Source organism: Rhinolophus sinicus, linkage group LG06 (assembly GCF_036562045.2).
Source record: "Rhinolophus sinicus isolate RSC01 linkage group LG06, ASM3656204v1, whole genome shotgun sequence".
Lineage (NCBI taxonomy): Eukaryota > Metazoa > Chordata > Mammalia > Chiroptera > Rhinolophidae > Rhinolophus > Rhinolophus sinicus.
Window position 1 is genome coordinate 11,886,414 of NC_133756.1, and position 134,025 is coordinate 12,020,438.

The 134,025-nt window shown below is 40.6% G+C and overlaps 5 protein-coding genes and 1 long non-coding RNA gene across 31 annotated transcripts; 2 read left to right on the forward strand and 4 right to left on the reverse strand.

Moving 5' to 3' along the window:
- Positions 1 to 15,226: 15,226 nt before the first annotated feature.
- Positions 15,227 to 33,221, reverse strand: RRAGC (Ras related GTP binding C). The gene is made up of 7 exons (XM_019726582.2): positions 32,885 to 33,221; positions 30,987 to 31,190; positions 29,810 to 30,009; positions 27,135 to 27,249; positions 25,944 to 26,086; positions 24,062 to 24,210; positions 15,227 to 19,947 (listed from the first exon to the last, which is right to left on the reverse strand). The coding sequence occupies exons 1-7, from the start codon at positions 33,119 to 33,121 to the stop codon at positions 19,796 to 19,798; spliced, it is 1,200 nt and encodes a 399-aa protein (XP_019582141.1). The 5' UTR covers positions 33,122 to 33,221; the 3' UTR covers positions 15,227 to 19,795.
- A 106-nt stretch (positions 33,222 to 33,327) lies between these two features.
- LOC109444872 (uncharacterized) lies at positions 33,328 to 87,261 on the forward strand. 22 transcript variants are annotated; one of them, XR_012497152.1, is made up of 9 exons: positions 33,352 to 33,698; positions 47,426 to 47,657; positions 55,299 to 55,391; positions 70,176 to 70,332; positions 81,447 to 81,559; positions 81,778 to 81,830; positions 83,705 to 83,823; positions 85,422 to 85,666; positions 86,472 to 87,261. It is a non-coding gene; the product is annotated as an uncharacterized LOC109444872 (long non-coding RNA). The 22 variants fall into 22 exon arrangements; XR_012497156.1 differs by lacking the exons at positions 47,426 to 47,657; positions 70,176 to 70,332 and adding exons at positions 42,251 to 43,163; positions 60,412 to 61,202 and having other exon boundaries at positions 81,447 to 81,830; XR_012497160.1 differs by lacking the exons at positions 47,426 to 47,657; positions 70,176 to 70,332 and adding exons at positions 42,251 to 43,163; positions 61,039 to 61,202 and having other exon boundaries at positions 81,447 to 81,830.
- On the reverse strand, positions 36,354 to 43,005 carry MYCBP (MYC binding protein). The gene is made up of 5 exons (XM_019726585.2): positions 42,873 to 43,005; positions 42,605 to 42,677; positions 39,038 to 39,086; positions 38,667 to 38,796; positions 36,354 to 37,577 (listed from the first exon to the last, which is right to left on the reverse strand). The coding sequence occupies exons 1-5, from the start codon at positions 42,954 to 42,956 to the stop codon at positions 37,533 to 37,535; spliced, it is 381 nt and encodes a 126-aa protein (XP_019582144.1). The 5' UTR covers positions 42,957 to 43,005; the 3' UTR covers positions 36,354 to 37,532.
- Positions 44,939 to 46,963, reverse strand: GJA9 (gap junction protein alpha 9). The gene is given in 7 exon segments (XM_019726581.2): positions 44,939 to 45,105; positions 45,108 to 45,505; positions 45,507 to 45,643; positions 45,645 to 46,032; positions 46,034 to 46,173; positions 46,176 to 46,390; positions 46,393 to 46,963. Coding segments are annotated over 7 exon segments (1,548 nt in total). The 5' UTR covers positions 46,496 to 46,963.
- On the reverse strand, positions 52,217 to 95,409 carry RHBDL2 (rhomboid like 2). Of its 3 annotated transcripts, none has more exons than XM_019726583.2 (8): positions 95,166 to 95,409; positions 76,729 to 76,989; positions 73,929 to 74,077; positions 70,925 to 71,037; positions 59,797 to 59,897; positions 57,273 to 57,333; positions 53,243 to 53,304; positions 52,217 to 52,450 (listed from the first exon to the last, which is right to left on the reverse strand). In XM_019726583.2, the coding sequence occupies exons 2-8, from the start codon at positions 76,966 to 76,968 to the stop codon at positions 52,271 to 52,273; spliced, it is 906 nt and encodes a 301-aa protein (XP_019582142.2). In that variant the 5' UTR covers positions 76,969 to 76,989; positions 95,166 to 95,409; the 3' UTR covers positions 52,217 to 52,270. The 3 variants fall into 3 exon arrangements, with proteins under 3 accessions (XP_019582142.2, XP_074190525.1, XP_074190524.1); XM_074334424.1 differs by lacking the exon at positions 95,166 to 95,409 and adding an exon at positions 94,901 to 94,991; XM_074334423.1 differs by lacking the exon at positions 95,166 to 95,409 and having other exon boundaries at positions 76,729 to 77,517.
- A 22,367-nt stretch (positions 95,410 to 117,776) lies between these two features.
- On the forward strand, positions 117,777 to 129,506 carry AKIRIN1 (akirin 1). Of its 3 annotated transcripts, XR_002136951.2 has the most exons (6): positions 117,777 to 118,126; positions 122,169 to 122,309; positions 124,327 to 124,461; positions 125,791 to 125,862; positions 126,523 to 127,397; positions 128,242 to 129,506. XR_002136951.2 is itself a non-coding variant. In XM_019726586.2 (5 exons), the coding sequence occupies exons 1-5, from the start codon at positions 117,910 to 117,912 to the stop codon at positions 126,531 to 126,533; spliced, it is 576 nt and encodes a 191-aa protein (XP_019582145.1). In that variant the 5' UTR covers positions 117,777 to 117,909; the 3' UTR covers positions 126,534 to 128,038. The 3 variants fall into 3 exon arrangements, 2 of the variants coding, with proteins under 2 accessions (XP_019582145.1, XP_074190526.1); XM_019726586.2 differs by lacking the exon at positions 128,242 to 129,506 and having other exon boundaries at positions 126,523 to 128,038; XM_074334425.1 differs by lacking the exons at positions 126,523 to 127,397; positions 128,242 to 129,506 and having other exon boundaries at positions 125,791 to 125,903.
- The last annotated feature ends 4,519 nt before the right edge of the window (positions 129,507 to 134,025 follow it).

Consider the following 134,025-nt stretch of genomic DNA (forward strand, 5'->3'; position numbering starts at 1 on the left):
TTGGTCCACACATTCTGAGACAAAGCCTCAGATGCTTCTCAAAGTCAATGCATACTGTCAACTTTGCAAGGACTGTCAGATCTCAACTTCGAAAGTCTTTTGAGCAAGGCTTGCAGCAGCAAGAGTGCTGAAGTGGGATACCTGGACTCCCTGGAGTGACCTTGACAAAAGCCTGCCCTCATCGGAGCTTGACAAAAACCTTCCCCCTCTATGCCTCAGTGACCCATCCTCCAAGCACCATGACAAGGCCCAATTTCAGAACCTGAAGCAGCTCAGGTCTGTCCCTGACTGATACATAAAGATGGCCACTAGAAATTCAAGCTGAGCTCCCTTCCTCCTAGAAAGCAGAGAAGCCACTTCCTGAGAAGGAACTCGACTGGAGGTGAGAAATGAGAGAGTTTGCAGACCTCACCTGCATAGGAGGCAGCTCCCACCAGAGGAACGTCGGGCCCTTGAAAGCAGAGACCCTAAAACTTGGAGCCCAAAATAAAGGGGCCAATAAAACAAATCCATTAATTCCCATCATACACTCCAAAAACAACAGAACTGACCCCAGCCCTCTGGGTCCCACTTCCCCTCCACCTGAGAAAGGAACCACGTCCTCTGCGCAGACCTCTCTCTCCAGTGGCTGCACCCAGGTCCTAAGCTGTGCCAGCCTGAGACGCGCTAATCACTGCTCCCCACAGGTGAGGCCCTGAGGATGGGCAGGGGTGACTCTGCCTGCTATTATGGCTCTTGGGTGGAGGGAGTATCTCTGTGGCTAAGAGACCGGCAGTGACTGACCCCGGGTCACCCGAAGCTAGTGCAAGGCTCAGAAAGCCCAAGTCTGGCGGAGAGGGAAAGGATAAGGCTTAAAGCCTGGGTCTAAAGGAATTGGATCAGGATAAGCCAGGTGGCCTCCCACCGCGGATTTCACCCTGCGCTACCTCGCCAGCCCGCCCCTCGCCACCCCTCCCACAGAGCAGCCCGCGGGGCCTCCAGTCAGACCCTCCCGAGGGTGGCCACCGTTCCCGCTGAGCCCCCGGCGGATTCGTAGCACGGCGGAGACCAAGGCTGCCATCTAGCGGGCGCCGGAGGCAGGCGCGGACGGTGACCGGAGCTGGACCAGGATGCAGAGGGCTCCCAGGACTGCGGGTCTGGAGACCAAGCACTGGCGTGCACACTTCAGCACGAGTTCTGCGACCTTGGACAAGTTCCTGACCCGCTTTGAATCAAACCTCCTTTCCCCGTGGACGAGACGACTTCTCCGCTAAGGGTCGTCGCGAACCGCGAGACCCGGGGAGTGATGCACCCTCCTTCCTCGAGGCCACACGCTCGCTCCACGCGTCCGCTCCACACCCCGCTGTTTTCCAACCGAGTCTTGAGCTAACCCGGTCCCCTAAAGACAGGAGAAGAAGGAGGCACTGCAGAAAGCCAGCAAAGCAGACATCCGCACTGAACAACAGGATCCTTTTCTAGGAATTGTAAATCCAGAATTGTAAATAAAATGCTAATGATTTATTCGTGCTCAGACTCCGGGGGCTGAGTCTCAGCTTTTGAAGACAATTCCTAGCCAGGCTTTCCAGGAAGACGGGCCTCCCCGCTGCGCCTTCCATGGCTCCTAGGGGACTTACAGGCCTCGGTTCTGGGGGGAGCTCTGAACTGTCCTTCAGAGACCTGGATGGGGTCAGAGGTCTTTTTCCTTCAAACAACTGAGTCAGACCCGTCAGCAGGCACCCATCATCATTCAGTCAACAAATATTTACCCATCACAACGTACCTACTAAGCCTTTAGCTGAATACTGGCAATCAAAACAGATGTGGGATTCACATCTGGTGGGGAAGACTGACTCAATGAGCAGTCCAACAAATAAATACATGCAAATTACACTGAATGTCTCAAAAAAAATTGAAAAGTACAGTATAGATTTTTAACTTCCAAGATGGATTCCATGAAAGTTCTGGGAATCTCCAGGGGCCCTGGGGAGAAAACGGGAGGAGAGAGTTGCAATAAACCTTGATTGTCCTAAGTATTTTAAGGTACTTCTTAAAGGATGGGCTTTTAAAAAAAATTAAAAACTTAAAAATAACCTAAGCTATATTCATGTGCATCTTTAGCTGCCATGGTAACTGTCCTTATGTCTGACTTGGCTGGGTAAGGTGACGGTCACTGAGTACTGGCAGGTGGAGAACACAAATAGCCCATCAGACTGCTGTACAGCCAACCCAACACACCAAAACAGCAGAAATGGCCTCACTTTCAGCTTCCTCTCCCGACTAAGCAGGAGGCGCACAGACCCTGGTTCAGAGCCGCCTTGAGAAGCTTCAGTGGCCACAAAGCCTACACCTCAGAGCAGGAGACCTGAAACAGCCCACCCAGCTCTCCAGCAGCTCCCTGCAAAAGCACATTGCAGGCTTTGTTTGTTTTTAATAAAAGCTTCTCTTCCCCACATTCCCTTTTATGTAATTTCTTAAGAAGTGGTGAGTCTCTGGTTAACACTGACCTTTCTAGGTCCTTTTGAATGTAAGACACAAATGTACTAAGGATGATTGATCAGGAGTCCTGCCTCCACTACTAAGCTGATTTTTTGCATGGTGGGGGGGTCCTCCATAAGCCCACCAAGGAAATACTTCCTCAATCACTGGTCACTGAAAAGTGTATTGTTGAGGAAATTCAGGCATCCTATGGAGGGTTGTACTGAATAACTTTTATTATCTCCTCCTATGGACGGACTCTTTACTGGGCCTTGGGGATATAAGACAGATAAAACAGCTCCTGCCCCCATGGTGCTCACAGTCTAGGTCTGGTGCCTTGTTGGCAAAGCAAGGAATTCTGAGATTCCCTCCCTGTGCCAGCTGCATGGAGAGCTGGACCTCAGCACAACCTTGTTTCCCATAATGTATGTTTTGAGGGAATTCACGAAACAATCAGGTCCCTAAAGTTAAATACAAAGAAGTTGGGATTTGGCCAGGGCAGCCAGAACCAAAGTCCAAAACACAACCTCTTTGAGGAACCCTTGTTCCAACACCCACCCCTTAGGCTGAGCTGCATTTTATTTCAGCTCATTTAGGATCACACTTTATTTCATGAGGCAGGGTTCTAATATGTATCTTTAAGGTAATTTTCATGTTAAAAAAAATACTAGCAATGAAAATGAGTGAAAGTCTGCTACAGGCAAAAACATGGATGAATCTCGCAATCAAAGAAACAAGGCACAAAAGAGCACATACATACAGGATGGTTCCATGTATACAAAGTTTCAAAGCAGGCAGCAATAAGCTATTCTGGTGGGGAAATTATGAAGAAAGACAAGGAAATGGTTATCACAAAAGTCAAGATAGGAGTTACTTCTTGGAAGGAGGGGTTAGGATAAGGGGGGCACAAAGTGGACTTTTTGGGAGCTGGTAATATTCCATTTCTTGACCCAGGTAGTGGTTGCAAAGATATTTGCTTTATAATTTACTCATCAGATTGTATCTGTGTCCTATGCACTTTTCTAAACATGGTAGCTCACAATAAAAATCACATTCAAGGAAAAGGAAGAAAAGGAAAATGCAGCCTACTTTTTATGACTTTTGAAACTGAATTCTTCAGTTTGGGTGCGTATACCCTGCCTGAATTCTCTATAACTGCTTGTATCAACACTGATTCTCTCATGCGGCTGCAACAGCGTCCAGTTCTGACTCAGCTTTATAGATACAGGGAAGGTGAAGAGCTTGGGCTGGGAGACTTAAATTCCAGTTCTGCAGCGTTACTAATTCATTGTATGACCTTGGGCAAAACCCTTCCCTCTCTGGGCCTCAGTTTTCTCTACTGCACAAGAAGGAGGTTAGAGGAGATGATTCCCCAGGCCTGTAGTTATGTGACAGGTGCCTTGTATGTGTATATTGGGTGAAGTTTTCTCTGTTCTAGAAACTCCTTTCCATCTCCCACAGGACTGACCCTGGGAGCCCAGCAAATCCTGCCATGATGTCACACTGCAGAGGACGTGAACATTCCAAAAGCAAGGCCATCAAACACCCAAGGTAGCTGTCTGAAACTGCCACAAAGGCTGTTCCTAGGGGGAGAGCACCCCACATCTCCACTCCCCACGTCCCAGAATCCACACAGAGAATCAGAGCTCTGTCAGTTCTCAGATTCCTCCCTTTTGCCGAGGCAAGAACTGTCTTTGGACCTGGTGTCCCTTGGGGACGTGAACACTGCTAAAATCCCATTGATTAATCGTGTCCCACCCTTGGATCAATGGCTGGCATTAGGCGAGCTTAGCGCAGTTTTATTAGTCTGGCTGCCCTCTTGCAGATGTTATAGATGAAGAAATAAAATGAGGAGGAGAGGGAAAAAGGACAAAATCATTAGTCTGAAAGGAGCAAAAGAGCATCTTTTCTATTTTGTATTCAGATTTAGAGCTGTGCTGGGAGCACACACAACAATCCATTTTTATGCTGTTTCCAGAAGTTCAGCTCAGCCTCCTGATTTCCCATTTTGCCTGATATCTAAGTTCCCAGGAGCATTTGGTGGATAGCAACCGACAGCCCAGCCTCTGAAACCATTTTCCAGGGCCCCAAAAACACCTGAGGTCCATTCATTCATTCATCCATTTCTCACGAGGGCTTTTGCGTGATATAGAGAAACAGGCCTAACTATTCACCAGATAATCCATCTTAAAAGTGTCACATTTGCTCTGAAGGGACTGCCCCTTCCTCAGGACTTGAAGAAAAACCTGCTACATACACACAGTCCCCACCTTTCCAAAGCTTTGGTTCCAATGGAGGAATCCTGTGGCCTCTGCTAGCTGAAGCTCTCCAGAGAAGCGCTTTGAATTAAGACCAGAAATGCTTTTAAAAGACTTTGGTCCCTGGCCTTCTAATGATGACCTCTTCCTTAATTTTGTGATGGCTTCATCTGCCTCCTTCAATCATCTAGGTAGCTATAAAAAGCTAAACACCTCCTACTAACCCCATTAGGATGAAAGTGGAGTATTTTACTATTCATTTTTAATAGGAAGAAGCTCAAACTCCCCCAGGAAGTGTAAAAGGTAGGGTTTTGATGTATCTAATATGGAGAGGTTGCAACAAAGCAGAACCCCCCTAACCCCCCAGAGTGGGAAAGCCTTGTCGAAAGACAAACTGGAAAGACTGGGGAGACCAGCCCCTGCACAAAAGTGAACGATCTCAGGCAGCCCGGACCGACTCAAGGCGCCTGTGCTCCAAGGCACCGACTGATTTCAGAACCTGCTTGGGAATCCAGGAAAAACTCAAATCCCCTAGAATATCGTCTCCTGATAATTGTCTGTTAAACATTTGCAACTCACACACGAAGGTAACTAAATGGAATGGCTCCCTCCAGGACTGTGCCATTCATAACAGTAATAAAGCCCCTGCCACAGATAGCGGCATTATCCAAACGCCATCAACATCAATATTCGTATCAAATGCCATCTGGCAAAGGAGCCTGCAAACCTATGCCCCTCCTACTCTGGGACTTCACAGCCTGGTAGGGAGAGGAGAGCCACAGCCTGGCCTCCTCAGCCTAATACTTAGGGCAGGAGAGGCCAGGCCAGCAGGCTGGGCCCAGGAGGGTAGGAAGGTATACAGGGAAATGGACAGGGAGGGCGAAAAACATCCACATCTAATTTATTCACTGTCACTGACTTTTCTTCAAGTCTTAATTATGAAGATGCAACTAACTGCTCCTTCACATTGTCATAATAGGAAACTGATTGAGTATTTATATAAACCTCAAAGGAATCATTGTTTTGAAGAGAAACAGAACTTAACCTCCCGCCAGTCCTCAGGGCTGCGTTGCCGACAGCATCACACACAGAACCCTATACTTAAGTTGAGAGAGCTTTCTGTGGAGAGTAATTACGTGACCCTAGAGCACCAGTTCTTCCTGGAGAGAGAGGCTGGGTGCTTGGGGCACAGCTCAGCTCCTCCTCTGGGCTGGATCCTGCTTCCCCAGCCACTCCATCGATGTCACCCTGGGAGCCTTCTGAGAACCGGAGGTTACACAGCCATGAGGCTCAACATCCCTGAGCTTAAGTGTGTGAAAAGGAAGAAGGAAGAAGCCTTGTAGGTCTGGGCTTGACAAAGTGATGTGTGGCGCAGGCAGAAAGAAATACAGGAGCAGGCTTCAAGGACATCCTAAAAAACCAGGCCGGACCTCATCTTTTCCTCTCCATTTTAGCTGTTATGATTATAAATATTGATAAATGAATAAATGAATACCTGCTGCATAGGAGTATGGTGAGATTTGAATCAAGTCGTAGTAATGATGATGATAATATAATAATAAGCGCTACCACTTACTGAGTTTAAATATGTGCCACGTACAAGGCTGAGTGCTTCACATCTTTTCTCATTTAATCCTCACCACAGCCATGTGAGCTTTAAAAGTATTGATCTGCATTTTATACAAGATGAGACGGAGGCTCAGAGAAGTTAGGTAAGCTACCTAAGCTTATCCAAGCTAAGTAAACTAGTAAGTGGGAAAGCTGGAGTTTGAGCCCAAATCTTCCCAACTCTAGTGCCCAAGCTCTTGACCACCTTTCTGTCCTGCTCCCAAAAGCATTTTGTAAGCTCTGATATACTGAGCACAAGATTTTGAATTAGAAGGCCAGGGTTCTCATCCTGGCTCCACTGCTTCCTGGCTGTGTGAGCTTGGGTGAGTCACTTTGCCTCTCTGGGCCTCAGTGTAGCTGTCTGCCTCACAAGGTGGCAGTGAGGAGATGAAGGTGGAGACTGACCTCTCTTCCCAACGGGTAAAGCACTGCACAGATGAGAAGAACAGGAGTTCCGCTGCTAGGAACAGCATGGACCAGCAGTAAACAGCTGGGAAGCAGCAGCAGCCAGTGCAAAGAGGAGCAGCTTTAGGGAAACACCAGGGAAAAAGTCTCTGTTTGAGCCGAGCGTCTGGGGCAGCCAAAAAGCAGAACGACCATTTCCAGCCACTGTGGGCTCTCTAGAGAGCAACGAAGGGCCAGGGAGCGGCTGCTTGGGCTACAGGCTAAGGACAGTCCTTTGGCCCCACACAAGCAGGAACCTGGACAATGGCGTAGCATCTGGACAAGCAGCTGTAGCATCTTTCATACTGAGACACGACTGGCTGGTAAGAACTTCTCTGACTTGTATTGTCTTGATGAAAGTGAAGAAAATGGTATAAGGCAGGAAACCCTTCTCTACTTTAAATCTTTTCAGGAAAGATACAGGACTCAATCAATTCAAAAAACGAAACAAAGAGAAGTGAGTTCCCAGCATTGGAAACGACCATGCACAGCCCACCAGGGATGCCCCAGGAACGAGTTTCTACATTGAGAAGGAGGTCTTCACGCCTAGACCTTCAGTTCCCTTACAGTTCTTTGTAATCACCCGGCACAAAGTCTTCTTACAGGAGGCAGGGATGGACTTGAAAGGGGACGCAGCGATGTTCTGGGAGAATCTAAGTCGTTAACTCCAGCGCAGTACTGTTCACACACCATGTGTCCCCTATGATAAAGTCCAATCATTCCACACCCCCTCTCACTCCCTGTATGCCTCTTGGGGCTGGTGTGGTGGACACTTGCCGAGAGCTGGAATGGGGTAGGTTTGGAGGCCAGGACTGAGCTGGGATTCCCTGGCCTGGGAAAGCAGAAGACAGCACTGCTACAGGGGAGCCAAGGCAGAATGCAGCTCAATCCAGAGCAACGAGACAAGTCCTGCGAGGCAGGTCAGGATCCAATGGGAAATCTGCAAACTGCAGCAAATGCCAGCCAGCATTTAGAAGTTGCCTTTCTGACCAATGAGGACATGACTCATGGCTTGATCAGCCCTGGTCATAAAAGACCTGGGTAGGGTGGGTTCTTGGAGTGAATAGGAGCAGCCCCTGCCACCAAGTACCCAGATGCCAACACCCTGCCCTCGACCGCCCGCAGTACCCTCTGAAAACCTTGGGCATATGTTCTCTCACGCAAGCCTACTAATAGCACAACCGAGGGAACTTTTTCTACTTCTCCCTAATACATTCAGGCGGAAGAATCATTAATACTTCACAAGGAATGAAAAATCAAAAGAGGAAGACAATTTTTTACTGTATTTTTTAAACATTTGAGTAAGAAAAGTCAGATGTCAAAAAAAAAAAAATCCCCATTTACATCTTTTAAAATATGAGCAATTAATATTTTCCATGGAGGTTCATGCTCCCTCTCTTCATTCTGTTTGCAGGGTATTGTTAAGCCATGCTTTGTAATTTGTTGCATGTTTAAATATTCCGTCTGTATTTCATTTGGCTACACATTTAATTCAGCCAACATGTTCATTTTAAGATCAATACTGTCATAACTATGTTGAAAAATTAAATTATTGTAACTTTATTTACATTTCTTAAAAGTACTGTGAAAATTATTCTTAACCAGGACCTAATCAATGTTAGAGTCTAAAAATATGCCACTCTGCATGAAGCTATAAAAAGATTAATGTACATTTTTTTACAAGAAATTAGTAGCTTAATGAAGTGGATAAAAACGCTGTCACAATTTTTATTGGATCTAAATTGCATAGTAGTGGAGGTACAGTAAGTGCCTTCTACATAATGACATAATGAGTCATGACTGGTGCTGGAAGGCTAATTTGCCCTTAACTGACACAAAACCAGGGAATTAACATCCCAGTCGCTCTACGCCAATAGCAGATGCATTATTTCATTGCACAGCAGGGTTTTTAACTAAACTCTTAACTGTAGAAATATTGATCTATTCTTCTGTGAAATGATGAAATTGGAATTTTTTAAAAGGACGTCTTAAATTATGGCTGCGGCAGTGACATTTGCTTTCACAGTACCGTGCCTGCCGACAGAGCAGATGCAACAAGAGAAGTTTGGTGAGGCTCATACCTGTTTGAGAGTCTTTACTCAGAGGAGAGGGGAAGGTGGATTATGTGTGAGAGCAAATGCTGGCATTTGAGAAAATGACAGACTGTCTGTAGGTGCCCAAGTTCCGGAGTGAATGTTCTTGAATATGTCCTAGCCCATAATTTGGTTTATTTTGAAGATTATGTAGTGCCTGCAGGTTGTTTGAGGATAAAACATCACCAAAACAGTGAGATTCAACTTAAGTCTGAAATAAAAATTTAGTGGTAAAGGGGAGAATGGGTAATAGTTGAAGGAGCTAGAGACCCTTATAAGAGACAAGTATAAAGTTAGAGACATTGTACTGTCCTAGTTTCCATCTTGTCATTAATTCATTCATTTATTCATCCTATATTTATTGGACACCTACCAAGTATCAGAGATGGATAAATACAGTCACCCTATGGTGGCTAACTATTGCTGCTGTCAAATAGTGCAATGCAACATATTTGTTTAACCAAGTGGATCAAAATTCATCTTTCTGTGAAATTTTCACAAGAAATCTGATACTAACTACAGATACTTTGAGCTACCACAACCCAGGAATTTAGAAGAAAAAAGAACTGTATACTAACAAATACACATCTGACACCTCTTGTGTGTCTCTGACATATCAAAAAAAAAAAGAAAGAAAGAAAGAAAGAAGTGGCAAAATCAGAATTCTTTGTGCTTGAGGAGCTGGGAGACCAAACCTATTTAACTCAGTTCAACAAGCCTATATATTATGTCACATGACCTCAGCCTGGGCACATGAACTACCTAGATATAGTTAGATCAGCCTACAGGCCAGTGGTTCTCAACAACACTACCCCGGACATTAAGTCGCATGGGGACAGCCTTATTGCATTGGCTTGGGATGGACCTGGTATCGCTATTATTTAAAATCACCCCAGGTGGTTCTAGAGTGCAGCTAGGATTGAGAACCACTGCTGTAAATGCATACAACATAACAACAATAGGAACTGCACAGACCATGCTCCAAGAGTTAGAGGACTTGACGATCAGACTCTGACCAGGAGTTGAAAGGAGGAGAATGACAGATGGGCCAGGTGAGGATGCACAAAAAAGGGGCAGTTTGACACATAATGAAACTGCAGACAATCAACTCAGTTCCCTTACTCTGCGTCTAGGAGCGCACTCTTCTGCATGTTAAAAACCAATAAACATCTCCTCCTCACCTTCCCTTTAATTTTTATAGGATTCTTTAAAATGCATATATGTTGTAATGCAGGGACTCAGCTCCCACTCCCCGCACAAGAACGCAGGACATGGTGAGGCCAAAAAGAACAACAACGGAGCCATAGATAGGGGAGTCATACCACTATATTCTCCATGGCGGCTGGTAGAGACACAGGAAGTAGGATCAACACAATCCACAAACCGCTTGCTTAACCGCACTTGCTAGCGTAGCTACAGCAGTTATATTCATGGCTAATGGCTAACTGGTTACAGCTGATGGCCAACTAGTTATAGCTTATGGCTATCTGATCACAGCTGATGGCCATCTACTTACCTGAGCCAGCACCTTTCCACTTGAGGCCGAGAGCCTGGAAACTGCTCTCTGGGGCTCTGTCCCTACATATATATGTATACCTTGTTTCCCCGAAAATAAGACCTAGCCAGACAATTAGCTCTGATGCCTCTTTTGGAGCAAATATTAACATAAAACCCAATCTTATATTGTATTATATAAAATCAGGTCTTATATTATATAAGACCCGGTCTTATAGTAAAACAAGACCGGGTCTTATATTGATTTTTGCTCCAAAAGATGCATTAGAGCTGACTGTCCAGCTAGGTCTTATTTTCGGGGAAACACAGTATTGTTAATTATAAAAAAGATACACATTCACTGTAGAAAAATTGGAAATCACTGTTAAAAAGGTATTTTTAAAAAGTAAGAGACTTTTCAAATTTGTTATTTTAAAGAGGTACAAGAATCAATTCGTTTAAAAACATCCTAAAATTGATTGCTAAAGCATGTATGAAAGATTCTTGTATTCTCATCAACATGGAGCATCATCCTTTGAAGAAAATACTCATTTTATAAAGAGAAAGGGAAACCCATTGTTATTTTAATTTGCATTTCTTCTATTACTTATGAAGTTTTATGGACTTTCATGTTTTTGGCCCCTTCTACTTTGCGTGTGATTGTCACACACTGGTATCTTCTCATTTTATTTTGGAATGTGTTTCTTACTGATTTGTAAAACTGTACGAAGAATATTAACTTTTTCTACTACACATTAGCAAACGTTTTTCCTAGTTTCTCCTGTTTTGTGTATAGTACATTTTGACATAGAGAAGCTTTTCATTTTTATGTTTAAAAAAGGACAATAAATAGAACTCTTTGTTAAATTGCCTCTAATATCTTTCATATCTCTCCTTCCTACCCGCTTTGTGTGTTGACAAGCTCCTGGGACTTGGAGGCAGAAGATGGACACTCCTTAACAGGTGTGTGATTTAGGGCATGCCACTCCGCTTCTTGGAGCCTTCGTTTTCCTCCATTTGCATCCTAACTTTTGTCAGAATGAAATTCAGTCACCACTGTAATGGCAAGAACTTGGCTACCTTATTCACAGAGACCTGTACCTAGTAGGTACTCAATAAATATTTGTTGAATGAATGAATGAATAAGCTTGTGGCTTGGATTCTAGCCCAGAGAAGGTAGGCAGTGGATTTTGGTCACCCAAGGGATTCAGCATGTCTGTTCCTAAGATGTCTTTCATGGATCAAAGATTGTATCTCCCAGTCCTGCTGTTTACATTTTCCCCATTATTTCCCAGCACAGCAAAGTATGTACTGGGTGTGCAGTGTGAGGCTGGGCCTGTTCTGAGCACAGACTCTGCCTAGGCCTCATGATGGCCCTTGCAGGATTTCATTACACACAAAGAATAATTAAGAGGAGATGAAATGGACCAGAATATGGGCCATGAGTCTTACTGAGAAGTGAGATCAAGAAGAGGAAAGCAGGAGCAGGGAGGGCTTGTTAGAGGAGGGAGCAGCGAGGGAGTTAAAGGATGGGGACACTTTGGACGCACAGAAAAGAGGAAGCTGGCTGGCCAGATGGTAAGCCATGCTCTAGGTTTACTTTTATTCCTAAGACTATTGGCCTAATGTGCTACTTGATCACAAGACAAGCGCGTTTTATATTCATGATTTCCCTCACCCAGACTATTTTGCTTGCTCATTGACACTTGTACCATATGCTAATGTATTGGTTTCGATAAAAAGCTCTCTTTTCAGTTTTTACATATACAAGAGGGGAGAATGGGAACCCCCAGGAAAGAATGTGAAATCCAGAACATCCAGCTGAGTCAAGCTTTTTCAATTCTGTTCTAAATATGCCTCCTAAGAGGTTGGTGTTCAGATTCACAACTGTTCCTTCACCTTTTTGAGTGCAGACCCCTGGGAAAATAGAGAGAAAAGCCGGGTTCACCTGTCCAATTGGTAATTTTGCACACAAATTCAAGAGCTCTCAGAAGCCCTGTAACCCATCCATTGACTCCTATGGTCATACAGTGAACCCCTTGCATTAGAAGTTTGCCCTGAAGAGCAGCCAGCAAACCCCAGAGTTCAAATTCTGTGATCATTATACTCTCCTTGGCCTGAAAAACATTATTTTACATTAAGCAACTGGCCACAAAAACTGGACCTTTCTGGTTCACTTCTTTCCAGAAGTTATTTCCTGTCTCTGTCCCTACCTGCTTAAACTTCTAGCCAAGAATCATGACCCACGTTACGCATAGGTGTGTAAGTTAGGATAAAACCAGCTGTTATAACAAATAAAGCCCATAATCTCAAAGACATCAGAGACACTTGCGCACTGCTTATGTAACAGTCCAGTGCAAGTGTTTCTACTCAGCAGTTGAGCCTCCACCAAAGTGATCCAGGAAGCCAGGTTCCTTCCATGTCAACACCCTGCATTTGTAATAGTGTTGCTGTGTTCACCGACAGCAACCTGGTAGAGGGGGAAAGGATCATGCAGGGAAGATCATATATGACAGGGTTTTACGGGCTAGGCCTGGAAGTGGTATACCTCACTTCCACTCATGCTCTACTGGCCAAAACGCAATCATATAACCTTCCCTAATTGCAAGGGAAGCTGGAAATGTTATCCCTGTGCCTGAGAGGAAGAGAAAACTTGTCTGGTGAACAGGACTTCTGCCTCTGCCACAATGGGTGTCTATAGCTACTCACAAAGAGCTCTGGAGCAAGCTGTTCAGAGTCCCAGTCCCCAGGTAGCCATTATCCTTCCTCCTCCTGTAGATGCAGCCTCTAAGGAGCTCTGCTAGTACCAAGAAGACAGACCTTTGCTCTGGCATAAGACAGATGGGACTTCAAGTGCAAGATCTGCCAATAATTAGCAATATGTCCTTGAAGGTTCCTTAGCCTCTCTGTGCCTCAGCTTTCTCATCTGTAAAATGGACCACAACAATAGCTCCAATCTCATGACACTGAATGGATTGTATGAGAAGGCACACAATCCTTCTCATACAATTAATAAAGCTCTTAGTACAATGGCTGGGAAGTTGTAAGCACTCAAGTATCATAACATTAATAATACTAATAATTATTATAACAAAAATAGTACTATTATTATTATAGGCTAGTCCAGATTTTGGAAATGAAGAGAATCTAAGAGACAAGCTGAGGCTCCTGTAAGAATTGAGATAAAATGTGGTAAGAATCTGGCCTGGGTTAAAATAAAAAAGAATACCAGTTAAACAACTACTTCTATAACCATTGTCTTGGATCTGAAAGGAATTGAGAATAATTTAGGGATTTAATAATACATTGGAAGAGGAGAGTCAAGGGTCTATAGAAGTATAGTGGCCCAGATCTCCAGGTTGAAGGTCTTTCAAACTCACCAATACTCCTAGGCAAAAATCAAGGTTTCTTATTTATTCTCATCCTTCAGGTCTCGGTGCTGCACTGCATTTCACGTATCACAATCTACCTGGTTTTCTTCTCACTGCAAGGATCATTCTGACTTCTTTCCCAGCTATCCTCCTTCACTGATTGACATGGCCTTCAACAAATTCTGCCCCCACCGTCTCAGTGTGCTAGTTCAGTCTTCAGCTCAGCCTTTTCCCCCTCCATCCAGCCTCGTCACTCTCGTTGTCCAGAGAGCATTTCCACTGAGACCCACTGACCCCTGACACCTACGTGAGTTCCTTTTTGCCAAATAGCCTGCCTTTCTCAATTATCCCATTTCCACCAATAGACTGCCACAAGGGTCATGTAGTGAGGAAACAGAGCCCAAAGAACCTTCAGTCTTAGACATCTAATCAAGAAGAGCTACCATGCATGCAGCAAAAAGGCATCCTCCAAGCAAGCAAATGGAAAACAGCTCTATTTCCAAAGTCAAGACAGATATTAGAGAAATGGTCAGTAGTGCTATAAGCCTACTTCTCAGTTCATTTCCCAAAGCTGTAAAGCCAATGCCTTTTCTGGGACAAAGCCCCAGTACAGAGAGTTCCAGCATTGCTTTTCAGAGTAAGTCCAGTCTTCAAATAAATTAACATTCCCTTCTCAACTGACTCATTACCTGGAACACGAAGTTTGCAAGCCTATTTGAATAGACAGGAGGACATGGAAATAAAAAAGGAATATTTACAATTTACCAAAATGAGTGTACCAGCACCTCTCTTCTTAAAACCAGCAAAAAGAACACTATAGAAGATTAATATTCCTTCTTTATAATCCAAGCTTCTGTTCTGAAGGTTATGTTGCATTAAACCAAGTTAATCGTCCACCCAATGTCTTCTGATATTTAATCACCTTAGGTGCTCAAAAGATGCTTTTTAAAGTGTAAGGATCTTAAAGGGGAAGTTGCCACACTTTAGGGCAACTCATGGGTAATAGCAGGCACTTTGAAGTTGGGGGAGGGGAAAACTAATTTCCTTCCACTCAATTCCTCATTATAACTGTCCTTTTACAATTTTCTCAATTATATTTTAAACAGTTCTAAAAATGCACTGATGCATCTAATTCTTTTTTTTTTAACTTTTATTTAAGTGTGTTTTTCCAGAACCCATCAGCTCCAAGTCAAGTAGTTGTTTCAATCTAGTTGTGGAGGGCACAGCTCACACTGACCCATGTGGGGATCGAACCGGCAACACTGGTGTTACAAGCATCGCGCTCTAACCAACTGAGCTAACCGGCCGCCCCTATCTAATCCTTTTTACACTACAATTTGTCTTTGCAAAACAAAGTCATAGCTGGGAATTGGGGAGATGATATGGCACTACAAGAAAAACAGTGCCCATGGAAGAAGGATAATGGGCTGCAGCCTTTTCCCTGGCAATATTGTAACTCTCAAGTGTGACATGATTACAACAAACCTTATCTGAGGCAAAGGGAAGTGATGAAAGCAGATATTTTAATTCAAATATATGGCATTTCCTTACATGGGAGCACTGAAGAGAACATACATCTACAACAGATGCTTAGGGAGCAAATAGTTCTGCCTGCTACAGGAATGTGGATAGAGTGGTCTTCTTAAGGTCCCCTTGGAAACCATAATCGATGACGCAAACGATGTTATGACCGCCCAAAGCTTGTTGGATAAACAAGCTCTATCCAACCCCTTGTTAAAAAGCTGACAACATACCAAAAGGGAAAATCGCAAATTGCCCCCCTTCCAATATAGTCTCAAATCAGTCCTGATTTGTCAAGGGAAATAATATCAGCAATTCTTTGCATCTCTATGTTCGGTGTACACTTGGGTGATAAAGGCGTTTTAAACTTCGGTTAACAGAGCAAATGCGCGGGAGCCTGAAAGCTAGAAACCGCGTTAAATAATACAACACCGCCACCTAGAGGTCAAACATTAAGGAACTGGACACTACAGCCAAACCGGGTGAAAAGCTAGACAAGCTACTGCCCAGACCAGAAAGGCACCCCTGCCTTCACATCAAAGCTGCAATGCGAGTCGATTTAAGTGAGCCCGGGTTTTCTTCAACATACGGGATATTGAGGAAATGCCAGAGTAGCAAAATATGCCTCCCCCATCACTACCTACAAGGACTGGTGCTGAGCAAGTGATTGGAGCAGAGAACAGACCCCACCCACCCGCCATGGAAGGTACTGGGGAGGAGAGTGGAGGTGGGAAAAGGAAGGAGTGATCAGACGGCTTTCACGGATATGGCCGTTAAGCTGAGCTAGTAGGGTAATAGAATTTCTACAGGCCAAGGGAAGTGGACTCCAGGCTGCAGGATCAGCATGAGCTATTAAGTTCTATTGTGAAAACACACAAGCTTTACTCTTTCAACTAGTTCACTGAAGGTTATAAAGACACGTGGAAAATGAAATAAAAACTGTGCTTCCAATCCTACTGAAAACGTTTCAGTCAAGTGTCCTTCAGTGTATTATATGTTTCTTGAATAGACATTTCATAAAGGGTCAAATATACTTAGGAACATGGGCTATAAACCAAGGTAAAGAGACATCTCTATTGCAGGTCTTCTCAGAACCTTTAATATTTTACTGTATACTATGTAGTAAATCTCCAAGAAGAGAATACAGGATGCTATTTCCAAAAGGTAACTATCGACTTCGTTTTCTGCAACACATCCCATGAGCAAATCCTCCCTCCTCCCTACTAGGGAAGTAAAGTCAAGTGGCAGTTTAAAGATGCAGGTTCTAGAATCAAACTATGGATTCTGATTCTAACTTCACCATTCACAACTGAGCCTATGAGTTTCCCCATCTGCAAAATAGGAACATATACCTACCTCACAAGGTATTGTGAAGATTACATGAATACATATAAACCACCTAAAATAATTGCTAGTGGTTGCTATCCATACTTCATGCCCTTCCTGGATGTTCTACAATCTCCCAACTCTGTAGGAGCAGTTCAGGGAAGATACTATTAACGGAAACACACTACAGCTATGCCCAACGGCTTGCTGCCTACATTCCCTTGTAAAGACTATGTTCCTTCAGAGGTCTCTGGGGGAAAATGGATGCTTAAAGTTGCATTACTAGCTTAGATGGAAAACAACGATATTCACTAATAATCTCCTTGGGATATAATTGGAAGCACTTTCAGCATTTGCAAAACAAAACAGGACAAATAGAAAACCCTAACAGAGTCCGCAAATCACACACATTGCTTTCCCCACCTCCAAAGCTTGTAACTATTGGAATTTTCTTTAAAATCGCTTGTTTTTCTATAAACACAGACCTTACAATGTAGAAGGTAAACTAATGCAACTCACAAATACCTTCAGTATTCTATACTGGGAAATCGTTATATCTGTCTGTGTGTGTATAAATGTGTATACATAAATGTGTGAATGGGAGAGGTAGTGGTGTGTAAAACAGCTAAAACATCTTGATGCAAAAGATTTCAAAGGTTTTGTTTCACCATCTGTCCCAGCTCTCTGAGGTAGCCTTGTATAAACACCCATCGGGATGCAGAACGTATCAGGAGGCAAACCCTCGTTAACAGTCTAGTATGATTCTTCCATTTCCCCTTTCCCTGAGTTGTCTCCTTTTCTCATTCACTTTATTTCTATTTCACGATTTTTCACCTTTTCTCCTTCATCACTCCCTGAATTTATAATTTTTCATAATAGTGGGGGGGGGAATAGTATTTCTTGGATATCTACGTACCATGTTACGCTCATCCATTTAACCAATGGGAGCCTGAGGCTGAAAATGAAGGCAGGCAGCACTGGGCGATGTGCAACACTAACTAGATCTATGACGAGGCTAGCCACCCTTGGTGTCCCCAGGACAGCACAGTTTACATCTGTTGTGCTGGGATCTCGTGAGGGCACCCCTTCCACTCTCAACACAACAGTATCCTGGTTTGGAGCTTTAGTTATATGGTCTCACACCATCTATAACCCTGGGCAAGGCTGTTTAGTCCTCTGGACTTTTGTTTTCCTAACTTGAAAAAGGATATAGCATTTGACACTATTTTTAAGATTTTGTTTTCAATGTTTCTGTGATTTCCATTTCAGTTTTAAAACTGAACTTCTAAAGTAGCCCCATCATGAAATTAAAGATCTTCCAAGATCTACCTCCCTCCCTTCTATAAATTAATGTATACTTTATTCCAATCAGTTTAGACCCAACCTAACTACATAAGCACCTATACATAAACATTGATTTAACTGACATTTAAGGGCCAATAAGTGGAAGAAATGAACAAGCTGGAAATCGGTACAAGTTTTTTATATGGTGTTCTACTAAATTCATCTCCTTAGCCTTCCTAGCTTGGATATAATGCATCATTATGCCAGGCCCTGGATATTCTCCATCATGAGTGAGATTTGTTAGTATGAGACACCACAACCAGAAAACATTTTCACCTGGGCTTAGACCTAAGCAGAAATGGGCCAGGAGAGATGTCTGGATATAAGGCATGAAATTCCTACATCAGGACAAAACTTGAAAGTCCTGAAACATAGCCACATTAACCATATGAGGCAGCAAAAGAAAAAAAAAAGGATGATAACATGATAGTATGGGAAAACCCAATGTTCACCTCACCCTCTCATATCCTAGGCAAATAAAAAACTGTTTTTGGTGTAAATACATTTATTGATACCCATTTTATATAGTTCAATGAAATAATCTATAAATATAAAAGCATTTTTCTTTTGGATATCACCATGGTCCATGTAAATACTCAGCAGTCAAGAGTCATCTGCAAGAAGCACTCCAAGTCACACTGTTAGGTTTACAGACCTGAATATACACATTTCATTAAACAGTGGCACTTATGTACTCAAGTGGTCCAGTGGCTTTGGAATACATGACTACTGGGCATGTGGAGTAAAAATAATGTGTAAGTTTAAATCAATGGAAAGGGTATCAACCATCAACAAAAAGAAACAACTGAGAATTAATATCCTGGACAAAAGAAAGTACCACAGTTGACACTTGGTGTCAGAATACTGGAGATGAACTGAAGTATGTTTAATAACACATGTGTGGCGCCATGTGCTCTCTCCAAATCCCAGTGGACAGTCCACCAGTGTCTAAGAGTCATTCATGGTCAACAAGACATCAGTACTTAAAGAATCTAGATAGCTTAGAATAAAAGATATATAGCGGCTGGTATCAAGTTTAAAGAAAAATGAGTTAAGTATTTCAATGACATAATGAGTTCCTCCCCTAGGAGATTATAGGGAAAACAATTTTTTCAATTCCCTTTGCTATACTGACATGATCTTTTATCTTATTCAGGAGAAAGAACCCAGGTATCTGGTACCCAAAACACATGTGCAAAAATTTTCTTCTGCTTTAAAATTTTTTTCCTCAATACTTCAGGGGAACTAACACAGTAGCCACTGTTGACCCTTGCACTTGACCTGATGCAGCATAAAATTTTCTCATTTCTTCAGTAACAAATACAGGAATGTCCTTTGCTGCAGTCAGAGCATGAGTCTCTGAGTTAGCAAGCAAACACATTTAAAAGATCTTAAGTATGCAATGTCCAAAACTGAAATCTGAGAGGCAGTGTTAGAACTTAAGCAAGGCAGGATTTTTAGACACTACTCAAAATGAAAACATAAGTATATAAAAACTCAGTTCTTTCTATTATTTTCAACTGGTAAATGATAACAACATCCCCTGGTAAAGATAGGTTATCTCCAGGTCCAAAATGTCCCAACTACTTAAAGTAGGACCCCAAAAAGGAGAAATGCACACTTGAGTTCTGTGATATCTAGAATTCTTTTTTGCCTTTCTTTAAAAAAAAAAAGAAAAAGAAATAGTAGCTTCAGTTGTACACCACTGGTTGAAGGGGTTTTCATCCAAATGAGAACTTCTACCCATGGTCTTCAGTGGAACAGGCACCAGGTTCCCACAAGCGGCATCTCCCATGTCCTGTAGCATGTGGCATCTGACCCTGGAGTGAAGAGGAAGCAGGCACAGAGCCCCGACCGCTGGAATTCAGGTTAGATGGCCAGGCTAGATGGCATTTCGCGGCGTGCCATTGTGTGTCAATGCTTTCAGGCTGGGGGCACTGGTCTGGTGACCACAGCCCCTGTGAGAAGTCACGCCCACCTCAAAAACCTCATGAATAGCTTTCCGGAAACAATGGAAGTTGTAGTCTATTAAACCTGCAACAGAAAAAAAGATCAGGCCTCCAGAATGTCAACTGTGAAATTACCTACTAAGAAACATTTGGTGAAAGAAAGAAATAGTCGGTATGTATTTAAAAACAAACATCCAACTGAGGAATTCTCTACGCGGGAAACATGATAAAGCATACGCCCAAATTGTTAACACTGGTTACCTCTGGGGTCTGGGAGTAGACAGGTTAAACAAAACAATTAAGAAGGTAAATTTGCTAAGAAAATTTACAATGAAAGCAAGCAAAATACTTCATGAAATATCAAGCTTTCACTTTTACACATCTTTGGGGCAGCCAATGTAGAGCTGAAGGAAACAGCTAGAATAATAGTTTGACAAACTGCTCAGCTGAGCCCTAGGGTTTGGCGGTACCAGAGAGAACCATCAGGCAGAACCTCAGGCAGCCTGTAACCCCTCTTCAAGGCAGTTCCTTCTTCATCTGTTTCATGAACTGGCTTCCAAATAAGATTTTGGTCAAACAAAACGTTCTCTTTTGTGACAGAAATGGCTAGTTGCTTACTAAACATTCATTTTCCCCCTTTTTCCTCAGAAACAGAACCCCAATTTTGGATGAGCACACAGGTGCTCCACTGAAACATTACATTTCCCAGCCCCCCTCGGAGTTATGTATAGCCACGTGACCAATTCTGGCCACTAAGATAAGTGGAAGCGTGTGGGACTCCAGTGAAGTCTCATTAAAAAGGAAGAGGATGCATGTATTCTTCCCTCACCCCTGTTCCTCCTTAATGTCTGGAATATGGATAAAATGGCTGGAGCTCCTGGTGCCATTCTGGACCATGAGGTGACCTTGAGAATAGAAGCCAGTGCTAAGAATGACAGAGCAGAAAGAAAAGTACCTATGCCCTCAAGGACACTGGGACATAAAGACAACATACTAAAAATCAATCAATACAATCTGCTGTCAAATTGACTACAAATGCGAACGGAAGTCCAAACAAGGGAAAGCCAAATGCAGGGCAAGAGCAGCCAATGAAAGCTTGGGGGATGACGCAGCACCTGGAGAAAGATTTCATTAGGCAGGAAAGATGAGCAAAAGGGTAAGAACAGAGCAGGGTGCTGGCAAGGAGAACACAGCACAAGTAGAAGACTGGGAAGAAACCAGTCTGACTGGAGATAGGCGCAGAGAATTCTTGGTAGGAAGTACTGGGAATCAACGCCAAATTAGTAAATTAGAGCCAAATTAAGGCAGACCTTCAGAGTCAGGGGGGAAAAAACTATAAAAGAAAAATTTAGATAAGTTCAACTACATTGAAATTGACCTCTGTGCAAATGGTAAAGTAAAACTGACAGGGAAAGTTGAACACTGGCCTGATATTTGATGATATTATAAAATCACTGTTACAATAATTTGTTTACATTTATTAATAGTAATACTGTTATGTTTGAAAAAGAGGACTATCTCAGATGTAACTGCTGAAATCTACAGACAAAATGATTTGGTATCAGGAATTTGCTTCAAAATAATGTAGAATAGAAAGAGGTATAGAGATGAAATAAGATGGCTGTATTTTTTATAAAAGTTGAATCTGGGTGATAGATTTAAAAGGTTCATTATATTACTCTCTACTTTTTTAATATGTTTGACAATTTTAACAACAAATAAGTAAAAAAATAATAATTTATTTGTAAGGATATATACACAAAACAAGATTGACCAGATATTGATCATTATTGAAGCAGGAAATGGGTACATGAAGAGTCATTGTGCTGGTCTACTTTTGTGTACATCTGAAAATTTCCATAACCAAGAATTTTTTTAAAAATTTAAACAATAGAGAAAAATAAAGAAATCCTAAGAAGTACAAAAAAGATCAGTACAGAAACAAAGGTATATAAAAAGGTAAATTACCAAAGAAGAAACTTGATCAGGTATAAAAAGATAATCACCATGAAAAAGACACTTACCCTAACTAATAAAAGAAGTAAAAATTAGAGGCAAATGAGGTACCATTTCACACCTCCCAGCTGAAAAATAACTAAACAATCTTAACAAAGCAAGCATTATCAAGGACATGAAGTAACAAGACCTCCCACACAATACTGCTGGGGTGAAAATGCAAAGCAATACCTAATAAAGATATTATGTCCTCTATATATTCCGCTCCTAAATACCGTGTTTCCCCCAAAATAAGACATAGTAAATATAATAGAATATAACATAAATATAACATAACACATAACAAAAACATAATATAGTATAATATAGTATAATATAATATAATATATGATATATGATATAAGACCCGGTCCTATATATAATATATATATATCTTATATATGTTATATTATATATAGGACCGGGTCTTATATTAATTTTTGCTCCAAAACACGCATTAGAGTTGATTCTCTGGCTAGGTCTTATTTTCAGGGAAACACAGTACATACTCTAGAGAAATTCCCCACATGTGTAAAGGGAAAATGTTCATTTGTTGCAAAACTATTTTTAATTTTAAAAATAATCTAAATATCCAGCAATAAGACAAGAAATTGTGGTATATCCAACCCATGAAATATGGTGTGACAGTGAAGTGAAAATGAATAAACTGGAGCTACATGTTATCAGTATGGATCAATCTCAAAAACAATCTTGAAGGAAGAGAAACAAGCAAGTCACAGAAGAGACTACTTACATTTTTACATTATTTATACAAAAATGTACAATACGCTATACTGTTTAAAGGATAGATGTGAAGTAAAAGAGTAAATCACGCATGGGAAAAATAAAACACTACAATCCACAGAGTGTAAAGGAGGGGTTTTCAATTGAGAAGACACAGAAGACACAGAGGACATATACATATTTGTCATGTTTTAGCTCTTAAGCTCAAAGGAATGCAAAATTTTTGTTTTATCCAAAAAGTTTTGCATATCTGAAATAACTCATTAATATTAACATTAATAAAATAATATTAATTCATTTAATATTAATTGATATTAAAATCTCAGCCAGAAGAGCACGGACTTGTTGCAGTGAATAACAGGGCACTACTATAGATCCTTAAGTAAATAACATGATAAAAGCAATTTTCTAAAATCTAGTCTGCCTTCGGAATAAAAGATGATACATACTAAGTCTTTAATATAAATATATGTGTGTATATATATGTATGTGTATGTATGTACGTATATATGCATGTTGAATGCATAACCTCAAGAAGAAAGGTACTGCAGCACCCCAAGCCTGGAGGGAAAGAAAAAAGAAAACCCAAGAAACAAATGATAAGATTTGGTGAAAATTCAATGTAAACAATACAGGAAAAGAATGGAAAAAAGAGAACACTGAATGCCCTCTTATCTGCAAGAGCCCCTTCAGCAATACTACCACTGATTACCTGACTACAGATATCTATGCTTGGACACCAGAAAAATGTCCTAATAACAGAAGTAGGACAACCAGGAGAGCCACAGAGCAAGGGGAAACATATTCATCAGTTTTTGACACTGTGGACAAAATAATCAAATATTTATGTGTAGATGTCTTACTAATAGCTCCAAACATGGGACAGGAACATGGGCCCAAGTCAGAAAACACAGCTTGGATGAGCTAACCTGGAGAGTAAGAGAAGTGAGCAGAAAGACTTGGCTCTCAAGAATGCTCAGAACTGGGGGAGGGGGGGGGACAGTCAGAAGAAACAGGAAAGATAGTCAGAGAAACAAATACATAAAATAACCCGGGGAGTTCAGCTTTAGGGAAGCAAAGAGAAAAGAAAGCTCCGAGAAAGGAGGGACTGACAAGGTCACGTACTTCAGAAGGCCGAAGAGGCTACAGAATGAGAAACACCACTGAATGCAGCAAGAAGGTAACCTGGTAACCTCTAAAAGAAATCATCTCAGTAAACTGGTTCCGGGGGAAGCCAAACTGCAGGCTGTTAGGTAATGAAAGGATCCGAAATAAGAGGCTGGAATAAAACACTTGATTTAAAATAGAAGATCAAAAGGAGAAAGTCTGACTACATAGGGAAGGGACAAAAGTAATTTGAATTTTTAATCGTCTAACACTGTAATATTATTCTCGCTTGTCTTCAAGAACCTAAGAAATTATGACGAGAACATAAAAAAAGCTTTTTAAAATGCCATTACCTTTTCGTTCAAAACTTTCTTCCCTAAGAATGCAGACCAGTGCCAAAAATTTAGTCACTTCCTTTAAATAAAGGACAGTTGTATTATTCAGTTTGATAATTGCCATAGATTCTTTGTCATAAGCACTTCCACTGCCATCTTCCTTTAACCTGTTTTAAAAGAAAGGACTGTTCATTACAGGTTTCCCAACTTGGTATTTTGTCACATTTAATTTTCACACTGACAAGTTTTTCCACCCAGTTTCCCAAATGTCTTTTGAGAAAGAAGAATACTGGCTTAAATATATTGGAACAGAAGTTCTCACTGAAGTATAGGATTCCCAGACTTTGCTGCAGCATTCCATGCATGCATTCAAACCTTCCTTTACCTAAAATGCATGCAATACAGCAGGCTCAAATCTTCTCTCATACTAATCTGTACTGACACAGTCTGCATATAAAGGACCTAAAATATGAAAACTGCCATTAGTGAAAAAGAGTAAGAGAAAACCTAAAATAAATACAGTCTATCAAAGATACTATAGAATCCTGATCTTGCGAAGTGAGCCGGACAGGGTCTGAAAGCTTTCATTTATTAAATTAGAATAGTCATCCTGGAATTGTTATAGGTAGTCCCGCTTCAAAAAATGTAAATCAACAATTATGAAGCAAATTAAACTATAATAAAGCACACCAAATTACACAGATTGTGTTAATAATAATGAGATAACAGATTTTTTTCTTTCATAATGTACTTTATATTTTACAACATACCTAATACTGAAAATAAACTTTACGTTTGATTTTATTATAAAACATTGATTTAAAACAAAATTTTTATTTGTTTTAAAGAAAAAGCAAATGTTCTATTCATCCATTTTTAAAATTAGGAATGCAAACATTAAACTTTACTGAATAATATAATAAATAGACATCTCATTTTCATTATGGAAAGAAAACAAAGGAGAGCAAGTAATCACAAAAGTGAAACAGAAGACAAGAATAGACAAGAAAAACAGGTGAGACAAACACATTCTCCTATCAAAGGCAGCTAAAGAAAGACACTGACAAATTAGGCAGAGAGACCAAGGTGAAGGGAAGGGACAGAGCAATGAAAGAGGGGGAGCAGAGAAGAACAAAAGACACAGGACACAGGTATCAGAAAGCCTTGTGAGTGCTGAAGTTAACATATCAGGAGAATCGGGGCTACCAGTCAACAGAAGTTATTGGTCTTTGAAATACCAGTAATTCTCCAAAGTTTTCACTCATCCTCTGGGCTACTCTATAAAATCACATCTTTGCTAGCTTTTATAAATTTCTGTAGTTTGGTGAATTTACATCGAGTTTACATTTTAGAGATTTATTTTGGAAACTCAGGCTTACAGGTCAAATTTTTATAAGTCCTTCTGACATCCTAATTCCAAATTCCTAGTTTCTTAGCTCTCTAAAAAATTAAGAACTCATTCCACAAAGCCAGAGGTTAAATTAAGAATCAGTACAGTCTGTTATTCAGGATGTTTTAATTAATCTAGTTTTTTGATCTAGCTAAGTCCCTAAGTGAGACGATGCAGTGCAAACCCCCCCAAATAATAGCAGGAGAAACTTTCAGTGATACCTAAGTGTAGCTTTTTTAACAGGTTGCGTACGGCAGGGTTTAAATCCCTCGTGAGGATTCTCGTGATCCATACGCAACGTGTTAATGGTTCTTATGCATCCGCTCCGAAGGTGTTAAGACGGAACCAGCGGCCCACCTACAGAGAAATTATGCTCCAAGTTGAAGCACTATGGTCAGAATAAGTCCGCTTCAGACAGTACTTGCTAGAAGCCTCAGAAATGACTCCCCCTAACAAACCGAAATGGTAGTTTTCCACCAGAGATCTCGCAGAAATACGTACATAACTTACCCATATATACAAGACACATCAATTACAACATCAATCATGTCACAGCACAGTTCGTAAGATTGCATATCCACAGGAGAACTGTCTGTTGCGATGTAGATTTTGCTGACAACATCAAAGAGAAAAGCTTTTTCAATACCTGAATTCTTGGAAAAACAAAATTGAGGGAAGTGTTCAGTTTTTTTTATGAATCACAGTTTGTAACTTATCAAAGATCTTGAATTACTGATGACCATCCAAGGACATTTTTTAACTATACAACTCAATACTAAAATAACCAACTAGTATTTGGTTCAGAGACACTTCTATTATCCAAAATGAAATTATTTCTATGCTCTGATTTACTGACATAATTGCATTAGTCAAATTTTTTTATTTCCTCCTCTTAAGTGAATTATTTTCTAAGACATCACCAAAAAAATTTTTTTAAATTTTAAATCCTCCCAAAATTAAAACTTGCTACATTTTCAATAACCCTTTCTTGTTATAATAATCAATCTCTGATTTGAATGACCTTTCTACCATAGAAGATCAAAAGGAGAAAGTCTGACTACATAGGGAAGGGACAAAAGTAATTTGAACTTTTAATCGTCTACCAGAAAGACTTTACATGACAATTAGCAAAACATAAAAGAATTAGTTTGACGTCAACAACTAGCATAACCCAAAAGCCCAAAAGAACTGGAGATAACTACACATTGAGTCCTTTAAAGTAATGTTTGGAAAATATAATGGCTGACTGCTAAATTTATTGGGGGATATCTTTTTATTAAGCTGAATCCTCAAAATATAAGAATGGAAATATGACACTATCATTACAGTTAGCAAGGAAAGGAAAAGATCAATTTTTTAATGTGACCTCAGAGATTAAACTGAGTCAAATTCCCAAAAGCCAGTCCTTCCAGTTACTACTTTTCCTTCAGGAAACAGGTATCATGAAGATATTTTTAATTAAGAAAACATGAGGAAATTTTTAATTTTAAGACAAAAAGGGTGAGTACTAAGGAAAGAATTCAGAAAATAACTCAAGCCACTTTTTAATGTCATTTACTTTGCATGTTAAGGGTGTCATTTAGTCTTTAAACTGGATCCAGACAAACTCAAGCCATTTTTTTTTTTTAGAGAATGTGATAATACAAACAAATTCAATGAAAATGGAATAGAAAACTATAGTGAATTAAATAGCTCACTTACAGATATAAAAATATTTAACAGGTTTTCCAAGGTCGGCAGCTGTGGAATGAGTTTCTGCACCACCTTACTAAAGGCTTCAAATATTGAATGGTCATAGATACTAGTCAAATAAAAGCTGAAAGACATAACAGATTAATTTGAAAAATATCTTAAGTTTGGTGACAATTGTCATAATACACAAAATTTTAAGTTTCTTAACATCTGATTTCAGTAAGTTCAAATAAAGCCTTTTAATATTGTCCACCATTCCCATCGTTCAAGATGATAAATGCAGTGTCCCCACCTGGCTTGTGGTTCGCCATCCCTTTACTGCATTTACACAGAAGGCAATTGAGGCAGTACCCAGGAAGCATTTTCAGATGCAGAAACTTAAAATATTCACCTAAGTCTTTGCAATTTGATCTAAAAAGCTCGGTTTCTTAAGCCAATATTTGACAAAAACCAAGAGAAAGCTCAGAGGGATTGGTGACATATAGTAAATAAGTACCTAATTCAGGTCTCTACTAAAATGTTATCTCCTCAGAAAGTTCTTTGCTGACCTCCCTACCTAAAATAGTACCCCCGTACCCACTGCTTTCTACCATTTTCCCCTAATTTATTTTTCTTCATAGTATCAATAAGTACTTAAAATTACACTATACATTTATTTATAAGTGCTTTTGAGCTGTCTCATTCATCAGAACGCAAACTCCACCAAGACAGAGACTGTATCAGTCTGGCTTGTAGCTGCAAGCCCACTGCCCTGAACAGTGCTCATAAATATCTGCTTAATAAACAAATGAATACAACTGGTGCTTAGAATTTATGTAAATAACATATTAAGGAGGATGGGAGCTGGTGGCCCAGAAGGATATACGGTAGAGAAGTTAATATCTGTAGATTTAACAAACACACATTTGAGGGAGAGAGAAGCAGGCCTTTAACAATTTAAACAGTGTGGACAATTCTACCTGATTTTTTGCTTAGAAAGTATACTCTTCATTAAGTAGTTGCATCAGTGACACATTTGTAAGTATATATTACAAAATCAGAAACACAGAATTGTGTGTATCACACTTCACAGGTAATTTAAAGATACTTTCAAGGAGCTGACCTAAGAACTTAATCCTATGCAAGATGGGGCTCTACTCGAGATGTGAAAGCAAGGGCATAGGTAAGGCCAAGATGACCCCCCAAAGGCACCAGGGACTAAAGAATGTTTTAGTGTTTCCTTTAGGCTGAAAGGTTAGCAATGTGAGAAGGTCCTGCAACGACATTGAGGCTTGGAGGTGGACGGGGACAGGACAAACAGGGCATTTTAGTAAGCTGAGTTTCTGGAAACAAGAATAGCGAATGGAATCTCATCCACAGGACTGCTAGTAATTATTAAAATCTTGATGCAAAATTCTACTGAGGTTAACAAGGCCTAGGGTCCTATGAAGAACTGGGGAAAGGAATGGTGTATACCACTGGAGCAGGATGCCCTGGAACGGGACACAGAAATGCTATAGAAAAGCAGTTAGGATTCCCATGGGCACTGGGGAACACAGCACAATCAAGGCTTAAAATCCATTATTAATAGTGGATTCCCAAAAAATATGATTGAGGAATTTCATGGGGAGGCACTTTTACTTTCTCTTACAAATACTGCTGAATTTTTTTAAAGCATGAATTACTTATAAATATGTTAAAATTTTAACCCAGGCAAACTAGAGATCAATGAGACTTTTCTACATGATCTCCTAGAAGAATAACTGAGGTTTCAAAGACTTTGAAACCTGAGGCCCGAAGGAATATTACTGGCAGGAATGGGGGTTGGCTTGAGCCTATAAGGAAGTCACTGTAACAGACAAGGGATAAGGAAATAGCTCTGCTTGTGTCTCTCTCCTGCTTCCCCTTTAAGCTGTTTATATCAAGATAACTTTCTTGGGTACTTTTTATTACTCATTTCTACCTGTAACACCAAAAAAATATAAGATGTAGGAAATACTCCTCACACACTATCAGAACACAAATCATCAATCCCAACTAGTAGGTTCTTTAATAATTTCTCAATGGTACTTAGGCTGAAAGGTTAGCAATGTGAGAAGGTCCTGCAACGACAGTGAGGCTTGGAGGGGGACAGGGTTATGAGCCAGCAGTTTTTAAACTTAATAGCAGCCTTAGGCAGATTTATTGGCTAAACCCACCTAATTCAAACTTTAGTTTCATGAAAGCACAAAGTGTTTTAAAACACATAACCAAGACACATTGGAGTCGAGACCTGAACATGTATCACCTTTAGAAGGCTCTTCCTACTGAGAAAAATACTGTAAAAACAGAGTTCTATAACAAATGTGACAAGAGAGTCGAACTGAGGTAAGAAGGAAAAAAAAAGTGATGACACTAGGGAGTCCCAAATCAGTTTTATGCCATGAGGAAACAGCCTGACTTTGATCTCTTGGGATGAATTTGTAAAAGCACAAACAGAAACACTTCACATGACTTCAACCTCCAGGAAAATGCACAAAAGCAGGAAAGTAATTTCTCAATAACATCAGGCTCCCAAAACAGCTTGAATTTAACAAAGAAGAAATCAAACACATTACAGATTTGGGAAAGGTATACCAGTGACAGAAAGCTATGTTTGTCATGACAGAGATGGGAAGACATTTACACATTTTTCAGGGCTCCCATATCAAACACTCGTTTGTTACCTAAGGTGGAGTTTTTCTAGCCCAGCATCTGCAAGGTCATCATTGGCCCTTTGATGAATGTCCCTCTGTGTTTCTATTTTGTGATCATCAGACAGACCATCAACTTTGTGAATAAAAACCTCAAAATTCATGTCTGGGTTAACTTTGTAGGCTTTAGAAACAGTAATGTGAAGTCTTGTTAAAGCCTCCATGTAGTCATCCTGTAAGTCAGAACAAAATCATTTTTACAAAGAAATCTTGCAAAAGACAAGAAATGAGTTAAGAAAGTCTCAAACCACCTCTGTCCCCAACCACGAAAAATGTTATCCTAATTATTCATAAATACTCAAACATTCAAATACAGTAATTTATACCACTAAATATAGCTCCAATCTCTCAAGATAACAAAATTCAATTACCAGTACTTGAAATTTTTGTTAATGATAAAGAAAGGAAAAATGAAATGACATTCCTTCCCAATAGAATTTTTTTAAAGTAATCGCAGCTCTGCCATTTATTAGATGTGTGACTTTAAGCAGGTTGCTTAAACTCTGTGATCTCAGTTTACTCATCTGTAAAACTAGAATTATAGTACCTACCTCACAGTATTGTGAAGAATAAATTAAATTAGATCAGGTATGTGAAAGCACCCATTACAGAGCCTGTCACTCAGAAAGCATTCCCAACTAATGTTTAAGCTTATAAAAAGCTTCTTAAGGACAGGGACATGTCCCCCATTCATCTGAGCGCCTGCCACTTACTAGGCCCTCAGTAAATGCTTGTTGGGCTAAACTCAATTTGGACAATTAAGTAAATCATCCACTTTAATATTTACAGACTCAGTTCTCATATGCCTTCTGCTGTTAAGGGCATTGATGAGATCTTTTCAGTGAGTGACATCACTATTGCAACAGTTAATAAAAGTACAGCAATGTCTTCTACTAACAAATAAAAGTGGAAAGCTGCTCATTAACTACAATTCAAGGCTATAACCATATCTCCTAGTCATCTGCTATTCTGTACTTGTACAATGATACGCCTACTCCCAAAGCACTCTGCATCTCTTGCACTGCTAGGGAATCAACTGGCAACAAAATAAGCTGCAAGAAGCACATGACAAAGAAGATAAACAACTCTACTTTGTTTCTACATCTGTTGATACCAGAGGAAAAAAGTAAACATCATTATTCCTAACTACCTGTGCATCAATGACATATATCAATGCTCCTGTTCCCCTGAAGATCATCTCGTAGTCAAAAGTTGGGTCAAAAAAGTCCATTTGCCCAGGAAAATCCCATATTTGGAAATTCACAAAGGAGCTATTGGAAATGTCATCTTTATAAATCTTGTTGGTACTTTCCAAAAAGAGGGTCTCGTTGGGTGACATTTTATGAAACACCACCTGTTAAAAGAAAGAACACAATTTTGTGACTATTCAATTTTGTACTTAAAGTTCAAAATTCTACCCTTAATTAACATAATTTAAAGAATCTGATCCCACAGCAAAAATTTTAAAAGAGATAAAAAGTGAATGGTGTATCTATTGCTAGTCACTGTCCTTTTACTTCTGATAAAGCAGAAGATACCAAATTACTTTCCATTCAGCCTATTTTAGAACTGAAACTTTCCTCTTTTTTCTGCACCATATTCAATACTAGCAGTAACATTGTCTCTCAATTGATTTTTTTCCTGTTAAATTGTACTAATTCTGCCAAAATCTGCTTTAAGATTATGAAAGCTTATAGCTCAAGTTTAAGAAGCTTGTTCATTGAAAACTTACTAGAATGCCTACATTAGGCTCTGAGGAATAATCAGAAATGAAACCGACTGGACCCTGCCCTCATTGAGTTTGCTGTCTTGTGGAAGAAATAAAACAAAGATAGTAATTATACCAAGTAGAAAGTGGTAAGGGGAGGAGGAGGGAGGGGACGCTGGGAATAGACAGAGAAAAGCCAGCTACGGTAAGAAATGGTAAAGGCAATTAAGAATCACAATAATCATAATCCGTACAACTCTAACATAAAACCGATATGCCTCTGTTACTTTCTAGAGAGAAAAATGGACAGCTACTCCCAGTGAGTCATAAGTGGGGAAAAAAATTAAAATCAGTTTGCTAAAAACCTACCAAAAATTTACCCAAATTTGCTGTAGAGGTGAAAAGTAAATTCAAACACAGTAATCTAGTAAATTCGGAAGAAGGCTACTTTTTAAAATCATCATATCTCCCAAATATCGTACACAGGCTTATTCTGGATGGACCTTTGCAACCGAGTGGAAAGGGCAAAAGAGCAGGTTATCTGGTGTTTTCTGACCAGCTCACTTTGTAAAGGGGCGATGGCTGATGGAGGCGGCCAACCTTGCCTCTATTTACCCCTTACTAAAAAGTGTACAGACCTCCATTCGGTCCCGGCAGACCCCAAGTGAAAGAAAATGGACTGACCTAGGTCTGCAAATATTCTCAAGGTTTCAGATTTCTGTAATCACAAAGACAGGAGTAACATCACCAGTGTTATACTCACCAGGCCACGAGTACTAAAATAGGTGGCATAATAGCCCCAATCTCCAATAATGTTACAGTCAAGTCTCCTTCGTGCTAGTAACAAGAGCAAGCATTCAAATGGCCAGTGACTTAGTCACAACATTCTGACGCTGCTCCCTGGGGCTCACCTGAAAAGTCCTGCAAACTCAGGTCACCTGAAGTGAGTGGCACACACAAAAACGGGGCAGGGGAGGGAGTCCGTGAAGTTCTCCGAGTTATAACTGGGGAGTAGGTCTCAGTTTCGTAAAGGCACAGGCGCTGGGTCCCAGGAGGCGGAGGTCCCGGGCGGTGCCACGGGCACCTGCCTCCTGCCAGCCAGTTTCGCCTTCGGCGACCCACTCGGCCTCAGCTGACTTGGGCGTGCACTTATAGGTCGGGGTCCTCGCACGGGCCGCGCCTCGGGCTCTGCTCCCCAGAGAAGAGAAAGCGCGGTGGAAAAGCCCTGCAGACCAGCCCGGGCCGCCGCCCTCCTCAGGGGCCTCCCCCGCCAGGCGGCCACCGGAGCCCCCAGGAAGGGGCGGGGGAGGGACGGAGGGACGCGGCGCGGCCTCACTCACCTTCTGGATGGAGGACTTGCCGCTGCGCCGGAGCCCCATGAGCAGAATCCTCGGCTTGGAGCTGTCAGCGCCCCCCGGGCCACAACCTCCGCCAGCCCCCGCCCCAACCCCGCCGCCCGCGGCTGCCGCCTCCTCTTCCTCCTCCTCCACGCCGTAGCCGAAGTCCTTTGGGAACGAATCCGCCGCGCCGTAACTGCCGGCGAGGGGCGCCTCCTCCGCCCCGTACTGCAGGGACATGGTGCTGGAGCCGCCGCCACCCGCGCCCTGACAGGCCAGGCCAGGCCAAGCCAGGCCGCCGCCTCCCCAGTTCTCCGCCACCGCCGCCGCCCCCGGCAGCCCCCACCGCCGTGCGGCCCGCCCCCCGGAGCCCGGCCCTCATTGGCTTCACTCCGAGACCCAGCCGTTCATTGGCCGCTCAAGTTGCCACTCAGAAACAGCAGGGTAGGTGGTGTCCGTCACGTGCCCGGAATCACCTGACTCGGAGCCGAGGTGGGGGGAGGAGGAGTCACGAGGAGGGTGGCCCCGCCGGGCCGAGCCCTCTGCCCTCCGCCCCAGCCCGCACCTAGGTCCTGCCCAGCTACGCGCGTTGTTTCTCACCGCTGTCCTGCCATCTTCGGAGCTCCGGAGGCCATCGCAACGGGAGATGCTCTCTGGGCATCTGCGAGGATTGTCCTCCTACTACAATTGTACTCGCCCAAATCAACGTTTATTGATGCCTGCGAAGTCCTGGGGCACAAGGAGCACAAAACTGGAATCGACACGGACCCTGCCTGCTTCCCCGTTGTTAGAAGATTAATAGATATCGGACCTCTCCGTAAGTAGCCTTGGTACGAGATACAGGGTGGGAAGGTCAAAGGTACAGATGAAAATGCTCGGGAGTTGGGAGGGTGAGAAAGTCTACAAGGACCTGGTGTCTGAGCAAGGACTAAGATGGATGGCTATGGGTGGGAGATGCAAAGGTATGGAGCAGCCAGCCAGAATGTGGGCAAAACCTCAAACACGGCAGAGTGACGAATGTAATAACAGTTCTAGCAGGTAGAAGAGCAAATCACTGACAGTGAATACTGCTGCCACTTCAAACTCAACAGGACTCAATTTCCCCACCTACCCACCTATCCAAAGTCTGATTCTCCAGTAATTCCATCCCCTCATTGAGCACTGCATCTTCTATGACCTCCAAGTCAGAGATCAAAGGAATGAATGAAAGCAAACCAAAGTAAATGTCTGTCACCAAGTATTTGAGAAAGCTAAAGGAATTTCCTCCCTCCAGGGATGGAAAGTCAGGCTTTAGAATGGAAATTGGACAAAAGAGGATCTTCCTCCGATAGTGGGGGTGGGGTGATACTGGTCTTCCAAGGAAACTAACCTCTTGATTATGAAGGGAAAGCATGTTCATGCAGGTTTGGGACTTGGTTATGTCTGAATCTAGAAGTTAAAGGTAGGATACATCCTTAGAGGTCATGTAGTGCAACTTCTTGCCTATAGAGGATCTACTCTACAGCATCTCTAATAGACATATAGCATACACTTCAATAGTTTTAAAAGGAAGAGAGCTCACTATCTCAAAAGGCAGCCAATTCCACTGATAGAACTTTGTTTAAAACAAAGTCTCTTCTTCAGGCCAAAACTCACACTCCCTGGAGCTTAAAAAGGGAATGATACAGGAGTAGTCTTCATCTCTTTAATGACAGCCCTAGATTGCAGTCTTCATTACCCACTGTCTGCTCTGCTTCACATTAAACACACTCAGTTCCTACAACTGTTCCTTCTACAGTGATGTCCAACAGAATGTTAGATGGCAGAAATGTTCTACATCAGTACTGGTCATTATAGTAGCCTATGTGGAATGAGTACTTGAAATGTTGCTAGTGTGACTGAGGAACTGAACTTTGGATTTTACTTAATTTTAATGGCCAGATGTGGCTATGACTACCATATTGGACAGAACAGCCTTATATTGTCAAATGCCCTCTCCCTATTGGTCACTCTCCTTTATATATATATATATATATATATATATATATATATATATATATATATATATATGCATTTGAGTTTGTCAGCATCTATCAAATCCCTGGTGTCTACAATGCAATACTGACCAATACAGCTTTCAGGATGACTGTTTAGCACCTGGACAATATTTCTATTAATGCTTTCCAGAATGGAATTTTTTGTTTTATTATCCATAGAGCATAAGTAGTTCCCACTGATAATAACTAGAACTAGTACTGTCAGCAGTTCTAGTGCGTAAACTTGTATAACTGCATTTTTTAACCTAAATATAAGACTTAATCTTTCAGCTTTTTTATTTAGGCCCAGAAGTTCGGGTATTCCCAAGTTGTTAAGCATTTTCAAGCATGTTTCAATAGCCTATCAACCAGCCCTTCCAACTTTGTGGCACTTACAGATTTGGCATCACTACCATCTGACCCACATGTAGTCTTATACAATTTGCAAGATACCTTTCATACATTATATTTGATTTGTTCCTCACAAAACCTTGTGAGGTAGGCAAGATACAAAATCAGCACTTTATAGATGTTAGCTGAAGCACAGCAGGAACTGAATGGATGGGATCTATTTTCTACTCCATTGAGCCTCTTCTTGTATACTGTCTTCATCCAAGACCTTGATAGAAATGTTGAAGAAGACCTCCAGAGGCCAGGCTGACCCTAAATTCTTAAATAGCACTGACTGGTACAGCAATTTAGCAGGTCAGTTCCACCAAAAAGTGTGATTATCCAACCCATGGGTTGCCATTCTGTCCAAAAGGATGGTACAAGAGACAGTCACCTGACTACATAAATATTAATAGTAGTCCCATGGGAAAAAAATGCAAAGGAGGATTGGCTACCAGAAAAGTTATACTTGTCTGTATACACAAAGGGACTGTCATACCAACTGCTTAAAGAAGCCAAGTCTCCCTCTCTTCCAAAACCCCTATGAGGCCATATTTTATTATTCTTTTGACTTTTTGCACATCCTATCCCACACTGTAATTGCTTATATACATGTCTCATAACTAACTTCAAGTCATTCATCTTTATAACACCCAGTACTCAATACACTGCTGTCCATGTAGGAGGCACTCAAATTGGTAAAAGATAAACCAATATTCAAGTGTATGTTCTTCCAACAGTATCTGGCCCCCCTCCGAAAACAAACTTGTGACTAAAAGAGACCCAGACCATTACCATATTCCTGCCAATATGACTGATTAAAATGCCCTTAAAATTGGCTTAGTGACAGTTTCCAGCAGGTGCCGAGACTTTTGCTAGTTAAACCAGCTTTCATTGGATTGTTTTTTCTCTGTGTTTTGACCGAAAAATAAAGACAGGTTCTCTAACAATCTGGATAAGATGCATGAAATAGGACTACTTAATAATGTCAGTCAATCAGTAAGGAAAATTAATGATTTAGAAAACAAAACATCTTTTTAGGTGTTCTAAAAGAAAGGAGAAAGGACTAACAAACAAGAATATAGTGCTTTACCATTTACAAATCTTTCACATACATTCCATTTGACCCTCACAACAACCCTGTGAGGTAGGCAGCACACATATTCTTCTCATTTAACAGATGAGGAAAGTGAATCTCAGAGCAGTTAACTAATGTGTCCAAGGTTCTACAGTTAGTAAATAATTTGTATTAGCATCAGTCTTTGGCCTAAAAATTCAGCACCCAACTTCCCCTCATGCTTGCCCTACCTACTTCACAGGGATAATGAAGATAAAATGACTTCAAGGCTATAAAAATACTTTGAGGGAAAAAAGCACTATATAATTATACCCGCAAACTATAATTTTCCACGATATATGGCTCATTCCCCTTCTCATCCCAACTTGTGTGTGAACCCAGAATTTTATATTGCCTCTGTTCTGTGCTCAACTAAGCAACTAATACAGCGGAACAGTGTGATCCTGTTTAAAGTTATATAAATTACAATCAGGGTAACTGCTATTACAGCAAATTGAAAATCAACACAGAAAGGCCAATGTGCAAGTAGGCCCAATGAAGCACAGAGCAAGCAAGGCAACATTATCAGATAGGGCATGATTGCATAGAAGGAAAACATGGTATCAGAGTTCAAACTGGCACACACACGGGTATCTAAGGCAAAGTGGTGGCAAAGAAGAACTATTTGTCCCACATGATATAAAAAAGCAAAAGATTCATGGGAACCCATCCACACAGAAGCATCTGTCACACAGATCTCTCCAGCTGCCCACAGAGAATATGAACAGTATCATCTACATTTTAAAGCATGACTGTACCTGTGCTCATATCCTGAACTAAACCAAGAAACAGCTCCATGCTAACCTTCCTTGGCTAAAATACAACCAGTACCGTCATTCCTAGTCAGACTGAAAAACAGAATGTCTTTTAAAGTAATGAATTAGATGGCTGTGTTTAGAATTTTTTCAGCGTTCATTTTGGATTCTCCTGCTTTTAAGACTCAAAAAAAGTTATATTGAGTTTTTATTGGTGATTCTAAGTATATGTGTTTATAACAGTTAAAGTGTAATAGGTGAATTAAACATATTAAAAGAGTTCTATAGCATCTGTTCAGAAAAGATTATATACTATACAAACTATTCAAGTCATACAAAACCATTTTTCAGTGTCTTTTCAACTGAGAAGAATCCTATTCAGCACGCTTCTCCTCCTGAGGTGGTTCATACTGAGCAAGCTATAGGGCAAAGACAGAGGAGTTTAGGTGAATTTTAATTCTATATTGGGTAAAAAATGTAATGGTAACAAAACGAGTCAACTATTACTCAATTTTTGTCAGTAAGTTTGTATTAATATCCTATCCTTTTATAACCATTCAATGATTTAAGATTTAATACAAGCAAACCTAATGAAGGCTCTTTTTACATAAACTTTTACTATCACTAGGAAACTAAGATTTAATTACAATTCATGGCTACACTGCTGAAATATTTGACATGCAATAAGCTATATCTTCCCAAAGACGCTGTGGCTTATAATAAGGAACTTTCTTCCCCTCCACCAAAAGTTTACTGAACTTTCTCCTAAAAAGTAGAGAAAAAGAATTACATGACATGAATCTAGCAGTCAATGAAGAGCTGCTAATGTCTTTGACTTACAAGATGCCCAAGAGTTAAGTGGCATTTGCACACTATGGAATCTTGGTAATTTAAGATACTGCATTTTCTTTTATGTTAAGTTGTGGAAGAGCACTAGGCTAAGATTTGAGTTGTTCCATTTAGCTATCAGAGTTGTTAAGATAAAACACATCATGAGAAAGGCCTAGGGTAATGTAAAATGCATTGTGTGATTAAGAGTGTGGTAAAACCTCAAAGACTTAGAGTTGACTAATTTGAAATTTATGAAAATTCTCATGGGAGTTTAAACAAAGGAAAAAACTTCAGCACTAGACAAAATTAAGTGCAAACAAAATTTACAGAGGTACATTAACACATGACAGGGCCTCCACATTATGACTAGCAATGGCCCTTTACTGACCTACTTACATCAATTGCTTAAGACTCAGAAATCTCCATTTACTTTTATAAGCAGCATTAACCAATATTCTCTTTTTGTTGATGCAGGTTCCTAAGAAAATCTTGACCACACTTGGCTGTCCTATTTATAATTTATCTGTGGTTTTCTAAAAAGGGCATCCATTCAGCCTTGCAATTAACTGAGATTAATATTCACCTTCCTCCCTCCCCTACTGTCCATTTTAGTGAGGTTTTGATCATATCACTAAAGGTAAAATTATTTTTAACATGAATTCTTTTTAAAAATTTACCTTTGTTTTCAGTTTTTTATTTTCTTCTACAATAGCTTCATATTTCTCTTTCATTTCTGCCAATTCTAGGCGAAGCAGCTCTATTTCTGGATTTTCTGGGGTAGCAGCTCCTAAGTGATGCTTTAAAAAACTAATATTAAAGTTAAGAATTTACTTGAGCTGAATGAAACTAATGAAATAGCCCAGAGTAGCATCAATATCTCTGATCAGAGTCACCCCACCCTACACCCATATTTCCCCAGAGATCATCATCCAAAAACTCAAAGGAAAGTAACTTTGTCAATAATCAAAAGTATTTTAAACGTTATTATCTATGTGATCAGAGTTCCAAAAATAAGGCCTTTTTCTGACTTGAAAGATGAAAAGGATACTCCAAAGCACTATTAGGTTTCTCTGGTTCTTCATATAAGGCTACCAATACTGCAAATCAAAAAGCAAAAAAAGCAACAATTAAAGTCTTAAATTTGAATGGCTGAAATTGTATTCCATAACCCGGTATATATGCATATTAAGTGCCTATTATTAAGTGCCAAGCACATTGCTAGGACTGTCTATACTATGGTGAACAAGACAGACATGGTCCCTGCTCTCAATGAATTTACAGTCTAGTGCAAAAGCAAGGAACTAGACAAAAAAGAGTACAAAGGGACAGTACAGGACAATGGGTCTTGGGAGCACTTTGGAAGATCACCTAACTCAGCCTAAGGACACCCGGGAAGGCTTCCTAAAGGAAGGGAAGTAAGACCTGAGCCTGAGGTGATGAGGGTTGCAGATGGGAAGGGCAGGAGGCAAACGAACAACATATTGAGGAACTGAAATTCAAGTGTGGCTGGATGGAGTGTGAACCATGTGGCAGGAGTATCCACTGTCAGTGATTTACTGAAGAAGCTGGAAGGGTGGTCGGGGGCAGACAAGGGAGGATCCTGCAAGTTCAACAGGACTCTGATCCTAAGAACAAAAGGCACATAAACATTTTCAGCAGGAGAGTGATACTATCACTCTTGACTGCTGTGTGGAAAATCAACAAGTAGGACCAGAATAAAGGCAGGAAGAACAGTTAAGAGGCTAATGTGGTAATCACAGGTTGAAAAAAATAAGACACCTGCACTAGAGTGATAGAGGGGTGGAAATAAGGCAGATAAATTTGAGAAAAATTTAGGAGAAAACCAATGTGGCTATGGTAATTACTGGAAAACTATGAATTCAAAATGTTCTTCAAGAATGAGTTTCATACACAACATGCTAAATAACCACCAACCAAAAACTTTACCAGTAATCAACATGCTCAAATCAATATTAAAATATTTTAGTGATTTCACATCCAATAGCTCATGTCAGCACTACCTTGCTCACCTTCTATTGAACAAATTCCTCCTAGGATTTACTACTCAGATAAAAATCTCTCTAAACCAGTGGTTAACTTTTTTGTGCATGGAACCCTTTGAAAAATCTGATAAAAGCCAAAAATATGTAACTACACATAAAAAAATGTGCATATCTAGACCCCAAGTTAAGAACTCCTGTCGTAAACCAACTTACATGCTTCCCTTGTATTTTTTAGTTTTAGTAACTCATCAAAATAATATAGACAGTATGTAAAAACTCAAATGGGCAGCTACTTTTAACACCTTAATTTGAGTTGATAGTTACTCTTCATCTCTAAATACACTTACAAAACTATTTTTCTGAGAAAATGTTTACACCACTACTACCCTCACCTCTTCCCCTTTTCAATGTTACAGTACCCTTTCATTCTGTACTTACTACCTTTTTCTTTAAATTATATGCTCTAACTTCTGTTTCTTCCGTTAATTTCCACTGATCTCTATTGAGTCCTAATTTTATAAGACATGAATACTCTTATCCTGTCTTCCTCTTCTTCCCCCATCCCATTTCTTTCCATTTTTAAATTTCTGTCAGTGGTGCTTAAAAGTTTGATAATCACAGAACATAATGTAAATGTCAAGTTTCCTGTGTTTTTCTATAGATGGAATATACTTCCTTTTAATCAGACAAGAAAAACTCTATACCCGATGTTCCCCTTTTTGCCTTAGCAGCCAGGATTTTTAGAGGTTGACACAGTGCTCAAAATAACTAAAATACTTCTTCTTCCAAATGACTTATCATCTTTATCTGTAGACATCCAGTCTTACAGTGTTTTAATGTTAGAAGCAGTTTCAAATCCTCTTGGAAATAAGCTAGATAAAAATTATAAATTAAATCTATGTAAAGTACCTATGTTTGAAGCTGAAAATCAAATTTTAAACAGATCACATCAGTAGATAGTATGTTGTCTGATGTTTAGGAAACTGGAAATCTAGGGAGGTTGAGGGTTAGAGACCAGTAGATAGGAGCAAGGGAAAAGAAAGCTCCAGTGGTTTCCAATCTCTCATGAAGTTAAATCCATATATGGCTACAAGGCTGTACATCTTCAGTTACCTCCCACAAGGGTCACTTTTCTGCCCTTTACCATTCTTTCACTCACTCCATCTAGCCATTCTGGCCTCCTTACACTTCCTGGAACTCTTGACATCACATACTATTTCATTCAGGTCTCTGCTTAAATGTTACTTAAGAGCTGCCTTCTCCCCACCCATCCCCCATACAAAAAACGGCATACCCATCACTCTTTATCCCCTACTTTGCTGTTTTTATTCATAACACTCCTGGCTGACCCTATGCATTTATTATCTGTCTCCCCCAACTGTGAAATAAGCTCATTTAAATATGGGAATTTTTTTCCCCACTACTGTATCCCCAGTGCCTAGAACAGAGACCTGAATAAAATGGTTGATTAAATGAAAGAAATGAACTTGTGGAGTTTTTTTGAGGGGAGAGGGTCGATGAGATTCTAAATCTCTGTGACACTTCCAGAAACAACAAAGCTCGGTGCTTTCGTAGAGTAGTCCTTTAATGTTTACTGAAACTTATTTGCAAGGAGATAGGGAAACCATTACCTAAACCCAAGGTAAGTAGCAATTCAAAATTACCAGCCCATGCTTGGGAATTCAAAGCCCTGCTTTCTGCTAAGACGCCAGAATTAATTCTCCCACAATTTTCTCCTAACCCTTGCTTCTGGCCAAAGAGCAGTTACCAAATTATTTCCCAAACACTTACTGTTCTTCTCATGTGGACCCAAGTCCTCATCCCTGCCAGCTCTTCTACACCCTTGAAAGCCCCAGCCAATGAGTGATATGTAACAGGCATTCAAATCAACTGCTGAGCTAATGAAATAAGCAGTGCCCCAACTATCTCTTGGAACCCTCCAACTTCAAGCACCTTACTTAGATCTGAACCCTGGAGGAAGAGACACGGTGTGACAGCTTCCATTTTAAAAAATGAAAACAATATAACCATTTTGATGTGCCCTCAAGTTCCTTAAACTGTAATTCTACTGGAATTATGAAATCTGCACAAAGTAGGAATTGATATGGACTATGAAACCGGGGTTGAAAAGCCACAGCCTAAAAGACTATGATTCGCCTACTTCGGGGATTAGGCTCACTTAGCTACTTCATAGCGCACTTTCAAATCGGTAAATTTTCCCACTTGCCCTTTGTTCGAGGTTAAACGTTTCTTAACAGGAGTTTGAGGACTCCGCAGAAACTGTAAAGCGGGAGGAATTGGATCTCAACGTCTTTAGCAAACATGCCCACTGCGGCTGCTCGAGGCTAAGCAACGGAAGTTGGAGAGACTTTGCAACAGCTGCAACAGTTTCAATCCCGGCCGGGAGAGTAGTAGCGTGAGCGAGGCTACCCAATCCGGGCGGTGTCCGGCAACTAAGCGTGTGCTGATCCCCGCCGAACCCCGAGGCCCACCTCGCTGGACCCCGGACGGGTCGCACCACTACGCCCTCCATTCCCACGCCACGGCTTCTCGGGCGCAGCCCCGAGGACCACGACGAGGACACGAGGAAACATCTCCTAGCCCATGCTCACCCTTGGTCAGCGTGTCCAGCACCCCCGACTTCTCCAAGTATCTCCGGAACTGCTCGCGCTTCGAGTCGGCGGCCTGAGAAGACACGGCGGGTCAGTGGCCGAAACCCGGGGGCCGGAGAAGGAAGAAGGCGCTGAGAGTCCGGCAAACCCCGCCTCCGCCTCGCTACCTCAGGCCCCCAAACCTGCGCGCGCGCCCCCAATCCCACCCGGAGCCGACCAGCGGCTGGCTACCGCCCGCACGCCCCCAGCCACGCCGCGCCCCCCTCACTTTGTAATGGGCCATAGTGACAGCGGCAGCGGCGTCGCTGGCGCCGGAGACCGTGGCTGGCGGGCTCTGAGCAGCACTGCTCATGCGCGGAAGGCCGCGCGCGCCTGCGCACTTGTGAACCACGGTCCGGGGTGGCCGGGGTGTGGCCTGTTTTCATGGCGACCAGGACGCTCTGGATGTCCAATAGCGAGCTGAGCCGAGGGAGGTTGCGTAAGCCCGCCCATCTGGCTACCCGAGCCTCACCTCTCTTTCCTCTTCCGGTCGCTGCCGGGTTCATTTGCTCGTCAAGAGGTGAGGTTTCGATAACTCGAGACAAGTGTCCAGGTGGGGCCAAAGATGGGCGTGGCGCCCAGGGACCGGGCCCGCGGAGCCCAGGAGCACTAGGACTATTGCCCCGGGGAAGGAAGCCCTGACACGGGTAGTGGGCGAATCCGTTTCAACTGGGACCGCGGAAGCTGTGGTAACATATATGTGCTGGCTTCTTGGCTCTCATCCTGAAAAAATACCCAGACTGACGCAGGGCGACCCTTGGATTTCCAATGGCTTGAGGAGTGTGTTTAGAATCGTATGTTTCGGTTCTAGCTTTTACGTTTTGAGTTTTACTTGTTTTGTGGCCGACTTGATGTGGGCCTCTGTAGCGTGAACAGTGACGTGCTAATAATAGCTAGCACTATTGAGCGCTTACTGTGTACCAGGTACTGTATTAAACATATGTTTATTATTTTAATCATACTATACCTGTGGGGTAGGTATTGTTAGTAAAGTGGCGAGATTAGATGACCAGTTGTCAAGCCAGGACTCCAATTTGGGCACCAAATTCACGATGCTATAAACTGGTCAAAGAAAGCCACCAATCTTTTAAAGATTTTATTTACTAGATAACATTGTGATTATACACAAGACACATCAGATTTCAGTCTATAAGGGAACTAAGTCAAGTCCCAGGAGCAAACAAAATTTAACCGGTGTACAGAAATAAAAGATCAGTAACTAAAAGGAGGAATTATATACATTAAAAACAATCTGCTAATGATACAGGATAGTTAGCATGTCCCTGGGTAGACAGGGAGGTCCCTGGTGGAATAAACAAAGACAGCCATAGTCTAAAACTCCAGGTTTTGAAATCACTCCTTTGCTCCAGGACATAATGTAACAAGGCCTTGAGATTAATCATAAAATTCCTTTTGGCCTGACAAATGGAGCAGATCTGATAGATAAGAGTGGGTTACTTTGCTAATTCCTTTAGGATGGGCAAGCAGAACAAACCTGTTAGACGAATTTCATTAGAAAGCGCCAGTTCCCTTCTTCAAACAGTTTCCTTCTTCAAACAGCTCCCCTTCCCCAAACAGACAAGGGAAGGTATAAAAGTTTAGTTTTTTAACCCACATTTAAATTCTAAATTCTGGTTTCTTCATGACAACTTTTGAGCATTTTCAGAAATCATTTCAGTAATATAATTATGAATATTTATGAAATTCTTATACTTTGCTAGGGAAGGGAAGGTATAAAAGTAAGAGCTTTTTGCCTCAGTCAGGGGCCACCCCCATTCGGGACCCCCCTCCCACTCGGGATCTTTGACTCTTTGCTTTCAATAAACTATCCTCTTTTTAAAACTCTTTGCCTCTCCTGGGACCGTGTTTCCATTCTTCGGTCTCACGAGACACGATCCCAGCCTACACCCAGAAACTGCCGGCAGATCCAACATCATCTACATCGTCTGGGGACTCACAGGAAAATATTCCTCCATCACTAAGGCTGCGGTCCCTTCAAGGAAAATCCTGGTTCCAATCCATTTAGCCTCAATTCTAAGCATATGATTTTTCCAAAATCAGTTTTCACAAATTCTAAAAAAACTAATCCTGATTTGGTAACTCTATGTCTTTGATTTTAAAACTAATCCTTCACAATTCAGAATTTGAGCTGTTTTCTCTTTTTTGAAATGAGTTTGCAGGTGTCTGTCTTAGCGGCTGGTCTTTAGAGCTGCCCTTATGTTTTGTCTATGCTCCACCCACCGCTAGGCTACTTCTATAATAATATATGCAGAATGTCTAAAATCCAACAGTTGTTCAGATCTGAAGGTCAGTGGGAGCCTGCCTACTAATGAGGTTGTTTGTCAGTAACACTAAATGATTTGGAGGACAAGCGGTAGGATTATTGCAGGTTCTGACCAACTCAGATCCACAGGACAAGTCTCCCGAAGAATTAGGAGTGTCTGGAATGTCAGCTGGTTGAAGTCTCCTTGTAAAGGAAAAAGGGTTCTGATTGTGCCCTCTCTGAACTGGCCCTTGAGTTTACCTTTAGGAAGTGACGCCCAGTTTTCATCTTCTATAGAGGGACTCCATGTAGCTCGAAGCCATGTCGGTTTCCCAGCGCAGTTAGCTGGCAGGAAGAAAGCCGTTTGGGGTGACTGCCCCATATGGTTGTTCAGAGCTACAGTAAAACCTGGAATAGAACAGTGACCTCTAAAGTACTGGTTCCTTTTGTTGTCTTTGCCATCAATTTCTCTTTTTTCCCTTAACTGGTTACCATTAACTTCTTTTCCAAATATTTTATGAGTGTCTTCAATAGTACTTGAGCTGATGTGTTGAATATGACTACAGGTAGTACTAAGTATGCACATCTCATTAGAAAGCAGTTTCCTGTTCTTCCAGAATGCATTTCTCATGATTTCCATTGTGATTGTCAGGATATGCCTGAAATGCAGATGAATTTAAACGAGGGCACACTGTGTGTGTTTGCTTTCCCACTAACACATTATAATCAGGTGCAGAAAGACAGTCGCTTCAGTGAATTTGCAGATGTGCTCTGATATTTGGCAAGATTTTGTTTTGACTTATTCACATAGAATTCATTATGCTCATCCTTCAATTTATATTGTCCCCAAAGCCCTCTTTTAATCTTTTTAAAGCCTAGATGGAAAATTTCTAGAACATTTAAGAAAAGTGAAACAGTGGCTATGGATTGCATAAATAATAGGAATATTGTCTTTTCTGTTGGTTTTGAGACAAAGCAATCAATTATATTTGGACATGGGTGGCCATGGCATTTAAATAGAGGCTCTAAATGAACTCCATATAAAAAATACTGTCCAATCATGAACCCAATTTCAACTACAGAGTGAGCTAAAATGTGTCTCACATAAGTGCAAAGCAAGGTTCCCAAGTGGAATCTTATTTAATTTCCTTTGCTCCAGCTGATAAAGTTCTTGCTCTAATATCCTCCGATTCCCAGACATTTCAAACTCTACCCTCTCCAGTTCTCCTCTCAGTTGAGCTTTTGCCCTCTTCCTCTCTTTCTCCCTCTTCTTCTCTTTCTCCAGAGCCTCAGTCGGTACAATGCATGACCCATGTAGACCAGGGATGGTGAAGACATAAATACCACCTGCAGAAACCAGTATCTAATGAGGGAGATAGGAAAGGCCTGATCATAGCATACATTTCTGCATCCAGGTTGTTCTGTATTACAGATGAATCCAGGCTGCTCATCATGCCAAACATTTTCAGCTGCTACACCCAGACAAGCATTCGAAATATGAACAGGATGGTGAGCCAGACCTTTCCAGTCATGGTGGAGTGGATGTAAACTTCCTCCAGAATGCCTCCAAGGAAATTCCAGTCCCCCATGTTTATTTAGTTGGCCATCTTAAGTCTGAACCCCATCAACTAGAAGGCAGATAAATTCTTCCATTCTGACGGGGGGGCGGGGGGGTGCTATATCTTAAAGCAAACCTTTGGCCAAAATATGAACAAAGCATCACTCTTCAGTGTGCTGGTTGCTTTACTTTTTCCCTAGAGTTGTGATAATCTCTTACCAAGAATAAGATGTCAGGAGCTTAAAAATCACTTCTGTTTAGACCTCAATGCAATGAAAAAAAACAAAAACATGATACCTGGGGAGGGATGTATGTAAACTCTATGAAGAATAGAACGGTAGGATTCCCTATAAGAAAGGAGTCTTCCTAGCTGAAGTTTGTTGTTTTATTTTTTAAAACTCAGAGCTTTTGGAGAGGTTCCTAAAAACTACTGATTTGTTCTTACAAACCTATTAAGATTATTTTATATAAAAGTTATAACCAAAGTCAATGATTTTAAAATCTCATTTATACACAAAGAAAAATAAATGTGTTTTATTTCATAATTCAGTAAGATACAGCATTTAATGAAACCAGAGGAAACATCTGGCTCTGCTATAGGAATTTAGATTAGTTTTTTAACCCACATTTAAATGTCTAAATTCTGGTTTCTTTATGACAACTTTTGAGCATTTTCAGAAATCATTTCAGTAATATAATTATGAATATTTATGAAATTCTTATATTTTGCTATGAAAAATATTGTCTTTTTTTAGTATTAAAATCTGCTGATATATTTTAGTTCTTACTCTATTTCATACCTAATCATTTATACAGCCTGCCTCCTACAAATTAAAAGGTGCCATTAGGAGGCTTAGACAAAAAGTGGTTCCAAAGCCGGTTTAAAATAATTTTTTATTGCCCAGGATATTTTTTTTCTTATGGCTTGTGGTGTTTTTCTTGTTTTGTTTTGTTTTAACAGGACTTTATTGGGGAACAGTGTGAACTTCCAGGGCTTTTTTCCAAGTCAAGTTGTTGTCCTTTTAATCTTAGTTGTGGAGGGCAAAGCTCAGCTCCAGTTCCAGTTGCCATTGTCAGTTGCAGGGGGCGCAGCCCATCATCCCTTGGTGAAGTCGAACGGGCAACCTTGTGGTTGAGAGGACGCGCTCCAATCAACTGAGCCATCTGGGAGCTCAGTAGCAGCTCAGCTCAAGGTGCGGTGCTCAATCTTAGTTGTAGGGAGTGGAGCCCACAATCCCTTGTGGGAGTCGAGGAATCAAACCGGCAACCTTGTGGTTGAGTACCCACTGGCTCATGTAGGAATCAAACCGGCAGCCTTCGGAGTTAGGAGCAGGGAGCTCCAACCGCCTGAGCCACCGGGCCAGCCCTTGTTTTCTTTTTTAATAACTATAAATTCAAGCTTAGGGAAGCTTACCTTTGTCTTGAAAGACAAAACAATGAAGCTTTTATGTGATTTGCTAAACTGATCTTGTTTTAAGAGAGAGATGGTAGTTATCTTGCAAGAGTAAAATTTATGCCATGAATGATGCAGGTCTAAGTCTAAAAGGAGACTTAGGTGGTAGTAAAAGGAGACAATAGCATTGTTGACAAAATTATGTACTGGTGGCATTTGCAGAAAAGAAGCCCTTGCAAATTTCTAAACAACAGTAAACTCTGTTAGGAAATTCTAAAGTGTCTTACAGGCCAAAAAGGGAATGAGGTTAGTAAAATGCCTCAACAGAGTTTGAATAAAATACTAAATTTGAGATTTACTGGAGCTTGGATATGTAAAAATAGGTTGCAAGTTGGTTCATGCTTACAGTGGTCTCAAGTTCACATAATACTGTGACAATACACCACTTCACAGGTCACACACTTTTCCAGGGACTTTCTTTCCTTCTACTGTAAATTTTTATCATCTTAAAATGAACTCCAAAAATTCTCAACTATCTTGTACTACCAGGATGTTATTATATATTACTTTGAAATAAATGGAACATTGGTGTGATGGTGGTATTATAGAAATTTTCATTCTAACAGTTTTTGACCTATTTAAGACATGTAGCTTGCATTTGTGGAGGAAGCGTTGGGGCAAGTTGTAATTTACATGCTTGGATTATCGGCCAGTAGGTTTTATATTAAGGTTGATATCCTGGGATATCTAAGAGGAAATATATCCCAAAGAAAAGGAAAAAAACAATGAACGTATTCATTCACTTCATTTAGAATATAAATGTGTGTCCTGTAGAAAGGGAAATGTTACACAATCAAACAACATACGGGGATACTATAGCTACAAGATACGTATACCACAAAAATCCAATGAGGTAGGTATGTTGCTTCCCTATTTTACAGTGAGAAAACTGAGCACACCTTAAATTACCAAGGTCACACAGCAGAACTGGCATTCAAATTCAATCAATGTGGCTTTAAAGACAGCTCTTGTTTTACTAAACTGTTATTTTTTCCTCATTAAGCATTTTTTAAATTTGCATGAAAGAGATATTAAGAAGTCATGTTTTCTCTTAAAAAGTTTAATTATTTAAATAGTGATAGTTTTGATTTTTTAAATAACTTGTTCTAGAGTATGTTTTAAAGCTTTATATAGTTAAAAAGACTTGCAGAAGCATCAACCTTCTAAAATTTAGTTGTATTCCTGAGATAAAGAATATGTCTACTTGATTTGATTATGTTGGCAATAATATACTCAGACCCAACAATCCAAAGCACTTTAAAGTGTAAGCACATATTATTCATGATAGTAATCACAATTATCAATGCATGACTATATTGTACATAATAAGTAATAGTACATCCAGAGTATGGTACGATGCAAACAGTAGAAATAATAAATATATACTAATATAAAAAGACATTTGATATATTGTTTCAGTGACATTCAGGTTATAAAATACAGTAGTATGGCCCCATTATTGTAAATTCACTTATATGTAGAGATGCATACAAAAAGCCTAGAAGGATATTCATCAAAATGTTAACTGACAGGAGTCCACCATCCTCCCAGAATGCTGGCATTTTAAATAAACCTGCTTTTCATTCCACCAAAAAGAAAAAAGAAAAAAAAGTTAACTGATTATCTCTGGGTATTGTCACACTTGACTTAATTTTTATGTATCATGAGCACTTTACTTTTCTATCACAAAAAGAAATAAAAGATTTTTTTTTCCTTAAAGGGCATAGTATTTCCTGAAAGAAGAAGCAGTATTATTTCACTACAAATCTTAGGTTCTAAAGCTTTCATAGCAAATGATGTGAATACTAGTACTATACACAGATACAGTACTATAAAATTCAAAAGCAAAAGATAAAAACATTTTAAATGACTCTTAATTAGCTAAAACATAGAGATTAACACAAACCTTTCTTAGTTTAGATAAATCTGAAGCAAATCATGCTTAAAAGAAGTTATACCACGCCATCTTCAACTTTGTTTTCTGAGTTTGTCCCTTGGCAGGCAGGGGTAGAGCAGATTCGATTCAGTTTCATGTAGTGAATGGGTCAGCCACCAGATAAAAACCATTTCCCTTTCAGCTCTTTCTTGCTTCTGAAACAGCGCTGTCCAAAAACCTTTTTTGCAATGATGTTGAAATAGACTCTGTCTGCGCAGTCCAATAAGGTAGTTGCTAGCCAGCCACATGTAGCTATTAAGCACTCGCAATGTGGCTTGTGTAACAGAGGAACTGAGTTTTTAATTTTACTTAATTTTAATTAAAATTTACAGAACTACCTGTGCCTGGTCGCTACTTTATTGGACAGCACAGATGAAGATTACTTGCAATATTTCCAATCATAGCACAATTTAGAAGGTTAAAGTTATGAGCCCCAAAGTAAGCCAAATAAATTGTTCCTCTTTCATAAACAGATGTCAAATTTAAAACACCAGGAGATGTTTGTGTGCTCTTTTTTAATGGTAGTTTTGCCCACTGGGGAACCCAATAAGATAATCAGTTTTTGGTCATGTGAACAGTTTCTAGTACCAAAAAAATCTTTCTGACTAGACAATAACTTCTCAGTCATCAGTCTTAATAATCAATGAGTCACGTCCAATTTCATAGTTAGATGAATCCTGTTGCTCTGTCTAGTTTTGTATTATTAACAATTATATTATCCTTTAGGTCATTAAATGTCTCCTCAGAGCTAGTGACCTGGTAGATTGGCCATGGCAGATAAATATTTCCTCATCTGCCAACGAATAGCTACTTTTCAGATTAAATACAAACATTTCATCAGGGGAAATTTATAGTACATATACATTCGTATTTGTATAGTTTATATTACATAAATTACACATGTTTAGTATACATTATTAATAAACTTGAAAAACACTAAACCTCATTAGTAGAAAAATACAATTAAAATGAAGTATTTTTTAACTATCAAAATGTCAGTTTTTCAAAGGTTTATGATACCTGGTTTGGGCAAAGTTATGAGAAAACTGTTACTCTCATATACTGTAGGACTATAAATGCATACAGCTATTTTTTTTAATGTGTTTAAAGTCCACCAATGTTAACTCACAGTGACAGGGATAAAGGAAAATACTTTAATGGTTCAAAAAAATAATGCTGAAAGCTCTTTACAAAAGACTGAATGCAAAAGTAAAAAGTGTACATACCGGTAGTTGTTTAAAAAAGGAGTTTTAAACATGTTTACTTTCTATGCATTTTTTAATTTGTTATAGTAAATTAATAAGCATATCAAATTTTTAAAAAGGCAGTTTAAATTTATCAAACTTGACATAGCATTTCTGTTTCTAGATGCTTGAAATATTCATTCATTCAGCAACACATACTTAAAGACACACTGAACTTTCACATAGCATTGTTAGTAGTAACATAAAATCAGCAACGACTGAAGTGTCCACTAGAGGAATGGTTAGATAAACTACAGTACATCTTTATCATTCAACAACTCAGAGAATAAAGATCACTATCTCTGTTTAGTAACAGAGAAAGATCCCTACATCACATTATAAAGCAAGGTACAGAACAATATATGACACATGACCTCATATATCCTGGACACAGTGTGTACTAGAAAGCCAGTTGCAGGTTCCTTGGGATCCTAGAGAAGCTATTAGAATCTTAAACTAGAAGTCCAGAGAATTCTGTCTTCTATAAGGTATTTCTTCTCTTATAAGGTATTCCTGGTGCACCCACAGAAATGTTTATTTCTATACTCCATGATACTCTTTCAGTATTGAAAGACAAGTATTGTTAGACCAGAAGGGGAGGAGAGTATGGGCTTTCAAAGTCATTACCAATCTTTACGTTTTGCCCCCTCTTAGAGAAGTTACTTGAATTTTTAAGAATATTCATGTCCTCTCTAAGATACAGAGTAATAGCCACCTTTCTGGGTTGTTAAATAGATTAGCAATAGTGTACATAAAGCACTTCAGTGATCTATCTACTCAGTGATCGAAAGTGATTATCAATAGTCTGACACAGGTATGAAAAGTTTTTATCAGCTATCAAGCAATTTCTACAATGTATCCTCCAAGGAGAGCAAGTCTCTTTTAGAGGGTTTGTACATGCACACCATGTGTCTAGGAAAGACCCAATCTTTGTTTTTTATTGCCCTTCCCTTTTCTCTTTTCCTCTTCCCTCCCCATGCTTTTAGAAGCGCCTTGCCTAAACCCCACATCCCTTTGTTAGCAGTCTGAAACTGATGACTTCAGTGGTGGTTTGCCTTCTTTTTAAAATTGTTAGCATTAGCTGGGACCGCTCTGTTTCTTTATAGAGTTCTTCAGTGGTTGTTTTTTTTCCCCAGATGGCTTTTTTAATAACTGGTTTCTATTAGGAGCAGGTCAGTTTGCTGGGGATAGGAAAATATTGAAAAACACAGCAAATACAACACAAGCTAAATAAGCTGCAATTGCTATCCAAAACCGTGGATCTTTCAGCAGCGCCTTATCAAAGCAGCTAAACACAGTGTAACCAATGGACATTCCAGCAAATCCACCTGCAATGTGAGCTGTAAAAGACACCTTGGGGAAAAAAGGGGGGGAAAATGGAAATAAGAAGAAAATGCTAATTACGTATTTCAGTTGCATCTCTCTTACTAAACAACAAATACCATCACAATCACACAAGAGTCTTAAAGGTTTGAAGAACAAAGAGATCAGGCAAAAGACACACAAAACTGCTTGTGCACAAAAAGATGTTCTAAAACGTGCAAAGCTAAAAAATGTCATTTCACCAACTCTGAGTACACAAGACAGAGCCATTGTTTCTCATTCTTGTTCGTCATCATATTTTGGATGGTTTTCTATAGTACCAACCAAGAGAACAGAGTTGGGTTGCATAAGGGATCTCTATACGAGCCTAGTCTGATCCCATATAAAATGTTAGAATGAAAGCACAGGTAAATACAACCCACACAAATACTCAAACCACAAACTGCCAAATTCAAAGATGAATTTCAACAAAATGAAATCTTTGTCAGTTTTCTTTATATTATAAATTCATCTGGACCCAAATTGGCATTGCTGTTTTCCAATGTTTTATATTTTCTGTGGGTTGTGAAATCCCTTCTATCCTGTTCTGGAATAGCTGGCAGTATAGTATGGCAGGTGTAGACTAGTACAGCCAGTGGTCAGGGCCATGAGAGTTAAGTGAAAAGGACAACCCAAAAGTCTGATTTCCTCAGGAATTTTCTTCCAAATGGAAATTTGATTGCCCTAAATCACAGAATTGTGGCCCTTATTTAATGACCCTTTTTAGCTATTGATATGATAGGTAAACAAATTTTCATTAAAAAGATAATAAGCCAAACTCACCGGTGACCCGTTTGCAGGGACAAAGAACCGTCTGTAGAGAGCGAATCCCATGTCTGACACAACTAGAAGGAAAAACAATCTGATGAAGCCCCAAGGTCTCCACAACAGTGCACCAAATGTGTTTGGTTTCCCTCTAATAACAGTAGCAGCTAACATGTATTAGACCAAATTCTGTGCCAGGTGCTTTTCATATAAGAGCTTTGCGTGTATTAACCTTGTATCATTAATCCTCACAATGATCTTATGAAATCGGTACTATCGTCCCATTTTGCAGATTTATTCACCCAACAAATATTTATTATCATCTATGTGCCAGGCACTCTTCCAGGCAATGGACAAACTGCAATGAACAGATCACATACCCGTAGCCCTGCCTCAAAGCTGACTAGTTGCAGGAGACAAGCAAACAAGTAAAATATAAGGTGTGTCAAATGGTGCTAAGTGCTATGGAGAGATACAGAGAGAGGAAGGAGAATGGGGGACGCTGGGAGTAGGGTGTGATTTTTAATAGAGTCAGGGAGGCTCTCACTGAGAATATGACGGCGGTAAGGGAGCAAGCCATGCTGAAGTAAGAGTCTTCCAGGCAGAGAGGAGAGCAAGCACAAAGTCCCTAGGGCAGGAATGTGCCTGTTCTGCTTGAGGAATCCCAAAGCAGCTGATGTGGCTGGGTAGGTAGTTTACAAAATGCAGTTCCTCCCAAGGTGGCAGCATAACCTGGGAATTTATTAGAAATTAAAAGTCTCAGGCCCACCCCAGACTTCCTGAATCAGAAACTCTGAAGGTGAAGCTCAGTCTGTGTTTTAACAAGACTTCAGGTGATTCTGTACTACCGTTAGGGATAAAATGATAGGTGATGAGCAGGGGACAGACCATGGAGAGGTCTTATGGGTTACTGTAAGGACTTTGACTTTTATTCTGAGTGACAGGAGGCCTTTGAAAGCTTTTGAGCACAGGTGTGACATGATCTAACTTAGTTTTTAACATACCATCCTGACCGCTATATAGGGAATAGATAATATGGGAGCAAGGACAGGTGCCGGGAGACCAGCCAGGTTACTGGTACTATAGCATCCAAGTGAGGAATGATGGTTACATTTTATACATAAAGAAAGCAAGACACTGAGGTTAATAATTACTTGCCCAAGGCCACACAGCTCAGAGGCAGGGGCAGGATTTGAACCTTAAAAAGTCTGGCTCCACTCTCATGCACACACTAACTGCCTCTAATTACAATCAGGAGGACTGAAGATGGGCCAGGAAAGGGAATGAGTCCACATTCTCCAGCAGAGCAGTGAGAGCCAGAACTTAGACATTCTTCGAATAAGTCAGATCTGTGATGTGAAAGGAGCCTGTGGATTTCTTGGCTTAGAAGGACTCCCGTGCAGCACTTGGAAACATCTTGTGCAGCTGTCACATTCCATACCCATCCCCCAATTCCCTGTGCTCTGCTTAGTGAGCCACTGTGACATAGGAGATGGAAAGACCTAGTCCTTGCCTTTGGGAAAATAGCTTCAGGACCACGTGTCCTGGCGACTTTCCTTTTCAATACTACGATATTGACGTGGAAGTCACTGGGCGGGAATTGAGGTCGCGGAAGTAACCAATATAAATTTAATTGGAAATGACTATTACACAAAGTTCTGGATAAATGTGGCTGTATGGTATTTTCAATCATTTGCATGTTCTGGTCAAGTGTAAATGACACAGAAAGATGGAACTACGAAAGTATAAGAAAACCCCTGCCAGAGAACAGGGCTGACTTATTGGAAACAGTTACTCTGATCTAGTCTTCCAGGGTAGGAGGCCATGTCTCAAAAAGTCTTTGTCATGTCAGTATCTCCATTTCTCTCTGATCTTGCCCACTTCCGACACCACTGCCTGGCTCTTTGTACTTCCTAGGGGAGTTTGCTTCTTAAGTTGCTGCAGTCTCTAATCTGAGACATGTCTTCCCACCTAAAAAGAAGACCTTCTTCCAATAAACTGAATCATTGTCCTCACTAAAAACTTGACACTCATTTTAAAGAAGTTGACTTTATATGGATTTTTTTTTTTTCAGGATGAAAATGTGAGATTTCCTTAATGTTTTCCAAAGGGTAATCTCAGTTGCTTCATTAGAAAACACATCCAAACAAATAAATGCTTAATGAAGGTAAGTCCTTAAGCCCAATTGTCCTTCACAATTAAGAAGAATTTTTACATCTATATATCTTTATAGCTATACATTTTCCCAAGAAAATATGTTTAAATTTAAAATGTACTTATATTGTATTTAATCTGTTGTGTGTTGTAACTGTTCTTATTTCAATAGTAGGTAAATCAGGCCAAAGAATTTTTAGAAATGACGTAGGCCAGGAAGTGGGGAGGGTTGATGGTTAGCATGTGTGTCCTACCTCTGTTCGAAAGTTACAATAAAAGCACATCATTCAGTGGCTTTATTACTTACCTTAAGAATGACATAATGTTACATAAAGTGTCTTTGAAGAAACCCTGTGCACGAGGAAAGGGTTTTTACTCCAACATTGAAGAATATTAAGAGTATAAAAACAATTTCCCCATCAAGGGTTTGAGGCTTATTTTATAATCAGTTATTCATAATTACCCAAAAGAAGCACATTGAAGACCCAGATAACTTGTGTAACAACATTTTTCAGTCAAAGGACTTGTTTGTCCATTGGTTCTGGTTGTGACACTGAACAACTCAGGCGGCAGCTCTACTCCCACAGCATTTCTCCTACGTAACTAACTCCCAGATATTTTCTCTCCTTTCTGGGCTGACAACTTTCCCTCACTTCTTGGATTTCTTTCTTTCCTTTTTTTTTTTTCAAGTGTGTTTTTCCAGGACCCATCAGCTCCAAGTCAAGCAGTTGTTTCAATCTAGTTGTGGAGGGCGCAGCTCAGTGGTCCATGTGGGGATCGAACCCGCAACCTTGTTGTTAAGAGCACTGTGCTCTAACCAACTGAGCTAACCATCCAACCCTTGGATTTCTTATACAGAAGGGAAAAAAAATCACATAGAGTATGGTACAGACTATAAACAAGTCACTCATTTTCTCTCGAGATGAAATATTGTTTTTACAGTTAAACTGTTTACAAACTAAATTTAATCTCTTTCCTCAGAAGTAGTTGTCCCTGTTCACAGTGTTGCTAATTGAACTCTTGATACCAATTAGCAGAATCATTTTTTACCATGTGAACAGCCAAAGTCTTTGGCTTTATCAAGTGTCACCTCTGTCTTGACCTTCAAGTCTGACCTCAGAGTCTGACCCCAGCGTCTGTCCTTCTCCCCACCCCCTCCGTGTGGATACAGCTTGAGCTGGAGCAGCACAGGGAACACAAGTTACTGGCCCTACCTTTGCTTGTTTTCTTCCCCATGTGGCCTGCCGCCACCCAAAAATCTACCCTGACTTTCAAACTCAATTAAAATTCCATCTCCTCTCTAGATTGAACACTCTTCCTAAACTCCTCCAGCATGTAATTCTCTATGGTAGGTCTGGGAGCTGTCAAAAGCCATATTAGTCATCTTCTAGTTCCCTGACCTCTCATTTCCTTCTCCTCCAGTCCCATCTTCAATCCTCAGCCACCACTCCATGCATATATCCTAGATCAGCTTTTTTTTTTTAATCTGGAAATGTAGAAATTGAGAAAGAAAATAGATTATAACATTGGTTTTCAAGCTTTCCCTTTCCAGAAAAAATCATATACAGAAACCAATGTATGAATAAGAAAAGTCCAGTATATAAAACATAAATGAAGCTATTGTGGTTGAAGTGGACAGAGTGCCTAGAGCTCTACTCTTTTGACTCCCCCAACTTCAGAAAAAAATTAAAAGCAAAAACATGTTACTGAGGTACCCCTAAGAACCACCCATGAGGGGTGAAAACCCCTCCTTTTTCTGCTTAGGGCTGTGGAGCTGATACTTTTCTGACTCTAGGCTAGCAATCATCCTAGATTTAGTGTTTAGGAAGCTGAGACCTTCTGAAGGTTGAACCAATAAAATTGAAGATGTGAAGTGTTCACAAAACAAACTTACTTATAAGGATGATGATCAGTAGTCGGACAATTCCCAAGGCCGGGATCATTTCTCGAAAATTCTTGTAAAGAGATAAATAATAACAAGATAAGCTGTCTATTTGCAAATGAAACCCCCCACCATACGGTGTTTCCCCGAAAATAAGACCTAGCCGGGCAATCAGCTCTAATGTGTCTTTTGGAGCAAAAATTAATATAAGACCCGGTCTTATTTTACTATAAGACTGTGTCTTATATAATATAATGTAAGACTTGGTCTTATAATAATAATATAATATAATATAATATAATATAATATAATGTAATGTAATGTAATGTAATGTAATGTAATGTAATGTAATGTAATGTAATATAATATTTTATTATATCTTATAATAAGATATATTAATTTTTATATTAATTTTTGCTCCAAAAGACTCATTAGAGAGGGCAGACGGTCGGCTCGGTTGCTTAGAGCACGAGCTCTGGGCATCGGGGCTGCCAGTTCGATTCCCACATGGGCCAGCGAGCTGCGCCCTCACAACTAGAATGAAGTCAACGAGCTGCTGCTTAACTCCCAGATGGCTCAGTTGGTAGGAGCGCGTCCTCTCAACCACACGGTTGCCGGTTCGACTCCCACAGGGATGGTGGGCTGCACCCCCTGCAACTAACAACGAGACCTGGAGCTGAGCTGCACCCTCCACAACTAAGACTCAAAGGACAACAACTTGACTTGAGAAAGTCCTAGAAGTGCACACTGTTCCCAATAAAGTCCTGTTCCCCTTTCCCAATAAAATCTTTAAAAAAAAAGATGCGTTCGAGCTGATTGCCGGAGTAGGTCTTATTTTGGGGAAATACCGTTACTCCCTCCTCATCTGCTTTTTCATTTAAAATAAAGTTTGAGTATCAGATATTTGCAGAACAAAGGACTGGTGTAATAGCTGTTTTCAAATGTATTTGGAGAGTACTACGCTGGTGAACTTTGGAGAACAAAATGAAACATGACATTTAATTCCATGATACAAACTAGGCACAATTTTATGTTAGAAAATAATCTAAATATAAGTAATATAAAATCAACACTTAACATGAGATAGATAGATAGATAGATAGATAGATAGATAGATAGATAGATAGATAAACACTGTCAAACTAAGTCTGATGAAATAGTTCCAAGTTTTTTTGGTTAATATTCATTTGATACTTCTTTATCATCTTCCTGGGTAGGAGTTAGGAAAGACTTAACTAAAATTTGAGTGTTACCTTATTTTTTTAAGATAATTTCAAAACAATTTTAAATGTTGGTGGAAAAAAAGTTTAATTTTAGCTTTGAAAAATCTCAGTCCAGCTTGCAGTACCCTCATGTGTTACTAGAGAACTGAGTCAGAAAGACATTTCCACTTTAATCCATTGAGTTTCTTCTCCCTTCCCTTTCAAGTTCTTAACTCTCTTCCCAAAGAGTAAAGATGCTGGAATAGCCGTGTTTATTCTAAATCAATTATTTTCAAACTATTGTGACCACGACCTATAGTAATAAATAATGTACGTAACAATCCAGTACACACATAAATCAAACAGTATTTACTCTTATTACACATACTACATACTGAAACTTTTTCATTTTTTCATTTTTGTTTAATTTTTCACAACTTTTAAACTGAGTTCACAACCACTAGTGATTGCAACCCAAAGTTTGAAAACTATTTTTTCTAAATGACTTTTATTTTTTAAAGAGTTTTATGATTGCTTCATATTTTTCCTTCTACAGTATTTTAAAAGTATAAATATATAAATAAATATAAATAAAATATAAAAACTTTATATTTTAAAGTATACTTATGTAGTTAAAGGCTTAAGAACTAGCCAGGATTTTGGCCTGTTTTGAAAAGTGGTTGGCATTCTCACATACTATAGCATGGGAGTATAAAATAGTATGCAATCTTTGGAGGGCAATTTGGCATTAAAATCTACTTCTAAGAATTTACCTACAAAAAAACCACACAGCTGCGAAAACATAAATATAAAAGAACATTCTTTACAGCATTATTTGTAAATGAGAAAAGCTGGAATCACCCCACATTTTCAGTGAAAGATTAAGTAAGTCAGGATATACCTCTATAGAGCAAGCTGTGGAGCACTTGAAAAGATTGAGGTGGATTTCTATGTACTGACATGGATAGGCAGATGGTCAGGATACTCAACGTTAAGATGCAGAACAATATAAGGGTGGTTCCATTTTTGTAGTATTAATGTTGGTAGGATTTTGAATACATATAAAAAAAGGTCTGAAAGGATGTATAACAAACTGTTAACAAATACTATATTGGGGATTTTGACTTCCTGTTTTTCAAATTAAAATTTTATTTAGTATTCATTACTTTTGAGATAAGGGAAAAAATAAACATAAAATATGAAAGGAAAACTCTGGTGGTAAAAAGGAAGATGAGTGCTCAGTTAATATTTAAAAATGAAGATTCCCTAAATCAAATACCAGTTATTGTTGTAAAAAAGAAAAAGTCCATAGATTCCATTCCCAAAGTTCTTACCACTAGAACATTCATAAAATAGCCTCCCATCAAAGCATAGACTCCTCCTGAAGCACCCACAAGATATTTGAGTGGATCAAAGATGGAGCTGGCAAGAGATCCTAAGGAAAAAAAACACAAAGGATCAGACATGACTATAAAAATCACGAAAGATAAATCTAATCTAAGGTAAAAATTTGTGAATCTTGGGCCGTTATCATATTAACAAGCAACGTATTCACTTTGTCCCTTCTATACTATAAAAGTATAGCTTTGTGGATTAACTACCTCAATTTTTTTTCTGAAACATTAAATGTTCAATATGAAGACAGTTTAACAGTGATAAGAGCACACAGACTCTGGAGGCAGCATTGCCAGCTGTGTGACTTGAGCAAGTTTCTTAATCTCTCTGTGCCTTAGTTTCCCTGCTACAAAATGGGAATATTAATAGAATTTACTTCAGTAGGTTGTCAGAGGAGGTAAATGAGCTGATATGTGCATGATGCTTAGAACACTGCCTGACATATATTATGTACTTGTTAGCTATTGTTTCAAAATATCCCACGTTTAGCCAAAACTATCAAAATACCAGAGACATACCAACATTATATTATCTAATGGCTTGCTTTCTCACAGAGTTAAGATGTGGCCTCAGAATCCTTCTCAACATGCCATTCAATCAGATTCACCAAGCAAGATGAAACCTATTTGCTAACCCAATCTCAGATTGCCTGAACCGAAACAAAGCTTTAAAACCACTCTAAGACATTCTTTCTATACTGCTTAGTTCTATTACTTAGTCTCTTGCTTTCAAGGCCCTCTTTCATTCCTTAGGATACAGTATAATACCTACTTTGTACAAAGAAGACAAAGTGTCTGACTTTAGGAATCTTACAAATGGGTGAACAAACAATTATAAAATGCAGAATATAACAACTATGATTTTAAAAAAGTAATAAATTTTCTATGGAAGCACCTAGGAAGGAATGACTTTCATTGAAGAGAAGTGGAGGCCCTGCTACTCTGAGAAGGATGAGATAGCTTTTTTAAAGAACCTTTAACATTTGGACAGGTAAAACAAAGAGGAAGAAGGTATTCAAGACTTAGGGATATGGAAAAGCAAAGCATAGAAACAAAGGTACATGGGTGACTGAAGATCAGTGAGAAGTAGTTCAAAAGGATTAGCGCAGTGTTTCTCAAATGTTAACCTACAGACTAGGGCTAACGTGGTTGCATCTTAATCATGAGAAATTTATTTTTTAGAATACAGATACAAATGTACACTCTGGCCATGATGGAGATCCAAGGATAAGATTTACCCTCCCACCTGAAATAACTAAAAGCACTGGAGAAAAATATATGAAACAATAGCCTTCAAGATACTGGACATCAGATAACAAAGGACCGTGAACCCTGCAAGACAAAAAGTGAATGAGTTGTCTGATTGCCCAGTTTTCTGCCTTAAGAGAGATTTCAGTTTGCAGTGCATGAAGGGGGAACCTGGATAGATCTCAGCAAGTTGATGAAATAGAGTTTAGAGTCCAGAAAGACCTAAGCAACTAGAGTTTGAAAGACAGAGCACCAGAGAGGACAGAGCTGCATAGAGAACACCAGAGAGGAGCATGTGCGGAAATTATCAGAGCCAAGAAAAGAGTCACCAGAAAGGAGTAGAGAGAAGAGTACCTTTTGCTCACACTGCACCAGAGAAGCTAAGTAACTTTTCAAATAAGAAAATTCATAATTCATGGGACATTGAGTAAAGTACACAGGAAGGTCCTACACCAGTTGGGGGGAATAATTAGCACTAAACATGACTCAAAAACATTTCAACTAACAAATCTTACCAGAAAGGATCAAACTGCTTCTAAGTAACTGAGTTTCAAAACAAATCTAAGGAATATTTATAGGAATACAATGCACCATCCAAAGGTAAAATGTCTAGCATCCAAATAATAATTGCCAGAGAGGCAGGAAAATGACACATAATGAAGAGAAAAATCCATTAAAACCTATCCAAACTGACACAGGTGTTAGATTTAGCAGATAAGGACAATAAATATTACAACTATATATGTTCAAAAGTTAAATAGAGCCATATAGATATAAAACAGACTCAAATCAAACTTCTAAAGATGAAAACTATAATGTCTAAGATGCAAAAATAAACTTGTTGAGATTATTGGCAGATTAGACATTGCTGAAGAAAAGATTAGTGAACATGAAGACATGGCAATAAAACTGCCCAAAATGAAACACACAAAGAATATTTTTTGAAATACATACAGTAGCAATGCGCTGTGGGTCAATTTCAAGCAGCCTAAAAATATGTAATTGGAATCCCCAAAAGAGAGAAACAAGGCAGGTACAGAAAAAAATATTTGAAGAAATTATGGCCAAATTAACCAAAGTTTTATGAAAACTATAAACCCACAGACCCAAGAAACTCAACAACCCCCAAGTACAAGAAACATGGGGGGGAAAAGAAAACACAACAAAGCCACATGGCTCAAAACCAGTAAAATCTTAAAAACAACCAGTGTAAAAAGACATATGTCATACTGAGGAACAAAGATAAGGATGATAAATTATTTCACATTGGAAACAATGCAAATGAGAAAACAATACAGCAACATCTTTAAAGTACTGAAAGAGAAATACTGTCAAGCTGGAACTCTATGCCTAGTAAAAATATATTTCAAAATGAAAGCAGAGATTTTTTTTTCAGACACACAGAGGCTGAAAGAATTGATGACCAGCAGATCCTAACTACAAAAAATGTTGAAGGAAATCCTTAGGCAGAAGGAAGAAGCTATTAAATAGAAACATTCACATGCAAAAAATGACACCAGTGTATACCAGGGGTGCCAAAAAAATTTATACACATTTTAAGAGATGTTATCTATGCTCAAGCAGTAGTTCACCCTAATCAGAAGTGTCTGGATGCTGAAGGTAACCACTTTGAGCACATCTTGTAATTGCAGAAATCAAACGTGACATGTATTCATCTTCGGTTATCGGTATATATTGAGTATTACAATTAATACAGTTTTTTCCTTTCTTAAAATGTGTATACGTCTTTTTGGCACCCTCTGTATATACCTTGTACCATGTATAAAATGGATCACAGACCAATATGTAAAGCCTGAAATTATAAAACTTCTAGAACAAAACATAGTAGAAAATCTTTGTGACCTTGGGCTAGGCAAAATTTCTTAGATATGACACTGAAAAGCACAATTCCTAAAATTTAAAAACTAATAAATTACACTTAATCAAAATTTAAAACTTAAACTCTTCAAAAGATACTATTTAGAGAATGAAAAGACAAGCAATTGACTAGAAGAAAATATTTGCATGTCATGTATCTGATAAATAACTTGTATCAAAATATATAATATTATATCTAATAAGGAATATAATCCAATTTTTAGATGGGCAAAAGGTTTAAATGTACTTTACCAAAGAAGATATATGAACAGCAAATGAGCACATCATTAATCATTAGGAAATACAAATTAAAACCCAATGAGACATCATTATACACCCATTAGATTGGCTAAAATGAAAAAGATGGATGATACCAAGTGCTGTTGAGGAAGTGGAGGAACTAGAACTTTGGGTGATGTAAAATGGTGCCACTTTGTACCATATGACCTAACAATTCACTCATAGGTTTATACCCAAGAGATCTACACAAAAGCTTGTACACAAATGTTCATAGCAGTATTACTCATAATAGCCAACAAGTGAAGACAACCCAAATGTCCATCAATTGATTAATGGATAAAGAAAATGTGGTATATCCATGCAGTGGAATATTGTCCAGTCATAAAAAGGAATGAAGCACTGATATGTGCTACATGGATGAACAATAAAAACATTATGCTAAGTAAAAAAGACCACATGTCGTACTCCATTTGTGTAAATGTGTGATTCCATTCATGTGAAATGTCCAGAATGGGCAAATCTAAAGAGACAGAAAGTAGATTAGTGGTTGCCTAAAGCTAGAGCAGGGCTGTAGGGTGAGGAGTAGGAAGTGACTGCTAATGGGTACAGGGCTTCTTTGGGGGACAAAATTGTTCTAAAATAGATTATGATGATGGGTGCATAACCCTGTGAATTAACTAAAAAATATTTAATTATACACTTTATTTTTTATTACACACTTTAAGTGGATTGTATGGTGAATTATATTTCAGTAAAGCTATTTAAAAAGTTTGGCAGCTTCTTAAAAAATATCCACACCCTATGACATGATCCAGCCATTCCATTCCTAAGTATTTGGAGAGAGAAATATTTGTCCACATAAAGACCCAAGAGAAAATATTTGTCCACATAAAGACTTGTATATACATGTTTATAGTAGCTTCATTTGTAATAGCCCCAAACTGGAAACAACCCAAATGTCCATCAACAGGAGAATGGATTAAACAAATTATGGCACATCCATACAATGAAATACTATATGAATAAATCTCAAAATAATTGTGCTGAGTGACAAAAGCCAGACAAAAAAAAGAGTACATATTCTATGCTTCCATTTACATAAAACTCTAGAAAATACAAATTAATTTATAAAGATAGTGGTTGCCAGGTGAAGGTGGGGGAGGGGCAGGGAGAGGCTGGGGGAGGGATTTCCAAGGGGCACAAGGAAACTTTTGGGGGAGTGATGGATAAGTTTATTATCTTGATTATGGTGATAGTTTCGTGGTTATATACACATATCAAAATTTATCAAATTGTACACTTTATATGTGTGCAGTATATTGTATGTCAGTTATACCTCACTAAACAGAAAAACAAAACACACAGATCCCAGGGCCACATTACCAGAGATTCTGATTCATTAGTTCTGCATGGGAGCTGGATAGTGTCAGTTGTAACAACTTTTCCAGTTGGTTCTGATGATCAGTCAACTTGGGGAGGCCTGGGCTGGAATACAGACCACTGCTGCTCAATCACCTGTAGGTTTGCTCAGCTGCAGATTCTGATTTTTAGGTCTGTTGTGGGGCCCAGTATTCTGCATTTCACCAAGACCCCAGGCAATGCCAGTGCTGCTGAGCCATGAACCACACTTTGCCAGGAGCAAGAGTAAGGAAACTAGAATCACGAGTATATTACCTATGAAGGAATCTAGAAAAATAGCAAAGCAAGAAAGACAACAGGCAGGAGGAAAACTTTTGGAGGTGATGGATATGTTTATGGTATAGATTGTGGTGATGGTTTCATGGGTGTATGCTTATCTCCAAACTCACCAAGTTGTATACATTAAATATGTACAGATTTTTGTATGTCAATCATACCTCAAAAAATATTTTAAAAAGAACGTTTTACATCAGGTCATCCCCTAACCTCTTCATGTATAATTTCTTTTTTGAACATTAGTAAAGAAGTCCATTCCTCCAAAAAGCAAAAAAGAAAAGAAAGGCAACGGGGCTAGGCAGTGGAGGGTAATGAAGATCAATCTTGGGCATTTCAGCTTTCTTTTGGCCACTTAAGTGTTCCTTGAAGGATATAATATGATCTAATCTGTGTTTGAGGAAGGTGACCCAAGCAGCAGTGTAAAGGATAGAGCAGAATAGCGCAGAGATACCTGCCAAGAAGCTATTGCAGAAACAAGCAAGGATCTGAACAGGTTATTCACGTTCTCTCTTCTCTGAAACTGGGGCAGAGCTGATTCCACAGGTTGAAATCAAGCCATGGGGGAAACAGGAATGTAGATGCTGGAGCCAGGTAGAGCCTGACCATCACAAAAGGGTTTCAAGATCAGGGGGGGGAAATGTGCAGGAACCGAAGTAGAAGGTGGAAAACCAGGATCCACAAACGTAGGAGAGAAGCAGGATGAGCTGTAACCAAGCCTTGCCAATTCTCATGGCTGCTTCCATTCTCTCCGCTCTAGAAGGCTGGCAAAGTTTTGATCAGTAAAATCTCCTAAGTGTGTCCCACCCCCCGCCCCCCGCCAAAAATAAGATATGTTGAAATCCTAACCACCCCCTCCACCCCAGTACTTTAGAATGTGACCTTATTTAGAAATAGGACTCTTACAGATGTGATTAGTTACAATGAGGTCATACTGGAGTATAGTGAGCCCCTGAACCAATGTGATTGTGTCATAAGACAGGGACATTGGAAGGGAGAACAGCATGTGAATGGAGGCAGAGACTGAAGGGCTGCAGCTGCAAGCCAAGGAATGCACCACCAGAGGCTCACGAGAGGCAAGGAAGGATTCTCCCCAACAGGTATCAGAGGAGGGAGCATGGTCCTGTTGATTTCAGACTTCCAGCCTCCAGAACTGTGAGACAATGCAGTTCTGTTGTTTTAAGCCATCCAGTTTGTAGCACTTTGTTATGGCAGCCCCAGGAAACTAACACAACCACCCACTGCAATATTGGTACATTTACTTATAAATTACATGTATGTGTACTACTGTGCTAATGTGTTTTAAAAACATAAAAATAGAATTTTAAAGGATGGGACATATTAATTACACAATATTTTAAAATTATTTTTACTTCACTAATAATATAAAAAAAACTTATCAAGCCATGAAAAGACATGGGGGAAACTTGAACACATATTACTAATGAAGGAAGCCAATATGAAAAGGATACATACTATATGATTCCAGCTATATCACGTTCTGGAAAAGGCAACATTATGGAGACAGTAAACAAATCAGTGGTTGCCAGGGGTTGGGGGTGGGGAGAAGGATGAATAGGCAGAGCACAGAGGATTTTTAGGGCAGTGAAAATACTCTGTATGATACGATGATGGATACATATCATTACACACTTGCCCAAAACCATAGTAAAAGGTACAACACCAAGAGTGAATTCCATCTTTTATGGACCTGGGTGATTATGAGGTGTCAATGTGGGTTCATCAATTGTAAGAAATGGACCATTCTGTTGGGGGACGTTGCTGATGGAGGAGGCGGTGCACGTGCAGGGATAGGGGTGTTTGGGAAATCTCTGTACCTTCCTCTCAATTGTTCTGTGAGCCTAAAACTGCGCTAAGAAAATAGTCTTTAATTAAAAAAAAAAAAATCTTTCAATGATTGGTTTTATTAAATAAATTTCACTATTTTTTTAAATCCTGGTTAAATATCATGACACAGGAATACAGATACAATAGTCCCCCCTTATCCGTGGTTTCACTTTCCAGAGTTGCAGTTACCCACAGTCAACCAGTCTGAAAATATTCAATGGAAAATTCCAGAGATAAACAATTCATAAGTTTAAAATTGAATGCTGTTGTGAGCGTCATGATAAAATCTCACACCATCCTGTTCCATCCAGCCCAGGACGTGAATCATCCCTTTGTCCAGCATACCTACACTGTACACACAGTACAAAAAGACATTTCGAGAGAGACCGCAATCAAAGAACTTTTACTATAGTACATTGTTATTGTTCTATTTCATTATTATTGTTGTTAATCTCTCACCGTGCCTAATTTATAAACTAAATTTTATCATAGATATATATGTATAGGAAAAACAGTATATATTGGTTTCTGTACTACCACAGTTTCAGGCACCCACTGGGGGTCTTAGAATGTACCCCCATTGGATAAGGGGAGACTACTTGTACTTCTAAATTCAGTTATTTTTCTATAGGCATTTTCTCTTAATCAGTGTCCTAGCCAAAATATAAAATTAAAAAATGATGTGTAATTTAAATTGGAAGAATTGCATCATTAGCTGTATTTATTCCAATTATGCAAAAAAAATTTTGCTGTAATTTGACTATGATTCCCATCTTTCCTAATGTCAGTCATTAGTTCTTGCAAAGTAATCAGCAAGTATTATAATAAGTTTAACATGCACTAAAACTCTTCACTGACAAATTTGAAAACAGATTAGGAAATTGTTTCCCAGCTTTTTAAGTGTGAATATGAAAAGTTCTTGCATCATTTTCAGAAGCAAAGCCTCATAAACATGGACTGATTTCCAATGACCAGTTTTCAAAATGCCCTTTTCATAGCATGAGTATTTTTGGAAAAGTAGTTACATTCTTCTTCCTTGAGAGAAAAATGATATTATGTCCTCAAAGGGATATGTTCCGTGTTTGGTTTTCAACATCTGTTAGATAGCTTACTGCTGAAAGCCTTGTGTTATCACAGCAAAAAAGCCAGCAAATTAGACACCATCTTTTTGTAAAAGAAAAATGCATACACTAATCTTTTAAATGAGCAAACAATGAGAGGAATCACTCTGATTTCAAGACATTATGGAGCTGCAGTGGCACTGACTCTGGTATTGGTGACGGATAGACACATTGATCAACGGAACAAAAGGAGAATCCAGAAATAGTCCCACGCAATTATAGCCAACGGATTTTTGACAGAGGTGCAAAAGCAATTCAATAGTCTTCAACAGATTGTTCTGAAGTAATTGGATGTCCATAGGCAAATAAACAAAAAGAACCTCAATCTAAACCTCACACCTTATATAAAAAGTAACCAACTCAAATGGATCACATGTTATATAAAACATGAAACTACAACTTGAGAAGATACCATAGGAGAAAATGTTTAAGACCTAGGGCTCAGTGAAGAATTCTTAGACACGACACCAAAAGCATGATTCACAAAGTGAAAACTAATAAATTAGACTTCATCAAAATTAAAAACTTTTGCTCTGTGAAAGACCCTGTTACGATAATGATAAAACAAACTACAGCCTGAGAGAAAATATCTGCCAACTACATATTTGATAGAGGATTAGGATCTAGAATATATAAAGAACTCTTAAAATTCAACAGTATAAGAAAAAAAAGTGAATTAGAAAATGGGCAAAAGACATGAGCAGACTCTTCACTAAAGAGATACAGATGGCTGGGCTGGCCCAGTGGCTCAGGCAGTTAGAGCTCCATGCTCCTAACTCCGAAGGCTGCCGGTTCGATTCCCACATGGGCCAGTGGGCTCTCAACCACAAGGTTGCCGGTTCAATTCCTTGAGTCCCGCAAGGAATGGTGGGCTCTGCCCCCTGCAACTCAGATTGAACACGGCACCTTGAGCTGAGCTGCCTCCCGGATGGCTCAGTTGGTTGGAGCGCGGGCTCTCAACCACAAGGTTGCCAGTTCGACTCCCGCAAGGGATGGTGGGCTGCACCCCCTGCAACTAGAAAACGGCAACTGGACCTGGAACTGAGCTGCGCCCTCCACAACTAAGATTGAAAGGACAACAACCTGATTTGGAAAAAAGGCCTGGAAGTACACACTGTTCCCCAATAAAGTCCTATTCCCCTTCCCCAATAAAATCTTAAAAAAAAAAAAAAAAAAAAAAGAGATACAGATGGCAAATAAGTACATGACAAGATGTTCAACATCAATCAGCCATTAAGGAAATGCTGATTAAGACCATGAGGAAGTATCACTCCCCATTTATGAACAAAACTAAAATAAAAAAATAGTGACAACACCAAATGTTGATAAGGATGTGGAAAACTGAATCACTTATACAATACTGAAAGGAATGTAAAATGAAACAGCCATTCTGGAAAACATTTCGGCTGATTCTTACAAAACTAAATATTCAACTACCATGCAACCCAGCAACTGGGCTCTTGGACATTTATCCTAGAGAAATGGAAACTCAAGTTCACAAAACTCTGTACTGATGTTCACAAAAACCTGTATGCAAATGTTTATAGCAGCGTTATTTGTGATAGCCAAACGCTGGAAACCCAGATATCCTCCAATGAGTGAAGGGTTAAATGGTGGTACACCCACCCATGGAATACTACTCAGCAATCAAAATGAACTATTGGCACATGCAACAACCTAGATAATCTCCAGAGAATTGTGCCGAGTGAAGAAAGCCAATCCCCAAAAGCTTTATAATGTATCATTCCATTTATATAACATTCTTGAAGTGAGAAAATTATAGAAATAGAGAACAGATTAGAGGTTGCCAGGGGTAAAGGAGAGTGTCGGGGTGGGAAGGAAGAGAGTATTGTGGTGTTAGGAAATGTTTTGTACCTTGGCTGTATCATTATGGATATCCTGGCTGTGGTACCGTACTCCTCAGATTTGCAAGCTCTTACCATTGGGAGGAACTGGTTAAAGCGTACATGGCACCTCTAGTAGGTATTTATTCCCTTTTTTTTTTTTTTTGTTAAAGATTTTATTGGGGAAGGGGAACAGGACTTTATTGGGGAACAGTGTGCACTTCCAGGCCTTTTCTCCAAGTCAAGCTGCCGTCCCCTCAATCCCAGCCATGGAGGGCGCAGCTCAGCTCCAGGTCCAGCCACCGCCTTCTAGTTGCAAGGGGCACAGCCCACCATCCCCTGAGGGAGTCGAACCGGCAACCCTATGGTTGAGAGGACACACTCCAACGAACCGAGCCAACTGGGAGCTCAGCGGCAGCTCAGCTCAAGGTGCCGTGTTCAATCTTAGTTGCAGGGGGCACTGCCCACCATCCCTTGCGGGACTCGAGGAAGCAAACCGGCAGCCCCGTGGTTGAGAGCCCACTGGCCCACGTGGGAATCAAACCGGCAGCCCTCGGAGCTAGGAGCATGGAGCTCCAACCGCCTGAGCCACCGGGCCGGCCCAGGTATTTATTTCTTATAACTGCAGTATAAATCTATAATTATCTCAAAGTAAAAAGTTTAATTTTTTAAAAATGTTTCCAATAAATAAACGGATGGATGGGAGTTCTAATATTTTCTGCCCACACCGTAATGGATCAGCTTGGGCACATCCCATTTTAGAGGTCACTGTTGTTTGCTACTAGTTTCTACTCAGTCTTTGGGCCCCTTTAACTGTTCTCTATATTTTCTTGAAGATATTCATCTTAAATGCAAATTTGACCACGTTACTTCCCAAAATCATTTGTCTGACATGTAAGTGCTTTCATGATTTGGCTTTAGGCCTTTACCAAATATATGCACCTAGGCACCAAACTACTCACAGTTCCCAATTGTGCAAAACCCTGTTTGACTGTGAAATAGATACCTGAGGATAGTCACAATGAGTGACTAATATCTCTAATCAACTTATCTCCAAAGCTTATCAGGTTTTCTAGCACATATTGGGAGAACAATACATCCTAAATAAGACACCCATTATCAACATTTATTACCTTTGCTTTATTACCTCCCGAGAGTCCAGAGGTGTTGATTTCACGTTGCCCTCAGAACACTAACCTGCAATCACTCCTGCCAGGTACACCAGCCCCACTCGGAGGCCTTTGTGGACCATTTCCAAGGGAATACCCAAAACGAGCTGCATAATAAGATTCCCCAAGATGTGCTGAACTCTGCAGAGACAAATACAGTTGTCAAATATTATGACTAACCCAGGCAGTTATTTCCTCGGGAGATTAATAGGCACTGATGTGTTGTTTCTAGTTGAGAACTTGCTTAACTCGAATTCCATTTTCTAATTTTTATTTTTTTTTAGCAAATGACTTATTAAAAAATAATCTTGAATAGGGTTTCAATATGTAAAACAGATGAAAGGGCATTTAGAAATATACATTATTTTATAAGTTCTTTTTTATAGCAATTACTGATAATGTCAAACAGAACAGTGAGGCTGGTTTAAGGAACATAAACTTGAAATTAGGTTCAGATAACAACTGTCATCTTATTTTGTTTTAGTTGCACAGTATGGAGAAAATACTAACTCACTCATGCTGTGTTTAAGTTTCAATAGATTTTTAAACAATTTCTCTTGCAATCTCAGAATATTCTTTAATAAAACAGAGGTAGCAAGAGAACCTCATTCCCTTTTTTTTTTAAAGTTTCCAAGAATGAAAAAAAATCACCTAATAACACTAGCTAAAGTTGGTATCTCGCATGTACTACAATTTGGCATTTAACATATTTGAGTACGGGTGTTTTTTATTATATTAGGTTGGTGCAAAAGTAATCGCGGTTTTTGCAATTATTTTTAACCTTTTAAACCGCATTTACTTTTGCACCAACCTAATAGTTTATATAGGTAAAAATGTTTAAAGTGAACTTCATATGATTTTACTTGTCAAACCCCACCAGCCTCTGGGGAGAATCTCTGAATGCAGTTTGATACATTTTCACATTAGCATAATCCTCAATTTAGTTGCTATGTAGCACAATCCACCCCACCCCCCTTTTTTTAAAGAGATTTCAGATTAAACCAAAAAGTTAAAAAGCAAAACGGGTGTTAGATCTTCCACAAAACGCAGCAGTTTTCTTTTTAGTTTTAGGGATTGTGTTTTACATTATAATTTACTTAACAAATATCCAGCAGATCATTAAAGAGGTTCTCTGGGCACACCTGGTAGAACGGATTATTCACCTTTATGGTGTGTGCACACCCAGCACAACTCTCACTGTCCAAGCCATCTTTACCGATGTAGGACAGGTAGCATGTAACAGGACAGAACAGTCTAGCAAGGACAGTTACACTAGTCTTACAGAGAACTCAGGCTTGAAAAGGATTTGGAAATATGTGCACTGTGTGAATTTGAACAAGGTCAAAGAGAGCCGTCCCATCCTGTTGTCTGGGAACAACTTGAAGACAAGGTGACCAATAGCACAAAAACCCCAAGAATCACCCCAAGCACTCTTTCTGCTGCTCAACATCAAGAGTAGAAGTGGCATAAAGATGAGATCGTATACCTGAGAGAGAACTACTGATCTTTTTTCATCCAAACTTGACTCACCCTTCAAAGTCCTGCCTGCATCCATGTCATCTGTGAAGCCATCCCCATTCTGATCTTTCCCTCTGTTTGTTTATATTACTCTAGCTAATCCAACATCCATTTCCTTATCCCTTGTCTGCCTCCTCTAGTGAGGCTGGAAAAGCTACTGTTGATTTTCCCAGCCTCTCTTAGGTAGAGGGTCGCCATGTCACAGCAGCCGACCTGCAGCCATAAGAGAAAGGCCAAGGGAAAAGCAGAGGTGCCAGCACAGGACCAAAAGTCCCGACTTCCTTAAACTGATGAACCAGCCACATACCTGTGGACTTCAACAAATTGACCTTCATTTGTTTAACCCCTGTTAGATTTTTTTCATTACTTGCCTCCAAAAGTATTCCTAATTTATACAACCCCATATATCGCATGTCCTACACAACCTTGCAAATTCTTTTTGAGTGACTTACTATGTTTCAGGCACTATAAAAATTATGTTATAACTGTTGTCTGATTTAATCACAAAAACCTTATGAGGTAGGTACTATTACCCCATTTTACAGATACAGAAATTGAGGCACAAAGAGATGAAGTACCTACCGTATACTACAATATTATACTGCCTTGCATTACCAGTTCATGATTCCCTCTTACAATTTTAAAGTCTTTGAGTGCAGGAGCCACATTTGCTCAGAACATACTTTTAAATGGAAAACCGAAGTGTGGAACGGTCCTCAAAAACTGGGCCATTGGTGATTTTGTCCTTGACTTGTCAAGCCTCTCAGCCCTGTGTCCTGCCATGGTATGCTATTTAACCACATGCCAGAGTCATCCTTCAAGGTTCAGGGCTGGATAAGTCACACAAAGTTGGCCTCATGGGAAACTCTAGGAATCCACCATAGCGGTGGGGCCAGCACCAACTGTTCACTGTCTGCAGTGGACATGATGAATCATGGGCTCTGAGCAAGGTCATAAGAGCCTATTAGCATTTAAGACACTATAAGCAAAAGTAAAAGGCAGGCACTGTATCTCCTATTGCTTGTATTATTCCAGATGGATAATAGCATTATACATGCATCAAAATGCTCATGAATTATTTATTGTTTTAAGTTTGTGATGGGGCAGAGACAGTGGGAAGCGATGTTTCATATCCTAAAGGGAACATTTAGCAACATCGAACAACCAGGGGAACATACTTTTAGTTTGGTAATGATTTGGTCTCCTCTCATTAATACTCCTAAATAAATACCAATATTAGGCATTTATAATGCAATACACTGGGCGTGGAGTTAGCACTAATGGGTTGAGGTCCTAGCTATGCAACTTAGCTGTGTGACAAGGAGCAAGCGACTACATCCCCTGAGCCTCAGATGTAAAACAGCGGGAGTAACACCTGCCTCCTAGGGTTGCTGTGAGTATCAAACAAGATTATGGACATGAAAATACCTTATCAATAATAAAACACTGAACACATGTTATGGGTTACAATTCTTTATAGTCATGTCTGACATCAGCGACCTATCATTCCTTACCCAGCATGTACCAGCATGTATGAGATAAACCTCCAGGCTTCCTCCCTCTTCATCGGATTATAGGTAAATGGACTCTCCAAGATGCCCGTGTCCAAGGTGATCCACTGTTTCTGAGGCTTCCACACAGCATAGTAAATAAACACCGCCAGCTGACAGGGAGGAACAGACATGAGTATCAACCATGCCTTCTGCAGAGAGACCACATTCAAGTCCACAGGCACCACCTTTGTTTCACATGGTTAGCTCTCGAGTGGGCTACTCTACTGCACGTGCTCAGAAGATGACAGGAAGTCCATTTCCATGCTGTCTATCTCACCATATAACCGGGGTCACATCCTACTTCCTCCAGTGATTAGGAGCAGCCCTCAACCAAATTGTAAAGAAGACTCTCTGAACCCCTTTACCCTCCTAAATGCCCACTGCCCTCATCATCCTTACCTCCACCGTTTGGTCTTTCATTTACAACTTAGTATGAAATTAAGTTACTGCTGGCTTCCAAAGAATAGAGTGGGGAAGGGAAAAATGATAACTTTACAGTAGAGACACCTGGCCAACATGACCTTAACCAAGTGATAAAGGCTAATGTCACCAGGGCTGTCATATGGAATGTCCCCTACTCCATGATGTGATGCGATGTGATATGATGTGAAGGGCACCTCACCTCTGTGGTGTTATTCCCCAAAACCCATATGTCCAGTCTAATCATGAAACATCAGACAAACCCCAACTGGGGGATCTTCTACAGGATACCTGGCCAGTACTTCTCAAGACTATCAAAGCCATAAAAAACAAAGACAGACTAAGAAATTGTCACAGATCAGAGGAGACTGGGGAGACATGACAACTAAATGCAGTGTGACACCCCGTATTGGAGGGTACAGGAGGAACAGAAAGAGGACATTAATGGAAAAACTGGCAAAATCCAAACAAAGTCTGGGGTAATATACCAATGTGAGCTTCTTAGATTTTACAAATGTACTATGGAAACATAAGATGTTAACAATGGGAGAAATTGGGTGAAGGGTATACAGGAACTCTGATCTTTGTAACTTTTCTATAAAGCTAAAATAGAAAGTTTATTCAAAATAACTTTTAATAAAATAGTTGATCTTTCTGTGACAGGCAGATATCTCAGCACCTGCCCCGTGATCCTTCTATAGAAAACTGCCTTGTCCACAGCACTCACTGTCTAGGCCATCATGTTTTGTACCATGTGACCTTATCCCATTTTTCTCCATCACCACTACCACCACCATCACCACTACCACCACCATCACCACCATCACCACCACCACCACCACCACCACCACCACCACCACCACCACACACACACAGCTGATTGGACCATCAGCAGCCCAGCCAATCTATAGGCTGGAAAGATAACATGAGGCAGGGTGCTAAAAAAAAGCAGAAAAGCAGAAAGAATTATGACGGCTTCCTAGTTGCAGGTTGTCTCACAATAAAATCCCTTGAGAAAATTTAGAGCTATGTCCCTCCAACAAACATAGCCTTGACAAAAGCTTCTCCCAGGAATCTTTACACGTTAGCCTTATCTTTGTCTGAGCCATAGGAGGCTCAGTCCCTGTGACAGTTCATTTTATGTGTCAACTTGGCTAGACCACAGTGCTCATATATTTGATCAAACATCATTCTAGATATTTCTGTGAAGGTATTTTTTTTAGATGAAATTAGTGTTTAAATCATTAGACTTTGAGTAAAGCACATTACCCTCCATAATGTGGGTGAGCCCCACCCAATCAGTTGAAGACCTTAATAGAACTTCCTCTGAGGAAAACAAAATGCTAGTATACTGCCTTTGAACTCCAATTGCAACTCTTATCCCTTAGGTCTCCAGTCAGCCTGCCTACCCTGTAGATTTTGAAAGTGCCAAGCTTCCACAATTGCATGAGCCAATTCCTTAAAATAAATTAATATGCTTATCTCTCTATCAGTATATGCATTGATAGATGAGAGACAGAGAGAGAGAGAGAGAGAGAGAGAGAGAGAGAGAGAGAGATGATAGATAAACAGATAATGTATGTAAATGCATCCTGTTGGTTCTGTTTCTCTAAAGAACCCTGACTAATACAGTCCCTGGTAAGGAAGTTGAGGCATGAGTAGGAGTTAAGAGAATTCCACTGGGGACTTCCTAACGCCCCTGAAGTCCTCTGCCAATTCCTTTATGACACTTCAGGGCGTGGGAGAAAAAACTAGGTTTGAGGAGGTTCAGGAGAAGCCCAGTCCTGGCCCAGTCACCAAGTACGTGAGCTAGGGCAAGTCATTCCGTATCTCTGGGTCTTGCACTCCTTTTTCGGAAAACAAGAGGACTGGATCAGAGCCTGAAAACACACTACATGCTGCTGACGGACATCATTAGATGATCTCATTTTTCTCCTACTGAAATTTTATGGCAGCTTATAACTTGTAAACATATGGCTTACCGGCCAATCTAAGTTGGTTCATGAAAGCAAACCATTTGCAATGCCAAGATTATTTGGTATCTAAAGCCCCCACCAGCTAAAATGAAATGAAGCCACTGAAATTATAGTCACTGCTGGGCAGGGGACTTGTTTGAAAAATAAAGCTCAACATTTGGCTGAAAGTGACTGGTAATACAGGAAAAACCCAGGGAGAGAGCTCCAGAGAGGGTGAGTTGAGTTACGTGTGTGTTGTACTTGTCACCCCGGAGCTCTCGTCTTACATATTTTCCAGTTTCTTATCTAGATCCGATCTAAACCCCCATTTTGTTTGGACCTCCCCAGTGGTATTTGCACTAGTGCCCACCACCCAGCATATTTACCTCTGCAATGCTGATGGAAATGATGAACACAGGGGGTGGGAGGCAATTAGCTCTCTCCACGTATGTTCTTCGGACATTTTCCGGAAGCATCCATTTTGAGACAATCGTGTGGACATTTTTATATTTGAAGGGATCTTTACCTTCCCCGTCATCTCTCATTTTTTTCTCTTCCTCCAGCTCTTCTTCTATGTCTCTACCCCTGTTCATATTCTCCATCTCCAAATCATGATCAGAAGCCATTGTCCTGGGTCCTACCTCCACCTAAAAGAGATATGAAAATCAGGGAAAAACAGATGACCCTATGGTCTTCAGGCCATGGCTCTTTCCTGGCTTCTTGGGCATAATCACTGGTTTCCAAAGCGTTTCCTATATGTTGATAAAAGACAACGAAGAGTTAGTACCCAAATACTCATAATATCCATACTCTCATCACCAGTTTGTAATTGTGACAAAGTACAAATGAGGGAGAGAGCTCCTAGGGGTCACTTTGGTTTCATTTACTGCCACCACCTAGGGGATGGATTGGAGCCTTGAAATGGCACCACCACCTTGTATACCCATCCTTCCCCTCTGCCACTGACTTGCAAGTCAACCGTTACCTTTGTCCTGAAGGTGATGTATCTCAGAGCCCAAACCAGGCACACTGCATAATTGAACTCAGTTTATCTAGCTTAACTGATCAGTCTCCTTTCCCCTCTTAGTTTCATCTTGCTTCTACTCCCAGGTTTCTGATTCAGAATCAAAAGTCACTTATTGAGCATCTACTGTGTATGAGACACTATATTGGGGACTGTCACGTCTATTGACTCATTAGATTTCCACAACCACCCAGGAGGGAGGGATTTGTAGATAAAAGACTGAGGTTCCTACTCACCCACCTCCCAAAACAATCACATAACTTTGATAAGCTTCATCTTCTCTTTCTCAATTATCAGTATCCTTTCTAAAATACCACTGCTCCCCATTCTGTAGCACACTTGAGTTAACAAGGCCATTCCTTACTAGTTCTCCGGGTTCAATGTCAACACTTGCAAAAACACATCTTTTCAACAACTCTCTGACACCAAAAACTCTCGACTGAGTTCCTACTAATTTCTACACCTGGTAGTCCCTTGGACTCAATCCTCAACATTCAATCAATCGTTCAGGCATTTATTCAATAAATATCTATTAAAAACCTCCTATGTATCAGGTCATGACTCCTATCCCAAAATGCTTGCAATGTAATGGAGGAAACAGAGGTCAGTAAAAATTGCACAAATAATTGTGTAATTACAACTGAGCTAGGTGATACCAAGCAGATGCTATTATACTGGGCAGCACGTCTATACCAGTGAGGCCTGATCTACACACTCTTTCCTCTCCCTGTACCATGGTGCTGTCTGTACTGTTCTTCTCCTTTTGGTTTGGTTCTGTGTGGTTTTTTTTCACTCCTGGTTAAACTACTAAAATCACTCAATCAAATATTTCCATGGTCAAAAAAAAGTGGGGGGCAAGGGGAGAGATTGAAATATATTAAGAGAAAGAAACTCATGTTGCAAAATAGTACATAGAGTATGATCTAATTTTTGTAAAAAGTAATGTACTAATCCACATACACAAGAAATCTGGAGAATTAACCATGATTATACCTGTGTGGTGGGATGTCCCAGATTTTTGCCCTTTATGTAGGAGTGGGCCCAGATTTTGAGGAGCCTTAAATAATGTGGAGGGTTTTCTTTGGGAAAAATATATACAATTAAAATTACAAAATAAAACAAATTACAAAAGTAGATACACCACCTTAGAAGGAGCTCACGTGAGAGGTCTGAAGCTTAAGCTTTATTGTTTCACAGGTAATCCACCTCTGTGTCTATATATTTAAGTATGTGTTACTATTTTAATTTAAAAACCAAGTAAAGGCATATCTATGAGCTCTTTGCTGACCCTAAAGTTTCAACTACTATAGTACTTCTCTCCTCCCCTTTGTAGCCCAATGTCTTGATGAGGGGTTTGTACATTTGCATCCCCCATTGAAACTGCTCTCATGAGTTACGTCCTTCAAACACACCCACTTCAGTAGTGATGTGAGAGTCCTAAGGATGTGTGTCTGCAGAGCACCCTTGGCATTTCAAAGCACATCCCCTTGCAAAATCTCACATACTCCTCAGAACAATCTGTGAAAATAAAGAGAAGGCAAGCAATCTGTTCCAAATCCTCCGTGTCTTCAACCTTCCTAACAGACCTGTTGAAATCCCTTCACCCCTGCCTTTCATCTCAACCATATTCCATTCACTGGCTTCCTTCTCCCACTCCCCAGCCACAGGCATCCCCTCTGTACACTTCAACAGCAGCACTCTCGTCTTAAGACTGGACTTCTGTAACGGGGTGAAGAGGGCATAGTGCTAAGGTCACTAAAGGATAAGAACACAGGTTTTGACGCGAGGTGGACCTGGGAGTGGCATGTCTTAGTTTTCTTTGTAACCCCACTCAGTAGCCCTGGGCCTGGTACCATGAGCAGTAGAATGACATCTGCCAGGGGTTGGGGGAGGACGGAATGGGGCGTTATTGTTTATGGGTACAGAGTTTCAGTTTGGGAAAACAAAGAAATTCTGGAGACAGATGGTGGTGATGTTGAAGAATATAAATGTAGTTAATTCTACTGAACTGTGCATTTAAAAATAGTTAAATGGTAAATTTTAAATTATGTATGTTTTACCACACACACCTACACAAAACTAAATAATAACACTAAACTTCCAAAGTCACTGTAAAGTCTAGATAGCGTATAATGTTTGTTACCAGTATGTATTTAATAAATAGTATCTAATGCTACTGATATTTTCAGCTTAGTCTAATGTATCTAAACTTCCTCAGTGGCCCCAAAATAAAGTTTGCACTGTAATTTTTTTTTAACTTTTATTTATTCAAGCATGTTTTTTCAGGACCCATCAACTCCAAGTCAAGTAGTTGTTTCAATCTAGTTGTGGAGGGCGCAGCTCACAGTGGCCCATGTGGGGATCGAACCGGCAACCTTGTTGATAAGAGCACCGTGCTCTAGCCAACTGAGGTAACCGGCCACCCCTGTAATTTTTTTTAAAAGCATGAGCCCTGAAGCCAAATGATTGAGATTAAAACACAGCTTTATAACACATCAGCTATAACCTTAGATCTCTTAAATTCTGAGCCTCAAATTACATTTTTTTTAAAATTGTGGTAAAATACGCATAACATAAAATTTACAATTTTAACCTTTTAAACTGTACAATCAATCCAGTGGCATTAAGTACATTTACAATGTTATACAACCATCACCACTAGCTAGTTCCAGAACTTTTCTGCCATCTTAAACAAAAACCCCCAATACCCAGCCCTCCTCTTTCCAGCTCCTGGCAATCACTAATTTGCTTTGTCTCTATGGATTTACCTGTTCTGGGTATTCCGTTTAAATGGAATTATACAATATGTGACTTTTTGTGTATGGCTTCTTTCACTTAGTAAAAGTCTTCAAGGTTCATCCATGTTATAGCATGTGTCAGTACTTCATTCTTTTTTATGGCTGAATAATATTGTATTGCATAGATAGACATACCACATTTTGTTTATCTATTTGTCTGTTGAAGGACATTTGGACTGTTTCTACCTTTTGGCTACTGTGAATAGAGCTGCTATGAATATCCCTGTACAAGTTTTGTTTGAGGTTTTATTTTCAATTATTTTGGGCATACACCTAGGAGTGGAATTGCTGGACATATGGGAATTCTATGTTTAACTTTACGGGAAACCCTCAGATTCCATTTAAAGTGAGGCTGATAATAATAGCACTTACCTCATAGTAGCATTTTGGAAAGATTTTTGAGATGACGCATGTAAAGCACTTAGAAGAGCATCCAGCAAGTAGTAAACATTCCTTATTATTGGCTATTAATGGATGGGTGGCTGTGTGGATGGATGGGTGATTGGAAATCAAGCTAAATTCAATTTGTTTTCAAATGTATTTCATTAGGCAAGATTCCACATTACATTACAGCAGGTTTTATTCAAAACTAAATTTAGGGAAGAAGATAATTCTTTTATTTTTATTTTCCCAACAACTTTTCTGAAAGTAAAGGCTTCTTCCCTCCCCCACATCTTCTACCTTCCACTCACCCAACTTTGAAGGGTCAGACATTAAGTCCAAAGACATAACTATTTTATTAGTTTTCATTGGATATTGATGATTATTTCTAGTTTTTGGTCACTTCTCATAATTGGCAAGACACAGTGTGGATTTAAGACCAGCAGCTTTAACCACAAATATTAAAGCATTTAAAAAAATAAGTTCAGTTAGAGATGATTCACATTGCGTTAATAAGCCCTATTGTAAATTTAAACATCATACAGGATGATTTTATGAGAAAATAAAGTTCCACATTAATAATACAACTTTATATCTATAAAAGGAGGTAGAAAAATAATGATTACACTTCCACCCCAAATTTCTCTTTTCTCCAGATTTCAAAATTTCCAGAAATGTTACAACTTCAAGCCCATCATTTTATGTGTTTTAGTGAAACATATTTCCCATGCTGCAAAGATAATCTGACCCATCCAGTTGCACCGAGACTCACTGTATGTCTGCTGTCTTACTTGGCATGTGTGGTAAAGAGGTCTGACGTGTCGTTCCAGCTACTGCAGGCTCTAGCAGCAGATGAGCACGTTGATAGTCACTGCAGTTTTGTTTTTGCCTCTCTTCTCAGTCAATCACTACCCCACTCTGACTTCCATACCTGTGTGTGCGCCCTGATCCCTGAGGACAGGAGTCTCTCCCTGCTTCATCTTATCTCCAACATCTGGTGCTGGATGCTCACAGGTGCTGCTTCCAGACCTGGCAGGGCCCATCCTTCCCACTCCTGTTTATCTTCTGCTCTCACACCTGAATTTCTGAGCACAATCTACCACCTTGGAAACTTGCCTAATCAGATTGGCAACAAGGAAAACAACTGACCCACACTTACGAGGCAGTGGGGAAATGGATGCTGGTCATGGGGTATAAATTGATGCAGTCTTTTTGGATGTACCTTTCAACAGAACCATCCTACTCCGAGAAATCCAGCCTACAGATACATTTGAGCATTTCAAAGGTATTCTGTACAAAACTATTAGAGTAGTGAAACGTTACAAAGAACCCAAATGTACTTTAATCAGGTTGTTGCACTTTCTGACAGTTCTAATTCTTAGGTAGTTCTTCTTCACACTGTGCTCAAATCTGCTTACCAGCACTTCTGCTCCTGAGTCCAAGATTTCCCTCCCTAGAGTCACATAAGCAAATCTAATCAAAGGTCACGTCATTAATTTTGTCCCTGCATGGGTCTGGCCTCTCTATGGGTCAAAGCTGGGATGGGGTATCTGGAAGCACACTTTTTATTACCAGAATTTTTGGAGGCCCAATCGAATAGGGCAGGAGTCTCAAAACAAGTCAGCCATGATTACAACATATTACTATAATCTCAGAGTTATAAAAGCATCCATAGCTATCACATTATTTACTTGACTACACTCATCGAAGTGTTGCTCATTGAGTGGAATTATTTACAACACTGACTGTGCTTTCTTACTCACGAAGCAAAGATCATGCAGGTTTCTTGAGCTTTCTTTAATGTTGGCTTGATTTTATGCTTCCTCACCTTTATCTGCAGCAAGTGGCTGCCAACTCTGTTGAAATCTCTCTCTCTCTCTCTCTCTCTCTCTCTCTCTCTCTGACACACACACACACACACACACACACACACACACACACACATCAAAACGGGAGAGCACTGCTGTGACATGTTCACATCCTACCAGTAGGGACAACTGGACTAGATTGTTAGACTGTTGGAGGAGTAGAAACGACTCATCGCCTTCTGGTTAAAAATGGAGATGTTCCCCCCGCACACCAAGAATCAAAGACCTTCCCTTCGTGGCTGGCAAGTATTCTTCAGAAGAGAAAAAGAGGAACGAACTTCCCTACTTCCTGACCTCATCTGGTCTCATTGCTTATGTTATGAATCACAGAGCCTGTGTGTTGGCCAAGGATTGGGAAGGGCAGAGTTGTGCTCATTTACCGGGAACAGTTGTCTGCCTTAAAAAAATAATAATAAAGAAAGAAAAAAGTGTAGAAATATAAATTTCCATAAGGACATTGACACAGGAGACCCTTGACATCGGCAAGGGATTTTTCCAAAGATTTCTCAGGTGTCCCCATTCGCTATATACCAGGTAGTGTCTCCCAAAATTACGCTAGCAATTATAGCCCGAAAGTTAAGTGATTCCATTTCAGGCCCTCAATGATTCTTAAGTGCAGAAGTAAAGTTACTTATATAATTTGTTGTGTGAGGAGTATTAACCATGTTCAACGCTTTGCACCCGAGAAGAAAAGGAAAAAGAAAACTTGGTTAGTCAGTTGTGCCTCTTTTCATCTTTTAGTAAAGTTTAATCTCTCTCCCAGAGCAGTTTCTGCCTGCAGCACGCACTAATGTGACTTCCCCAAGCGCTTACTGTTGTATGCACATGACCCTCATTGTGGATCTCTCCAGACACCACTTAACCTGACAGTCCATGCTAATTTATCCAAAACTCCTCTTTGTGGCCAAAAAATAAATAAATAAAAGTAACTTTCTCAGGCCTCTTCACTTTCTTTTCATTTCTATCACTGGCACTATCAAGTGATTTACGTTTATGAGTCATTTCTACTCCACCAACGAGAAACAAAGATGTTAGTCACAGCAAGTTACACGAAGGCTATCACTAGTAGAGGACAAACAGTAAAGTCACGTGAGATGTCAAGGTGGGACAGTGGGCCTGGCTCACCGACTGGTACCTGACTGGCACAGGCAAAACCAGTCTTTCAAGTCACATTCATTTACAACGGGCCTTGGAGGATAGCTAATGGAACACAGAAATTGTAAGCTGGAATCTGCAGATGTCAAGGGCCACCTGTATTCTTTTGCTAATACACGTACTGATCATTTCTCAGTTTTCTTGGAGAAGTCCTCATCTCATGAACCTTGGTGGGCAGCAGGGACCACTTCCTACTACAGAAGTTGAAAATGCCCAATACTCACGCTTCCAGGTCCCTAGGCAGCTAAGGTTCAGGTACGTGACCTCAGCTTGACCCATCAGCTGCATTTGCTTAGGATTTTTGAGGCTGCAGCTGGGGATGGGGAAACTTCTTTACAGCAGTGCAGTGTAAAATAGTACAGTGTTTCCCCGAAAATAAGACCAGATCTTATATTAAGGTTTGCTCCAAAAGTCGCTTTAGGGCTTATGTTCAGGGGATGTCATCCTGAAAAAACATCATGCTAGGGCTTATTTTCCGGTTAGGTCTTATTTTCAAGGAAACACAATAGCAACAGTACCCAGTGTCCAGCCTTCCCACTGGGGTCAGTGTGGCCTCCAGCATCCAGTGCCAGATGTCTCCTTGACGAAGGCTGCAGCAATGAGCACACAGCAGCAACAATGAGGCCGTCTTCGCCTACCTGGCTCTGTGATGTGATTCTGTATAGTCAGTTGCATATTTGTTTCTGCTTATTTCCCAAAACTTGTTTCTGCAGCCTTTGAGTGATTTTGTAATCTACCTGTGATATGATGATATACTAAGAATTATATATTTGGCCTTCATCCCCAGTTCTTAGCACAGAGCTCCAAAAAGCCTTGGAATTTCCTGAGTGATAGGGGTGAGAGGAGCATTCTTTGTTATTTATAATAAGCCCCTTTCAATCCCACCTGAGTTCGTGGCTAACAAAGTGGCTCCTGGAGGATGGGGGCTGGTTGCCAGAGGAGACAAACCAGGTGATTGGAGGGTTGGAGCTTTTATCCCACACCTCTGGATAAGGGAGAAGGGCTCAAGATTGGGTTTAATCACCAATCGTCAATAATTTAATCAATCGTGCCTATGTAATGGGACCTCCATAAAAACCCTGAAAAAAGGGATTTGGAGAGCTTCCATGTTGGTGAACCTATCAAGGTGTTGACCTATGCATCTCGTCCCTTTGGCTGTCCCTCAGTTGTATCCTTTATAATAAACTGGTAAGGTAATTACAACCCTCTTCTGAGTTCTGTGAGCTGTGCTAACCAATTATTAAACCCAAGGAGAAGTTAATAGAAACCCCTAATTTATAGCTGGTCAGTCAGAAGTACTGGAAGCTCAGACTTGCAATTGGCAACTGAAGTGGGGAGCAATCTGGTGGGACTGAGCCCTTCATCGGTGGGGTAGGTAGTGTCAGAATTGCTTGGTGTGGAAAACTCACACATTTAGTGTCAGAAGTGTGAGTAGGAATAGAGAAATCATTTTTGTTTTTTTTTCCACTATCCAATGTACTTTCAATAAAATTCATTTACTGGTGTAATCAGCCAGAATCAGTTTCTGTCCCTTGCAACCAAGAACCTAATACACCTAAATAGCCAAGAAACTCTCCGAAACTATCTGGGGTTTTCCTGTCACAAGTTAAACTCATTTCTTGTTCTGTATTTGGGAGACATAGTGTAAGGAGAGCACAGAACCAGGAGACCTATTTTCGGGTCCAGACTCTGCCACTGTCCTGGCTATGTGACCTGGAGCGAGTCCCTTCCCGGCTCTGAGAAGTTCTCTCATGTGCACAGTGAACAGTCAGCACAACACCAGTAGTTCCCCAAACTGATTATGCCTTAGCATCCCCTCAGGCATTTGTTTTTCAACATTTGTTTTCATACAGGTTCTTCATCCCCGCTCCTGAAGAAACTAATTTAATACCTTTAATCGATCGCTGACAAGTACACCAATGAAGTGGAGGCAGCAGCACCTGTGAGAACCACCAACTAAGGCTCTCCAAGGTCACTCCACCCCCCTACTCTGATCTTCTCATGGAAGACAGAGACAGTTTTATTGCTGTATGCCTTGTGCCCAAAAAGTTCCTGGCACACAGGAGGTATTCAGAAAATATTTGTACCCAAGGAAAGGGTAAACAGAAACTCTCTGCAACTTTTCTGTAAATCTAAAATTATTCTAAAATAAAAAGTTTACGTAAAACAATACTGGAAAGAAGGAGGGAAGGAGGAGGGGGGAGGGAGGGATTTTATCCGCACCACATTAACTAAGAGTCTTACATCACTCACTGTATGTTGAAAAGCACTTCCCAGCATCCTTTTCCTCTGCACACACACCTCACCTCCACGCCCACCCCGTTATCGTTCTGCCATCGTTGATCTGTCAGAGGAGACCTGCAGAGCCCCCACGCTCTAATAGCTACAAAAGGGCTTGTGGCCTGTCTTTCAGGAGCAATGTTCCTTGTGCTGGGACTGCAAAGACCTGAGTTCTACTCAGCATCCACACATCATTTCACTGGCCCTCAGTGTCCTCGGCTATAAAATAGAGCTCCTCTCTCACGTCAGTACCTTGCAAAATTATTATAAGAATCAAATGAGATAATAAGAGTTGCCCTAAGAGTGAGCAGGGCCAGGTTCCATGCTAAATACTTTCGGAGTATTCTCTTCATTAATTTTCACAACAACCTTGTAAGATAGGATAATAATGTCCCTATTTTATGGATAAGGAAACTCAGGCTTCCAGAGAACTTGATCAAGGTCATACAGCCAGTGAAGGGAGGGCTGGGAGACGAGCCCAGGACATCTGACTCCAAAGACCCATGAATTCCTCTGCCTTCTGATTTCTGTGCACTAACTATTAATATTAGAGAAATGTACATCTTTGTTTCGATTATTTCCATCCCATCTTTCCCTCTAACCTATCCTTCTTCTTTCTCCAGTTCCCCAAACTGACCCAGACCAGACCCTAGAAGTTCTCAAATAGGAGCTGTGGAAGAATTGGCAGGTCAGCAGCCCCGAGGATGGGGCTGGGAATCCCCCACTCCCACTGCTGCCACAGGGAATCAATGTAGAGACAGGCATCCAGGAAAAGAAAGGATTTGCCTGCCTGAGCACCCAGCGGACTAAGTCAGGCTCACCTTCCCTTCTTCACCTCACCCAGGAGTGCACTGGCAAGGCACTCCTCTTTGGCAAAAGAGACTTTGGATCATTAGCTTGTGCTGTTTTCCTAGCCGCATTCAAACAAGTAGGTTCTAAATATCTGAATTGTTTTTTTTTAAGCAGCTGGCCACACCCATTCATCGGTACCAGGCGGGCCCCTGCTGAGGCTCACTGCAGTCTTGATGTGGCCAGAGAACCCAGGAGGCTGGGCAGCAGGCAGTGCTGGGTGGACCCAATTGCTGCCCAGCTGGGCCTGGTGGGGAGGCTTTTGGTGGTGTTGCTAGGCAACCTGGGTAATTGGAGAGGCCACAGATTGGGCTTCTGGGCCACAAAGATTAACAGCCTTCTTCATCACACTGCAAACCATCATTATGCCCAGTTCCAGAGGCCTGCAGCAAGCTCTGTGGTTGAAGCCTGAAAGAGTGCTTTTTTAGCTACAGACTTTAAGAACCAGCTTTTCAATATTATGGGTTTGTGGCTGTGGTTGTTTCTTTTTGCTACGTCTCTGAGGATACACTTGGAATAAATAGACAAAAGATCTAAAAATAAAAAAATGCCTTTACAACCCTCTTTTCCAAAAGTTCTCCTTCTTCCTGAAGCAACACACACTTGCCCTCAAGTGTGAGGGCAACTCAGGTAGGGACGCTCTGCTTCCTGAGGTGTCTACATGCCCACTACACATTAAAAGCTTCTTCCTTAGAATTCCACAACTGTGGCTGTCTTTCAGGAGTAGGGGACCAGGGCCTTGATCATGTACAAGGCCACTCAGCACAATAATGTGTTTGTGTCTCTCCCCTTCTAAGACTGTCACAATAACTCCCCTTCCCAGCCCACAGAACCACTCTCACTTACATGATTACAATGGATCCTCGCCTGTGAAGAAGACGTCATTATTATTCTCATTCTATAGATGAACAACTAAGGCAAAACGTGGCACCCACAATGACATGCCTAGTCACAGCAAAGCGGGGGTACCAACCCATTTTTCTGAGGCCAGATCCTAGGCTCTCCACTACACCACACTGCCTCCCCACAGAGCTACTTGAGATATTACATATATTTTAGTACCTTATTAATAATATGAAAAACAGTAATAATAATGCACACTGATTGGTGTAGAGTCACAAGAACTTCACCCTGTATCTCATAGTATCCTCAACACACCATCCTTGTTGATTGCGGTCAGGGTTTCAAAGCTGCCTCATGTACACTGAGGAATACGGTCTAGAAGAATTCCCAAAGACGGACACACTATTGAACTAGGTTAGCACACCACAGCATGGGGCTGAAGGAAAACCCTGATGCTGAGCCATCCTCTTTCATTCAAAGAGTTGACTCTGCTTGATAGCATTATGACACTACATCAGTCCCTTTAGTAAGGAGGCAGAATCATTGCTTTCATGAGAATTTGTAGGTATTTTTCAAAAAGGCTTTTACTGCTTCATCTAAAATGTTTCTTAAATACTGGTCCATTGACAGTGAGCAACTATGCCAGTTTGCCTAGGACTAGTGATTTCTTGGGATGTGAGACAGGGTGCTAAAATCAGCACAGCCCTGGACAAACTGAGAGGATAATTAGTCAATCTATCATAGACCACCTACATCAGAATCATCTGGGGACATCATCAGGTGAAGATGGCTGGTTCTAATCTTAGGGCAGTGGCTCTTAACACCAGCTACACATCAGAATTGTCTGAGGAGAGTGTAAAACAGTGTTGACGTCTGAGCTCACCCCAGATCAATGGAATTAGAAACTCTGGAGGTAGGGCCTGAGTGCTGGTATATTTTAATGTGCAGTCAAGACTGAAAACTCCTGCCCTGGAGATTTGGATTCATAGGGTCTGGGGTTTTGCCCAGGGATCTGCATGTCTTTTTAACAGCTCCCCGGGGTATTCTTAGGTCCACCACGTGTGATAACCAATGAATTCTTACTTGATTTGTGCATTCATTGGACAAGCATTCCCTGAATGCCTCATATATGTTAGGCTCTGGGAACACAAAGAAAAAACAAAAAAACAACTACCTCCTGTTTCCCAGGCCCTCCCTATCCAGTGAGGAATAAAGACCTACAAATTGTTCCAACACAGATTCAGATTTAGATTTAAAAGAGGGTCAGCATCATCAGCGTGGTTAAGGTTATTCAGTTCCCAGAAGCCTAGTATGGTAGATTAAAGAGGGAGCATATTATTTGCCATTCCTTCCACTAAGAGGTAGGGTTTGTTCCTCCTCTCCTTGCATCAAGGCCAGCCCTGTGACTGGTTTTGACCAATGATACATGGCAGAAATAGCGCTGGGTACCTTCTAAGGCCAGCCCTTCAGAGATCTGCAGTCCCCACTTTCATTCCTCTTGGAATGCTCCTCCCTTTGTGAAGCCTGACACCACATAAGAAGGTTGACTCCCCTGAGGTGGCTATGCTATGAGGAAGCCCAAGCCACTCGCGTGGAGCGAGAGGCCACGCACACGATCACCAGAATGCCAGACTTATCAGTGAAACCTTCTGGGACCTTCCAGCCCAGCTCATCCATCAACTGAATACAGATGTTCCTTGACTGACGATAGGGTTACATCCTGACAAACCAATTTTAAGTTGAAAATATTGTAAGTGGAAAATGCATTTAATACACTTAACCTACCAAACACCATAGCTTAGCCTAGCCTCCCTTAAATGTGCTCACAACATTTTCATTAGCCTACAGTTGGACAAAATCATCTCACTGCCACGACCCAGGATCACGAGAGAACACTGTACTGCATATCACTAGTCTGGGAAAAGATCAAAATTCAAAGAACTGAATGCATATCACGTTCACAGCATCATAAAGTTGAAAAACAGTTAAGTCAAACCATTGTAAGTCAGGGACCATCCGAAGAGCCAAGGGATGGACCCCAGCTGACAGCTGAGCAGAAAAACGGAAAAGAATCATGACAAAATAAAATGGTTGTTGTTGTAAGCTACTGCGTTTTGAGGGGGTTTGTTATACAGCAATCACTACCCACACACCTCATCAGAACTAGAAGACAGAATGACATCCCAGCATTTTGCCTTCCCATGAACACTTCCTCTTCGTATCCCTCCATAGAGTAGATGCAGATGTCTCATCTGAAATAGCCTCCCAATTAGTCTCCATCTGTTTCCACTCCTGCCCCCTCCAAAGCAAAACAAAACACATTCGTAAATCAGAATATAGCAACTCTTTGATTAAATAAAATCCTCCAATGGTTTCCCATTATCTTGGAGATAAATACAGGCTCCTTACTATGACCGATCAGGTTCTGCAGGACCTAGCTCCTGCTTCTTTGTGGAATTCTACCACTCTCCCCCAACATCTCCGTGCTGCAACTGCAGGGCCTTCTTCCTGTTCCAGGAACACACCCCGGTCTCTCCTGCCTCAGGGTCTTTGCCCTGGCAGTTCCAGCCACCAAACCCTTTCTCCTTTACCCCTCACACACCCCGATACATACACACAAAGCTAGCTGCTTCAGAACAAATAGCACCTCCTTGGAAGTCTTCCCAAGCAAACCATCAAGTAAATGAAGAAGGAAGGAAGAAGGAAGTATGGAATAATAGAAAGAGCACAGAAATTACGGCAGTCAGAAAACCCTGGTTGTTGCTCCAGTTTTGCCCCTGCTTACCGATGGACAAGCCACTTCACCTCACCTGATCAGAGTCCTCGCCCCCACCATGATGTACGAGGCCCATGACGTTCATGTGTGCCATATACCAGAAGTCTTCACATTTTTTGCTTAAGTCCCCATAAGAATTTTTAAAACGCTACGACCCTCTCACACATTTTTAAGTTAATAACTAAAGTTATTTTTATCAAGTTAAAGTAGGTTCCAAGGGAGAATTTTCTGGCACAGTCTTTATTAGAGGCATGCTTTAGATACATTTTCACCCAAACCTTAGAGCTACAGATTTAACTTGTTCAATTTATGGAAAGTTTCTACATAAGAAACATCCAAACCTACAGAGAATTTTCATGAATTATTTGAGCTCAACTGACAACAATTGCCAGGAAGCAAAATCTCAATGGATTAAGAAAGTGTTCCAGAGAATGGCAGTTTTGCAGCTTATTTTATGCATTAGAGTCAAAGGAGGGGACCTAAGGAAGGTTTATGAAATCCACTGGTGGTAGATCAAAGGGATGGGAGAAAGCAAAGTGGGGAAATCTCTGGGATTGGATAGAAAGTAAAAGAGAGAGACACACACTTCTTTTACATTGGTGGGTACAGGATAGTTAATAGTTAACATTTATAGCACACATAGAGATGGTATTTGGGGAACAAGATAACAATGAGAAGTTCTGTGGTCTCATACTCAGGTGTGGTGGGCTGTACCCTACGGGGTATGGAAAAGGAGATTATTCTGACATTTCTAAGGTATGTTATCTTAGTTGCAAAAAGACAATCGATAGACTCACTTCAAGCAAAAATTGACCTTTGTCAAGGAAGCTACAGGCCTAGGATGTGACTCCCTGCCATGACCCGCTTTTAGTTAGGAATTTTTATGTTCAGACCATCTTATGTGGTTACTTTCGGTCTCTGAGTTTGTACAGACTGCCATGCTGGCTTCCCCTGAGCTTGTCAGATTTAGTATGTGTCTCCTTTTTCATCCACAAAATTGTCTACCATATAATTCAATTGTCAAAGCCAGTCCTCACTGTTAAACCCATCAGCCAAACCAGAATATTTCTGTCTGTAAGAAAATCCACCTTCATTTCTAAAAATTTCTATAAATGTATTCATTTTCATCCCCATGACAACTGGCTCAAGTCCCAATTCTAATTTTACAATACATAGATAAAGCGCTAAAGCATGTTTAAAGTAAAGTAGCATAATGGTTAATAGTATACATTATAAAGGAAAGGTACAAGAGATCAAATCCTGATTTGCCACTTAATAGCTGTGACTTTCAGCAACTTATTAAATAAACCTCTGGGTGCCTTGGGAACCTCATCTGTAAAAAGATGATAAGTATCTACTTTATAAATCTGATATGAGTATTAAAGTTGATTAATCTGTAACACCCTTTGAACAGTGTCAGGCACATAATTAGCATTAAACAAGTTTTTGTTTTGTTTCTTAATAAATACTGAGTCTGTAGTAAGGCACCACCCCTATAGTCTATTTTACCTAATTTCTCTCTGTTTGCTCTCTCAGAAACACAGCATTCTCCAATTATCCTTCTGGTTTTTATGTCCCCAAGCGACACACCATAGAAAGATTCAATGAGGGTCTAGTAAATCCAGAGAAGGTAAGCAATGAATTAGAGTTGAAAAGGAGAGCTTAAAAGAATCCAGACAAGCAGCTGGATTCAGGAAAGAGTACCTGTAGAACCTGACAATCTGGAAACTGACTCCCTTAGAGTTATCCATGTCCACGTCCCCCCTGTTCCAGGGCCACCGGCGTATTCGACACAAACTCCCTGGACACATTCAGAGCTAGGTAAAATTCCTAGTGCCCCATCTACAGCTCCATCTCTTTCTCTTTTACTTAAAAAAGCACAAGGGATTGCAAATTAGGAAGCAGCATATCCCTGAATTTGCTCCAAATTGTTCACATGTAAATCATTTGTAAATTTCAATACTTTTATTAGGAAGAATAGATTAGTTGTAACCCAGCATATACCTGAGGCCAAGCACCCATAGATCAGGACACAAGACAAGTCAGGAGGCTCTTCATGAACTATCATGAAGTCCTAAAAAGGAAGTCCTAAAAGGGAAGGTTCATTTCCTCAGACAGGTAGGGTCGCCATCAGGCCTGGAGACGTTGGTATCATCTCCTCCATGTATCAGCCACACTTCTGAAATACAAATCAGATGACGTCTTCCCTTTGCCAAATCCCTTCAATAGTCACCTAATGCCCTTGGTATAAAATCTAGGTTCCTTAACAAGGCACACATGGGCCTCATGACCTGAGTCGTGCCTATTTATCCACTCTCATTTCTTGCCATTCCTCCATATACAACCTACACTTCAGCCATACTGAGCCCCCAGAAATTCCAGCTCCCTCCCTCCACTAGGACTTTTCCTGAGCATTTCCCTCTACTAGACAATCTTCCCTTCCCAATTTGTTCTTTTGATGAAGTTCTAACACCCCCTTCAAGACTCTGTCTGTGGGCACAGAGCCAGGAGTGCAGTTTCCAGGCTCTCGCTCTCATGTGGAAAGGTGCTGGCTCAGGTAGTAAATGGCCATCAACAGTAATTGGATGGCCATCAGCTGTGGTTAGTTGGCCGTCAGCTATAACCAGTGAGCCATTGGCCATTAATATAACTGCCGTGCTTATGCTAGCAGCAAGTGGGGGCTAGCAAGAAGATGGTGGCTGAGCTAATAAAAGCAGATTGCAGTTAGCAAGTGAGGTTGGTTGGCAAAGAAGTGGATGGCAGGATGCGGATAGTGTGGCTCCTGCTTCCTGTGTCCCCAACCCAGCCACCAGCGAGAATATAGTGATATGATTCCCCTATCTATGGCTCCATGGGTGTTCCTTTTTGGCCTCACCATGTCCTGCATTCTTATGTGGGGAGCGGGACCAGAGACACCGCATGCCACCCCACACGACACTGTCCTAAACACCTCCTCTGCAAAGCCATATTGAGCATCTACCACGTGCCTGCCATTGTGCTAGGCACTGGATACAGTGGGAAACAAAGCAGACATGGTAGAATTAAATGCCCTCTTAGTTCCCTCAGCAACTCCTGCTCCTCTCTAGGATGCCATTGTCTTCTTTCTATTATCACCATCTCCTCCACAAGGCTGTGAACACCCTGAGAATAGGACTTCTGTTTTATTCATCTTCAAATCCCTATTACGGAGCCTATGGAATGCATCAGTAAATGTTTGCAAGACTCATCTACTCACAGGGGATTCATCAAACATTTCTGTATCAGGGATATTAAAGTTGCTGGTTATACAACTGTGAACCAACAGACACTGTCACTGCCCTCTTGGGACCAATAGAGCACTTGATTGAATGAATGATGTATGAATGAGTGAATGGGTTAACAACACAGGGAAGGAGTGTGCTCTTCTCACTTGGATGAAGCCGCCTAGAGCAGGGGACGTACAGGAAGTGAGAAGCTGATGTCTAGGAAGTTGGGAAATGATGTCCTTTTATTCTTTCTGATACAGAGAAACTTATTAGTCATGTGACCTTTGGCAAATCATTTAGCCTATTAGTATCTTCATTTCCTCATCTGTAAAATGGGGATAATATCACAACAGGGTTATGGTGAAATGAGATCATGCATTTAAAAGCAGAGTTGGTTTTAGGGACTAGCAGTTCCCCTCACTTGTTCAGTGTGAATGTGCAGATTTAGAAACACAGCAGGAGAGCTGGCTGGGGACAACACATCCCTCAAGTTCCAGGTTCCAGCCCTGGGCCAGAGTTCTTACCTCAAACCTCCAGGAGACACCTTCCTTATTGAGCCCCACCCCCAGCCCTTCTTCACCTCCTTCTCTTCATTGTTCTGTGTTTACAAGACTGCCTAAGTGCTGTCAAGGCCAGAAGTTGACTTACACAGCTTTACAAGCCTAATAGAGCGGGGGAGGTGGCAGTTAGGGAGGGACGTGGTAGGAAGGGGGCCAAAAAGAAAGGAAGAGCATGGATGCTCATTGAGGCTCCATATGTGCCAGCTGGGTGTGTGACATGCATTGTCTCATGTCATCTTCATAACAATATCATCTTACAGATAAGGAAACTGAGGCTCAGGAAGAGAACAGGAGAAGTGGGATATGAAATCAGGTGTCTCTGTAACGCCAAAAAAATTTTCCTCTATGCCACACTGACCACCAGCTGATAGATGATCATTAAATGTTTGTGAAATAAATTTCAGTTTTCTTATTCCCAGGAAGAGCAGAAATTCTGTGTATTCCCCCACCCCAGAGAATCCAGATACATGTTCAAACAATGATGAGTAAACAAATGAATAATAACAAATACATAAATGAATGAAATCCCTCAGATATCCCATACCAGGAAGGAGGAAACAAATAATCCTGGGGAGGCACTTTGCAGGAAGAAGCAGAGACTGTCCCCCCTGACTGCGGTCTCCAGTACCCTAGACAGGGCAGAGGGCGAGCACCACGGGAGGGCTAGGAACGTACTCAGTTGAAGAGAGGAAAAAACTGGGAGACAGGAGTTGGGGAGTTACTGGGGAGAATGTATTCAAGGGAGAGAAGACCAGGGCAGGGATGGGAAAGAGCATTACCTGGTCCTTCCATCATGTCCGTGCGGAAAAATCAAGAAACAGCCCCTTGACTCCTGGCCTAAGGTGTTGCCAACTTTAAAAAGAAAGTTGCAAGATCCCTAGAGGCCACTTCTGAAGGCTACTCCGGAAGGGAGGTTGCCATGGAAGCACTCTAACCAGCCCTGCGCCTCCCGCTGCCTCCACCTCTGCCCCCATGCTTCCTGCCACCAACTCTCTTCTCCCCAAGGAGGGACTCCCTCCACCCGCTCCCAGCTCCACAACTTACCTCCTTCCCTCGGTAGGCCAACGGGCGTCCCAGGCAGGACAGGCTGCTCCCAGGGTCCGGGCGTCCTCCGCCAAGGGGCTGCCTCTACTGCCCTGACTTTCTGCGCTGACAGGCACTCCTTGGCCCCTCCCCGAACTAAATTTGTCCGACAGGTTCCCAGCGGCTCTGCACTGGGGGAGGGAGCCTGAGGAAATCCTCTCCCAGCCCTGACCCCAGGCCTGGGCCGGGCCAGCCAGCTCCGCAGTCTCACTCCTGGGCTGGCCCTGGATGAATGAGTCCTCCCCCTCCGCCTGCCTGGGTCTGAGCCAGGGAGCCTGTGACAGCCTCTCTGCTCTTTCTCCGTGGCCATGGCATTGAACTCCATCCCTCCTCTGAGTCCTACCCTCCTGCTCTATGTCTGGGTCTTCTGCCTTCCGTTCTCAGCTCTGTGGGGAAAGACCCTGCATCTGGTTGTGCTCTGGAGGGAAGCCAGGCCTGGTACTGGGCACCAGGGTGGGTGACTTGATGATGCACAGCAGGAATTTAGTCACAAGCCCCTGGCTCTTTCCACCAAACTGGTTAGAACCTGGGCCCTGGTGAAATAGGTCTGCCAGTTTCTGATTATTCATTCAACGCAGTTTGAGAATGACTCGCCTGGGCTAGGCCCTGGGGGTGAAGAGGTAGATTAACAGGTCCTTGCCCTCGTGCTCTACTAGGAAGAGAAGAATGACATTCTTTGGTCGATGCTGGCTCAAGATTCAGGCAGCAGGGATCAGAGGGGCTTTCACCCCCTAGGGGAGGGTTCTGGAAAAGCTCCTAGAGGAGATGACGTACAAGGTGGGTTTTGAAAAATGAACAGGAGTTCTCCATAGTTGTTAGGGGAAAGAGCAGCACAGTCCCACTGGAGAGGCCAGGCAACTGGACAGACCCTGACAGGAACTACTACAAGTCAGAATCGAACAGGCTGTGTCAAGTCAGGTAGGGCTTCGTGCACCTTGCTAAAGGGCTTGAACTTTATCCTATAGGTACTAGGGAGTCACAGAAAAAGAGGTTTTTAACTAGGGAGACAGAATTTTGGATTGCATTTTAAATAGGTTGTTGGGGCATGCAGTGTAAAGAATGGTTTTGAGGGGACCAGATTGGAGGCAAGACCAGCCAGGCTGCTGCAAGAGTCAAGGTAATGGATAAAGTGGACTTCACCAGGGCCCAGGCAGGAGAGCAGAGAGGAAGGAAGAGTTTCAAAAGACGTTAAGAGAGTAGCACTGATGGGGCTTAATGAGTAAGGGAAGAGTTTTCCCCCTTGTCACCTAATTATCTCCCAAAGGCATCATCTCCAAATACGATCACACTGGAGGTTAGAGCTTCAAACATATGAATTGTGGGTGGGGGTGGGGACGCAATTCAGTCCATAGAACCAGATATACTGCCCACCATAGGGACTGAGCAGGAAGGCAAGACTCAGATGCCATAAAAGTAGATGAGAACCGGAGGGGACAGAGCAAGTAGGCTGAATGGGGTGGGGATGGGGTGTTGGGAGGTGCCCCAAAGCACTAGAGAGGGGCAGCTGAGGTGTTTTATAGGGAGCTTGTACCTGCGTATGAGGGAGGTACACCCCACCCCGATTTTCTAGCTAAAGTAGATGGCAAAGTCACCTGCTAGGAGATGGAGGGATCAAGGTTGGGTAGAAGATTGAAGGAAATGGTCAAATGTCTGAAAAAAAACAGCTAGGAAGAGAGGAGGAACATGAACAAAGTAGTATAGAGGTTCTCAGAAGGGTATCCAGAATCCAATCAGAACGGCACAGATTCACAATGAGAAGAGAGGGAGGGTCCCTCAGGAAGTGAGAAACTAAGGAAAGCAGGTCCTGTCCACAGTGATATGACAGTAAAGTCAATGCAAAATGGTTGAAACCCAAGGTGAATGCCACCAACACTATTCAGCCCCCAGGACTGGAGATTGAGCTTTCACATAAAATGGACAATGTCTAAAGAAAGTAGACTTGTTTTTGACCCCTGCTCAAAAGAGCTATGGGCAACCATGGAAGTGCAAACAGCATAGAAGACAAAAACATTGGCCGTTCTTGGTCACAGAACTGCAAGGAGGAGGACGGTTGTGCCAGATCTCCTCCAGTATCTAGTTCTCCCCACCACATAAAGCTGGATCTAGCATGTCTGAGGTATAAATGACCATTCCAACCCTCCAACCAACCTCCTTTGTTCTTATTTCATCCTCAGCAAGCTACTTCCCAATTACGATTTGGTTTCCTTAGCTGTGTAATTTCAGAAAATAAAGATGTCTGCCCATACTGAATACACGTAAGTTAGGGAGCTCTTAGTGAACAAAGCCTGTGTCTTATTTATCTCTGTGTCACCAGCACCCAGCACAGGGTGTGACATTGAGTTGAGGTTCAAAAAGGTATTTTTAAAACAGATCTGAGGAGGGCTGATATGAATTTTTTTTGTAAATTAATAAATTCTTATATAGGAGTTGTACATCAGTTGCATGTGAATTTTATTAACGTGAATCAGTACCTACAAATCACATCAGTTCCAAGAGCGTGACAAGCTCATGTTTCTAAGCTTGCAAACCTCAGAGTCTGACCTTGGACTCTGACTTCACCAAGATCATGCCCCTGTGGGGCCAGCAAATCAGTTTCCTTCGCAATGCTACCCAAACTAGCACCATCCCTCCCCACCTATCTATCATGAGGCCTAAAGGATCTTTTCTTATTTGGATGTTTCCATTTAAATTTCTACAAATGTTTGTGTGGCTTTTTTTCTCCAGCAACTCTTAGCTGCTCAGGCAAAGAACATAAAAGGAGGGTGGTAGGATTGATTCAGGTTTGGATGCTACAGAAAGGCAGCACCAGATATCCTTCCAGCTCACCACAACCTTATTTCTCTGAGAACAGCTCCTACTCACACCATCCCTCGGGACTTTGGCTGTCATATATGTCTTCTGTGACCAGCATTGGTCACAGTGATTTGACCAGAGCAGGACAACATTCGACTCAGGTAGGCCCAATTCGTTCCCCTTTCCTAAAAATTTGCAGTGGGGACAGGAAGACCGTACTCTGTCTCTACTTGTAGCTGAAACTAAAAGAAGTAAATCTGGGCGCTAAAGAGAGTTCCTTGTGTGGAGATGCAGCGTAAACTAACCTCTTCCATGGCACTCTGAGCTTACCACATTGTATGGGGGGAAACCCAGACTTTCCCTCCTCTGTGTTTCCTTCACTCTCCACACAGAATACTTCACTTCTGACACTTCTGGTTATCAAATGTGTGTGTAGGGAGGTTCGCCCATTAAACAGTTCTCTGCAATACTAGTTGGGTGTCCTACAATTTAACTTCATTCTGACACTATCTACCTGCAAATAGTGTCAGATCCCACATGTTAAGGGCCTAGTCCCACAAGACTGCCCCTCCACTTCGGATGCCAAGCGCAAGTAGTAGCTTCCCCAGGTTACCCACAACTCCTGTCCAACTTGACTACAAATCAGAGATTCTCATATTTCCCTTCTTGGGGTTTGATTAATTTGCTAAAGTTGCTCGGGGAACTCAGGGAAACACATTTACCAGTTTATTAAATGATATGATAAAGGATACAGATGAACAGGCAGATGAAGAGATACACTGGGCAAAGTCTGGGAGGGTCTCATGCATAGTATTTTCTGTCTCCTTGGAGTTGGGGTGTGTCATCCTCCCAATATGTGGACGTGTTCACTAATTTGGAAGCTCTCCAAACCCCATACTGTTGGGATTTTATGGAGGCTTCTTCATGTAGGCATGATCAAATATTAACTCTATTTCTAGCCTCTCTCCCCTCTCTAGAGAGTAGTGGATGGGGCTGAAAATTCCAAGCTTCTAATCACAGCTTAGTCTTTCTGGTGACCAGCCACCATTCAGGAGCCATCCAGGAGCCATCCAGAGTCACCTCATTAGAACAAAAGATGATGCCAGTGCTCCTATCACATGGGGAATTGCAAGGGTTTTAGGCGCTCTGTGCCAGGAACTGGAGGCAGAGACCAATATGTATTTTCTATTATTTCACCCACATCATAATACTTACCATAATGTATTTAAATTATCTGTGTCTTTCTCTTTTCCTGCTAAAGGGCACGCCCCAATAGTATGTGTTCTTTAAAAGCAGTGACCTTCTCTGTTTCATCTTTGTATCCATGCACTCATGCCCAAAATATGACACAAAGTATGAAACAATAAATGTTTGTTGAACTTTCGAATTGGGGAGCATAGACAAAGTTCCCTCTTTTAGCAAATGAAGGCTCCCTAACCACCAGCAGGTGTCAAGTCATGTCTCTGTGGCTTCTGGCCAGCAAGCTCTTTGTCTGAATCCTAATCCTTCGTGGGTGGTAAAACTATAGGTGAGTCACTGGATGTGTGTAGAGTGATCTGTCCCAGATCAGGGGACCCTCAATAACAAGCAATATAATCTAGGCTGCATAAAGTTACTCGTTGTAATATTCCAGATTCCCTAGAGCATGTTTCCCAAATGCTGAGTTCTCTCCTAAATATGTTAGATGAACTGAAAAATATAAGTATCCCCATAAATTAGCATTCCTTTCTGAGATTTAGCATTATATAGCCAAAAGAAGTATAAAATCTTAAAAAGAGATTCTGTTTATGAAGACATACTAACCATCCACAGAAAACCCGGTACAGCAGAACCTTAAAAAAAAAATCTATATGAAAATGTAAAGAATCTTTTTAAATGCATGTCTGACCTTGACTGGTATGTAAGGAATCCACAGGAGTAAGCAATTGTGAGAGCCTTATTTGCCCTGGGGGGCATATATGGATCCCTAGTGACCTAATACTACGGATTCCTAGTGACCTAATAATACCTGTGTTTTCATGGAGACAAGGCAGAACCTTCCCAAACCCCAAATTGCTAATGTCCTCAGTGGGCAGTAGGTAAACTAAAAAAAAAAAAAAAAACCCTGCCAAACTAGGAGGACAGTGGGGATGTGGGCCTGTCTTGTTTTAGCCTTGGATTAGAGTAAAGTAAAACAATAAACAAAAAAAATTTATCTCCTGAGAATTCTCCACCCCATACCTCCACTAATATGTATTTACCTAGAGACATACTCACCTTATCTGTGTAGCCCCCAATACTCCAAGATGAAAATTAAAGTTTTTCTGGATTGTTAGGACCTTTGGGCACTTGGAAGAAAAAAAATCTAAACTCTCTCTTGAAGAATACCATTCAACTCAGGCCTCAAAGATTTCCCACAAAGTTTCAAGTAACATGACTCACAATATTTTTTTTTAAAGTCTCTAACCACACAAGGAAACAAACAAATTCCAACAAGTAGAAGCAACCAAATCACAGACATTGTTATTATCAGCTATTAAATATAATTTAATTATCTTTCAAGTGGAAATAAATTAAAGAGGGAATTTAAAAGTACAACAAAGGAAAAAGTAACCAGTAGTGTAGATTGCCTTCCCCAATGTGAGTGGGCCTTATCCAACCCACTGAGGGTCAGAATAGAACAAAACATGGAGGGAGGACGAATTCACCCCTTTCACTTCCTGCTGGTGAAGTGAGACATCTCATCTTGTCTTCTCCGGGCCTTGGACTGAGATTTAATCAGCTCCCCTGGTTCTCGGACCTTTGGATTTGGACTGAATTACATCTCCAGCTTTCCTGGGTCTCCAGCTTTCAGACAGCAGACTGTGGGACTTCTCAGCCTCCAAAATCACGTGAGCTACTTTATCATATGTATGTACCATGTTTCCCCCAAAATAAGACCTAGCCAGACCATCAGCTCTAATGCATCTTTTGGAGCAAAAATTAATATAAGACCTGGTCTTATATTAAAATAAGACCCGGTATTATATCATATTATATCATATTATACTATATTATATTATATTATATTATATTATATTATATTATATTATAACCGGTCTTATAGTAAAATAAGACCGGGTCTTACATTAATTTTTGCTCCAAAAGATATATTAGAGCTGATTGTCCGGCTAGGTCTTATTTTTGGGGAAAATGGTACATCTGGAGAACCCTGACTAATACAAGTAGAATATATGATAGCATTACTTAATCTACTTTATCACTTACTGCCATACTTTGTTAATGCAAAGGGCGTTCCTTAAACTGCGAATCTTGCTGGCAGAAACCCTACTCAAGTGGGAGGATTTGTCTTTTTTACATGTATTCATCGGGGTTCTTAACTGCAAATAACAAAATCCCAACCAGGGTATTGTAAGCAGAAAACAAATTTATCACAAGGATATTAAGTAACTCATAGAATCAATGTGGGGACTGAAGAGAAGAATCATATTCTGGGCTACACAATGAGAAACAACCCAAATCAAGTTGCGGAACTGGTCCGGTGATAGGGATACCAGTGCCATGGCTATGAAGCTCTAGACAGGCAGCGTATGCCAGTGGTAACACTAGCACTGAATACTGAACTCATCACCACCCCTGCAGTGACTGCTTTTCCAGGAATTGGTCTTCCTAAACCAGTTTGTCTAGCTAGCTTTGAGGCATGTGTGTCTGACTGGTACAGCCCAGGCCCCACGCCCGTGCTCTAGCAGGGGATGAGGGAGAGGAAGTCCCTACCACTTTCAGCTTTTGGAGACGATGATGGGCCCTATACCTAAGATTTATAACCTGGGGGAATTCACTAAATGCAGGACAAGAAGCTCCAATGCTGGGGGCCCAAAAGAAATATCCAGTGTTCTCTACACCTTTAACCTTCAAGACCACCGCTGCCAGGTGCATCAACTTTGGACTGGTGCCAGCATACCTCGCAGAGTCTACTGCAAACAGGACTCACAAATTGTAATGCTCTACACTTAGAGCTGGTTATTGAATGAAGGTTGATTTAAGTCAGGCTCAAGCTACCACCAAGAAAACTGATACCTGTGCTACACCAGAAAATGAGGAAATTAGGAAGCCACTGTCCCAACTGTTGGCTCTCAGAACACACCACCTTAGCTCAGATCTGGGGAGCAGGAAGCCACTGCCAAAGCTATTGGCTCCAGAACCGTGATATCCTAAGTCCTCACGTGCTGCCTCATTTCTCCTCCTTAACTCTGTTCCAAATTCAAGCCCTTTAGGCATGGATCTGATTAGTGAACTTAAAATACATCGGGAGACCTAGCTACAAGAAGGTCTAGGAATGTAGTGTTAGCTTTCCAACCTCTACAGTATAGGGAGACAAGATAGGAAGGAATTGGTGCACACATTAAGGAAATTATTTACCCTATTTGCCTCAGATACTACCCATTCCACTTTATTCAATCTCTGAATGCTACATATTTTTTAAAATTATTTTTAATAGGCAATACATTCACGTGATAAAAAAATTCAAACACTATCACCAATACGCAATGAAAAGTAAATCTCTTATCCACCTCTGTCCTCCAATACTCCAGTTTTCCTCCCAAGAATCATTAACTTTTACCAGTTTCCTGTTTATCATTCCAAAGATAATCTATGCATATGTGTATATATAACCCCTTGTCATGCAGAGACTCAGCTCCTGCTCCCCACACAAGAACGCAGGATATGGTGAGGCCAACAGGAACACCAACAGAGCCATAGATAGGAGCCACTATATTCTTGCTGGCGGCTGGGTTGGAGATACAGGAAGCAGGCTCCACAATCTGCCGTCCGCTTCTCTGCCAACCAGTCAACCAACCCACCAACCAACCCCTTAGCGTAGCTACAGCTGTCATATTAGTGGCTAATGTCTAACCGGTAACAGCTGATGGCCACTCAGCCACAGTGGATGGGCATCTGATTACAGCTGATGGCCATCTAATAACTGAGCCAGCACCTTTCCACGTGAGGCTAAGAATCTGGAAACCACTCTCTGGGACTCTGTCTCCACAACACCCCCTTTTGTTTTACATATACAGAACATAAAATACACACTGTTTTTTTCCAATCTGCTTTTAATAGCAGTGAGACAGGAGTCTTGGAGAACCAAACACTAGGTAAGGATAATCTGACAATAATGAGAACTCCATTTCTTTTTCACACAATCTTTGTTTTTAAAAAAATATTTCTTATGAAATATTGCAAAATATTTAAACAGTACAAAAATGAAAACAGTAAAAATTAAGTCTCCTTCAAGTTCATTTTTTAAAAATCAATTTCTATAAACAGTTTTCATATTTATCTACAGAGGGTGCCAAAAAAATGTGTATACATTTTAAGAAAGGAAAAAAATATTGAAACTGTTATACTCAATACATACTGGTAACAAAAGGTGAATACAAGTCACATTTCACTTCTGCAATTACAAGAGGTGCTCAAAGTGGTTACCATCAGCATCCAGGCACTTCTGATTACGGTGAACTACTGCTTGAGCAACGTTGACCAAAGTGTCCACTTGTACACATTTTTTTGGCACCCCCAGGATATCTGTCTGCCTGTGTGTATATGCCGTGTTTCCCCGAAAATAAGATCCAGCCGGACCATCAGTTCGAATGCACCTTTTGGAGCAAAAATTAATATAAGACCTGGTCTTATATTATATTATACCCTGCAGTCTTATATTAAAATAAGACTGGGTCTTATATTAATTTTTGCTCCAAAAGGTGCATTCGAGCTGATGGTCCGGCTAGGTCTTATTCTTGGGGAAACACGGTGTGTGTATAGTTTTTTTCTCTCCTTTTTTTCAGAATTTTTTAAACATTAAATATGTTCGGATAACATTGGTTAATAACATTATATAATTACATGTGTATAGTTTTCATGGTTTTGAATTCCTTCCTCTGCATTGTTCCAAATTCTTCGTTGGCTAGAGTGTTGGCTCCAAGTTTGCCTCACAGCCCTGTAAGCTGTTAAAGCAATGGCTGCAGCCTTAATTAAGCCGTAAAATCTTGTGTCTCTACTGAGAATCCTGAAAGCAAAATAAGCCTGATCTAACTGTGTACTTGCTGTTCCTTGGTGGTAGACCCTTGAAATTCAAGGTCCTAGAGTCTCTTCGATTCTGCCAAAATTCTCTAGGCAGCTTCTACAATGCAGTCTGCATCTATTCCCTGACACAGAGGAATCCTGATTTTGCCCTCCCAGGCTCCTCTCTTCTGATCACAGACTTGTGATCTCCCTGGGACACAGGGATGGAACATAACCCAAGACAGGTTAATCAGCATTTTCCCTGAGATTTTTTCAAAGCAGATTTGGAAGAAAGATGCTCTTTTTCTTTCTGGTTAAAAAAATGTGATTATGTGAGTCTGGAACTGCTGGCGGCCACAGACTCACGTTAGTAGTGAAGTCAGATTTCCCTTTCATAGCAATTTTACCATGTATTAATAAAATTTTCTAATAGTTTGTTGAGACATAATTCACATAACAGGGACAAAGGCCAGTGAAATTCTTTATTATACAATAGGTAATAGTTACCCTTTTGGCATATGTTTAGGTTCCGGGGATTAGGAAATAAATACTGTTGGGGGCCATTATTTAATCTACCACATAGGATAATAATGGAACATATCTCATATGGCTGCTATGAGCATTAACAGAGTTAACACATGTAAAACTTGTACATACATAGTTCTCCATAAATGTTGGCTATTGTTTGTATTATTATTCATTGTTGTAATGTATCTTGTTATTCCTTGGCCATCTCATGACTGAACAGCCTTCTTATATTGATGGAAGTTCCCATTTATGGGTGTCAGTTGAGAGAGAAGCCCAACTTGTATTACAGAAGTTTGAAGGTAACAGGTGTTTACCTTCCCTCTCCCCTATCCTCTAGGCCAGGGGTGTCCAAACTGTGGCCCACGGGCCAACTGCGGCCCACAATCCATTTTTAATTGGCCCGCAGCAAATTCCAAAAATATATTTAGTTTACTTAAATAAACCAGGTGAGGCAATACGTACTTCACCTCGAGTGAGTCGCCCGGCTGTTTGTGTATTTTACCGCATATGGCCCTTGGTAAAAAACGTTGAAAAAAGTTTGGACACCCCTGCTCTAAGCCATGGGCCAATACCCAAGGCTTGGCTAATAAGATGCTCATGCCTAGGACACTGGAGTCTTATAAAGACTCAGTTTGAGATTATTAAGGGCTGCAGCAATAGTGCCAAAAATCTGGCAGCAACAAAAGTCCAGTGGTGGTGCAGTGGTTATACTTTTCTTGTGGTAAGAGATGATTAAAGCTGTCTAGCTTCTTTTGGCCAGGCACACAACTTTCTGTTCATTTTCTAAGACTGCTTCTCCCATTTTCCATTCCTTTCTATTAGGGACATAATGCCCTTCTGATAAATTCCTTTTCTGCCTCAGTTAGCCACTTTTGGCTTCTGTCATTGCAACGAACAACACTGATTGGCTTTCTGTTGGAATTCTAGTGGTCTGCTGTTTGTGGCAGTTAATTAACTGTGATTGTTTGAATTACAGATGATGTGCCCCCGCCCCCGACGGTGAGACACTGAGGACTTGATTAGAACTATTTCACAAGCTGAAACACATAAGATAAATTAATTGATTACTTTAGGTACCTACAGCAAGAAAGGGAAAATTCTGGTTTAGTTTTCCAAATTCAAAGCAAATTTTAAAATTCAGAACCGTCATGAAATGCGGCAAGATGACTTTCTGCCTCTCTCCAGAACTCTGGAACTTTTGAACATCTGGCTCAAAATGTACTAATTTTTAACAAATGGTACAGGGTCAACTGAATAGCCACATGCAAATGAATGAAGTTGGACCCCTTCTCACACTATACATAAAAATTAACTCAAAATGGACCATAGACTTAAATGTAAGAACTAAAATTACAAAACACCTAGAAGACAAATAGGAATAAATCTTTGTGACCTTAAGTTAAGCAATGGTTTCCTAAATGCAATATCAAAAGCACGATTGATGAAAGAAAAAAGTAGATAAGTTGGGTTACCTCAAAGTTAAAAATGTTGTGCCAGGGTGGCTGGTTAGCTCAGTAGGTTAGAGCACGGTGCTCTTAACAACAAGGTTGTTGGTTCAATCCCCACATGGGCCACTGTGAGCTGCACTCTCCACAACTAGATTGAAACAACTACTTGACTTGGAGCTGATGGGTCCTGGGAAAACACACTTAAAAAAGAAAATTTGTGCCATGAACAATACCACCAAAAAAGTAAAAAGTCAACCCACAAAAATGGGAGAAAATATTTGCAAAATCATATATCTGATAAAGGACATGTCCAATATATATAAAGAACTCTTAAACTCAATAACAAAGACTTATAGGTCAATTAAAATTGGGTAAAGAATCTCAATAACAAAGACTTATAGGTCAATTAAAATTGGGTAAAGTATCATTTCTTCAAAGAAGAGATACAAATGCCCAATAAAGCACATGACAAGGTAGATGTTCAACGTCGTTCACCATTGGTCATTAAAGAAATGCAAATCGAAACAACAATGAGATATCATTGCATACACATGTGATATCAGCCTGACCCCCGGGAAGGCAAGGGGAGAAAGGACATTGAGTTCAACCAATGATTGATGGACAACCAATAACCAATAATCCAATCAATCACGAGTACATAATGAAACTCTGATAAAAACTCTGGACCCCGAAGCTTGGTAGAGCTTCCTGGTTGGCAAACACATTGAGGTGCCAGGAGGCTGATGTGCCCTGACTCCACAGGGAGAGGACAGAGAAGCTCAGCATTTGGGACCCTCCCAGACCCTGCCTTCTATATCTCTTCATTTGACTGGGCCTGACTAATATTCTTTATAATAAAACTGTAATTGTAAATGTAGCACTTTCCTTATTTATGAGAGTCATTGTACTGAGTTATTGAACTAAGGGGGTTATGGAAACCCCCCACATTTATGGCCAGTTGGTCAGAAATGCACATAACCTGGGATTGACTGAAGTGCAGCTGGCAGCTGAAGGGAGGGCAATTTTGTTGGGAACCATGCCCTTAATTTATGGGTTCTGCACTAACTCCATATGATTAGTGACAGTACATAAGTTAGTGTCAGAATATTACCATATATGGCAAAAGATGTACTTAAGGATCTTGAGATGGGGAGTTTATCCTTGTGGGGACAGAGCCCCAGAGGGTAGTTTACAGGCTCTCGGCCTCACGTGGAAAGGTGCTGGCTCCGGTAGTGGATGGCCCTCTGCTGTGGCTGATTGGCTGTCGGCTGTGGCCGGTTAGCCGATTGGCCGCTGGTATAACTGCTGCGGCTACCGAGGAGAGCCGAGGATTGCCAAGAAGAGCCGAGGATTGCCGAGGAGAGCCGAGGATTGACGAGGATTGCCGAGGAGTCGAGGAGAGTCGTCGGTCGGTTGGCGGAAAGGCGGACGGCAGGTCAGGCGTCCGGTGGGCCCAGCCTCCAGTGAGACCATAGTGGTATGACTCCCCTACCTATGGCTTGTGGGTGTTCCTTTTTCGCCTCACCATATCCTGCGTTCTTATGTGGGGAGCGGGACCAGAGACCCCGCAGGCAGCCCCGCACGACAAATGGCACAGCGAGCAGGATCTCCCGCACGACAATCCTGTATTATCTAGGTAAGCCCTAAATCCAATCACATATCCTTATAACAGAGAGTCTGAGAGAGCTGTGACCCAGACAGAAGAGGAAAAAGCAACGTGACCACAGAGGCAGAGACTGGAGTAATACAGCCATAAGCTAAGGAATGCTGATAGCAACCAGCAGCTGGAAAAGGCTGGTTTTACTCTATGAACAGATTGTACTCTAGAGTCTTCAGATGGAGAATAGCCCTGCCAACATCTTGTTTTGGGCCCAGTGAAACTGATTTCAGACATCTGATCTCTAGAACTGTAAGAGAATAAATTCTTGTTGTTTCAAGCCACCGTTTGTGGTTGTTACTGCAGCCATAGGAAACAAATACACCCCATTTACAGATGAAACTGAGGCCCAAATTGGTGAAGAAGCTTTCCCAAAGTCCTCCAACAAAGCCAGATTCACATCTAGGCTATCTGGCTCCAGAGTCTATGCTCCTAATGGCTACACTATCCAGCAACTAACCCAAGGAAGATTCTCACTGCTCACCATCTTGCTGTGGTTGCCACATTCACTTCACAACTTCTGAAGGTCTGCTACTTGCAACCTCACTCCTGGTGCTGATTTCTACAGTATAAGCTCTTTCAGGCTAAAGGAAACAAAGGCATTCCCCCACTTACCTCAGGAAATGAGGGTTCATTGTTGTTAAGATTCATAGATAAGAAGCATAAAAACCATCTGAGGCTGTACAGCCAGGCTTTGTGCAACTGAACCCTTGTTGTTTGCCATTTAGGATACAGTAACAGTGCTAATGCATGAAAAACAACTCCATTCATCATGCCCCTCCCCCACGGATAGGTGGTCATTCATTGCTTCCTACACAAGTCACTCCTCCATCCTTCTGACACAGGTCATCTCTTATCCTTGGCCCTGCTTCTCCCTATTGCTTCTACTGATGGCTTCTCTCTTTATTCTCCTTATAGCTCTCTCTCTTGATTTCATCTTTTTCCCAGATGCTATTACTTCATGGCTTTTGCTTAGCCTTTTCTTTCTGTCTACTACTATTTCACGCATAGTGAAATGCCTCAAAAAGGGATATGTTCAGGTTGGTCAAGCAGTATCTGATGTGGTGCCCTTACTGGTCAGAGCTCTTATTCTAGACTATAGTGTAGATTCCACTCAATATATTCAAAACAATTGTATAATTTTTTTAAGTTTTAAATTTTGATATTTGCAATATGCTGGAAATCCTACCCTTTGCAATATTTAATCTTAGAATGAAAAAACTTTAATGTCAACTTAAACAAATACACAGGAGTACAGTTTTTCAAAAGTGTTTTAGAGGCTATGCAAACAAAACAGTTGGCTCATTGCCCAACTTCTTTCTTTATTGGAGTCTTATAGAAAATAATGGGAAGAAAGGTTATGAGTTGAAAAGTAAATGAAAACTAGCTGAACACAAGTGTCTGCACTAAGAGAAATTTTCTAACTTTATTAATAATAAGATTTGTCCTAAGCATCTGAGATTCATTATCTCAGTTAATTCTGATTATTAACCTGTGATATAGGCTTATTTTACAGGTGGGCAAACTAAGGCTCAGAGAGGTTGTGACTGGCCTAGACTTACACAAAGTTGTCAATAACAGAGCTGGGATTTGAACCCTCATCTGCCTGATCCCCAAGTCTGTGTTTTAACCCCATTACTGCTATACGGCAGGGAGGAGCAACCTCCATTACCTCCTATCTCTGAGAATGATAGTATAATAGCTGCACCAGCAACAGTCAAGGACAATGGCAGACACAGCCACACCAGCAGAGAGGAGACATGGGAGCAGCTCAGAGTGGGAGGGCAAGAAGACCCAAAGCACTGTGGTACCTGCTGCCAAGACTGGGCAGGTTCTATAACCCAATGAAGGATGCCGGGGTGACCTCTGGTGGCTTAAGAAGTCACCATACTCATACCATATTGAGATCTAGGAACAGAGGCTTCTGTGTCCTGTCCCGTCTTGTCTTGGAGGGTGGGGGGAGGGCAAAACAGTTGTTACTAGATGATTATTTCCCCTTTATTCTGTGCTCCTTTGATATCCACATTTAGCTATCTCTCTCTCTTTTTTTCCCGTTTGTCATCTTCTACCAATTTTTTTATTCAATTCCCCTTCAAAAGTGACATAGTTTAGTGCCTAAGTTCGTGAACTCTGGACCCAGACTTTTTGAATCCTGACCCTACTCCTTCGCAGCTGTGCAGTCTTAGTCAATTACATAAATTTTCTATACCTTAGTTTCCATTTTAACATCCTACCATGTAAATATGCACACTTCCGATCCATTCTCCTTAATAGTTGCATTAAATGTACCCTGCTTTATTCAATCACTGATTGAATGATGAACGTTCTCTTTAATCTTAGCCTTTGATCACTGTGAACAATGCTGCAATAAACATCCATGTAAATATATTCCAGTGCTTTTCTCTTATAGGGTGTCTTCCCAGAAGTGGGATTTGCAGATGAAAGGGTATGTTTTTACTTTTAATAGATGTTGCTGGAATGCTTTCTGAAAAAGCTATACTAATTTACACCAATACATAATAATGCCTCCATTTTAGCAATCCCATCAGCAATAAATATCTGAATTTTTAAACTTTCACAGTCTGGTAAATATAAAATGATATCTCATTGTTACTTTAATTTGCATTTCCCTGGCTATTAGTGAGCTTAAGCATTTCTTATATGCTTGTCCATCAGATTTGTTCTGTGAATTACTAATTCATGTGCTTTGTCCATTCTTCTATTGAGTTGTCAGTCCCTTTCTTGTTAGTTTGTAGGAATGCATCTTATGTTATAAATATTAACTTTCTGTTCTATTGCATTTCCCTCTCGAGATTTGTTGCCTATTTTTAAATGTATTTAAAAGATTTTATTAAGTTTAGTAGTTCTTCCTTTTCTGAGTTTGTTGCCTTAGTCTACCTTATACCTAAGTTGTGTATAAGGTCTTCTACATTTTCTTTTTTCAAATTTCTTTTTTAAAAATATATACAAAAAAATAGTTGCTTTTATTTTTAAATGTTTTCCTCTTTAAATGTAAATATTCAAATTTTATCAAAATGTTTTGAGCATCTGCGGTTTACACAGATACTTTGCAGGGAAAGATTTTTTTTTTCTTCTTAGCTGTATTGAGGTATGATTGACAAAAATTTTATTTAGATTGTACAACATGATTTTTTAAGGTGTACAGTGTGATGATTTAATATATGTATATATTGTGAAATCATTACCACAATCAAGGTAATTAACACATTAACACATCCATCACTTCACATAATTACTTTTCTCTGTGTGTGTGTGTGTGTGTGATGAAAACACAAGATCTATCCTTTTAACAAATTTTGATTATATAACACAATATCATTAACTGAAATCAACATGTTGTATATTTGATCCCCTCATACATTTTCTTCTAAGATTTCTATTATTTTCAGCGTCTATTGATATGATCTTAAGGCTTTTCTTCTTTGATTTGTGGAGTTTATGAATTGTATTGATACATTTCCTGATAGTCTAACCACCCTCATATTTTTAAAATAACCCAATTTGATCACAGTGTTTTACTCTTGTGTGTTGAATTCCATTTGCTAATATTTTATTTGGAATTTTTGCCTCTATTTTTTAGTAAAGATGGACCATAGTTCTTTTTTGGAACTATCTTTATCAAAGTTTGATTTTAAAATTATGTCAGCTTTATAAAATGCATTAGGGAGCTTTCCAAATTTGGGTTGAACTAGTAGATCAAATAACAGTGTCCTTTAAAGGTTAGATGGAGCTTAGTTGGAAAACCACCCATTCTGATCCTTTTATTAAATGGTAGATCTCTAATCACCTTTCAAATCTCTGTTATGATGATAGCTATATTATAGTTTTCCTTCTCTTTTTTAGTTAATTTGTATAATTTATAATATAACTGAAAATTTCCCATTTCCACTAATTTTTCAAATGTGTTGCCATCAAGTTGCAAGTAGTACTCTCTTAAAATTCTCTTTATCTCTTCTGTATCTATGGTTGTCTTTTTTCTCATTCCTAATCTTAAATATTTTGTCTTTTTCTTAGTGAGCCTTTTAAGGAGTTCATCTATTTTATTATCCTTTTAAAAAAGCTTTGAGATTTATTCATCCTTTTTACTATTTTTCGTGTTCTAGTTTATTTTCAGTTTTATCTTTATTAATAGTCTTTTCCTACTTTCTTTTAGTTTATTTGTTCTTTTTCTAATTTCTTAAGATGTTTTAATTTCATAGGTTTTTAAATTTTCTTTTTCAATAATAAAGGCTATAAAATTTCTTCTGACTTTAGTTTTTGCTGTACATCATAGGCTTAATCTGAAGTGTTCTCTTTTTCATTTCTTTCTACATAGTTTATAATTTTACTTTTATTTTTAAAGCTTTTTTTAAATTAAAAAAATTGTTTTAATTGGGGAATGCTGGGGAACAGTGTGTTTCTCCAGGGCCCATCAGCTCCAAGTCATTGTCCTTCAATCTAGTTGTGGAGGGTGCAGCTCAGCTCCAAGTACAGTTGCTGTTTTCAATCTTTAGTTGTAGGGGGCACAGCCCACCATCCCATGCAGGAATTGAACCCCAAACCTTGTTGTTGAGAGCTCGCATTCTAGCCAATTGAGCTGTCCAGCCACTCCTATAATTTTACTTTTTATTATCTCTTTGATTTCAATATTATCTAGGAGAATGCTTATTAATTTCCAGGCATCCAAAGGTTTTCTTATCACCTTTTATTATGTATTTCTAATTTTATGGATTATAATTAGAGTGTGCCTTGTAAACTTGCTTTTTAAAAAATGTGTTAGTATTTTCTTTGTGACCCAAATGTATGGTCTCATTTTGTAAATGATTCATGTGGATTTGAAAGAAGAAAGGATATTCTCTATTCAATGGATATTAGGCACCATAAATGACTGCTAAATCAAATTTGTTTATTCAGTTATTCAGTTCCTCTATGTTCTTGCCTATTATTCAGTATTAAATCCATTTAATCACAATATAATTGTATTTCTATTAGTTCTCTTTGCCTTTCTAATAGTTTTTGCTGTACATATTTAGCTGTCAAGTTGTTTATGATTATTAAAACTTCTTAAATTATGCTTTTTATTATGACATCATATTACCCCATTTAGTGCTTTTTTTTAAGATTGCTCCTGATATTAATATTGCCTTTTCTACTTTCCCTTTACGTAGCTGGATATGCCTTGCCTACTCCTTTATTTTCCACTTTTCTTTGTCACTGTGTTTTAAACCTGTTTTTTATATACAGTACATAGTTGGGTTTGTATTTAACTCAATTTGACAATCTCTGTCTTTCAATGAGATAGTTTATTTACATTTAATGGCAATTGATAATACTCACTTTAGTTCTTCCAACTGATACTATTTTATTATTTATTTTACTTTGCTGATTCCTCTGGTTTTATGAAATTACCATTGTTCTCCCTTTTTCTTGTTAATTTTTGAGTTCTACCATACTTTTTCATTTTATATATGATTTCTTTACCTTCCCCTATGTTTATTATTGCACACGTATTCTGTTACTGTTGTTATAGTGTTAAAAACTACACCAAATATTTGCCCTATAGAGATGCTTAGTTCCCCACTTTCTTCCTTCCCCTCGCCCAACTAGACAAAATCTTTTAGAATACTTTTATTTCCCCTTTCTACAGTCACATGAAACCTTTGGATGGATTTTACTGCTTCTTCTTTCCTCGCTCCCACCCTAGTTCCTAGGTTTTGCTTAGATAATTTGGCACTCTTTGTGATAGGCTATAATTGGAATTTCCTTAGCAGTATGTTTCTTCTATCTCAACAATCATTTTTTTTACCCTTTATATTATACAGTTCTAGATAATTTATTAATATCCAATGGATATATATTATACATTTCCAGGTAGTTTATCAGTATCAAATGAATAATATCCAATAGATTTTGATAGACTATCTGGAAATTTTATGCATATATATGTCTACATACATATAGACATATACATGACTAATTTTCTTGTAATCATGTGTATTTTATACACTTAAAAACATTCAGAAAAGGGGCTTACAGAATTCCTACCCTAGACAATCCCAGCTGCCTCTACAACTTCAATTGCCATTTCTACACCAATGACTCACCTATTTTTTTTTCCAATCCAAACTTTTCCTAAATTCTAGACCCACGTATTTACACACACATACCATTTGAGAATCCCAAGTGACACTTTAAAGGAAGCTCTAACTCAAGATATCCGAAACCATGCTCCTATTGTCCTCCCAAATCTGGTCCTTGTCAGATGAAAACTTAATCAGAAAATGGCGCTGAGAAAGCTAGAAGCCCGGGAGTCATGCCTAAGTCCTTCTCTCTCTTACCTCCGTGCCTAATCCTCGCCAACATCTGATCATTTCATCTTCTAAACCTTGCTCAGTCCACTTCCCTCCATAGCTTGGAGGTCATTGGTGACTTTACCTGTTTTAGTGGAATGGGAGGGGCAGAAATCAGATGGGTGTGGGTTGATGGGTGGTGGGAGGGAAGTATGCAAAAGGAGACAGCAAATGTAGACAACTCCTTTGGAAACTTTGGGCAAAGAATCCTGGAAGATTTTGGAAGATGGTATCCTTCTTTCCTTTCATTCCCAGCCCCAACTTTAGCCCATGTATGCCCCTGGGTAGGACAACTGCTGGCACCAGTAAATACACAGAGTCTCAGACCTATGGCTGAGCTTTCCACAGGGTGAATGATCATAAAAACACCCACAGGTGGGAACATGAAAGAATTTGTGTGTGCCAGGAGATGGGAGGTTCCTTGTAACACAGTAAAACTAATACTACAAGGCATGCACCTGGACAGATACAATAGCCTCTTTACTGTTCTCCTCCACCTCTGCTCTCTTCCAACCTGTTCTCAGGAATCTTCTCAAATGTACATCTGATCATATTTAAGCACTTTTGTTCCCACTTTAACCCCTGAAGTGGCTTGCTACTGTTCTTAAAGTTAAAAAAAGTCTCTTGGTAACCAACAAGGCATTAAATGATCAGGCTCCTGCCCACCTCATCAGTCTTTTTCTCCCCTGACTCGACATTCATGCTCTCTGTACCACAGCCACTTTAGACTTCTTTGATTCTTCAAACACATTAGGGTCTCTTCTATCACTGGACTTTGGATATGCTGTCTCCTCCACTTGGGATGGTTCTACCTTCTCTTTTCTTAGTTAACCTCTAGCTCAAATGTGACTTATTCAGGGAAGTCTTTATTGCTCTCCAAGTCAGTGTAAGACCTCCATTATACTCTCTCATAATTCCCTGATTTTTCCCTTCATAGTACTTGTGAGAGTTTGTAATTATATATTTGTTGGTGTGATTTTTGATTAATGTCTGTCATCTTTAACAGATTAGAAGACCTAAGATGGCAGGAATTATGTCTTTTCTCATACCATAATATCCTCAACACTGATAGTATGGTGCCTGGCACGTGAAAGGTACTTATCGTGTTTCTCTGAAAATAAGATGACTGGGTCTTATACCATATTTCCCCGAAAATAAGACTGAGTCTTATATTAATTTTTGCTCCAAAAGACACATTAGGGCGTATTTTCAGGGGATGTCTTATTTTTCAATGTACAACAATCTACATTTATTCAAATACAGTCATGTCATCTTCTGGAACATCATCATAACGTACTAAATGCATGCATCTCACTGACGATCTTAACTGGGGCTTATTTTTGGGGTAGGTCTTATTTTCGAGCAAACACGGTAGTAGCGTGTGTGTGTGTGTGTGTGTGTGTGTGTGTGTGTGTGTGTAGGCACATAAAGGACCGGTCAAGTGTCTAAATGTACAAAGTAAAGCAGACCTGGACTGTGGTGACCTCATACGGAGACATCACACTGGGTGGCTGTCCCAGCAGCCCATCTGTTTCTCTCAAGGATATTGCTCTGGTTGGGCTACTGTCAACTTCAACTTACAATAGGATACACAACCTACTTGTTTGGTTTCTGAATCATATAAATCCACCCTCATTCAGCAATGTGGATTCTCAGCTTTCAGGGACAGAGAGAACAACATTGAAATAATTACCATTTATTCATTTGACCAATATTTATTCTGTGCCTACCCCTACTGTATTCAAACCCTGTGCAGAAGATGGGGAAACACAAATGAGTGAGGCCTGGTTATTATTTTCAAGGAATTTCTCATTTTGAAGCACAGTCAGATCTGTAAACAAATTATAACTTCCTGTTTTAAAACACTAATATTAAAAGGCATGCTCAAAGCTTTAAAGGATCACAGAGAAGTGGTGACTATCAAAGCACTTAGCAAAACCCTAACTAGAAGTGCTATTTAGAATGATGACCCAAGGGACAAACTTTTAAAACTTTCTAAGCTCTAACTTTGAAACAGTTTAGATCACAAGAAAGCAATTTCCTTAGACCACATTAAACAAGCCTCTTAAAAGAAAAAAAAAACATCACTAGGTTGCTTTTTATGTCCTTGGCTTTTATTAGACATAACAAGAAATATCTATTTGAATTTGGTTTTGCATTTGTTGTTCATCTTCTTCATCACTTTATTAATCATACACTGGTTCCTAATAAAGTCACATAAGAAACTACTTTTAGAATTTAGTGCTACGGAAACAAAAACTATGGTCTGTCTCTTCTGATGAACTGATTCCTCTCAGATGACAAGATCTATTCAACACGTACTGTTTTCATTTTTGCCCTGGCAGTCAGGAAGCTCAGAACTAAGTTTCAAATTCAGATAGTCATGTGTAACCCCACGATAATTACGATCTTTTTCTTTGACCCTAATGTTCTAGTTCTGGTTTTCTAGCCTATTGTAAATCATCTTTATATCCTATGGAAAAGATATAGGATAAAACAAATTTAACATTTTGTACGCCCAGTCATTTTAGAATTATTTCTGCTGTTTGTCAAACATAAATGCAAAAGAAAAAAACCCAACCTTGACCTATGTTTGGATCTTTACGAAGTTTGGATTAACTGGGGAGGACCCAGAGAAAAGCAACAGCTAGGGACAAAGAATGGGACTGAGGAAGTATGACCATATTCTCCAACTCAAATATTGTGGCACACTGACCTGGCATATCGCCTATTAGAAGACAGTATCTGAAATTTAGATTGTTCTGGAAAATCCCAGAGATTATTGAAGTAGACAGATCTCAAGAGTCACTGTCATTATTTAATGTATATGAATAGTTATGGAAAGGTTTTAACCTTTTTGGATCACAGATCCTTTTCAAGGTTTGCTTAAAGCATTGGACCTGCTCCCCAGTAATATATAAGCACAGTTTCTGAAAGCAGAACCCTCCTGTTTATCTTTCCAGAATATCAAAAGCACTTTACAGCTGGTACTGCTGTAAAGAATTCAGATAGACCTGAGGAAGCACCTGGGCTGCCAGGTCACAGACTGGCAAATCAGCTATCAGCTGAAGTTCTTAATACTTTTTAATACTCTGACACTGTTCTTGGATCGTTTAAACCAGTTGGTTGTTTTCTGATTGTTTTTAACTTTTTCGAGTAACACACCCCTCTGATTAGCTGTTGAAGGTATGGGTCACCTATCCTAAAATACACACACACACACACAGACACACACACACACACACACACACACACACGTTGCACACAATTTCATGGGATTGGTGGACTTCCTAAAGTTCATCCTCAGATCTCGGGTTATGTCCAAGACTTCCCTGGAGTCAGGGGAACGCCCTTGAGGACATTTTAGTATCACCCTCTCCGTCATCACAGGGACTAGGACTTGATAAAAGGAGGTTTATTGGACTGAAGATACCCACATTCGCCAGCTCGCAACAGGCCCTTCTGAGCTCTCCCCTCCCCCACGCCCGTGTCGCGCAGGTGCGAAAACCTAAAGGGCCACCCGGCAGCGACGGCTCTGGAAGGAGTTGGGGGGGATGGGACCCTGGGAGGGGCGGAGGCGGGGGTGGGGGCCTTCCCGAGGTTGCTTGGTGACCAAGGTCTCCGCCCAGGCTGTTCCATTTCCTCAAGAGGGGGCGGCGCGGGCCAGACCGTTGCTGATGGACCTCCCAGCGCGGCCCTCTTCCGGCTTCCTCTCCCTCTGCCGGGCGGTGGCCAGGTCCGTGACGTCACAGGAGGCGGGGCCAGCGCTGCTGCCGGGTGCTGGAGGCGCCATTGGAGCCGGCTTGGCTTGCGAGCTCCGCTGAGGAGCCGGAGCTTGGGCCAGTGTTACAACCGCGACCGCTCTTGGTCCCTGGCCCGACAGCGGCATGGCGTGCGGGGCGACGTTGAAGCGGCCCATGGAGTTCGAGGCGGCGCTGCTGAGCCCGGGTTCCCCGAAGCGGCGGCGCTGCGCCCCTCTGCCCGGCCCCACTCCGGGCCTCAGGCCCCCGGACGCCGAGCCGCCGCCGCTCCAGATGCAGACCCCACCGCCGACTCTGCAGCAGCCCGCCCCTCCCGGCAGCGAGCGACGCCTTCCAACCCCGGGTAACCGACGCTGCGGGCTTGGCAGGAAGCCAGGCCCTGGCATTTTTTGAGGGGGGTGGGGGGAAGGGTTATGGACACTAGGCTAATTCACCCCTAGACCCCTTCTTTGCCCGGAGAAAAGGGAACTAGGGTGCCGCTAGGCCTGGTCGTTTCCGGGGATGGGAGACATCCGGGAGGGGTAGTGGGGCCACAGTGTCGGTTTTCGGTGTTCCTGGGTCTGGAGAGCCTAGAGGGGTGGGCAGCATGAGGAAGATGGGAATATCCCCGGTGGCTCCGGGCCCTCCCAGTCCCCCCAGCGCCTCCTGCCTCCGCTGTCTTCACTGAGCAGCCCTGCAGATCCGGTGGGCCATGGAAAATTGGATTCTACTCACGAACCCGGCCTTGAGGGTGGGGGTGGGGGGCTGGTTACTGGGTAGGGGCCTGAGTGTGCCGTTCAGCACTGTCCTGTAGCTGCAGGGAGACCTGATTTCCAGAAGTCTTTAGAGACCGGAGGCCGCCGCAGAAGTCAAGGAATCCAATTTCAACCCGATTAATTCTAAGGGACTGGCCATGTTTTATTGTATGGCTATTGTCTTGTACCATACATGGCTTGAAATCGGTAGGTCGTTAGCTAGAATTTGAGAATCCTTAAACATACAGAGGCTCCGGAAGCAGGAATTCAACCATACGTAGCAGAGAGTCTCCCTTTCAATAGGGGATTCCACTTTGGCCAAGGAAAGGGGAGAGCTGGTGTGATAATAAAGTTAAAAAACAAAAACAAAAAAAAACCCCTAACCATTGTGGAGTTGTTGAGGGGAAAGTGCATCAGAATTAATATTTAGCAGTTTTAAGGGCTCCCGGAAATGGGGGGAGTCTCAAAACTGGACTTTGGCAAGTCATTTCTTTGTGTGTGTTTTTTCTATTTTTCAAACGTAAGCAAAACATTGGGATTGCCTTAAAATCATTGTTTCCTCACCCCTTTTTAGTCACCCCTGTTTTTAGGCTTTATTTCCTCCTTTGCAAATCCACAATGCAGTTTTCAGGCCTTCATCCTCTGTAACCAAGATTCTTGCAGTTGCCAGCCAGGCTCTCCCAGACACTACTATATCCTTACTCATGTTCACCTCTTCTTTATGCTGGCAGTGAAAGGATATATCAACTATAATCATATCTTACCTATCCAGCCTTTATACATTTCTTTTCCAAACTATGCCTTTGCTCTTTTCCGCCAGACCTTCTTGACTGCGTGTATCCTTACCTTCTACTGTCATGTTTTTACCCCTTCTGTTTGCTAATTCAAATAGTCATTTCCTTAGGTCTCCCATCTATTATCTGACTAACCCTGCCCCATAAGGCGAACTCTTTTTGACTTTAAATTCCCTGACCACTTAATGTTGCAAAAAGCCTTATGTACTGAATAAGAATGTTTGCAAAAGTTCTTTGTAAAGAGCCCTTCAAAAGCAAAGGGTGTGGATGCCCACTTAAAGTGATGTTTTTTTTACTCTTTCACTGCTCCTACAGATATACAAGGGTAGTCACATAATCTTTCTGGGTCTCTCCTTTTCTGCAAAATAGAATTAATACTTACCCTGTCTACCTTGATGAATATTATGAAGATGTTTTTATTTCTTCCAATACTACCCTCTAGACTAATTCTATTGTAATTCACATTACAGCAAATGATTGATAAATGATTGTTGAATGTATTTGGAAACCTTAATATGGCAGAATGCTATGATGGGGTCATAATATTTTTTATCTTAAATTTTATTTTTTGCATAAATTATGCAAATTGGCTTCATGGTCATTTTATGTTAAAATATTTTTAAAATATTCATTTGTAAACATTGATCAGTTATGTTTCTTAATGCTTATTGGAATATGGTTCTGTCATGAAAGAAAGTATGAATAATTCATTATTTGCTCTGACTTAAGTGAAAGATGCCTTCTGGATTAAAAAGGAAGAATGGGGAAGGAAATATTAGTTGCTATACAAATAGAAAGAATAAAGCCAACTAATAGAAAAGTGAATTTAAAAATCAGTGAATTCACTTTGTAACACCTTAGTTGTTACCTCAAGGGTTGTAAAGTTCTCTTGCAAATGGTCAAGAAACTATGTTTTACAAACTTCACTTAAAAAAAAGATATGTGTCATAGCACTTTTTGTGGAAAGGGCCTATAGAATTAAGCCTTTTATTACTTAAATGAGTGAGGTGGATACACCAGGTGTGGAAGGTGGTTGCTGACCTCAGGGAGATGTGTGTAAACATGGAGTCTGGATGCAAAGCAATTAATTGATCATGACTTGAGGGTTGGGGAGTAACTTCTAGATCGAGGTAGCATTTTAGATCGGTCTTAAATAATGTTGGAGGGAGAGATACAGCCCCATTGCAAGTAAAGCAAAACTGCTTGAGCAAAGGCCAGAAAACCTGCAAATGAAGAATATTTTAATGCAACTGGGGTGTAGTGGTTGATGGAACTGGAAAAATGGCTTAGTCAGATATAACCTGAAAGTAAAACCTCAAATAATAATGGAAGGAAAGATTAAAATTATTATTCACTGTTAAAAAGAAATTTGCTTTTTAAAAAATTCCTTTTCCTGTTCTGTTTTATGTGGCCTTCTTGGGAAGAAAATCACATCTACTTCCTTATTTTCCTCTGGTGCATACCACGTTTAGATTCTGAGACTTTCTAGTCCTTCTACCAGCCTCAAAGTTGTATCTTTCCATTTGATCGCTTTGCCGTACAGGAGGCGGTTAGAGGTTTATCAAAGACCTTCTGTTCTCATGAGCATTGTCCTCATACTTGTCCTTTCTTGTTTCAAGTCTTTGCCGTTCCTTACAACCTTGCATTTAATCTGGCAAGTATGTGATTGGAGAATAATGCATGTTAAAGATGAAGCAAAGACTTCATACATTCTGCGATCTGAAATATGAATTTCATAGCCTTCTTAGAGGAAAGCTTTGCTAAACTACAACATGTAGTTCCAAGTGTTTTGGTTGAGTGTTTCAGAATTTAGCTATGTGTGGAGCTACTTTGAGTTCATGTCAGTTTCTGAGCTGTACCGTCACTTGTTACGGCATTATTAATATTTTTTACTTTGATTCTCATAACTTTATTGGGCAGGCATTTAACATTTATGCTGAAGAACTATGCTAAAGATCCTGAATGACTTCTCAAGGTCATAGTCACACAGCTGGGAAGAAGCAAAATGGCATTGTTAACACTTCCCCCTCATTAAAAATAGCTATAGCAAAGCGTATATTAGAATAATGTGGGTGGGGGGGTGATAAAATTTTTTGGTTTTTGTTTTTGATAAGGAGGCTTTATTATCTGGAAAGTGAATACATATACTACCACAGAAATACAAAACTTGAAAACCACATCCTTCCAGATTCTATGATGTCTCTGGAGTGCACTTCAAAGTGGTTAGTGATTTGTGTGTCCTAGACTCCTCTTAATAGTGTTAAATTCGGTTTGTGATTACCTTGACTTAAAATAGTAATCTGAATTCTATCAAATATTGCCTCATACGATCAGAAAATTCTTTCCTAAATCTGATCAATTCCAAGCAATAAATCTCGAATCTCCCCCTGGCTATGAACAGAATAGTTTCTGCTTTTCTCTTCCCTAAAGATTTTGAGTCCCAAACAGGACAAGAGCTTCACTGTTAGAAGGCCTTGGGTGGTAAGAGACTTACTCCTGATACATTAGTTTGTAAAATTGTGCAACTTAAAGGAGATAAAAAATAGCTCCCTATAAAGGAAGGACTTCTTTTTCCTCTGTAAGTTGTACTAGTTAATCCTACAGCAAACAGCAGATCTGGTCTTCATTGTTAAAGAAATCAAGGAAAGGGAACTGTCTGGGTGACTTATGCCAAAATAGCTGCTATTCTGTGTATTGTTGAAATAGCAACAATAGGAAGGCACACTTTGGGGTTATAGGAGGGGTGCTTTATTTGATATAAACACTTCTCGTTAATTATAATATGAGAGGAGGGACAAGAAGTTTGAAGAATTGACACAATAAAGTGAAAGCTCAAATGTGTTTCTGTTTTATTTAGAGCAAATTTTTCAGAACATAAAACAAGAATATAGTCGTTATCAGAGGTGGAGACATTTAGAAGTTGTTCTTAATCAGAATGAAGCCTGTCCTTCGGAAAGTCAGTCTCACTCCTCAGCACTCACAGCACCTAGTTCTCCAGGTAAGCATGCTTTAGTTTGCACAATCCATTTAAGAGTTTGTAAATGGTACGTAAAATGATGGTTTCCTAATCTGGAATTGATTTTGTCTAAAGTAATAAAGTTGGTAAAGTATATGCGTTATATTACTACTTATAAATACTTTTTTAAAACCATGGAGTCATGAAGTTGAAAAAGATCTTAAATTGATTTGACTGGGCTTCTATCCACCCAATGCAACAGCACCCTCTATAACTGCAGTCTCATACCATAGCCACTAGCCACATGTGGCTATTTAATTTTAAATTCATTAACATTTAATAACATTTTACCATTTAGTTTCTCAGATGCAGTAGCCACATTTCAAATGCTTACTAGCTACATGTAGTTGTGGTATTGGCACAACTATAGGACATTTCTGTCATGGCAGAAAGTCGTGTGACAGCCTTGCTCTATAACATTGACAGGTGGTTAGAGAGAATGTGCTCAAAAATAGAATCTCAGGGTTGGAGTGAATCTTCATGGTCACATAGTTCAGCCACCAACCAGTCTTGCCTGCCATGTCCCTGCAAATAGTCAACAGGCCATTGCTCGAAATTTTCCGGAGGTGGTGATCTGTCTCCTTTAACAGTAGAGGAGTTTATTTCCTCACAAAGTATTCTACTTCTAAGTATGAAAAATGACCTTGATTAAAAATTATCTCTATAGAACACAAATTGGTGTTGGCTCCGAGCTCGAGGGAGGGGGCAATGGGGAGAAAAGTCTTAAAGGGTAAGGGGTGTTACTTTGGAGTAGTAGAAATTTTTTGAAACTAGATAGAGATGGTGGTTGTACAACATTGTGACTATACTAAATGCTACTGAATTATTCACTTTAAAATGGCTCCTTTTATGTAAATTGCACCAAATAATTTTTTTTAAATTGTCTTCTTAGAACACAAAGGTTTTGGCTCTGAACCAGCACCCTTTCTAATTGTTCTTGCACATACATGAGTGATAGAGCTTTCAGTGGTTGTAGCTAGTGAGTCTCTCAATTTTCTCTCGAGATTTTAGTAATAATTTTGAAGTAATATAATATGTTATGGGTAGAGAAACAATTAAAAATTTAACTGGCCAGATGTTTTGGTCAGGTTTCATTGTAGAGAAAAAAATGTGGTTTAAGCAAAAAAATGATTTGTTTCAGGGTATTAAATGGTTTATAGACTAAGAGAGCCAAAAAAAAAAAAAAAAGATACCAGGCTAAGCTTTGAAGAGCAACTCAGAACTGAGCTACCAATGGAACTACTGCTTTTATCATAATCAGGAAGTCGATTTCCATGTTTTCTGGCATTCCAGTGGATATTTTGGTTCCTAGCTACTATCTTACGAACGTTTTCCTCTTGGCATATATTCAAAAGGGATCAAAGGAGAGATGTCGTGCTCAATTGTCTCCTTCTTTCATACTTCCATGACCTTGCTAACAGTTTTTTATATTGGGCAAATCACTTGGTCTCCTAACTGTTAAACTTCTAACCTTATCAGAATCACCTCTGAAACTTAAAAGACACCCAAGCCCTACCACAGAATTAAATCAGAATGTGTATCTTTTTGTTGTTGTTACTTCCTCAGATAATTATGACACACCATCTTGGTTAAAAATAGGTCTCTGTGGTCTCCAAGGATCTGGTGGATTCATGCTGTGACTTTACTTTCCCTAATCCAGACTAGAGGCTTTATATCAGCTTGAAACTACTTGTTCTTGACCTTTGCCAAAGGAGCATTGAGTATGAGCTCGGATTGTTATGGCATCAGAACTGTTTTTCTGTATGCAGATCAGCTAGCATATCTGGATACATGTTCCTCCTATTTCGCAATTTACCTTTGTCCTTGCTTTGTAAAACAAATATCAAAAACTCAGAATTATTTTTAAATATTCCAGGTGAAGTAGTGAAAAACATTTTTCTAAACTATTTTTATATCGTAGGACTGTTTGCATAAAGTTATTAATTCTGAACCTTAGAACTAGAATTTATTAGGTATACTCGATTTGTCTTTTGGCCAGGTTCCTCCTGGATGAAGAAGGACCAGCCCACCTTTACTCTCCGACAAGTTGGAATAATATGTGAGCGTCTCTTAAAAGACTATGAAGATAAAATTCGGGAGGAGTATGAGCAAATCCTCAATACCAAACTAGCAGGTAGGCTGAGGCAGTCACTATGCCATTATTAGTTAATATGGTTCAATAAAGATTAACCCCAGTTAAGTAAATGGTAACTTAGGAGTAGGACATCATCCAAGAAGGTTCAGTGAGTTATGAGTATTAAGTTACTCCCTTTGGTGATTCTGAACATTTCATATATATTTTACATGGAAGGACTTTTCGTTTACATTTCTGAAACACAATAAAGCAAGCTTTTCTTTTGAGAATTTTCCGTGTGAATGAAGGCATTAAGTAGGTTAGTTGGTCTAGGTGGCCTGTAAACAAGTGGTTGGGATAATGCTAACATCAACAGGTGGTTGGGAAGAGTGTTGTATAGTCATATAGTCAACATAATCAGACTTCACTGTGGGTGTGGGAAGTCAGGCATCCTGTGATTTGGAGGTACATTAAAGTTTGGAAAGCAGAGCTCAGGAGAGGACAGAGTGATTAATGATGGCAACAAGTTCGTGCCTTTTGTGGAAAGGGATCTGAATCAGGACTAGATAGTACCTGTTTAGTGAAAGATAGTGATACTGTGATCAGAGGGGTTTTAGGCAACAACTTCTTCCTGTAACAGTGTTGTTTCCTAATCTGGTGACTCACACCACATGGTTCCTCAGAAATTATAATAGGTCTGCTTTAAGTTGAGAACTGTTTGTTTAACAACAAAGTTAAATGGATTTCTTTATAGTAGAACTTCTTTGATCCTTTAGTATAGTAATAATGTGTATTATAAGAAGAAACGCGACTATATCATTCCCCTCCCCTACCCCCGTCCCAAAATTTTCACACCAGCTGGCTCTGTCACTTCTGTGTTCACAGATGTCAGACAACTTATATTTCTACTGAGTTTGTCTTTAGAAGGTGCTTCTGTGGAACTCTATAGTTAGGTAGTAGGGAATTTTTCTTAGCTTTCTAGTCATCCCCCTCTTTTACTCAGTATGTATGTTGAAATTTATAGCAAGGATAGAGTACAGAAAAGAGCTTCAAGCTTCATGTCCTATAGGAGGTCGCCTAAAATTTGCTGGCTTATGGTAGTGAGCATACCTGTCTGTCTTGGGAAGCCATTAGTAGGGGATAGAGTTACAGCAGGGGAGAGATTATTAAGAAAATGTTATGTTATAGATGATCAGTGACCAAATCTAGGAGCCAGAGATTTTGCTCTAGGATCTTAAGAGGAAGTAACAAAAACAGAGTGACTATTAAAAGGAGGGCCTGAGAATGGATGATTTAAACTGGGAAGCCAAATGTGGTCCTGACATTTGATTCTTGGAAAACTGGGGGAGAGTTTCTGGGGATAGTATATACTGTCTTTCCCCTCAACAGAACAATATGAATCTTTTGTGAAATTCACACATGATCAGATTATGCGACGATATGGGACAAGGCCCACAAGCTGTAAGTATTGCGAAGTTTTTCTTTGAATTTCCCAACTTCCAAGAGCAAAATTTTGAAACTGAGTACCTTGCCTGCTGGGAGCAAAAAAGTCCCTGTGAAGTAAAATAATAGCTAGCATTTAAAGAATACTTAACGTGCCCAGCACTGTGCTAAGCCCTTTAAATCCTCACGAAGTTTATTTCATCCACTTGCTCACCTCATCCACACAGAGAGCTCTCTGGACACTGAACCTGTGAAAAGATAGCCTTAAAGAATTTAATAATTTGTCCAAGCCAGTGGTTCAGCCTGGGTTGAAATCTAGGTAGACTGACTCGAGTGCCAATTTGTTTATTACCTGTCTTTTCCCCAGAAAGGTAGTTTCAATTGTTACTTTATGAAAGTTGATTCCTTAGGCTAACTGGCCAAGTATGTGTTCAGAATTTCTTAATTCTAAATATCTTGCAACTATCAGTTGCTCAAAACATAAATTATAAATAGCTATATATCTGAACTGAACCGTAGTCAGATTTCTTAAATTCTTGAGAATTTAGCACCTTTTAAATGGTGACTCATATTCTCCATGCAGTTTATCATATTTACTATTAGTTAATATTTAAAAAGTATAATACTATATACTTTAATATTCTTACACTCTTTTGTTTTTTTATTCCTAATTTATAGATGTGTCCTGAAGCTTTCTTGCATATCTGGGTACCAGGTTTGACCTCAAGAGATGGCTGCTGTACACTTTTTGCAACTGGTTTGATATCACATTTCAGCTCCAACTTTGCATCCTGAGAACACTTAAACGTTTCTGCAGGTCCATTTTATACAACTTGAAAGACCGTAAAACTTTCTGGTTGCCACAAGCATATCTTTCTTTTCTGCTCATCCAATAAACGGTTTTGCCCTACTGTGATAGATTTTCCAAACATAATATCTGGAGCAGCAGTTTAGCAAAATATGCCCCCAGTGGCATGCAACATACGGAGTTTCCCCAAGCACAGTTCTGTAAGAAGTGTGTGTGAGAGTGTGTGTATATGTGTGTATGTGTATTTTAAGTTATTATTTGTATTGTGCAAATTTTTTTGATCTTGGGGATCCTGGCTGTGAATTTGATGCACGACAATTATGGTTAAAAACATTTGCTTGGTCTACAGAAGATCATTAATGTTTTGTGACCATATAAGTTGTAACCATGGGTTGTTTTATGTGTAGGTATTACTGTTAAATACAGGGACTGTATCCAGGCACAGAATATGAATCATAAGTTAGGATGGACATTAGATGTGATTATAATGATATAGCAAAGGTCTGTGGTTCTAGGTCTACAAATGCACGGTGAGGAATTAGAACAAACCAGAGACGCACCATTTGATACAAGGACTCTGCCTAGCCGTGTTAGAAAAATACTTTGACTCCAAGCCTTAAAATACCCACATGGAGTCTGTGCTCACCTCATTCACACAAAGAGCTCCCTGGACACTGAACGTCTGAAAAGAAAAAGTCTCCCCTGGAGCAGGAGCATCAGGGCTCGCTTGGGGAGCATCACACAGGTGAGCACGGGGCTGGGCCAGACCCCACGGCGCTGCTACGTGGGAGGAGCCGCTTCACCTTTCTGTCGGTTACACGTAGATTGGATCCTTTGGTCAGCTTCCCCCAAATTATTTTGAGAGGTGCCCATGTTCAACTGCTTGATCTTTGTTTTGGCAACCCCTGCCCGAAATTGCTTACAGACTGCTCTTCACCTTGTTGCCAAGGCTGAGGAACAGAAAGTAGCCTCTGTTTTGAGGAGGTGGAAGTTAAGTATACATTTATTTTTTACTGTGACTTGTTCAGGACCACATTTTACAAAATGCCTTGTTTCATTTATTATTGTTTCTGGAAAGGAAAATTCTAATAAAATTGTTTTAGTTTAAATATAGAATAGTGGTTTTTTTTTAAATTAGGGCTTATTTTGAAAAATTCTGAGGTTAATTCAAATGTATGCCAATACCTTCCAAAGTAAGGTAATATTCAGAGACAGTTCTGATCAGATGGCTTAGAGAAATTTCTGGAATATTCACATTGGAAGATTCCTTATTAATGAATGTCTTTGACTTAAATCTAACCAAAAACTGCAATGTTATTCTTTGTACATTTTCATTATATAGTGTTAACAAGCTTAGTTGCAAACAAATAAAATACTTAAGCTATTTGTTTACCTTGCCTTCTTAATACTGTGATAATATTTATTAATTAAAATAATTTATGTGAGGCTGCTGTAACCATTTTCCCAGTTCAACATTACATTTGAGAGTTACAGACTTTTTTTTAAGCCCAGCAGTCATCTTTTGATAATTAAAGAATTATTTTACCTCCTATTTGAAGGGCAATTTGTTTCATCTCTTCTTTTTCCAGGGTAGTCACTTGTTCCTGGAAGAGGAGCATAGCAGTGGCAGTGATGGGAGTGGCCTTACAGTGGGATAGTCACACCAAAACTTTTGAAGGGGCCATCAAAAGTCCTGAAGGATGGACCAGGAATAGGGAATACTGCCTCACTGAAGTCTTCTTGTTACAGGATCAGTGTGACGTGCTCACTCACTATTGCAAGTGTTAGCCCCATCTGCTCAGTGGCTTCTGACTGGGAAGTAGAGTAAGTTTATGTAAGAACAATGACAGGCTGTCGTATCATGATATGGTTGCCCTTTGGGACCACAGGGTAAGACCACACCACCATGGCTGGGTGTTGGGATCTCTTCCAAATGGGCTAGGCATGTTTGTTTAGTGTTTTATCCAGAAAAGATGGTTCCTAGGATAGGTAACGGGGACCTGTAAGGTAGGCCTTCCTTAGACTGGCAAAAGGAGTTTTTCCCTAGATCTTGATTTCTAGGGCTTGAATTTAGGGACATTCCCAGATGGGGAAGTGTCTTTGTCCCATGGAGATAGGTTAAGGCCCAGGGAAGAAGTCAACCTACAGAGACCAATAACGGATGGGCCAGGACCTGTGGTCTCAGAACAGCCATATTTAGTGAGCTAGTTAAATTATTTTCTCTCATCTTAATTTTATTTATCCGTTTTATTGGTAAAGTCTTAAGCTTAAGGGAAATGAAAGAAGTAAGTAAGTGTCCTTGCTTAGGTCAGAGGAGTACAGACAGCGGTGAGTGTTAAGAGCTCTCCAAGGAGAAGAACATCAGGGATATAAGCACTTGGGCCAGCTTCCACACATGGTGAATCTTTTCTGCTCATTAGGGAGTATTGGTTGGCTAGTATCATAGTTAAAGGAATGGCTTTTGGATGTTTGTAGCCCTAGATTTAGTCTGCTCTGCCACTAGTTTGCTATGTGAGCCTTGCCAAGTAACTGAACTTTCTGAGCCATAATTTTCTTATTTGTAAAACGAGGGTAATTGGTTTTGTTTTCAAATGCAAGTTTAAATAGTCCATGTAAAGAAAATATTTAGCACCGCTTGGGACATAAAATACGCACCTGAAAATGTTACAGCAAGTTTCTTTACAGTGGTCTTCATCAGCTCTAAAGACCAAAATCTTCCTATCTGCAGCAGTGATTCTCAACTTGACAGTATGAAGGAGCCCCTTGTTAATGTCAGAATTTCACGTTCTCTTATTAGAATTTGTACTTTTAAGTGTTTGACTAAGGAAACAATAAAAGATGAATGACACGTTAATTCAGTGGTGCCTTTCAGTGGATCTGTATTTTGTTACTCACTATATCGGGGGTCAGCAAACTTTTTTACAAAAAAAATTATTTACAAAAAACTTTTCGTAAATAAAGTTTTATTTGAACACAGCCACACCTATTAGTTTGCATGTGGCTGCTTTCACACTGCAACTCCAGAGACAGAGACAATATGGGTCACAGAGTTGAAAATACTGACTCTGACCATTTATAGAAAAGTTTGTGGGCTCTGCATTGTAGCATTGATAAGCATTTGGGAAAGCTCACAAACAAGGCCAGCTAGGGGCATCATGAATTGGTAGACACATACCCTAATTTAACATTTCTGGGAGAGTTACGCCTCAGGTTGTGGTATAATGAAAAAAAATCCTCTGCTTACAAATGAAAACAGCCAAAGTGAGGTCTTACAGAAAAAGATAATGAACTTTTTAGAGGCGACTCTTGCCTTTAAAACAGCTTCAGAGAGTGCTACAGTCATCTATAGCTACAGTTGAACTGGACCTTGGATAAGGTTGACACCTTCAGGAAGAAAGGAGCAGGTTTACCTAGGGAAAGATCTCCAGCTACCCACCCCAGACCATACTTTAAAATAAATCAAGTAGCACTTCATTGGAGGGAGGATGTGATAACTTTGTCTAGAATTTCAAGACCTGAAGTCTTAATGGATCTCTTGTTTTTACTGATTGTTGTTTATAGTGTCTTGTCTCTATGCGAGGTTATCTGGGAGCTGGATAGTATATTTGAAAAAGTATTTGTAGAAATAAACAGGACTAGGATGAGGCTTCTACTTCTAGGAAGGATTTCTTATTACCTGGGCCTGGGACTATTACCAAATCTCCTTAATTCAGATTGAAGGCTGGAGGTTCCCTGGACCATCCAGATGACACACAACCAGGTATCAAATCCACATGAGGATTGGGTTTACTTTTGTTTCACCCATATCTTGAAAGTGTAATACTTAGGAATCCTGACTTTAAGGTGTCTGTCTGGGTTCTCACCTAAATTTTGGCTCAGTAATTCCTCATTACCTAGTGAGACTTTTTGTGCTTTTATATTTCCACTGCTTTTTAGTTAGCCTTAGCATTTAGCAGTACATTGATCCAAATTTGCTGATGCTCAATTTCTAGAAGTGAAAGTTCCTATGTACTTTTTGCTCATTGGAGCTTTGGTCAGTGAAGGCTGTTAACCTGGCTTGATACTCAGTAGTCCTTCGTGGGTTTTTTGTTTGTTTGTTTTTAACAGGACTTTATTGAGGAACAGTGTGTACTTCCAGGACTTTTTTCCAAGTCAAGTTGTTGTCCTTTCAATCTTAGTTGTGGAGGGTGCAGCTCAGCTCCAGGTCCAGTTGACATTGCTAGTTGCAGGGGCACAGCCCACCATCCCTTGCGGGAGTTGAACCAGCAACCTTGTGGTTGAGAGGACGTGCTCCAACCAACTGAGCCATCTGGGAGGCAGCTCAGCTCAAGGTGCCGTGTTCAATCTTAGTTGCAGGGGGTGCTGCCCACTATCTCTTGCGGGACTCGAGGAATCGAATGGGCAAACCTTGTGGTTGAGAGCCAGCGCTCCAACCAACTGAGCCATCCGGGAGGCAGCTCAGCTCAAGGTGCCGTGTTCAATCTTAGTTGCAGGGGGCGCTGCCCACCATCCCTTGCGGGACTTGAGGAGTTGAACTGGCAACCTTGTGGTTGAGAGCCCCCTGGCCCATGTGGGAATTGAACCAGCAGCCTTCGGAGTTAGGAGCATGGAGCTCTAACCGCCTGAGCCACCGGGCTGGCCCCCTAGTCCTTCGTTTTAATGGGAGCTCAGTTGGGAAAAATATGTTCATACTGGCTTTGAGTGTTTTTCAGTCATTCAAGCATTACTGTTTTGATTTGTGGAGGACAGATACTTGAGTTTTAAAAGCCTGACAAGTTCTATAAGTACCCCTAGTCTGTTCTGTGTCATGTTCCCAGTACCTGACTTGGAATTAAATACTTGGTCAGTTGGATTTTGACCCCTGAGAAAAGGGGCCTCAGTCTAACAAGGAATATATAAGCAGGCAAGGTAAAAGTCTCTAAGTGTGTGAATGGTACTGGTCATGGACCAAGGGAAAGAGGTGGTTCTAACGAGCCATAGTTAGTGATCAGGGAAGGCTTCATTCAGGGAGGTAGAGCTGAAGTGAAGTTTCAAAGGATGGATAGGGCTCTGGCCAAGGTAGGAACTGGGGCTTCACATGAGCAAAGTCTGGGTAGTGGCAAATCATGGTGTGCAGGGCTGACATTCTTGTTTAGCCAGAGTAGAAAACTCATGTATCTATCCTGGAAACAGAACTTGAAACTAGTTAGTAGGGGCTAGATAATGAAGGGCATTGACTGCTAGGAATTTGGCCCTTTGTGGAAATCTGGACAGTTTTGGGTAAACTAATGCAGGGGTAAGTACAGGACAAAAGGGCAAGTACCAAACTGGAGACAAGTTGACCAGTAAAGAGCTGTTTTGTCCAGCCTGTACATTGATTGGAAAGGATGATTAAACATGGCCCTGGCTAAGAAGAGCATGGCCATTGAATCTTTCTAGTCTCAGCTTCCCTCTTCCCATAGGCACACTTTCAAAGATTCTTTTTCTTTTGATTTGGTTTGTCTTTGCCAATTCAACCCATCACTTTTCATGGTGCTCCTATTGTTCCTCTGCCTGGAATTAAATCCTTTGTCCCTTCAAGGCAGAGTTACGTATTCATTTGATAAATGTTTATTGAGACATACTATTTGCCACGTACTGTTCTGGGCTCTAGGACCATACCACTGAGCTGGACAGACAAGGTCCCTGCTCTTGTGGTACTTACAATCTTGTGAGGTAAGACAGGCAAACTAGTAAATAGGTTAATCCAAGATTTTAAAAAGTATTGCAAAAAAATGGTAATGATAGGGAGTAACTAGATGCCTAAATTGAATTGTAAGAAAGGTTTCTGAGGAGGTGCAGTGTTACACAGTACCTCATTTTATGCCTTTCTTAAAAAGCTGTGTAAAGCATTTATATGTCTATATGATTATTCCAGTATACTGAGCACTTAGTATAGTAGAAGATGATACTATACACAATACTTGAGCTACTATCTGTCTCTCTGTTGGTTCCTAAATGATGAGTGACTAAATGAATTATGTGGCTACTACTCCTTTTCCAGTCATCAGTGCACTACTTGAAACTCTTTCCCTTAACTCTCAGATCAAGTAATTTTAAGGCCTCTGCAAGTTGTCTAGCCAGGGTAAGAGAGATGCAGTCCTTACCCTAGAGAAGCTCACAGTCTATGGGCAGAAATGTGATAAAACTTGCTTTGATAAGTGTTCTGTGCATCTGGAGAATGAGCGAGCAGGGTGTTTCCTGGGGAAGGCTACTCAGCTGCCCTGGCAGGTTCCCTCCAGGTAGTTTAATTACCCTGATCTGTACTCAGGAAGACTGACTCACTAATAAAGCTATTGGCCTATAAAACCAGACTCCAATGTGTTAATGTATGAGAAATGTATCAGCTGCAGTAGACTGTCCCACTCGCCTTAACAGCATGTTCTCTTCATGTAACCATACCACTTGGGACACCTAATTAAAGTCAAGAGGCACCTCCACGTATCAGAATGAGGGGGGTTAACTGCTACTATGAGCCTGGCACAGCCTTCCTCCCCACTTCAGTTTGCTTCAGTGGTTCCTGGTTCTGTTGCATCTTCAACTTGACATTTCTCCACCTCCAAATGGCACTTTTTTTTCAGCAACTTTTTTTTTTTTTTTTTTTAAGATTTTATTGGGAAGGGGAACAGGACTTTATTGGGGAACAGTGTGTATTTCCAGGACTTTTGTGTGTGAGTGGGGTGGGGGAACAGTAGTGTGTTTTTCCCAGGACTCATCAGCTCCATCCAAGTCAAGTTGTCCTTTCAATCGTCAAGTTGTCGTCCTTTCAATCTTAGTTGTGGAGGGCGCAACTCAGGTCCAGTTGCCGTTGTTAGTTGCAGGGGATGCAGCCCACCATCCCTTGTGGGAGTCGATACGGCAACCCTGTGGTTGAGAGCCCGTGCTCCAACCAACTGAGCCATCCAGGAGCTCAAGGGCAGCTAATTGACTTTATTCTAGAAGTTTCAGAGGGCACAGCTCGCTTGCCCATGTGGGAATCGAACAGGCAGCCCTGTTGCCCAGAGCTCGGGCTCTAACCAACTGAGCCACCCATCTGCCCCCATATTCTTTTTTTAGTTTAAATGATCACTCTGGTTTCCATTACATTCTAGGCCTTGGGACGCATTACTTTTTCAGGTTACTTTGCTTATTGGCTTTGTTGCCTCTATCTTACAGCTCCAGGCTTGGGGATGAGGGTTGGGGGAAGTGTCCAAACTTACTGTCTTCCCCAAATGTGCTAGGATCCACAGGCTACCCAGTTTATTAAAATCTCTGTGGCAGTGGTATCAGATACAGGCCTAAAGTTCCCAGTGTGCTAAATTGTAGTAAGAGGTATGCAAACAAGGAAATCCTATAGGTCAAGGACAGAAGTCCCA

Excerpts from the sequence above, each read along its gene's own strand:
- AKIRIN1 (XM_074334425.1), top strand. The coding sequence starts at position 117,910 with ATGGCGTGCGGGGCGACGTTGAAGCGGCCCATGGAGTTCGAGGCGGCG. Across the intron at positions 118,127-122,168 it reads GCGACGCCTTCCAACCCCGG|AGCAAATTTTTCAGAACATA; the intron begins GTAACCGACGCT and ends TGTTTTATTTAG. Across the intron at positions 124,462-125,790 it reads CCTCAATACCAAACTAGCAG|AACAATATGAATCTTTTGTG; the intron begins GTAGGCTGAGGC and ends TCCCCTCAACAG.
- MYCBP (XM_019726585.2), bottom strand. The coding sequence starts at position 42,956 with ATGAGCAGTGCTGCTCAGAGCCCGCCAGCCACGGTCTCCGGCGCCAGC. Across the intron at positions 42,678-42,872 it reads TCACTATGGCCCATTACAAA|GCCGCCGACTCGAAGCGCGA; the intron begins GTGAGGGGGGCG and ends GTGTCTTCTCAG. Across the intron at positions 39,087-42,604 it reads GCTGGACACGCTGACCAAGG|TATTGGTAGCCTTATATGAA; the intron begins GTGAGCATGGGC and ends TTTGATTTGCAG.
- RRAGC (XM_019726582.2), bottom strand. The coding sequence starts at position 33,121 with ATGTCCCTGCAGTACGGGGCGGAGGAGGCGCCCCTCGCCGGCAGTTAC. Across the intron at positions 30,010-30,986 it reads TATATGTCATTGATGCACAG|GATGACTACATGGAGGCTTT; the intron begins GTAGTTAGGAAT and ends TCTGACTTACAG. Across the intron at positions 27,250-29,809 it reads CTAGAAAAACTCCACCTTAG|CTTTTATTTGACTAGTATCT; the intron begins GTAACAAACGAG and ends TATGTCTTTCAG.
- RHBDL2 (XM_019726583.2), bottom strand. The coding sequence starts at position 76,968 with ATGGCTTCTGATCATGATTTGGAGATGGAGAATATGAACAGGGGTAGA. Across the intron at positions 53,305-57,272 it reads ACTGATCATCATCCTTATAA|TTGTGTCAGACATGGGATTC; the intron begins GTAAGTTTGTTT and ends TTTTCCTTCTAG. Across the intron at positions 52,451-53,242 it reads TCCCTGCAAACGGGTCACCG|GTGTCTTTTACAGCTCACAT; the intron begins GTGAGTTTGGCT and ends TTTTTCCCCAAG.